Below are 136,283 nucleotides of genomic sequence, written 5' to 3' on the forward strand. Positions count from 1 at the left end.
CCCAGTCTTTTTTTTTTTTTTTTTTTTTTTTTTTTTAAATAAGATTTTATTTACTGGGGCACCTGGGTGGCTCAGTCCTTAAGCATCTGCCTTCAACTCAGGTCATGATCCTAGGGTCCTGGGATTGAGCTCCATCTCGGGCTCCCTGCTTGGCAGGAAGCCTGCTTCTCCCTCTCCTACTCCCCCTGCTTGTGTTCCCTCTCTCACTGTCTCTCACTGTCTTTCTCTCTGTGTGTGTCAAATAAATGAATAAAATCTTTTAAAAAATTATTACTTATTTAAGAGAGAGAGAGAGCGCGTGCGCGCGCGCACAAGCCGGGGGAGGGGCAAAGGGAGAGGGAGAAGCAGACACCCGGCCAAGCAGGGATCCCAATGTGGGGCTCGATCCGAGGATCCCAGGATCATGACCTGAGTTGAAGTCAGACGCTTAACCGACTGAGCCACCCAGGCATGACAAAAAGAAAAAAAAAAAAATTAAGTGAACCAACTCTGGGCACACACAGAAAGATGACTCTCTCTGATGGGAAGCTGAGCAAAAGAAGTCGGACAAGCATATATTGTATGATTTCTTGCATACGGGATTCCCAGGCTGGCGACTGTGGCATGAGGAGTTAGTGAAGTGTTTCTCTGGGGAACGAGCAGCAGCAGGGAGCCGGCGACGTCACGCGTGCGGCTTCTGTAGGGTCATTCACGTTTTCTTTCTCGCTCCAGTCCATGGTTCCGCGGATATGTTCGCTTTACGGCCGTTAATCGAGGCGACGCTCATTCCCTGTGCCCTTCGCTGTGCGATTGGACAAACCCGAACTGTGGAAAAAAAACAAAAAGGCACGAGGAATGAATCAGAATGTGTATCCCCATGAATGAATACTAAAAATGTTAAATTTTTAAAAAGTAATCGGCCAAAGAAAATAGTAATCTGACAAATCATGCCTAAAATATACCAGTTTCTAAAATTTACTATTGGTAGAGCAAACTATGTTTCTGTTCCATGAAAGGGAGGTTATATAAAAAGACTTCCAAAGGCCAAAGGAGACTAAAGACAAAAGAAAAAGGCCACCAAATCCAGTTTGACAAGAAACGGTTTCTTAATAGGATTTATAGACAGAAGCGTGTTTTCCTCGGGGCCACCAGCCAAGTCGAGCCTCCCAGCCCCTATCTCCCTCAAGAATAGCTTTCATAACCCTGGGGGCTGGGAGTACAGCAGAGGGACCACCTAGGATGGGAATGTTGGAAAATAGGTGTGTCACTGTCCTGTCCCCAGGCCAGATCAAGGATGTTTTGCCCTGAAGGTGTACTTAAAGGTGTGGCTGAACAAAAGGAAAGAATGTGGCAGAGAGGAGCTTGCTGGCAGACTTAGAAAATTTAGTCAAACTGTATAGAAACACACAGGAGATTATAAATACCAAATTCCTGATAGCAGTTACCTCTGCAGAGGGAGGAAGGGAAATAGAATGAAGGACGAGGGGACAGAGGGTGTGGCTTCTACCTATAATATTTAATATATATTTAAAAATCTGAAGCACAAATTGGAAAATATTAAGTTATGATACAGTTGGGGTCAGCTCCATAGGTAATCATGATATTATCTCTATTTTTTTCTAGTTTTGTAATATATACATATATGCATGTGTGTCTATGTCTGTAAGAACAGGTAACAGCTCTAGGAGATCAAAAATAGCACTTGACCTCTATTTTTTTCTAGCATTTTATGATCCATACTTGGCCTCCGTGTTGCTGAGGGTGAAGGGGTGCACAGATTCTTGGCAACACAAAAAACTTTAGCTTCTTTTTTTTTTTTTAAAGATTTTATTTATTTATTTGACAGAGATCACAAGTAGGTAGAGAGGCAGGCAGAGAGAGAGAGAGGGAAGCAGGCTCCCCGCTGAGCAGGGAGCCCGATGTGGGACTCGATCCCAGGACCCTGAGATCATGACCTGAGCCAAAGGCAGAGGCTTTAACCCACTGAGCCACCCAGGCACCCCTAGCTTCTTTTTTAATAAGGCGAGTTCTAACTCAAAGACTGGTGACCTTTGCATTTCACCAGCCCCTTGTTAACATCGTATCTTTCATGAAAGGTAATTTCAAAATTTCCGGGGAGACAAATTCCATCTGCTGATAAGGCTCTTTAGAACCACTGGGAACAGTCAGATGCTGGAGGTCAGAGTGAGCAAGGACAAAGCAACCCAGTGGCTCGTTCATTCACTCCAGAACTGAGCAGCCACACACGCGGTCCACGGCGACATGGCAGGGCTTGAAGGAGGCTGACTGTGGAGAAAAGATGGAAGCAAAGAGCTCTGGGAAACATCTGGAGGCAGAGTGGCCCCAGGTCCCTGAATGGCTCTAAATAATGTGGCTGAGCCCAAGCAGTGAGAAGAGGAATCGAGGAGGACAGGAGGAGTTGACCTGAGTGTCCATGTGGAGGCTGGGCCATTCACTGAGCTGGGAACCATGGGGGAGATTTTTAAGATGTGTGTCTTTCAAAAGTATGAAATTGAAGATGCCTTTCAAAGTCCAAGTCTAGATGGGGGCAACTGCACGTTGGAGCTGAAGCATGGGGAGGAGCCAGGCTGGAGACACACACTTGGGCATCATCAGTGTATTGGTGACTCCGTGCCATGGGACTTGCTGAGTCCCTTGTTGGAGAAGAGAGGTCTGAGGATCACGTCTTGAGATGCTCCGGAGATTGGTTTTATAGAGGAGCCCAATGAGGTAAGAAAGACTTTTAAAAAAAATTTTATCTAGGGGCACCTGGGTGGCTCAGTCTTTAAGCATCTGCCTTTGGCTCAGGTCATGATCCCAGGGTCCTGGGATTGAGCCCCATATCAGGCTCTCTGCTCAATGGGGAGCCTGCTTCCTTCTTTCTCTCTGCCTGCCTCTCTGCCTTTGAATTACTGTCCTTTAAAAAAAATTATCTATTTATTTGACAACAAGAGAGAGAACAATCACAGAGAGCTGCAGAGGGAGAAGAAGCAGGCTCCCCCATGAGCAGGGAGCCTGACAGGGGACTCGAACCCAGGACCCTGGAGCCAAAGGCAGACACTTGACCAACTGAACCACTCAGGTGCCCACAGCAAAAGCTTTCGATTGGGAACTTGTGGTAGCAAGGGAGTGGGCCACCATCACTTGCATTTTGGCAGAGGCTCAAAGGCAGGCGGAGGAATGGGAAAACTTTCTGGCACACCAAAGAGAAGACTTCAGGTGTGCCCTGATTGGAGATTGTTGGCTCAGGGAAACGGTAGGTGGGCTGGCTAGAAGTGGGGTGTCTCACGTGATTGGTTAGGAGTGGATATTTGGCTTTCTCTTGATGGTCCTAGGTTGGAAGCTGTAAGTTATTGGTCAAGTCCTGGCCATGTGAGACCAAGTGCTGTGGAAGTTATTATCTTTCTGTACTGTGACTAGAGATCCCGTCTGGCTTCCAGCAGGCTGGCTTCCTGGGAAGTCTGTTGCCCGCTGTGGGTCAGAGCTCTCTCTCTAGAGATGATCTGGCCATTGTCCATTTGCATATTCAGTCTCTCAGAGAATAAACCAGAAACAGAGACTAAGAAGGAGCAGCTGGAGAGGTGGCAGGAAAACTAAGAGAGAGTCTCGTCCCAGAAGTCAGGAAAATGATGTGTCTCAAACAGGAGGGGCTGGTTAACTTTGGCAAATGTCGCTGTCATGTCTGATGAGCTAAGGACACAAAAAGCAAAAGTTCCCAAGCATGAGAAACATTTTCCAGTGGCAACAGGAAGCAACATGGTGAGCTAGCAAGCGAAGGAGGCACCTTGCATCCCAGGTGAGGTCTGCACAGCAAACAGGGTTCCCAGTTTCCAGCCCAGTGCTGGGTTCCACGACTGGGAGGATGACCACATCCCAGACTGCGATTAGCCTGAAACCCACACCCAGGCCTTGGACCACACACTAAAGGCCCAGATGTTCCATTTTAGGTAATTCTGTTATCAAGATGATTGGGAAAATGGTCATTCTCCTTCCCAGACTGTTGAGAGCAGGGGTCAGAAAACTGAAGATAGCAAGCCATCCCACGAACTTTGAATCAGCCACAAGAATGTTAACCATGAGCAGAAATTGTTTGGTGATACTTTTTATTATTATGAATTTGGTTTTTCTTCAGTTAAGCAGTAAAACCGTGTTACGAAAATCTGTAAAGTCGACAGCAGATAAAACTTATCCAGAGCTTTTCTTCCCTATCACAGCCTGTCTAGAGTGACCTTACACTTGAATTCATCTTCGATGACTGATAGAAGGAGGTGCTTCTGCCCCTTCAGGAGGAGATATTTGCTTCCCTTCTGGGTGCGAACGCTAACTTGCATTCTTCTGGAAGTTGACTTCAAGACTGCAGGAACCTGAGGTCAGGGAAAAGTGGGAAAGGATGACCTTGAGGGACGGTGAGTGAAGTCAAAGCTTTAATCCTTCTAGGACTCTCTCCTGTTGTCCTGTGTTGTAGCCCTGGCTGGGCGCAGATGGCCCACATCTGCATCGCTGGGTGAGTTCCCTGGTCTGCAGGCCTTGCCCCTCTCCTCTCCACCCTCCATGTGGCTGCCAGAGGATCTTTCAAAACCCCAAATCTCACTATCCCTTTCCCCGACAAGGCCTCTCCTTGCTCTAAGGCTCTGATCTGGGCTCCCAGGTAATATGCAAAATAGCCCTCTGCATTCTGCCCCCTGCTGGCACTTTTCATTCTCAGCAACACTTCAGAATCCAGGGGAACATTTTAACGATGGTCCGGTGGTTCTGGTCTAATCAGGTGATGGGGGTGGGTGGGTGGAAGGAGTCCCAGGTACCCAGATTTTTCGTTTAGTTCCTCAGGACTTGCTGACACCTCCTTGAACCGTTTGCAGATTCTGATTCCAGTGGCTTCGATAGAAGCAGGCCTTTTGTGGCTCCAAGACCACCCCACTACAGCACGCAGTAGATTTCAGACGGAAAGATGGGGGTAGGGGGTGGGAATGAGGGAAGGAAATGTGGGAGCCTACACCCCAGAGGCGCTTGTGAGAGCTCAGGAAACAAGTGGTAAGAAGGGGGGCGGCCAGCCAACAGGGAATGGAGGGCTGGTGCCCTAGCAGTGGGCCTACCACCATCTCCCTCCCCCTCCCCCCACCCCCCACCGCCCCAACCCAATTTATCCCCCAATGTCAGGTTAAATACAAGTCAAAAGAAAGAGGAGAAAGGATTTTCCCTGGGGTCAAAGGGAAAGAGAAGCTCCTCCCTCCCTTAGAGTGTTTCCTTTAGCATTCTTTCAGTCTCTTTGAGACTCCTATAAGTCTTTCAAAAAAAAAAAAAAAGGAATTTAGCCCAGTTACCAGTTTTGCTTCTCAGGGGTATCTTTCTTGGGGGCCTTGGAGCCCCCTCTTTGAACCGTGAATGTGGAGAAGGAAGGGACCCTGTCTGCCTGTTTCTCTGGGAGGTTAGCCTAGGTACCTGCTTCTGGCTATAACTTCCTACTTCTCAAAAAGGCAGGAGAAGATTAGTGTTCCTTAAAATTAGGTGCTTCGACTGCCTGCTAACTTCTGCTCTGGGTTCTCAATGAGGGAGGCAAGGTCTGGGGGGACATCCCTCCAGAGCCAGCTATGCTGGCCCGGAGACTCTGGATTTCTGGCCCATGCCACCGCTGTTCCCTGCTTTCACAAAGGTGGGATCAAGCCTGTGTAAATGCCAGGGGCAGAGGACACTGCTATGGAAGTTGGGCTGCCCAAGAAACCCATGGGGCAGATCGGAGGAAGGCTCTGGAATCCGTCTCATGGAAGGGGGAGGTGATGTACAAGTCACAGCAGGGAGTCAGACTGGGCAAGTCAAGGCCATCCGCTATGATAAGTTACTGCCCAGAGAAAAACTGGAAAAGGGGCCCGCACATTCTTCACCACTGAAGCAGTCGGCCCCAGGCAGAAGAGGAGGGCAACTCCCCAGCTAGAGCATGTCCTGGAGGGAGATACCCAATTGTCTGAGAAGGAAAATGACCTCATGCTGTTGATTTCGGGCCCTACAAACGGCATCTTGGGCTCCCGGGGGTGGATGCACCCCCGGTTTACAGTTTCTGGGTCTAACAGGCACGAGCTGATGGGAATGGGACAGAACCAGCAGAGCCTGGGGAGTAAGGGTTGGTAGACAGAGGAAAGCTTTAAGAACTCAGGCCAGCACCAGTGTCCCAGAAACAGAGACACCATAATCCACCCCGAGCCATGATCTCATTCCCAGGCGGCCCCCATTCTACAACTGGAGTGTCGGTAGCTTCTGAAGGTTAAAGACAGCATCTGTTAACCTCTGGTCCAGGCACATCTCTGTGACCTGCTGGGCTCCAGAAAAAATGAACCCCATCATAACCCCAGACCTCTGTAAGCCCTAGGGGATCACTGGATCTCAAGGTGGCCTTTGACTTGGTGTCCTCACCAGCCAGTGGGTGTGGACCGGGAAGTCTCACGCCTCGGGAAGAGTGGAAATGCTGATGCCCTGGGAACTGGGGACATAAGACATGAACTCTGTTTCTCCAGTATTTGCTGTTATGCCAACCATCTCCAATGCTTTTCCTTCTTTAATCCTTGTGCCAGAGTCCTTCCCATCTGTCAAGAATCAGCATCAGCATCATCTTGCCCAATGAACCTCTCTTGAGCCCCTTCAGATAGAAAGGCCTCACCTTTCCTCTCACATTTAATCCCGGCTGGATGCTAAAGATTTCGATTCCTCTCTAACGCCAACATTTAGCCCTGTTTGGGGCACGTCATTGGTACCCAATAACTGTTCAGAGGTGAATGAATGAATTCCATAGGTGAAGAAACTGGCCTGAGGGTGATTTGCTTACCAGACAAAGTCACTTAGCTTGTTACTTTTTTGTCTCTTTGCACCAACCAGGAATAAAGACCAAAACGCAGATGGGATTTTTTATGCCAAGGCAGGTCCTGTCCTTTTTATGGTGAAGATGTACCTTGGAGTTCTTATTGTTAGTCACTCCTAATGCCCTCTGGCGCTTACCGGTATGGAGTTCACCTTGTACTCTGGCTGGAGAGGCCCATCCTCCCCTGGACCCCACCCTCTTGCATCCCCTCACCTGACTCCACCTGAAGACTTGGCCTGCGGGTCCCTCCATCTGTCAACTAGACTGCGTGGAGGGCCCCCTGTGGATTGTTCTCTACGGACATGGAAAGTGCAAACAGATGGTCAGCTCACTGCCCAGGACTGGAATTCAGCCAAGGCCAGTATTCACATAACGATCAGAAACCACAATACTCCTAGCTAGCCACAGCAGTTTCCCTTAAGCAGCATGGCTCTAGAATTTCCAAGCTCCCATACAAAATCTCATCATGGCTACCATGAGGCCTGGGTGAATTTCTCATCTTTCAAAGGCACCTTCTTCTTCCAAAACCCATCTATTTTACTTTAAGGGAAGTAGATCTTTATGAAAAGTGGGCTGTTTGGGGGTCCAGAATTTCAACATATGCCACCAAATTCTTTGCTTCCCTCTGAATTTTTGGAGGAGCTCCTCACCCCTGTGAATTTGTAGCACTCCAAAGCAGGAATACGTACATCCAAACACATGTCAATATCAACAGCTATCCTCCAGGAGGCCCCTCTCCTGTGCCATTTACACAAATGGAAGAAGACGGAGAACTTTTTATCTAAGCATTTGGGGTGGAAAGTCTTGCCTTTGTTAGGCAATCCCTTCGGGGCAGACCCTGTGTACCAGACCGTCAAAGGAAGGGGAGTGAAAAGTCTAGACTTTGCTGTATGTTTGGGTTGGGTGGAATTGGGGAGGGTGGAGGAGGAGGAGTAGGGAAGGGAGAATGAGATGGTAGAATGTTCTGCAAGATGAACCCCCCTCCTCTTAACCCAGAACCAGTGGCCAGTTAGGCACAGGAAAAGATGCTTTACGTCACTTGTCACCGGGAACTGTGAATGCACACCACAGGGACATACCACTTCATAACTGCTAGGTGACCAGGATGAAAAAGTCTGAGAACAATGAGCATCAGTAAGGATGTGGAGAAATCGAAGCCCTCGTACACTCCTGCTGGCCACATAAAGTGGTTCAGCTGCCTTGCAGAACAGTCGGGTGGTCCCTCCAATGACTGAACACAGAGTTACCATACTACCCAGCAATTCTGCTACATAGACACCCAAGAGAAACAAAATGTTCACACAGAAACTTTCATGTAAAAACTCAGAGCAGCATTGTTAGTAATAGCCCCAAAGCGGGAGCGATGGAACACCCATCAACTAATCAACGGATAAACAAACAAACGGATAAATAAACAATCAATGGATAAATAAACAAACAAACAAACTGGGCTAAAAATACACAATGGACTGCTACTCCATCATAAAAAAGAATGAAGTACTGATACGTGATACTGCGTGGGTGAACCACGTAATTCTATGGTACGTGGAAGTAATGAAGGATAGTTGGAAGAAAGGCAGGCGGGGACAAGGCTGCCAAGAGGAAACCACCCCTTAAGGAAAAAAAAAAAAACACTTGGGGTGCCTGGGTGGCTCAGTGGGTTGAAGCCTCTGCCTTCGGCTCGGATCGTGATCTCGGAGTCCTGGGATCGAGCCCCGCGTCGGGCTCTCTGCTCGGTGGGGAGCCTGCTTCCTCCTCTCTCTCTGCCTGCCTCTCTGCCTACTTGTGATCTCTGTCTGTCAAATAAATAAATAAAATCTTTAAAAAAATTTAAAAAAAAAAAGAAAAAAAAAGTCTTTATTTATTTGAGAGAGAGAGAGAACAGGAGTGGGGGGGGGTGGGGTGTAGAGGGAGAAGTAGACTCCCCCCTGAGCAAAGAGCCCGGCAATGCAGGGCTTGATCCCGGGACTCCAGGATCATGACCTGAACAGAAGGCAGACACTTAACTGGCTGAGCCACCCAGGGGCCCCAAGAGGAAAACCCTTACAAACCCTTACAGGATGGAGAAATTGAGAGAAACAAAGTAGATTCCTGGTTGCTGAGGGATGGGCTGGGGGTGGGCATGGGGGGGGGGGAGGATGGCGAACACAGGACATAACAGCAAACGGGCTTTGGGTTTCTTGGTGAGGTGGTAAAAATGTCCAAAAAAAGGACGGTTGTACTGGTTGCACATTTCTGTGGAATACACCCAAACCGCTGAGTTGCACATGTCAAATGGGTGAAATCTATGTGATTGTGGGTCGACAAAGCCATTTAAGAAGAAGCAAGCAGAATGAAACCACAGGTCTTCTTTTGGTCTTTTCGACTTCTTGCAGAGATCACTGACGGAGGCACACTCTGTGGCCTGGACGGCGTGGCGGTAAGAGTGGCAGAGGCCGGTGGGGACGTGGAAGCAGGGATGGCGAGGGGACGCTTGGGCTTCCCGGAGCGACCGGTCCTCCCGAGGGTGGGGACTCCTGGGCAGAACCCGGTGACGTTCGGGTTTCACTCGAGTTTCTCCAAGCCGCAGCACAGTCCCTCAGAGCTGGGAGTGTGCATGTGTCCCTGTTCTTGCTCTGACCGTGCGTCCCGAGTGTCTCCAAGTACCACCATGCAGATTTCTCCATCTCCTCCCTTCGCCTGCAGAAAGCATGACCAAGGGAGCGCCAACACTCTCACGGGTTTCTCCAGCTCTGGGGAGCTCCACTCGGTCCCCGGGAAGGACCCAGCTTGGGGTGTCTGCGAACGTCACTGCCTCCTCTCAGGACACACAGTTGCAGCCTCCAAGCTGCTGCAAATTCCCTTGGATGGAGCTGCTTAGTGAGGCAGGACGGAGGATTCTGACAAGAAAAAAAGGGGTTCTGGGCGGCTCAGTCAGTGAAGTGTCCAACTCCTGATTTCAGCTCAGTCATGGTTTCAGGGTCATGAGAGCAAGACCCGCGTCAGGCTCTGCAGCCAGCAGCGAGTCTGCTTGAGATTCTCTCCCTCTGCCCCTCACCCCCACTCTCTCTCTCCAAAATAAATAAATCTTAAAACAAAAGCCATAAAAACACAAGACTCTCATGAGGAAGGCTGTATGTGTTGGGGACAGCTGGGTAACTCTGTCCGTTAAACTTTGCCTTCGGCTCAGGTCCTGATCCTGGAGTCCTGGGATCGAGCCCTGCATCAGGCTCTCTGCTCAGTGGGGAGTCTGCTTCTCCCTCTGCCCCTCATCCCACTCATGCTCTCTCTCTCCCCTTCTCTCTCAAATAAATAGATAAATAACCTTTTTTTAAAAAGTTGTTAACTACAGTATTTTTTTTAAGAGGACATTGTTTAGCAGTGATTTCAACATGCAATCTTTGTTAGTTGAGTTGTGTAAGCACTTGGATGTCAAACGCCTTACATCAGGTGATTGTTTTGTTCTCAGGCCCAATAGGAAATTTCTCAGGAATGAATTGTTACTGTGCATTCTGAACCAAGCGGCTGTACTATTCCATATTGTAGGTCAAGGTCAGTGACTCAGAATGTCCTCTGTGCCTCCGCTCTTTAAGCTGGGCCCGAGTAGGGTTGGAAGATGTAGCAAATATTTATTGAATGACTGCTTCATTCTAAGCATTCTGCAGGGTGCTGAGAAATCAGAGACACATAAATTGAAATAATTGGCAAGCTGGTCAGGGGGTGAAAGGGAAGCCAACCCCAGAGGTCTAGTCCAGTCCAGGCGGTCAGACCTGCACTGGGGACACAACGTCTTTGCAGGAATCCAGAGCAGAGCTGCACAGCTCTGTTTAGGGGGATTTGCGGCCTCAGACACATCTTTCCAAAGGGTGTGATGCTTGACAAGGATCCTGGAGAATGACGAGAACCTGGAAAGTCAGAGTAAGGCATTGTGGGTGAAGACCCAGAGGGAAGGGCGGCATGGTCTGAGCAGAGCAGATGTCCCACTGCGTCTTCAGTCTCTGCAGAGGTGAGAAAGAATTCCCAGGGTGGACGGGTGTGCGTCAGCAGACTGACTTGGGATGAAGTATGAAAGTGAGCGGAAGTATGAAGATCAGACATATGTGTTAGAAAGCTTGGTCTGGCGTTAGTGTGAGAGTTGGTGGGGAGGCTTTGCCAGTAATGAAGGGAGACCTGAGGAAGGCCTGAGTGAGTGAAGGGGGCACAAGGACAGGACACCTCCCACCAGCTCCCCCTTCAGTCACCAGGAGCAGGGCTCCCCATCACTGAGATGTGGAAATATGGAAGATGCCCAGTTGTGGAGCGCCTGCGAGTGGGCTGGGCGACAGTGTTGTGGAGAACAAGGGTCTGGGCCCCCAGGAGTGTTTCAAGACTTCCCTCTGATGACAGAGAAGCTCGTCTCTAACGGCGACAGAAACAAACACACGTCAGCGTGTCAGGCTTGAACAGCTTTCTTGGGGATTCAGGGAGGGTCTAGGGGTGGAGTATCCCAGGACCTGCCTTGCCCCAGAGAAGATCTAAGTGAGCAGCGATGAGGAAGCTTTGAGCAGGCCATATCCCCCTAACGCAGCGCCTTCCTCAAAACTCCACCACATCACGAGCCCCGTGAGAGGCGGGAGGGCCGCCGGTGACTCAGCTGCCTGGGCATGCGTCTGCAAAATTGTCAAGACACCCACTCTGGCTTTTAGAGTATCGGTGAGAACAGGGGCTGTGCTAATGACACAACTACCTGGAGGTACACAACATCTTTCTTTGGAGTCATACAAACAGCCCAAGTCATGACCTCACGTCACAATTAGCTGGTCTGTGTAACTCGTGCTCTCAGTGTTTCTGGAAGAATATCTGTGAAGGAACTCTTTGGAAAGCCTTCAGAATGACCAAGTGTTGTGACAGAATATGTTTTTTTTTAAAGATTTTATTTATTTATTTGACAGAGAGAGAGATCACAAGCAGGCAGAGAGGCAGGCAGAGAGGGAGGGGGAAGCAGGCTCCCCACTGAGCAGAGAGCCTGACTCGGGGCTCGATCCCAGGACCCTGAGATCATGACCTGAGCCAAAGGCAGAGGCTTAACACACTGAGCCACTCAGGTACCCCCAGAATATGTTTTTTAAAGCATATAAATTGACAAAGACTGAGGAGGCAGCCATTAGACAACTTTATAAAAAAAAAAAAAATCCATGGAAGGAACTAGAAATGATAAAAAATGCAATACAACTAGAGGTCTTTCTTCATCCCTCTTTATTAATCTGTAAGTATATTCACCCAAGTGTTCTTCTCACACACAGAGAGAGTTGGGTTATTTTCTTTTTTAAAGACTTTATTCATTCATTTGAGAGAGACAGAGAGAGCACAAGCAGGGGGAGCAGGAGAGGGAGAAGCAGACTCCCCACTGAGCAGGGAGCCCAACGTGGGGCTCGATCCCTGGACCCTGGGACCACAACCTGAGCTGAAGGCAGACGCTCAGCAGACTGAGCCACCCAAGTGCCCCGGTAAGAAAAGATTTAAATCAGAGTTTTAATTATCTGTTGGAGTAACAAATCACCCCAAGGCGGTGGCTTTCAACAACCACAGTTGTACTCTCTCACAGTATGGCTGTGGATCGACCGGCTTCAGCTGCCAGTTTCTCTGCTCTGTGAGGTGGGCTGGGGCTGCAGGCTCTGGGGGTTCTGTTTTGCTAGAACATTCCATGGTGGTTCCTTTGCTTACATGGCCAATAACTTGGTGCTCCTTCCTGTGGCCTTTCCCTCCGTGGAGGCGTCTCACGCATGGGCGCCTCTCCCTGTGGCCTCTCTCAGCCGGAAGTAGTTAGACTCCTTCCATGGCAGCTGGGTGCCAAGGTGACAGAAGCAGAAGCTGCCAGGCCTTCTTAGGCCCCAGAACAAGTGCGGTGTCCCTTTGACCATGTTTTATTGATTAAATTGAGTCAACCCAGACTCACTGTGGGAGGACACGTCTCCAGGACATACACGGGGGCAGATGTGGCTCCCGGGGGCCATCTTCGCCCACTGGCTGTCACAACCCATGGCGTGGAAGAGTCCGTGTGGTGTGGCTGTTAGAGCAACAGCTCTAAGTCAGACCGATAGGGGCTGAAATTGTTTCATCCACTTCCTGCGGTCATAGAAAATACGATAATATGGCACAAGACGTAAAGTAAGACTCAATATTACATGTTGCCTTGAGATCTGGAGGAATCAGAGGGCTGTGAACGGCAGCTTCCCCTCCCCCGCTCTGCTCCTGTGGAGAAGGTCCCCAGCCAAACACCCCTTCATGTCACACAGGAGCTCAGCGCCTGCTGACCCCCTGAGCAGTGGGCTCCGGTTCCCTCCCAGCTCATGGAATGATTCAGACAAGCCCATCACACCCTCCCCTGGGAACCGGGGCACCTCACCCTCTTGGTACTACCAAGCCTGCCCCTCTCGAAGCCCTGCCTGGTCACACTGTTCCCGAGCCTGACTCCGGGTGGCCCTGTGTGGCTCGCAGGTCCCCCCTCCTTCTGGCTGTCAGTATGTGAAACTAAAAACAGACTGTTGGCCTCACTGGCCCGTGCCGGGGGTGGCATGTTCACAGTCCCCGTAACCCTGGGCCAGGAATCCCTCCCTCACCCCTGGGGTGGGGAGGAGGTGGTAAACGGAGAAGACAGAAGCCAGGGCTGGAGTGCTTCCAGGAAGGGGAGCTGAGGAACGAGGCAGCCTCTGGAAGCAGAAGCGTGCAAGGAGACGGGTTCTCCGCAGAGTCTCTGGAAGGAAAATGGACACCTTGATTTTAAAGACTTCTGACTCCCACAACTGTGAGCATCAGTCTGCGTTGTTTCGAGGCACTAAGTTTGTGGTAATTGGTTAACCGGCGGCAAGAAAAAATGAGTGGATCTTGTTGATCTTTTTCACAGCATTGCTCTCCTGAAATTATTTGTTTATATTTTGCCATCTAGCTCCTCTGACTAAGCTCTGTGAGGCTGGCGCCATGTTTGTCCTTCTCATCCCCTCTTCAGCTCCCGCACGTCTGGATGGTCAGTCAATAACTTCTGAATGAGCACTGATTGCAACGTGGCAATATCCCAACAGCCGGTGTGTGAGGTCATCGGTATAGTAGCTCAAATAATCGTGGGAAGCCTGACTTCTTAAATCATAGTAACTTAAATTTTGTTTAGTACTGGTTTAATTTAGTTTAGACTAAATTTTATTTAGTCTTAAGTCACAGTAACTTAAATTTAAAGCATTTTACAAAAATGCTTTATACCAAGAGTTTCGTACCCTTTCAATAAAAATAAAAACAAAACCTACCCAAATTCATGGCTATACCTTTTTGCTAAACTGTGTAAGAAAGAGATTTCTAAAATAATTTAAGTGTATTCACTTAAATTTTTTTTTAAAGATTTTATTTATTTATTTGTCAGAGAGAGCGAGAGAGAGAGAGAGAGATCACAAGTAGGCCGAGAGGCAGGCAGAGGCAGAGGGAGAAGCAGGCAAGTGTATTCACTTAAAAAGGGGGCAAGAGATCAGTGCTTAGGTGGACATGGCCTGTGGCATGTAGTACAGGGATGGCTTGAGGATGGCTTGGGTTCATTTGGGGTTGATGGCTCCCAGGACACACAATCAGCCCTTGAGGGGCTGGCCTGGGGCTGGCTTAATGGTCATGAGCAACGACCTGATGAAGAGGTCATATGACCCCTCTGAGGCAGCACCTTGCGCCTCTATTGCTGCAGAACTAATTACTAATAACATAGAACTTTAAAACATACACATTTATCACCTCACAGTTTCTGTAGGTCACAAGTCCTGGTATGGGTTAGCTGGGTCCTCTGCTCAGGGTCTCTCCCTAGCTGAGATAACCTTGAAATCAAGATGGTAGGCAGACCTGGGGTCTTACCTGAGCTCAGGGTCCTCTTCCAAACCCATTCAGTCGTTAGCAGAATTCATTTCCTTGCAGTTTTGGGACAACTGTCCACTTTTTCTTACTGGCTGCTGGTCAGGGACAGCTTCAAACTTTGAGAAGCTGCCACAGGTCCTTGTCACATGCCACCCCCCTCCCTTCATCACCTGGCAGCTCACCCTTTCCTGCCAGCAGGAGAGCCTTGCTGCAGCTTCTTGTCCACTTTAAGGGCTCCCCTGATTAGGTCAGGCCCACCCAGGATGAATTTCCTTTTGATTAACTCTAAGTCCGGGAGTAGGGCACTGAGTTCTGCAAAATCCCTTTTGCCACCTAAAATAATATAACCATGGAGGTGATATCCCATCATAGCCACAGGTCCTGTTCATCAGGAGCAGGGCTGGGAATCTTGGGGGGCCATCTTGACCATCCTGCCTACCACCACCCCTCATTCCAAACACACCTTCAGAAATTCTCGCTAATCCATCCTCTCCAACCCTGGGACACAGTTTTGGGGTCTCGCTGGTGACTGGGGATGTGGGAACTATTTCTTCGGGCTAGGGACACCCAGATGCTGAGCGCCCTTACATTCTCCACTCAGCTCTGCGGGACCTGCCCTGGTCACCTCTCTCCTCCTCCCTGTCCAGCTTATTTCCCTGCCCAGTACTAAGTGCGTGCCGCTCAGTTCGGGCAGCAGGGGGCGCTGCTGGCCTGACTGGTCTGCAGGCACAGACGGACGCTCAGGCGCTTATCCTATCCCCATCGGAGCTGAGCTTCCTAGATCCCCAGAGGTTTTTACCGCTGTCAGAACCCTGGCACTGGGAGGGAACTGGCCATGCTTATGCCTGAGGCCTCCTCTCCGCCAGTCTGCTCCTCTGCCAGGAATCTGTCCCTATGGCCTTGTATACCTCTCCACCCCACCCACCCAAACCCTTGCTCCCAGCGACTTGGGTTTTTTGCTGCAATCCCCAAGACAGCGCATTGGGAGTGGGATTGTCAGAAAGAGCGTTAGGGTTCGAAGCCGACAGCCAAGAAAGAAGTCTTGGTGCAAAAAGGTGGTTTTATTAAAGCACGGGGAGACAGGACCCATGGGCAGAAAGAGCAGCAAGGGAGTCATGAAGAGTGGCCCATTATATAATTTCAAGTTGGAAGGGACTTAGGGATAGCACAAGTCTCTAGGAATTTTGGAAGCAAGGTTTCCAGGACCTTGAGGGGGCTATTGTTGGGAAAAGGTCATTTATTACCGTCTAATAAAACCTGAGTCATGAGATCCTTCAGATGTATATTGGTGGGCCATGTGCTTGGGGGATGATTGCCAACATGTATCTTGGGGGTTTAGAGATACAGGGAATTTCTAAAGGAATTTTTATATGATAAAGTCAACTTACAGGATCCTGGGGGGTGGGGTAGAGGTGGGGCTAGGATTGCCTTTTGCCCTTCGCAAAGTATCAACACTAAGGCAGTTGAGTCCCTAGAGGAATGTCACTCTGCCTGTTTCAGGCACTTGTCAGTGGGCTGTGGGTAATAAGGAAATTTCATAATTTTCCTCTGCTTCTATTTCCCACATCATTTAGGGCTGGCCCTCCGTTGGTCACAGGCTTCTGCTTCCCTGAGAACAACTGTCGTCAGAGCATCCCAGGAGTGTATCCCAGGCAAGATTCAAATACCTTGCTCTCTGGGGAGGAAAGTTGATTTCCAGAAGTTACTCTGAAAATTTTTTTTTTTTTTAATTCATGATTTCCAAAGCTGGCTCAGTGGCCCGCGTGCTGCCTAGCCCATGTGGCATAACCAGTCTGGGGCAATAGGGGGTCATCTCATGGGTGTGTGGTGGTATCATCCATCCAATGTGTAATTTCTTCCCCGTGAAGAAATTCCATTGTTTCCAGGATTTGGGGTCCCAGGCAAAAGTCTGGAATTATCACCCACGCCCCTGTCAGTATTTTCCTGGGAATGGCACAGAAATCATTACCTTTGGTAAACTTGAGTCCTAGAGAGTGTGTTTGGCACACTGGTGTTGCTTGACAGGGAAAGCATATGTACATGAGGAGGTCGGTGATGAAGGACAATGAGCAGGGCAGAGGGAGCCTCAACACCCAGTAAGGATTTTAAATTCCACTCCAGATTGAAGGGAGTATTAGCTTCCTGCTGCTGCTGTAACAAATCATGGCATGCTTGGGAGTTTAATACATATTTATTCTCTTTCAGTTCCAGAGGCCAGAGGGGGATGAATTTCATAGGGCTGAAGTCAAGGCACCCGCAAAGCTGCCCTCCCTCCAGAGGCTTGAGGGGAGACTGCTTTTCCTTGCCTGTTCCAGCTTCACGAGCAGTGTTCCTTGCCTCCCTGAGCTCTGGGCCCCTCCCTCCATCTTCAAAACCAGGAGTATAGCATCTCTGTCTTTTCTGTTGTCAAATCTCTCTAACTTCCTTCTTCTTTTTTTTTTTTTTTTAAAGATTTTACTTATTTATTTGACAGAGAGAGATCACAAGTAGGCAGAGAGAGAGGGAGGAAACAGGCTCCCTGCTGAGCAGAGAGCCTGATGCAGGGCTCGATCCCAGGACCCTGGGATCATGACCTGAGCCTAAGGCAGAGGCTTTAACCCACTGAGCCACCCAGGCGCCCCTCTAGCTTCCTTCTTATAAGGACCCTTGTGACTGCATGTAGGGCCTGCCCAGATACCCCAGGAGAATCTCATCAAACGTGGGGAGTGAGAAAGCAGACAGTTGGGGTGACCTCAGGGTTTCTGGGTTGAGCTGGGTGAATGCTGTCACCAGTTCTGGGGACAAGGAACACTGAAGGAGGGACCCAGGCTGAAGGGTTTTGTGTAGAAATAAAGATATTAAAACAAACAAAAAAGGAGTTTGGATTTGGGGCCTTTTGCCTGGATGAGTGAAAAGGAACACACTGACCCAACAAGCCCAGGATAAAATGAAGTCTGGCTTAGGAACAGCTTCGGAGATGGGTAGGCAGCTCTGTTCACTTTGACTCTCTCTTCCCAGGTGATCTCCTATCTTCCTGAAGGTTAAATGGTTCCTTGAGCTTCTTAGGAAATCAGCTTCCTTTGTTCCCAGGGCCAGCAAAGCAGCCTGCAGCAAATCCAGGTAGGGGTGAAGGCTGTGAGCACGTTTCCCCTGACCACATCGGCTTTCTTGGTAGCATTTCTCTTTGATGCATTTGAGGATGTGAGGCATGTTTATAAAAACAAGGTAGATCACATGCGCCATATGCGATTTAATCTATGTAATGACCCCCATTTGTGATTATTTGATGGGAGTGTGGTTTTTGTTTGTTTTTAAATTCATTTATTTATTTGAGAGAAAGAGCAGGTGTGAGAGGGGTGGGGCAGAGGGGCAGAGAGAGAGAGAGAATCTCAAGCAGACTCCCCACTGAGCACGGAGCCCGAGGCGGGACTCGACCTCACAACCCTGAGATCATGACCTGAGTCAAAATCAAGAGGCGGATGCTTAACCCACGGAGCCACCCAGGTGCACTACAATATGAGTGGGTTTTAAGAAAATTCTCCTTGCTCACCCATTAGTACCTCTATATAGTGAATTTTTTGTTTTTTTCTCAAAAGACTTGTTACAAAGACCAAAAACTGGAAATGTTTTTACTGTATAAAAATATTGAATTTAACTCAATTAAAAGGGGATATTTGGCAACTGAGCCTACAATTACCACATGAAAAATACTAGAATTTAGACGGCATAAAGATGCTTATATGGTATAACCCATTATTTGTAATGTTTATCGATGATCCAATGTGGCTTTTAAAAATGATTTCTCCAGGGGCGCCTGGCTGGCTCAGACGTTACACATCTGCCTTTGGCTCAGGTCATGATCTCAGGGTCCTGGGATTGAGCCCCACATTGGGATCCCTGCTCGGTAGAAAGCCTGCTTCTCCCTCTTCCTCTGCTGCTCCCTTCTTGTGCTCCCTCTCTCACTGTGTCTCTGTCAAATAAATAAAATCTTAAAAAAAAAATATGTTCCTCTGTGAATGTCTCCTATTTTTAAAAAAATGATTTCTCCAACATTCGTGGTGCTTAAAATTTTTTATTTCCAAGAGAAAAAGAATGATGCACATTTTGCATGACTTGCAAGAAAAGTGTTTTGGAAGCTTCAAAAATAAAACTGACCTAGCAGAAAAGTGGGGTTTTTCTTTTTTTTTCCCCCCCAATAGTACATTCATTCCAAAAGCATTACTGCAAATGCCTTTCCTAGTTGGATATGTAGCTGCTACCTGAGGTCTCATGAGAGTGTGGGTTGACATTAAAGACACACTAAAGTCAATGCCATTGACCGCTGATTATATGTGGGTGTAGATTATTCTTTTTTTTTTTTAAGATTTTATTTATTTATTCGACAGAGATCACAAGTAGGCAGAGAAGCAGGCAGAGAGAGAGAGAGAGAGGAGGAAGCAGGCTCCCTGCTAAGCAGAGAGCCCGATGTGGGGCTAGATCCCAGGACTCTGGGATCATGACCTGAGCCGAAGGCAGAGGCTTTAACCCACTGAGCCACCCAGGCGCCCCGGTGTAGATTATTCCTGAGTCAGCAATGTGTTCTTTCTGAACATATGAAAACATTAGTCCTATGCATCAAACTTTAAGGAAGTAAATAGGACCCATGCAGATTTCTCAAACGGACAAATTGCAATGGACACACTGAGTTTTATTAAGTTTATTAGAATATTCACGCTCTAATTTGGGATGCTGCTTTACTTTGCTGTATAATATTGTTTTAGGAAGATTTTTAAGTTATTATACACTTGGAAACTATTTTTTACTAGGGATGTGGAGAATGGAGGCCTTCTGCCAACTGTTGTCCATTGAACAAGATTTGAACATTTTTTCTCCTTTATCCTGATTTTTAAAAATTAAGCCAACTTTATTGAGGCACACTTGACATACAACAAAATCCTCCCAGTGTAAGTGTGTGGTTGGATCAGTTCTGGGCAAATGCACCCTTGCCGCTGCTACTGTGTTGTTCGCTCAAGGCAGAGAGCATTTCCATAACCTGGAAAGTTCTTTCCTGCCCTTCCCGGTCTACTCACCTTTTAGCCGACCACTCTGTTGGAGAAAAGAAATGTAAAAGCAAAACTTTTCTTCTTTTCTCATCTATTACCCTACCCACATGATTATGTCTCCTTTTCTCCCTGTTTTGTTATTTTTCCAGAAGACTGGCAATTTGTTAGATTAACGCACTGAGCTGTTTGTTGGCTCTATTGACTAGGAGAGAGTATGCCTCATTATTTTCCTATTGTTTCTCAATAACCTTTCACTCCTCTGTGTCTGAAATCCTCATCCAATCCACTCATCCACCCACCCATCCACTCATCCATCCATCCATCCACCCACCCACCCATCCATCCACTCATCCACCCACCCACCCATCCATCCACCCACCCACCCACTCATCCACCCACCCACCCATCCATCCATCCATCCATCCGTCCATCCATCCATCCACCCACCCATCCATCCACCCATCCACCCACTCGTCCACCCACCCACCCATCCATCCATCCATCCATCCATCCACTCGTCCACCCACCCACCCATCCATCCACCACCATCCATCTCATCCATCCATCCATCCACCCATCCATCCATCCATCCATCTAAGTTGTGTTGAATGTCTGTTCTGAAGCACAGGCCCCCCAACATCCTGCCTCCCCTTGACTTGGGTTCTAACCAGGAAGACAAACAATTTAACAATTATGCTAGAAAAGTCGGTGTGTATTCTAAAGGGAAAGTATGGCACACAATGGGAGACTCAGCAGGAGTGGCTGGAAATGATTCTCAGGGGGAAGAGGCATCTGTGATGCAGAACTGTAGGACAAGCAGCAGTGAGTCAGTTAATTATGTCGGCAGTATTTATCAGTTGCTGCGGGCAGGGCTCAGTGGTAGCTGCCAGAGTTTCAGATGGCAGACGTGGGCCTGCTCTCATGGGGTGCCTAGCATTATGGAGTTAGCCCAGGCTGGGCTGGGGCACTGGATAATGGTTTAGGCACAGGGGACATGTGTAATGGTGCACAGAAAAGAGACAATACAGTGAGTGAGAAACCCTGAAAATTCCATGTGACCAGAGCTTGGATGTTAGCCAAGAGGGCCCCCCGCCACCCTGATGGTACTCAGGGCCAGAGCTGTAGTGGTTAGAGCAGTGTGTTGGCTCTCATTGGCCTTGTAGAATGGTCATTGAATCCCGAATCGGAATCTTGAGAAAGAAACGTTGAATGTAGATACCACAGTTCAATCACTTTCAAATCATTTCCTCCTGCCTTCCAGAACCATAGCCATGATTAAAATGACCTTTCATGAGCAGCAAAGAGACAGTGCTGAAGAAAATAAGGTATGGGCGGGGGGTGGGGGATACAATCCATCTATGTGATTGCCATGTAACCCTGCCAAGTCACAAGAGTGGGCGTTTCAGATGGGAACTAGAGATGGCCAAGTGTGGTGGCATCCTCGAAAAAAAAAAGCCCTATGTGCCTTTAGAATCAGAACACCAGAGAATTTAGGAAAGAAAGAATACATTTCTTCTGTATGTTCTAACTTCTTTCTAAATAATTTTTAGGTTATGTGTAGGCTCCCTGACTTGTTGACCTTTAGGTGACTGTCACGTGATAGGCACTTAATAGACTAAGGCAAATGCTCCACACCCTATGACATACGTTTAGAGTACGACATACCCCAGCTGCGGATTCATTTTGGGCCATAACATGTCCGTACAGTGTACTGAATCCGTTGCAATTTAATATTTGAGAAAATCTGCCTGTTTACTTTGTAGTGAATTCTGTACCTTTCACTGAACACTGAGGATCTCTGAAAACCCACATCTCCCGTGTGCACTAATTCACACTGCATTCTGGAAGTATAAAATCCTAAATGCTTGCTGACTGCAAATCAATCTCTTTAACCCAAATATTAATAGCTTCATGAAATGTTAATACTTCTCCATTGATTACGACCTTTCACTTGGGTTTTTTTTTTTTTTTTAAAGATTTTATTTATTTGTCAGAGAGAGAGAGGGAGAGAGAGCAAGCACAGGCAGACAGAATGGCAGGCAGAGGCAGAGGGAGAAGCAGGCTCCCCGCCAAGCAAGGAGCCCGATGTGGGACTCAATCCCAGGACGCTGGGATCACGACCTGAGCCGAAGGCAGCTGCTTAACCAACTGAGCCACCCAGGCGTCCCTCACTTGGGTTTTGTATCCATATCAAGGGGGCCTGGTTTCATTGTTTGGCTTGTTCTATGCTGGTTGCCACCGGATCAGAAATGTATTCTATCAAAGTCTATTTAAGGAGCGCATTCAATCAATGGCCACGACATGTGTTCTGCCTGGTGCCGCCTGTTCCGTGTCTGTTGCTTTGCCTTTTAGAGGGCCCTTTGATGAGTGGGGCTGGACCACCAGATATGTGAGTCCTGAGCGCGCTCATGATTTGGGGCCCTTGGTATCCACCAGCCTCGTAAGCAGCAAGTGCTCGCACGACTGGTTTCAGGATTCCAGCAGAGGCTGCCACAGGACCACTCGTCAGCCATTGTATCGTGCTCGAGTGAAGATATTCAGCGACTTGTGATTTCTACTCTGGGCTTTGTCATCTTCCCAGGCCTCGGGACCTCTTGAATCTGCTTCTATTTTCCCAGGTGTGCAAGGGGACCAACTGGAAACCTGAGTGAGCGGACCCCACATTTTGATTTTTTTCCCAGGGTTATTGCTGAGAAAGGATCCTGGGCTGGCATGTTGTGTAACCGAACTGTGCTCAACGGTGGGCTCCTAGCTACTCACGTGATGATAAATGACACTTGTCATTGCTAGGTGATCTATTAGTGAGCAGATCCCCCTCGCGAGGTGCTCTATTAGTGAATCTGCTCGATGATCAGATTTGCCCACCGGCTTGAAAAGTGGATTTTCCAACATTTATTATTTTTTTCCCCCAACATGTTTAAACCTCAAACGTATATGGGCTTAAGATATAGAAATTCTTCTGGACGTGACAGGATGAGGCTCTTCATAAGAGGAAACAAAAGAAGAGCATGTGAATTTTCACAGAAAAATGCCTCATGTTAATCTTGATCGAGATCAATGTCACTTGCCTGGGTTCAGCCGAGAAACCCTGGTTTGTTTTCAGCTTCTGCGGGCTGGCCGAGGTAGGAAGCTCCGCACCACGTGTCACAAGGGCTCCAGGGAAAAGGCTGCTTGAGAGTCAAACAGAAGGCTCAGAGACAGACTTTCCGAACATAACTGGCCTTTGTAATTCAGTATCGTGCATGCACATCTTTTCTAACAGGAAAGACAACTCTTCAAATTAACAAGTCAAAAACGTCCTTGTTTCGTGGAGCTGCTGGTTTTGCTGGTGAGTACAGTTTTCCCCAGAGTATCATCTCCCCACACAAAGCAAACACTTGGACACCGATTTCAGTTTTATCTGTTCTCCCCTTTGTTGAGTGGTGTCTGGGTGGTACGGTTACCCCTCCGTGAACCGCAGCAAAGAATTAGGAGTTTCTAAACAGAAACTGATGAAACAACGTGTCCTTTGGAGGATGCAGGATTCAAAGAGTTCACAGACTGATCATCAGAAATAAAAAGGCACAAAGATGAACCTCTCCGTAAAGAGTATATTGTGTTGATTTATTATAGACTGCAGTTAAAAAAAATATTTGAGGTTAGCCTCTCCAGTTTAAAAGCACTTAACCAGGAACGTTTGAACAGCTATGCGATGGTCTCTCCCTCACCTGCCTCCCCCTTCAGCAAGTACTGTAAACAGGGGTTTGAGAACATTCAGTCAATTTCTTGATAGGAACAATCAAATGTATTTGCTTCGTAAAGGAAACCACCTTCCGAATTTCCAAAGCATGCACTGTTACTTGGCATTAGGTATTTCAAAACGACCAATTTTGCTATGGTATTGTAAGGCCAAAATAGAATACCTCTTTACCAGACATACACATTACAACTAGAAAAAAAAAATTACAGACTATCCGAGTATAACGATTCCATCAGGAATTAATGGGGAAAGGCACTGCATCTCTTCCATTCGACCACACATGTACTAGCCACTTTGCATGCTTTGAATTCAAGTCCTTTCCAACATTTAACAGCATTTTCTACAACATACAAGTCACAAGTAGGGTAATATCTGACACTATTCTTCCACAGCCGTATTTTTCACCCAAGTGTACAATAGGTATGAATATATGTTATCAGCTTTATTTACAAGTTTATCTTGATGTTTTAGTGGGGTTAAAAAAAAAAAAGTCAACTATCTCAACCAAGAGCTCCCCCAAAAGGTTTTATTTTTTTTTGGGGGGGAGCTATGATTCATGTGTGTAAACCACCATGTAAAAGAAAGAAATGGAACCAATGTCTGACCCTAAAGACCAAAACTAAAATTTCTCACCCACTAAAAGTTGGCAGTGAAACTGCTATTCTCTGAATTTTTTATAGCGTGAAACCTGACATAGGAATTTCAGATTGACTTCTTTTGCCAAAGCGCAAGGTAGATGTGGCGTGAGAGAGGACTGGGGCTGATGTATCCAGTGGGACGCCCCGTGTGCGTGCTGTTGCAAAGAGAGTCATGAATCTGGAAAGGTGACCGATTTTCCAAACGCTCTCCCGTCTTCCCAGAAGATGCAAAACAACAATGGCATAACTCTATACACGAACAAGGGTTAGTTCTGAAAATCAGTAATATACATGCACAAACATTAGAACATGAGGGGGGAGAAAAATGAAACACTACAAATCCCACATTGCCTTGTTCTCGTTTTCACGACGTTTCTGCACCAGACCCTTCGAGGCTTCGGGGTGCCTCCTCCCAGCAGTAGAGAGAGCCTCCCCGCAGGCTGGCCAGAAAGACAAGGCTCTCCCCCCACACCCGGGGATGAAGCTGCCCTTGACAAACACAGAACCTACCAGAGAGAACGAGTACGACACACTATCGTTATCAGTTTTCATCGAGACGGGCCCCAATGTCCTTGTGCGATGACCTCGAGCTCAGTGATGGGCCCGGGGCGTTCCTGGAAGCCGGGACACCGGCCCGGGAGCAGCATCAGAACCAGGGGGTGGAGCCCGGATGCTCCTCCGAGCAACGGGAACTGGAGTTCCTGCCCCGCCGACCCGCGCCGCCTCCTCCCAGGTCGTGAGCCGCCACCTGCACAGTACAAGGTTCCTCCCCACCAGTGTGACTCGGAATACTTCTGCCCCCCGGTTGCCAGTTCAGCTCAAATGCAGAGGCGCGTACTCCGGCCTTCGCGTCTGGATGATTTTTGGTTTGGGTCTCTTCATTCGTTCCATCTCGTCATCGTCGTCGTTCTCCTGATCGCTCTCGCAGACGTGGACCACCACGCTCGGGGTGGTGTCGGTCGCCGCGTGCAGTTCATACTTCTCCCCTAGGGAGGGAAGAGAAAATGCAGGGTCACTCGGGCAAGGACCGGGAGGGCCAACGAGCAAGAGCTCGTGGAAAAGCATGGAGGGGTCTGCACCGCCAAGCTTCTCCGGACGTTCAGTGAGGGTGGAGGGGCGTGGGCAGCTATGCTCTGGACTGGCATTCCCTGGTGGCTCTAGCAGAAAAAAAATTATATCTAGATATATAACATAAAATAATATAATATAAAATTTTGTATATAAATATACTAAGTTTATATATATATAATCATCTTTATATATTATGCTGCTTTCAAACACTGAATCAAGGTGTATGGAAGGAGTTTATTTTATTTTATTTATTTGTTTATTTATTTAAATGGAGGAGAGGGGCAAAGGGAGAGGTGGAGAGAGAATCCCAATCAGGAGCCTGGAGATCAACCCAGGGCTCAATCTCTGAGATCCTGACCTGGGCCAAAGTCAAGAGTCAGAAGCCTAACCCATAGAGCCACCCAGGTGCCCCAAGGAGTGCATTTTTAATTTCACTTAACATGTTCACCAGGCCTCCTAAATTTTACAGTGTGTGCGAGGAGTGTGCATTTAGGAGAAGACAGTGCATGAATAAAACACATTAGGAAGGGACATCGTGAGCCTCCCTCTTAAGGCTCCCACGGAGGCAGCACACCCCAGGGACAGGAGACACAAAGGGGCCCCCTGTGCGAGGACATAATTATGACTGGTTTGAACCAGGTGCTCCCAAAACATGTCTGACCACAGCATCCCTTTTCACAGGACAACTTGCACCCCGGGGAGCCAGAAGTGTCCTGCATTTCCAGGTTAGCCTGAGTCTGACCAGGTTCAGTCCAGTTCAGGCCCCTCTGGTGCAGCAAGGGTGGGATGCAGGAATCTTCTAGAAGTAACTGAGAAAAAATCTATGGGGCTGCCCTGGTTGCCTCTTCAGGGCTGAGGGAGGTGGTAGCCAGACGTGGGCTTGGAGCCCTGCCACTCAGTCCCCAGAGCCCATGGTTGCATTCCTTTGCATCCCTGTGAACCTCTATCTCCTCCTCTGTAAAATGGGGTAATAACAGCCCTGACCTCACTGAGCCGATTACCTAAGTGCAAGCCAAGTTCTTAGGTCCTGATGTCCGGGTCACAGGCCCAGTAAGTGTCACCTGGTTTTCCCAATGTTTACAAACAGAGCACGGATCACTACTGGTGGAAAGCTGGGTGCAGTAGAATGCTAGGATTTCAACGGGTGGGGGGAGGGTTTGCTTCAGCTCCCTTCACCCCCCCCCCGCCCCCAAGGGATACAGGGGTAGGTTTTCCCCCACCCGGATTCCAGAACTTCCTGCCTCACACTACTTTGCGGACTCCTCCGAACCCGGAAGACACTTTTCCTCATAAAATGTTGGGCGCCTGGGTGGCTCAGTGGGTTAAGGCCTCTGCCTTCGGCTCAGGTCATGATCTTAGGGTCCTGGAATCGAGTCCCGCATCGGGCTCTCTGCTCAGCAGGGAAACTGCTTCCCTCTCTCTCTCTCTCTCTCTCTCTCTGCCTACTTGTGATCTCTGTCTGTCAAATAAATAAATAAAATCTTAAAAAAAAAAAAAGGAGTTGTTTCTCTATCTGGAATGTCAGCACAATTGCATTTGAAAAAGTGAGCCCAAGTCTCAGCTCTTCCAGGGAAGGAATGAAGGTGGAGGTCACAAGACCTCGTTGGTCAGGATCCTTATCTACCCCCTAATTGGCCACCATCCAGCAAGCTTCGGGGTAGGACCGTATTTGCAAAATCTTTGCAGTCTTGTTGGCTGCAAAGTACAACCAAACATGAAATGTAGTTCCAGCTCACTGTTTTTTTTTTTTTTTTTTTAAAGATTTTATTTATTTGTCAGAGAGAGAGGGAGAGAGAGCGAGCACAGGCAGACAGAATGGCAGGCAGAGGCAGAGGGAGGAGCAGGCTCCCCGCCAAGCAAGGAGCCCGATGTGGGACTCGATCCCAGGACACTGGGATCATGACCTGAGCCGAAGGCAGCTGCTTAACCAACTGAGCCACCCAGGCGTCTCCCAGCTCACTGTTAAGTAAACGAAGGATGAATGGGTTTTATTCTGTCTAGTTTCTGAAAAGGCTTTTCCGATCAGCCTTCCATAAAGGTATGGTAGGTTCTGGAGGGGGAAGAATTGTGCACTTCTTGCCTCTGGAGCCATTTGTCACCTCCTCCAGATGGAGGCCCCATTTCTTCTCTAGCATTCCCTCAGACTCCCTTCCTCAGCTCTGCTGATGCACCTGAGCCGGGAGCTGCAGGAGGAGCGCCTGCTTCCTCAGAGCGGCCATCTTGACCTTCACACCACCATTACCAGTAGGTAACGTGATTCTTGCTCTCTCCCTCAGAGGGAGTTTCCGCTGGAGCAGTGTGTTCAGAAATGTAATCTTTTCAACACGAAACTGCTGATGGTCCAAGAAATAAAACCCTCCATCCAAAGGAACGTCATCAGACTTCTGGTCAAGGAGAAATAAGGAGCCGATGGTCTCAGCATTTATTACGTTTGCTCTATGGACAGGGCAGGAGGGTGGGCTCAAACCACTTCATGCCCCTCACCTAAACCCTAGCAGGTAGGACAGGAACCACCAACATTCTATTGTTTCCAGAAATCATGAATTGGGTACTGCCCTTGGGCCAGGCACCTCTGTGGTGCTTTCCACACCGATCTCATCTACTGCTCCTAACTCCATTGGGTAATACCCATTGCATGGAGAAGAAGGCTGAGGCCAGGGTATCTGTTATCTGCCTGACTACTCACATCTTTGTTGCCTCAGAGGACTGGAACCTCCTTTTTCTCTGCATTCGAATAGGTGTGAGCCCCCCTGTGGGGCCAAGTGGGGGCCTGCAGGTCGGGGGCTCTTTCTTCACTACACTCTATGGTTCTCCAGAACATTCAAAAGCGCGGGTGAGCATGAGATCAATGGACGAAACCACCTTGACTAAAAATAAAGTTTCTGAGGTGTGGGATGGTCCTTTTTCCCTTTCCAAGTCTAGTCGGTCATCCTGGAGGGACAAGCCTGGGGCCCAGGTCTGAGGCTGCCCACACAGGCTGTGCTCAGTGGGTGACAGGAAAGACTGGCGTGATGCCAGCTGCTAGGGATCACGGTCCTTGGTCCCCATGACTGTCTAAGGCCCGAGGCAGGCACGCATGTTCCCAACAACTTGAGTTATGGGCACAGATGAATGCAAATAGGAGCAATTCCCAAACCCGCTCGCATCCATCGGACAGTTGAAAGGGGCCACAAGGCTCTGGGTGTTCCCTGACAGTAGGTGTGTGTCCTGGTCTTGGCCCTCAAGGACAACCTCTCCCCATCTCTCTCCCTGCCCCCACCCCAGAGCACCGCTTACCTGGCCCCAGCTTGGAGATAGCATATAACAGATCGTAATTTATGACGGGAGTAGCATCTTCTACTTGTTTCCAACCAACCGGCGGCGAGGCAGGAGGAGAGATCAGGAACTGCTTGTCCGGATTTGGGGGGGCCAGGTGGGAACTTCCTATGTGCAAAGTCTGAGGAGAGAGAGAACGCGCAGGTGGGTGTTTCTGGAGGAGAGCAGCCCTGTGATGCTGCAGCACTCGGTCACAGCTAGCTGTGGACAGGCGACCAAAGACGAGTCCAGCAGGGCAGCAGAATGCCTGCCGTTCAAGGTCAGCTCATGATACGGTCTATATGGAGAACGTGATCAGGTTATGCGGACCCCTCCCAGGGCCGAAACCCACAGGCGCAGGGACGGCAACTAATTACCACTGACCCAGACCGATGGAAAATTGGTACTGTTTTAGTAGAAATGGAGAAAATAAAGCACCGTCACTGAGGCCAGAGGAATCTCAGAATCCATGTCTTCTGGTTCCTCATATCACAGACGTCTAACAGAAGCTCAAAAAGGCAAAACAACAGCTCTACCGTCATAGAGTTTCTCAGGGGCCAAAGCAGGGACGGGGACCCAGGACTCCCGCCCACCCAGCGGCACCCCACAATTCCCTTCCTCTGGGCTTCCAAATCAGATGCATGAGGAAGGGGGTTTTAAAAAAAATAATACTATGAACCAATAACCCACGACACTAGTTTGGGCACAGAAGTCCTATCAGTGGTTAGAGGGCCGTCCAGAAGGGTGTTACATCTAAGTCTAATCAGTCTGGGTTTTCTTTGTGTTTTAATTTTCACAATGAGCATGCATTTACTTTTGTAATCAGAAGAAAGCTGTGGAAGGACTAAGTCATGATCCATGATCCAGAAGCTGGATCGAATGCCGAAAGGAGTGTGCTCACAACTAAGGATTCAAGGTCAAAACCCGTACCTCCCAAAGGTGGCCACCAGGGGGCAGGGCATCCCAGCTCTAATTTATCCTTGAAGGGCCAGCAACACCCTTTTTCTCCCCAGGTCAGGAAGCCTCTCTAGGAGGTCTGCTCCTCCTTTATGGGCCTGGGGAGCTCAGAGCCCCAGCAGCGGCCAGCTTTAACCAGAAAATAGCATCGACAAAGCTCCTTCCCTTTCCACTGCTTATCTGTTGGATCCATGTTACAACATCATGTAGAACTTTGTGAGCTGCCTTGAAAATGGGTCCCCGGTCACTGAAGGTTAGGGGCAGGGGGAAGCTGGAAGGATGGTGAGCCAGGGAAAAAGCAAACCCATGCACAGCCCTTCGTGAGTGTCCTGGGGCCGGGACTCCTGCTACCAGGAGGATTTCTTAGTGTTTGCTACCTGTCTGGTTAAATCATTTTTTTTTTCCTTTCAAGCCAGTCCTGCATTTGCAGGCTGCTGGCTCTCCATTGCGTGGAGCTCGGTGCTGCTAAGAAAATCCACAGAGTGGGGACCCACTCAGGTCTGCTCTCCGTCTGGAGCACGTCATTAGCCCTAACCCCGGAGGAGGAGCCGTACTCCCAGTGTCCCTCAAACCAAGGTCAGGGGCCACTTCTGAGATCACGTGCTTCCAAATACATGCTGATGTTTTCTTAAGATAGGCAAGGCACTGAAAATTTAGAGTATGAACTTTGCCTTTCTCCAAATGAATTCGTAAGTTTTAAATCGGCACATATAGTATATATTGACTGGGAAGGGCATCCATCATATCTTGCTGAGTAAAAGAGAAGGTGATGATAGTAACTCCATTGTTTTGTGCAAGAAAATGAACTACTCTGTGTTTGTGTCTTTGTATATGTGAAGGAGAGAGTGTGTAAGGACTCACGCTAGATTTTCAAAGGTGGTTACACTGGGGGACGGCTCTGGAAGGAGAGTGGAGAAATGTTATCTATTTAACTTTAGGGACTTGGGTGTTATAACTTGGATTATTTCAGTTAACTTGTACTGCTTTTGTCATTCAAATGACAAAATAAACATGCAAGAATGTTCATGGCATCATCATCTACGATAGTGAAAAACTGGAAAACAAGATAAACGTCTGAGAGTAAAGGCTGGTTAAACATGTTTGAAATATCTATACGGCACAATATTATGTGCCGGTTATAATGGTCTTTCTTTTCAATTTAAATCCAATTAGCCAATCATTAGTTTATCATTCGTTTCAGAGGTAGAGTTCAGTAATTCATCAGTTGCATATAACACCCAGTGCTCATCCCATCACATGCCCTCCTTAATGCCCATCCCCCAGTTACCCCATCCCCCCCACCCACCTCCCCTCCAGCAACCCTCAGTCTGTTTCCTAGAGTTCAGAGTTTCACAGGGTTTGTCTCCCTTTCTAATGACTTCCCATCTGTTTTCCCTCCCTTTCCTTAGGATCCTCTGCGTTATTTCTTATAGTGCACAAAGGAGTGAAACCATGTAATTGTCTTTTTCCGATTCACTGATTTCGCTCAGCATAATACCCTCCAGTTCCATTCTCGTTGATGTAAATGGTTAAGTATTCATCCTTCCCGAAGAATGAGTAATATTCACTCTGACGGCTGAGTGATATTCCATATAATGATCTTTTTAAACACATTTTCATGGGGCAGTAAAATGATCATGAATAATGATGCATACAGGAAGGTATGAAATAGGATATACTTTGTAATTTCCATACTGCAGTGCAGATGTATAGACATTAAAAAACCAAGGTAGAGCACGCTCAGGGTGTGAGCTGCTTTTAAAAAGGGGGAGAGAGGGAAGCATGCGCATCAACGGATTTAACTCACCTGGGCAAAATATAATTTCATTTCCTTTCCGAGAAATTCGGTCTTATGCAGCTGGAGCCTGGCGTCCGCAGCTGATAAGGGGTTACTGAAGTTTATTCGGACTCGTTTGAAGCTCTTAAAATACTGGAAGGTGATATCCTTGTCATATGTCCTAAAGAGGGATTCGAATTTGGCCTGAAAAGTAACAACAAAGATAAAAGGCGTCAGAACACACCTGTGTAGGAGTCTTGACGACTCCGTTCCATTTCTTCTTGAGGGAGCGGACTGGAATCATGGCGAGAACACCCAGCCTCTTTCTTAGAGGAGACACGAGCCTCTCCCCTCTTAAGAAGATGTGTTCTCTCTGCCCTTCTAATTCTGAGACAGGCGATTTTAGGACAAAGTTAGAACCTAGGCTCTATTAAATTCGCTGAATCGCGGAACAAGTACCAACACCTGAACAACTCGTATAGTCACAGAAATAGTCTTTATAAGTAGAACAGGAGGACACTGCAAGGAGGGCCAGCTTGGCGATTTGTCACCCCCCTCTTGGCCTGAAGGTCCCTAATGTCCAGCAACCTTCCTCAGTCCCGTGAACCCCAATCCCACTGCTCGGTTTTGGGTGTTGGGTATTTCTTAGGGCTTAAGACCACTGGAGCGCATTTGAAGAAAAAAAAAAAAAAGAATTGTTTTTATTGCGCAGGAAAACAATGCTGTTAATAAGAAACCTTGCATTTCTTAGTGTAAGGAAGAGGTTTAAGAAGAAATCCCCTATTGTTTTCCCACTTGGTCTGTTACCTTTTAACTCTCTAAAAGAATACTGGTTTAAAATTAATGCCTGCCAAATGGTCCCATGTCTGCCCGCGGACTTTAACATGCGTACAGTTCTAGCTCTAGTGTTATAAAGGCCAGTGAAAATTATGAAACAGCAGGAGCTCTGAGAATGGAAGTGCCCAAGTTCAAGGGTGTATTACGCTTCCATTCAGGTGGGAGCTCATCAACCTTCTGGGAAAAGACCCCTGCTGGGCTAGGGGGTGTCAGCCGGAGCCTGTGGGGGAGATGGGAGGCCACAGCAGGTCCTCAGGCTTCAACCAGAGGGAGTTGACCAGACAGTCGAAACAAACTTCCAGAAAGATTGTATGGGCTTTGAGTGGTCATGCGACTGAGCACTGGGGATGGGTCGTGGGAACTCTGTGAAAGGCAGAAGGGGCTGGCTGAGGGTCCAGTAGGGGGCAGTGTGCTTTCTATAAAAGGGATCCATGCAGTAGAGGTGGTGGGTGGGGCCCACTGAGGACCTTGGGAACCTACACAAAGCAGGCGGCGAGAGGATGGTGTAAGAAGGGGGAGAACTTTCGAGACTGTTGGGTGCAAGAGAGAGGTGAGGGAATGGGTGTCCAGGGGCAGGCTGCTCCACAGGCAGGTTGTTGGGGGGATGGGAACAGCTCCCACACTTCCCCTCTTGGAATTCCATGACTTTTCTTTAGTTTAGGAACAGTTCTGAGGGGTTTGCAGGGGCAAAAAATGAGAACAACGCATAGCAGATGCATGGGACTTTTTCTCCACCTCTCTGGAGCAGGAGGACCAGCAAGTTGCTGGCACGGCGCGTGGGCATAAATTTGGAATTTTGCATGACCTCATCAATAGGCATTGTGACCAATGACTTAGTGCTTAGTTCTGAGGTTCTGATTCAGAATTGAGGGGGAGAGGACTTTGAGGACTATTTTTAGAATACGAGGCAGAGCTTAGGACCAGAACACAAGACAAGGCACAATATCTGTTAAATCCACATTTCTGTGATACCATTCTCCTACAAAATAATTTGTTCTAATAACTGGTACCTGGTTTTTACAGTTGTTGGATGGCATCTCTCTTTAATTCATTAAATATGGATTTTGACTCACATAAGGCTAATACGAAATACAGAGATTTTGTAGTACTTTTCATAGGTAGAATGTGCTCTGATCTAATTCAAAAAGCCCAGTCCTGGCTCACACGCATCACACGTAATTGTGGAGTTAAATTTGATTAAATAACAACAACAACGACAACAATATAAAACCTTCACAGGCTCCGATATGGCATTGGGCATAAAGCATATCACACAAACACCATCCCCAAACAGAACACACAGAATTCATTTATATACAGTACTGTTCAAGATCAGTTAGACAGCTGGGGAACTACTGATGGAAATCTGACATCCTAATCAAATGAAGAAGAAAAGCACAGGAATTAAAATTACTAATTATACTAATTACCATCAATGAGAGCTGCTTCCCGGGAGGTACACTTACCCCACTTAAGTTATTTCTCCAATTTTATTACTTGCTATGGCCTCATTTTCCCTAACTAAAGAAATCCAAAAACTTGGGGACAGGACCTAGTAATTACTACAAACATATACACATCTTTACAATATCTATTTCCCAAGATAAAATTAAATTGTTCTGATCTCTAGATGTCAAAGAGAAATGATCCATTCACTGTCAGAAAAAGCTTCCCTCTAAAAATTTACTTACGACCTACACAGAATGAAAAACACCCTGTTAACACCAGTTCCATTACCAGTTAGTCAAGGGACCTAGATGTTTGCAAATGTTGAGAGCTTTAGAAAATTCTTTGCGGGTATTTCCTCAGGCAACAGCTTTTGATTGATAAAGCTCCAAGTATTTTGGATTTATTCCCAAACCCGCAAACCCACAAGACAGCCATGTAACACCCCTGCAAATATCTCATTCACTAGTCCCAATTAACACTATGCTTTGAAAACTCTCAAAAATCACATCATATTAGAAGCCTTACCCTGGTTTCACTTTCGCTGAAGATATCACTGTTTGCCACACAGGCAATCAGGGAGCTAAAACTGTAGTTAAAGTTTCTAAAGTGCATCTTGCTTTCTTACAGTGAGAGGGCTAGCAGCTCAGACAGGCAAGCCCCAAGCGAGGTTCCTTTGCAAGAGGCTGTAGGTCCTGTCTCCGGCCAGCCCTTATAAAACACCGAAGTCCAGCCCCCTGGGGGAAAAAAAGCACAGCTTCCCGGGCATCCTGTTTGGACAGCAAATTCCTGAGTCAAGTCCTGCATGCTTTCAGGCAGACGGAGACAGAGTGTAAGTTTCTACTGGAAAGAGGTGACGTCAACACCTTAGTCATTTTCCCTATGCTAATTAACTTTGCTTGGGGAGGATGGAAAAAACAGCCAAGGTTTGCCTTGCAGCTGTTTTATCAACCCCTCTTGCAGCATACTTTCCACTGGTAGTAATTCCATTCAGCCACTCAGACACCATGCTCCTCGGCTGAATGGGACGACCCTTCTCAAGATGGAAAATGTTACCGAAGAAAAATGAGGAAGGTCTCAGCAGTAAACAGTAATTAGCCTCTAGGGGAGTTTCGAGTCTTTGGGAAACCTGGAAACCCAAGCCTGGACTGGTCGTTTGATCCCTGTAATTCCCTGAAAACCTCAAAGTTTCGTGTTGGGGTATTAGAGAAAACATTTTGAAATCTTTCTTGGTCAATGAACTCTGTTTCTAAAGAAAAAAGTGGGATTCATTTTGTAATATGGCTTTTTTCCCCCCCTAATTGAACTTTACTGGATGAATGTCCCAATTCCCGCTTGTATTCCACTGTGGGAACGTGAGAAGAGATCCTCAAGCAATCCCGGGATTTTTCATTGGAAAACTTTATTATTTGTAATTTGGGAGCTAGGAATATGCAACCCTTTGATCATTTCCTAACAGCTATTGGACTCAGAAAAAGATACAAAAACATTTTGGAGAATCTAGGCTCTGAAGTTGAGAAAAGAAACACTGAGGCGGTTGCCTTGCTTTGAAACATGTTGACAAAGTTTTGTTGTTGTTGTTATTTTAATAGGAAAGGAGGGGGAAAGGGAAAGAACCTATGCTACACTGAGAAGTCCATCCGGCTGGCCCCTTTTCCAGGTACGACGTCTGGTGTGGAGAAGCTACTAGAATGGCAGAATGCTAGTTCTTTCCAAAGGCTGCAGCTCTTAAGTTCTAAGCACTTTACCAGTGTCGATCCCTATGGCAGCCTGGGTCCCAGGTCCTTCTCAATCTCTCCAATTTCATTATCCCCTAAAAGCACTCCAGGAACTTATAAAAAAGTATTCTCTAGTCTAGAGGCACACGGAGACACCTCCTCCAGAAGCTTCCAAAAGTGAAACAGAACCCTGCCATTCACACGTAAAAATTAACTTCAAAGAATCGTTCAAGCCAGCCAATAATAAAATGAATATATGCCGTGGAGGAAAAAACAAACCAGAGCATTTATCCCTCCCCAGAAAGGAAAAGCAAAGCTTCTAGGATGAACGAGTGTTGCTTCATTTGAATGCACGCTGCCCTCCTGCCAGTTGTAGGGTTATGTAAGAAACCAGGTATGGTGTTTGCTTTGCCAAATTACCCATCACCCCCAACCCAAAAAGATCTAAATGCATGTATTCTAAAAAAGTTTGGAACACTGACAGTACGGGTTTAACATGAAGGGGAAACGGTCACGTGAGCCGGTGCTTGGTGATGGGGAGCGTGTGTTTGGGTCCATGACACATACAAGCTCTGGTGGCTGCAGTGTGGAGAGGGGAGGTGTTGGTGGAAGAAAGAAGGGGAGGAGGAGGGCAGAGAGACAGAACTTTCCCCCCCTTCTCCAGAGAGGCTGGGGACACCTCTGAGGTGACCCACTCCCGCCAACTCCAACCCCTTTTCTTTTCCTCCTGGAGTCCACCTTAGCAAATAGTTAAAAGGCAATTGGAGGAGGAAGAAGAGGCTAATTTCACAGTCTTCTTCTTCTTTTTTTATTTTTTATTATTTTTTATTTTTTTATTAATTTTATTTTTTTAAACATAGAATATATTTTTATCCCCAGGGGTACAGGTCTGTGAATCGCCAGGTTTACACATTTCACAGCACTCACCATAGCACATACCCTCCCCAATGTCCATAACCCCACCCCCCCTTCTTTTTTTATTTTTTTAAAGATTTTATTTAAGTATTTGACAGAGAGAGAGAGAGCACAAGCAGGGGGAGCTGCAGAGGGAGAGGGAGACGCAGGCTCCCCACTAAGTAGGGAGCCTGACGTGGGACTCTATCCTAGGACCCTGGGATCATAACCTGAACAAAAGGCCAATGCTTAAACGACTGAGCCAGCCAGGCGTCACTTTTTTTTTTTTTTTTTTAATCATGACATGAAGTTCCAGATCAGTTGTTGGACAGATCTGAAACATTTTTGTTCATCTGAGACAAGAATACTGCTGCTCACCCAAATTTGTAGTTTTTGTTTCATTATATAGATGAAAACAACACGAAGAAATAGTGAGGCATCCGAAGATTGTTCATCTGTCTTTGCTCGTAGAAATAGAGGACAAATGATCACTCTCTCACCAGGTGGCCCATAACGCCTAATAAAAATGTATAATTCTGTACCTGCCTTTGAACTGATTTCAAGCTCATTTGAATCCAATTTTGAACCTGAGTTCTCCCATTTTTACATGGAAAAGAGGAGCTCAAAACGGTGGCCAGCTGTAAGGAGGCTGAAAAGAATGCTATCTGGCAAAACTCACTGGGTCACAGAGTGACCGGGACCTTGGACCAGGAGGGGTCCCCAGGGGTCCCCCGCCCAGGCTTCCTCGGCTCCTGCATGAGTGGTGCTCCAGCCTTGGCTGGCCAAGGGGACAGACACTCGCCCCTGTCCCCAGAGGTAACACTGCGGCAAACTCATCTCAGTTTCCCTTCCTCTGCTAATCTGACAGCTCTCCTTAATAGACATAACACGCATGTCTATTATATGTGAACTCGGATTTCTGAACATCCTGCGCAAAAGAATTACGTTGTACATAGTGATTTTCCCCATGAAGGGTAAAAATTGTTCCAAAACAAGTATTCAGAGAGTCAACTTTCCTACATGTATATCCCTTGTCATTTGGGGGACAAGGATATTCTTGATTCTTGTTTGCTAGTCGGGCATAACTGATTCGAAGACAGCAATGCCTAATGTCTTATTAGAGCTCTTGAAAAGCACACTAAAACTTGCACTTAAAATAGTAACACTGACACCAGAAGTGAAAGAAGAAATGAAATGCTTTAGTCAACTAAAAGCTTTAGATGTTTTGCATTTCTTCCATTCGTATCATAAAAATCCTAAATGAATCTCTGTAACTTGCATTTGCTTCCTCTGGCTCCATGCAGTTTAGAACATATTTTCACCAAGAAGTTTTCTATTTTCAGTGAGGAAAAATCCAGGTTTATGTTGAATTCTACCATTCCCATTACAGTATTCCTCAGGCAAAGTTAGGATGACCTCAGCCCGTCCCTATAAACCCCAAGGAGTTGTACAACTATGCCAAGAATGTGCCACCACCAGGGAAACTTGCTACAAGATGTCCAGAAAGGGAAACTGAGTTTGGGCTTTGAGGAGCAAACTAAAGGAGGGCGAAGAATGAAGCAATGTGCAAAAGATGGAGGGAAGGGGGAGGGGTGGGCGGGAATGACTCACCTGATTTGCATAAAAGGTGTCATTTTTTTTTAAAAAGATTTTTATTTTTTTATTTATTTGACAGACAGAGATCACCAGTAGGCAGAGAGGCAGGCGGGGGGGGGGGGGGGGGTTAGGGAAGCAGGCTCCCTACTGAGAGGAGAGCTGGATGTGGGGCTCGATCCCAGGACCCTGGGATCATGACCTGAGCTGAAGGCAGAGGCTTTAACCCACTGAGCCACCCAGGTGCCCCCAAAGATGTCATTTTAAAGAGCATTTATCTTGAATGTTAATGGAACTTGTGGTTTAGTCGAGTTTTTAGCTCCTGAGATAATGGAATTGTTTTATTGTTACTTTATATTTGTAGCCCTTCTTTCTATAATATGGAGCTTTGTTCTTCCAACCTATGTTACTGGGCAATAGAAAAACACAGGTGCTCATTCTGACTCCTTCTTACCATTTCCCAGTCTAAAAGAGGTTATTAGCTCAGGGGAGCGTCCTTGTCCTTAAGCATGTAAACCGGGTTAGTATTAAATTCAGAGTTGCGGTGGATCAAACAATGTGAAGTCAGCAGAATGCCTAGCGCAGTGCCTGAAAATACAGCTGTGGTTGTGTGTTTGCCGCATTTCTATTTCCTATTTCACCTCTAATGGTGCTGAGGTTCAGAAGGACCACGGGTATGGGGAACTGAGCCGTTCACTCCAGAATGAGGCACCACCCATGGGACACCATCAGAAGCCTGTGATTCTTATGGCCACAGCGGCCATCTTGACAACCCTCTGCCTGTGGGAAGAACATATTCAACTTAATATATTTTCACCTCTTTCAATGCTTTTTTATGTCCTTTTTAAATGCTTACTTTTAGGGTATGTTTTAGAAAGTGCCCAACGTAGAGATGAAGTTGTGTAGAATTTACAGATGAACTGGCAGATGTACTAAAAAATCTGTTACCAATGAGATTCATGACCAAAACCCAAAACCCATGGAGACCATTTGTCAAGGCAGAAAGTGTGACTGAAATCCCAATTTTCTTTGAGTTTTGTCCTAACGATCAAGTTAAGAAAGAGAGCAGGAAAAATGTTCTTATTTTTGATCTCCAAAGGAATTTCCATTCTTGTTCTCTTTTAGAAGTAATCAGGAAACTGGTCTCTGAGAGGCCAGATTTGGGTGCTTTTAGCATTGCTTTATTACTGGTAAAAATCTGCTGGGTTCCAGGGGCCTCCGTTTCTGAGAAAATGTAAAACAAAGCAGGTAAGCTCTCTGCTGATGGGCTTCAAGGTTCTAACCGGAACCCCCTGGAACAAACAGGCAAGTGGTGATTCTCCCAGGAAGGGGCTAATGGCTAAAATAAGAATTCCAAATCTGAAGTAAGAAAACCATCTTAAATGAAGATCACCTTTATGTTTAATAATCATTAATCTTCTGGATCTGTAGGACAACAACGAAGAAATGCCACTGATCGTAAACTTCAGCCTGGCACATTTCAGATGATCTGAAAAGCAGATCTGGTCCTTTGCATGGATTCATACAAGACAGCGTACACACAATTTGTATTTCTGGGATAATACAGAACTTTCAAGGACTTAAATAAATAATATGGTAGCTTTTTGATGTTAGTGCCAAAAAGGGTCAATACAATGGCAAAGCTGCTAGGGACCCCTGGGTGGCACGGTCAGGTTGGCTTCCTTTGGCTCAGGTCCTGATCTCAGGGTCCTGGTATCTGGCTCCCTGCTGAGCGGGGAGCCTGCTTCTCCCTCTGCCCCTCCCCCCACTTGTGCGTGCGTGTGTGTGTGTGTGTGTGTGTGTGTGTGTGTGTGCGTGCGCACGCGCACATGCTCTTTCTCCTAAATAAAATCTTAAAAAAAAAAAACAGTGCTGAAGCTGCTAACCATGTATGTTAGCAGAAGGGCACCCATGCTCTGTTAAATATGGTGGAGATTGAAAAAAAAAATTGCAATCATCAAAAAAAGAAAAAGAAAAAAGAAAGAAGAAATAAAATGAATCAGTTGATTAGGGAAAACTAGGGAGGAAGAGCATGTTTAAATTTCTCCCTTAAAAAAAAAAGGTCAGAGTTCATACAAGATTTCATCTTGGTTGTTAAAAAATTCCAGGGCGCTCAAAATCCCATTAACTTCTGTTTCCTTATTACCTCACTCTTTCCTAAGTACATACAGGTTAGCCACTCCTCTATAACTTCTTGGAAACACACTGCTTCCAGGGCTTAAGATGGAGAAACAGCCATACGCAAATCAGAACTATTCTTCATGAATGACCTGCGGACAGGGGATTAAGGGGGCTAATGTTTATTTAGAGATGACTGGGGCCAAAGCCACCCTGACTCATCATCCCTTGTTTGCTCTCTTTAGTCTGTTCCTTTCTAGACCCACCTTGGTTTAATGACTGAATTTAACTTCGGCCTTGGTGCCTTCCTCCGCAGGGGCGCAATCCTGCCTTGACAAATACCCTGGCGGGGAATGTCCCGGGAGCTGCTCAGCCACAGTCAGACCCTGGGCTCCTCACTCACCAGGACCTGGTTCTCTCTCATCCCAGCCGGCAACCTGCATTCGCTCATTCCCACCAAGTAAATCCCTTTCCCTCCAAAGCAGGAGCTCTCCTTTCTCGTGGGAACGGGAACACGGATGGGAGAGCCCTGATCCTTTTGGTGCCCTAGTCCAGGCTCATCTGGGAAGAGCTGAGGCAGCTGAGCCCCAGCCAGGATGTGTGCTGCCGGAAGGCAGAGGCCAGGTGTCTTTCCAATAGGTTCTCCTGGGGAATCTGGCCCAGGGCTGGGGCCCTGCGGCAGCCCATGGATCTGGGGGGCAAGAGCTGGGGTGGGGGGGGTCTGGGGGTCTGGCTGTGTAAGGGGGGGGACCAGGGAGCAAAATTGCCATCTCTGAGTCTGTAAAACCAAATAGAAAACACAGTTTTCGAGAACCTTCCTATGCAGTTTGTATGAACACCCCCTTTAAAAACTCGGGAGTCAGCTTGGAAACGGTTTTCTGCCAAATGCGGGAGCAGAGAAAAGCGTGTCCCTGTGTCTTTTCCTGCTCTTTGTGTCCCCACCTGCCCCCAAGCCCTGGTTCCCGGCCTGTAGCTGAGAGATGGCCAGTGGGGCCAGAGCATATGCTGTCCTTTTATACTTATGCTGCCTTCTTCGCTGAGTATTTGCAAGTCTGATAATAAGTTGCATGAGGAAGTATATTCTGTCTTCATGAGGATGACACATGACTTCAAATATACTTAAAAAAAAAATAAACTATCCACACAAAACAAACAACTTTGGATATTAACACTTGTCTTCAGAAAAGAGAACAACCGAGCCCACTTCGTTCATTGGGGAGATCTGGGGGTTCCTGTCAACGAGAACTTGGCCACACACCTCCGTGCCTTGGCGTCTGGGATGGAAGGGCTGTCCTCTTGGGTCTGGAACTGTCCGCTCAGTTTACTGGTTGTGAATTGGCAGCTCCCCAACGGTTAAGAAAGTTTGCTGTCGGTATTGAAAAAATGGGAGGTTTCACACAGAAATAGAAAATCTGGCTTCTTTGGGGGGGGGTAAAGAAGGGACGAGTGACCCTTTGGGGACCAGAAGCCCACAGGGCTATGGCTGACCTGGGAGGCTAAACGCTGCGCTCACCAGATAAAATTGTCCCCATCGCTCCTGACGCCTAAGGCATTCGAGCTCTTGGCCTCAGGCTTAACTTAGTAATCAGCAAAAATAGATGAGTCCCTTGCTGCGAGCCAGACCTGGCGGGGCAGGGGCGTGAGGCTGCTCACCCACCCAGCCCAGGGGCTCACAATGTTCTCTGTCTCATAATCCACTCCAAATAATACACTCAGCATATCTGTCACTCCTCACATGGCAATTCCTTATTTTTTTCTGGCCCCTTCGCTGGCACAACACATTTTCCTAAGTGACTCCCTGGATATTTGCCGAATGTTCTCTTCCACCCCTGAAATTATATGGTGACAAACGAACGGTGGAGACCTTAAGATAGGGATGACACAGATTCTGCTCAAACGTTTACAGACCACAGTTGGTTTCTTTAGAAACTGCTCATAGGACATGATTGGATCATATCAGGGAGGCAGACAGCACGGCTGAGAATCATAACCTTAACGCGCTTACAGACTTCTGCAGAACGAACTTGTGACTGATGGAGGCCCAAAGGTTTGGTCACGAGTGGCCTTAACAGACGGGGTTAGAGATGATTGTGAAGTAGGCAGAGATGCAGGTATTTTCAGAGTAAGGCTTTTAAGACAGTTCTTTAAAAGGCCATTTAAAGGGCGCCTGGGTTACTCAGTGGGCTAAGCCTCTACATTTGGCTCAGGTCAGGACCTTAGGGTCCTGGGATAGAGCCCTGCCTCTGGCTCCTCACACAGCTTCGAGTGGGCTTCTCTCTCTCCCTCTGCCCCTCCCCCTGCTTGTGCTCTCAAATAAATGAAAAATCTTAAAAAAAAAAAAAAGACCATTTAAGCTGCCTTTGTAAAAATCCAGGATACAGTTTGATCAATCTTCTTATGTTGAAATAACTCTTAGGAAGATTGTGCCTGACTTCATCCTTTAAAGAAACCCTCCCCAAGAGTCTAAGCTGGCCTGGCTATTCCATCCTGAAGGAGTATCATGGGGGTATCACTAACCTCTGCAGAGGTGAATTACGTGGCATATATAGTAATCAACCACTGGGGTCTGCTGAGCCCTTCTCCCCCTGTAACCCTGGGGGGGGGGTGACAGGGGGAGAGGGGAATAAATTCAGTAGGCACAGGACCCTGAGACAGATGTTCTTGTGCAGGAGGTTTATTTGGGGGGTGCTCCCAGGCTCAATACCCAAGGAAAGGAGGGTGGGGGGATGGTAAGGGGAGAAAAGGAGACTGGGCAGAGGAAGACTAAAATACAGTGTTCCAATGGAAGCTTTGCTAGTCCTTGGGGAGTTCTGAAGATGGCCCAACCCTCACTGGGACAGAAGGGCTGGGTGCTGATAGCCCCACATTGGTAGCTCCCAGGTAGCTCTGGGACCGTAGCTACCTGGAGAAAGGGCGGGGAACTGAGAGAGGTGGCTCTCAGCTGAAGTAATCCCCAAAGGGGGCAATCGCCAAGGGCAGCTGGGGGCACATCCTTTACTACTGAAGGATCCTGGAGTGTGTTACTGTGACCACCAACCAACCAACCAACCAGCCAGCCAAACCAACCAATCAACCAACCAACCTTCCAGCCAATCAACCAACCAGCCAACCAGCCAACCAACCAACCAACCAGCCAGCCAGCCAGCCAACCAACCAACCAATAAACCAGCCAGCCAGCCAGCCAGCCAGCCAGCCAGCCAACCAACCAACCAACCAACCAACCAGCCAACCATCCATCACTCCCGAGATCAAGGAACCAATAAGTTCCGAGATCAAAGATTTGGACACCAAGAAAATCGTCTGAAATAGCTGACAGATAGGACCAACTTTAAACTGGACATCATGAGAATACTCGGGATTCCACTCCAGATCATTAGCTTATCGTTTCGTGTTAAGGAACTTAAAAAATAAATGGTTAAAACGAACAATAAACTCAGCAGTCTTAGACTCTCAGCCTTAACCATGTCAACTGAAAACCCAACAGTTTTACTCCTAGGAATTTATGCTAAGGAAATCCGGAGAACTGTGGGCAAAGACTTAGAAGCAAACATATTCCTACAAGGCTACAAGATATTCCTACAAACAAAAGCCTACAGGGCTGCTTATGCAAATCACGTACCAAAAGCAACCTCGACATCCAATCAGCGAGCAGCCATTCACCCGCGGAATCCACTCACTGACCACAGAGCCTCTCACAGTACGCAGGTGATAACTATCTCAGGACACAGTCAAGATGTTCACAACTTGCTGTTAAGAGGAAAAAGCTGGCTACAAAGCCATGTGTATTGCTGTGATCCATTTTGGTGGAAAGAAAAAAAATACGTTAGTATGAGATTGCAGTGTTTTCCTTTTTTGCCTTTTTGGACTTACTAGTACTTCCGCGGTGAACATTTATGACGTTTGTGATAACCAAAAGGCTCCTCTCTTTCTCCTCCCCCCATGATCTCCTGTATATCAATGGTCACAGAAACCTTGGTTAACAGATAAGCTATTCAAGGTTAAGGAGAGGAAATCCACCTCCTCTTTTTTTACATAATGGTGTGGTCTGTGGCTTAACTTTCTTTGCATTGAGAGTGTTTGATACACACAATTCCCAAAACTGATGTTTTTAACCCATGACTATTTTGGGGGAAAGAACCCCATCTCTTACTTAGATACTTTTAAAAACAGGGATTTCACCAGAAAATATTTCGTTTTTCTTTGATAACCCCTCTCGCCAACCATTTTTATCTGGTGAAGGACCAAATATCAGCGGTGTTGACTGGGCCATTCTCGCTAGAGTCAAGGCCACTGGCCCTGCCCAGAGACCGTCACGAGGCTTCCCTGCTCCATAGTGCTGAGCTCCGCAGGAGTGTGAGCAAGTCTCACATGGTGCACCCTTCAGGCTCCAGGGTGTGGCCGGCAGAACCCAAGAGATTCTGGAAAATCTCCTATCCAGGCCTTGCAGATGACCCCCAGCACGTTGCCATCTCTGAGCAGAACTCCCAAATCCTTTTTTGTCACTTCCGTGTCCTCATCCCTCATCCTTCCTCACCTGTGCTTTCCCTACTCTCTTGCCATCCCAGAGTCACACTCCAGATCTTTTCCTTTCTCCTTCAGATGGCCCTGCCCTCTGCCTCTCCCTTCTAACAAGACTGGAATGTTACCTAATGAACTTGTTTTCCTATTATAGTGTTAATGGTGACAGCTGTTCAAGTATAAGTCCTCCCAGAGAAGATGTATTTAATCAGCAAATTATGAAGATCAAAGTCTCTTCCCCGAAGGAATGAATGCATGGCTAAGAGGAAAATTCCAGGCAGCAAATTGGTTACAGGGGAAAACTCCCATAGACAGGTGGGCTTTTCTGGGGCTGGGTTCTACTCTACCTACCTGGAGATGAAATGTGTATGTTTTGAGCACTTACATTGAGCTGATTCTTACGTGGGCTGTTTGAGATCAAGAGCAGCCTTTCAAGTGTAAAGAAAAAACATCCATTTGTGCATTTCACTCAACTACCATCTTTGAATCCCCAGCCTCCATAGGACCTTGAGCAGAGAACCCAGGCACACCATGCCCCAGCTTCTGACGACAGACCTGTCAGCTAACAGCTGGGTGTTGTATTAAGCCACTAAATTTGTGGTAACTGATCAAGCAGTTACAGAAAATATTTCCTGAATCAGAGGCTCTGTGTTTATTTTATTTTATTTAAAGATTTTTTATTTCTCACACACACACACACACACACACACACACATACAGAAAGAGCACACAAGCAGGGGAAGCAGCAGAGGGAGAAGCAGGCTCACCTGCTGAGCAGGGAATCTGATGCAGGACTCGATCTCGGGATTCCAAGATCATGATCTGAGCTGAAGGCAGTTGCTCAACCAACTGAGTTACCCAGGTGCCCCTCATGGCTACCCTATTGGTTACGGTTTCTCTTTTTTTTTAAGATTTTTTTTTTTAATACTTTGAGAGAGAGAGAGAGAGACAGTGAGAGAGAGCATGAGACGGGAGAAGAGCATGAGAGGGGAGAAGGTCAGAGGGAGAGACTCCCTGTGGAGCTGGGAGCCCAATGTGGACTCTATCCCAGGACTCCAGGATCATGACCTGAGCCGAAGGCAGTTGCTTAACTAACTGAGCCACCCAGGTGCCCAGTTTCTGACTCTTTTTAAAATTCCTGCCTGTTTTTTCTCCCTGTCCTTCTATCTCTTTGATTCATTCTTCCACTGTCCTTTCCCTCTTTCACTGGGGGCTCCCATGGAGGATACCATTTTGTGGGTGGTCTTGGGTGCCTTTATGTAGGTTTAGGGCAGGACTTTTTATAGGAATGGATGTCTGGAAGCCTTTGCCCAGTTCTCTGCATGCTACCTGACAGCAACTGGACCTGGCACACAGGTCTTGGGAGCATTCTAGAAGGTGAGTCTTGGAAAATGCACCACCACGGCCTCTTTGTTGAGGTCTAACTTGTGCGTTAGGAAACAGCTTGTCCCTCTCTTCCTTTCAGCCCTGATTTGGCCTCCATTGGCTCTCAGGCAAAAAATCCAGCATCTAGACTATGAGTGGCTCCTGTAGGACCTCTCTGTGCAGGTCCCACCACACCTTCTTGGCTCATCAGTGCTCCCCAGACTTTTAGGACTCAGGGGCTTTCGTCCAAGCTGCTTCCTCTGCCTAGAACAACTCCTGTGTCTTCTCCTGGCCAAGTCCCACTTGCAGGTCGTAGCCAATGAGCTTAATCCAAGGCGGGATTATTTCTAATTGAATACTAATTTTCATATCATCTCTGGGGAGCACAGAAGTTGCCCCAGGGCCCATGATGTGATTAACTTTCCTGTTAAGCGTTCCTATTCCTTCCTGGCACCTATGATGCTTGCAATTGCTTCTAGGCTGATCACTTTAACATCCATTTTTCCCTGCTGTGCCCTCTTCAGAAGTTGCAAAATGACGGTCTAACCATGTTTTCAATGATCTGAAAACATGACATAGAGCACTGAGTTAGCAATTTACATGTGACGTCTGGTGTACCAGAAGACGACACACTGGGCTTAATTCTGTGGTAGACTTATTCTGATGATCTGCACCAAGTTGTTCCTCTTGCTGTAACAACTCATACCGAGGGTGTGACCTAAGTATAGTGTGTCAAAGCCAAGGTTTAGAATTTGCTACAGGAGTAGAATACGTGCTGAATTTTGTATGAAGAGCTATTTGTTTAAATTACACAGCTAGGCTATCTTGCCACTTTTATAAAATGAATTCAGAAGAGGTCCTAAAAAACCAACATCAAGAATATAGGTGGGTGTATGTTTAGATGTTTAAGGTACGTTTGCCTAGTGTGATGAGAATATAAATAAAAGGCACGGTGGTTGCTATAGGATTAAAATACAGGGCAGATGACTAGCCAAAGCAATCTTAAGAAAGAACAAGCCGGAGGTGCCTGCGCTCTGAGTTCAAGCTCTATTACAAAACAGTATTCAAGACAGTATGGTGCTGGCACAAAAACAGGCACACAGATCAATGGAATAGAATAGAGGAACCCTAGAAATGAAGCTACGCTATACAGTCAATTAATCTATGACAAAGGAGGCAAGGGTCGCCAATGGGAAAAAGAGTCTCTTCAATAAATGGTGCTGGGAAAACTGGACAGCTACATGCAAAAGAATAAAACTGGGGGCACTGGCTTAGTTCAGTGTCTACCTTCGGCTCAGGTCAGGATCCTGGGGTCCTGGGATTGAGCTCCACGTTGGGCTCCCTGCTCCGTGGAGAGTCTGCTTGAGATTCTCTGCCCCCTGCCCCTCTCCCCACTCGTGCTCCCTCCTCTCAAATAAACAAACAAACAAATAAATAAATATTATAAAAAAAAGAATGAAACTGGATCACTTTCTTTTTCTTCCTTTTTTTAAAGAAGATTTTATTTATTTATTTGACAGAGAGAGATCACAAGTAGGCGGGGGGGGGGAGCGGATGCAGGCTCCCCGCTGAGCAGAGAGCCCGATGTGGGGCTCGATCCCAGGACCCTGGGACCATGACCTGAGCCGAAGGCAGAGGCTTTAACCCACTGAGCCATCCAGGCGCCCCTGGATCACTTTCTTATGTAAAAAAATAATTCAAAATGGGTGGAAGACTTCCATGTAAGACCTGAAACCATACAACTTGTAGAAGGAAACCCAGGCAGTAGGCTTCTGGACATCAAGCTTAGCAATATTTCTTTGGAGCCAGTCTCCTCAGGCAAGGGGGACAAAAGCTAAAATACACAAATGGAACTACATCAAATGAAGAAAGCTTCTGCCCAGTGAAGGAAACCAACAACAAAATGGGAAGACAGCCTACTGAATGGGAGAAGATATTTGCAAACCATATATCCAATAAAGGGTTAGTACCCAAAATATATAAAAAACTTATACAATACGATATTTTAAAAAGCCTGATTAAAAATGGGACAGAAGAGTTGAATAGACATTTTTCCAAAGGATAAATACAGATGGCCAACAGGCACATGAAACAATGCTCAGTATCACTCATCATCAGAGGAAAATACCAAATCAAAACCACAACAAGGGGCGCCTGGTGGCTCAGTGGGTTAAGCTGCTGCCTTCGGCTCAGGTCACGATCTCAGGGTCCTGGGATCGGGCTCTCTGCTCAGCAGGGAGCCTGCTTCCCTCTCTCTCTCTCTGCCTGTCTCTCTGCCTACTTGTGATCTCTGTTAAATAAATAAATAAAATCTTTTAAAAAAACAAACAAAAAAACAAACAAAAAACTACAACAAGGTGTCACTTGACATCAGGGAGATTGGCTAGCATCAAAAACACAAAAAGTAACAAGTGTTGGTAAGAATATGGAAAAAAGAAAAGCTTCTTCCACTGTTGGTGGGGATGTAATTGGTGCAGCCACAGGGGAAAACAAGTAAGGAGGTTCCTCAAAAAATTAAAAATAGAACTACCATAAAATCCAATAATTTCACTTCTGGGTATTTACCCAAAGAAAATAGAAAACACCAATTCAGAGAGATATATGCACCCCTACATTCACTGCAGCCTTATTTACAATAGCCAAGATACAGAAGCAACCTAAGTGTCCATTGATGGATGGATGGGGAAGGAAAACATGTGGTGTGGACATCTACATCCATGTGTCTACAGTAGAATATTACTCAGCTATAAAAAAAAAAAGAATGCAATCTTCCCATTTGGGACAACATGGATGGATCCAGAGGGTATAATGCTAAATGAAATAAATCAGAGAGAAAGACAAATGCTCTATGATTTCACTTAAGCATGGAACCTAAAAAACAAAACAAAGAAACAAAACCAAATAAAGCAAAATCAAATCCAGACTCATAGATCCAGGAAACAAACTGTTGGTTCCAGAGCAGAGAGGGTTTGGGGAGCAGGTAAAATAGTGAAGGGGATAAGGAGGTACAGACTTTCAGTTATAAAATAAATGAGTCATGGGGATGTCATGTACAGTGGAGCAAATACAGTCAACGGTATTGTGATTACTTTGTATGGGGACAGGTGGTAACTAGACTTACCATGGGGATCATTTCATAATGTATATAAATACTGAATCACTATGACTTATACCTGAAACTAATAGGATACTGGATGTCAATTATGTTTCAATAAAAAAAAAGTAGGTCTAACATATGCCAGTTACATTTTAGCTTTGTTTTGGTAGTTGGAGAATATTTGTGGCATTTCCCTATGTAGGCTCTGCGCATTGAAACCTTGACTTGTTGTAACTATGTTATAGGAAAGTAGCGATTGTCTTCTTTACTGTCCATTTTCGTTCTCTGTTATCCTACAGAGTTGTGCTTGAGCATTAAGCTGATTTCACTGACACACTGGAAAAAGCGGATGTGGTCTGCGAGGAATGAGTCCCTCTGTGAAGCATTTTTAGGTGGCATTCAGTGCTCAGGTAAGCCCTGAGCACAGTAACCCTTCGGGGACAAATGTGTGTTGTTTTTTTTTTTTTTGTTTTTTTTTTTTGAGGTGGGAGGGTCAGAGGGAGAATCTTAAGCAGGCTCCACGCTTGGCACGGAGCCTGATGCAGGACTCAATCTCACAACCCTGAGATCGGGACCTGAGCCAAAATAAAGAGTCGGATGCTTAACCGACTGAGCCCCCCTGGGCGCCTCAATGTGTGGATATTTTGATGTTTTGCCATAATTGCACAGTTTGGGGGCATTTTTACATGATGGCATTGTTTCTTATAATAAAACCCACTGTATTTCCACAGCTGGCCAGTTTTGGGCACCCAGGTGGGGGCTCAGTCACTGTGTGTTAGACAAGTGACTGAATTAATGATCACGCACCCTGTAAACTCCAAAATATTGATCCAGACAGAGAAATTTAGGGGAAAAAAGGTAACTGGCATCTTTTAAAACTTGTAAATGAGAGGCATCTGGGTGGCTCAGTCAGTTAAGCACCGACTTTTGATTTCTGCTCAGGTCACGATCGTGGGGTATTGAGAGGGAGCCCCATGTCGGGCTCCACAATCACTGTGGAGTCGGCTTGAGATTCTCTCTCTTCGTCTCTCTCTACCCCTCGCCATCCCCACCTGCTACACTCAAGCTCTTGAGTGCTCTCTCTCCTTTTAAATAAATGAAATCTTTAAATGACTTGTGAATGACTGGGGGGTGATATTTCGTTCATCTGACACTCCTTTCCCTATTCATCCCACAAGCATTATCTGAGCATCTTTGGTGTCTGGAGGGCCATGCTGGCCCCCACGAGATCTGGGGACTGAGACCTGGCCCTGCTCTCGGGAAGCACCCCCCCCACCTCGGGAAGGCCCAGGCAGAGACCTAGCCTTCAAGTCTTAGCAAGCAATGGTATGAACCACGGGCGTTGAAGGACAGGCAGATAGATGGAGGTAATTTATATGTGACTTTATGTTGACACAGCTGAACGGAATTCTCCGGCCCACCATCACTGGTGTGACAGCCGCTGGGACAGCCCCTCTTAAGCCCTGTGCCTGCAGTCCCCAGGGTGGGGGTGGGGGGGAGGCAGGGCTGGACTGGCCTTCTGGGTTCAGCAGCACCATATACTTCTCAGTGGGACGTGATCCCTCAGTGAGACCAAATCAGAAAGCTAAAGCAAAGTCACCAAAGCACCAAGACTCTCCCTGCCCCCGCCACTATCCCCAGCCTTGTTTCAAGGTCATCGCTTCAAGTTTGCCCCTTGCTCACGAGGGAGCTAAGAGCATTGCACCTGCCAGGCAGTGCATGTTACCCACGCTTCCAGAACCCAGCTGGAGTTCAAGCTCAACCCCGCCTGGCATTTCCTCACAGAAGCCTGATGATGTGTTGGTGGAGTCCCTGGGTGCTGGGTACCCACAGAAAACTGATGTGAGCTGTGACCAAGAAATTCGTTTTAGAAATAAGGAAGTAGATCTGGGCTCATTGTGGTTTCTGATGCAAACTGCAGCAATGTGGGGCAGGGGTAAAAGGAAACCCTGAGAAAAGCAGATGTGGGCGCTCCGTTTGCTCTCGGGGAGAATAAGAGAGAGAAGCCTGTGTCCCATCCTACCCTGTTTATCACCCCACCTCCCCTTAACTCCCCCCAAGTGCCAGCAGCTCTCCCGCCATTGCTGTGACCCCAATGTGTCCCCTCGCTTTTCAAGCGCCCCCGGGGGGACAACTCTAGGATCTAGGATCTAGATGAAGCAGGCTTGTTCTAACATGCTAAGAATAGCCCCAGCACGCCAACACATTCGTGCGTTCATTTACTCTCTTGGTCAAAGGCAAAGGAGGGCCCTCTTTTCATGAGGGCTCCTTTAAAACATGTCATTTCAAAGGGGTCCAGAGAAGATAATCATCTGAATCTCAACTGCTTGGTTGAAAAACCCATGCAGAAAGGCTGAACGATTTCAGTCGATCCTGAATGCAATGAAATTCCTCAGAGATACAGCATGCTCTCTGATCATCTGAAGGACGGCAAAAGAAAGTGATTTTGCAGAAACATCATGGCTAACAGCAAATGTCTCAGTGACTCAGAAAATGGTTAGCAATCACATGAGGTGAAAGTTCATTTTTTTCCATTAAAAAAACACACAAAAATCAAAATTCCGCCTATTCGCAATCCCCTGCTCCAAACATTTACCAGCAGACTTACTCAACTTTGGCTCTAAGAACTTTTACCATTTACTAAATGTTGGCTCTAAGAAATGACATAAAATTACTGACTCTATGTACTTGTTCGCTGTTTCTTCCTCATCATTCATTTTTTTTTAAATGTAGAAACCATTTTCTCTGTTTCAAACTAAAGAGCTTTTAATGTAAAGGCACTGACTGGTATAACTGAGCATTAAGTTATTTGAAAAACCCTAATAATGCCGCTAATATGTTGTTGTCAGCAGGTGTGTTAACTACCAGTTATTCTGGAAGCTGAGGCAAAGGTTCCATAAATGTGCACATGGAGGCAAAATCATCGTGGCTGAAGAGGAAAGCTGTCTTTGTAGTTTGCAGATAAACAGGGAATTCTCAAATACTCATCAAGCAAGTAAGTCACGATAGCTCTCCAGCTCGGAAAGAAGAAGTCACAAGGCCTGCACATCCCTCTACCAGGAACTGGAGAATAGGAGGAAGCAGGCTGAGAATAGTGACGGGTTTTCCCCGAAGTTTGTATATGTTATAAGAAATGTTCAATTCCATTCGAGATATGGAAAGACAGTATGTTTTTCCCATGAAAAGGGGAAACAGGAAAGGTTTAAGTAGCTTGACCCGTTAAGATGTCGTATTTGGAAAATGGAAAAGGTTGAGAAAATAATTACTCATAAGTGCATGACTTATTAAAAATGGCTTTCTGATAACAGGGACATAACCTGCATGAATGACCACTTCTCAAAAGCTCTATTCTGGTGTCCATGTTTTCGAAAGTTCTACACTGGTAATAAGATAGTGGATTTTGGGGGAGGGTGGTTTCTTTGGAACCCAAAGGATCACAGAAAGAGTCTCACCAGGCTGTAGCCATGTTGCCCCCAGAATCAAGGGGCAATGGGGTGAGGGAACGGCTGGGGTCCCCAGCACCCACAAGCATCAGGAGCTTGAGACCAGGCACAGGGCACCCCCTCTGTCCCCAGCACAGTGAAGAGATAGGGGCACTTCCAGTGGAACCAAGAGGAGAGCCCGTGGAAACGGGCATCCTTAAGCTTCCCCAGAGAGGCACAGAAGGCTCTCAACAGAGCCAACCAGACCAGCGCCCTGGTCTCAGACTTTCCAGAATCTAGACCGTGAGACGCCTCCAGGTCCACACAGTATTTTGTTACAGCAGCCTGAGCTAACACACCCCCTACCACTCAGCTTTAGAAATAGGATTTTAAGCAAAGGCTGTGGATTCTAAGCCCCTGTTCTTAACAACTGTGTGTTACCACTTTTGGAGAACCCCTAAATCAAGACATTTGGTGTACTTTTTGCTTTCAAAGCTACATATGGAATTTGGCTTATATGGTTAGGTGTATACTGGATGAATAAGACTTTGGAAATTAGCCTATCCATGTTCAAGGGGTTAAGAGGTACAAGCTTCCGGTTAGAAAAGGAGTAAGTTACAGGCATGAAAAGTACAGCATAGGGAGTATAGTCAGAAATGAACTGAGTTTGATTGGTGCTGGATGGTAACTACACTTACCGTGAGCATTTGTGATGTATATAAATGCGGAATTTACTACGTTGTGCACCCGAAACCAATGACGGTTATATGCCAAATTTACTTCAATTAAACAAGATCTTAAATAATCAAATTAGTTCTCTTAATAAAATGACATATCTTTGATATTGCAAAAGCTCTCTGATGACCTCTTAAGCTGGAAAAGCCGGGTTTTCAGATTTATTTATTTATTTATTTTTAAAAAAATTTTATTTATTTATTTGACAGGCAGAGATCACAAGTAGGCAGAGAGGCAGGGAGAGAGAGAGAGGAGGAAGCAGGCTCCCTGCTGAGCAGAGAGCCCCATGTGGGGCTCGATCCCAGGACCCTGGGATCATGACCCGAGCTGAAGGCAGAGGCTTTAACCCACTGAGCCACCCAGGTGACCCCGGGTTTTCAGATTTAAACAGGGAAAGCAGGGGCACCTGGGTGGCTCAGTCGGTCAAGTGTCTGACTTTTGTTTTTAGCTCAGGTCATGGTCTCAGGGTCATGGTCATGAGCTCTGTGTCGGGCTCCGTGCTGGGCATGGAGCCTACTTAAGGTTCTCTCTCCCTCTGCCCCTGCCCCCCACAGCCCTGCCTCTTGCTCTCTCTCAAAAAAAAAAAAAAAAGATTAAAATTAAAACAAAAAACAGGGAAAGCAGAGTTCTTAAAAGGGTGAAAATGATCAAAAGTGTCAAGTCAGTCCATGCTCAGGATTTAAATTCTCTGCAATATCAAAATTTTTCAAATAGGAGTACAATACTTTTTATACAGCCTTATCTGAGATATAATTTAAGTATCATTATAATACTTTGAAAATCTGTATATGTAATAAACTGGTATTTTGCTTAACATCATAAGAAATACCATGATGACTGAAAAATATTGTTCATAATAATTTCAGAAGCTGTTATTAAGTTCTATATCTACCAATAGACCCGCTGATGTCTGGTACCAAATGCGCCAGCGGAATAATGTTGAATTCTGTCTTCACACCATGCAAATGGAATGCTATTTCTTCTAGGTTATATTGTAAATCCAAGTGAAGGACTATACCAGAGTATAAAGCAATTTCAAAGACATGCACGCTGTTCCTGTTTGCACTTATTCTGTGTAGTTTGGATGATTCTGCTGGATCGTCCTGCCAACACACCGGCTGTCAGGCACCCAGGAGGAACGGTGAGGTTTGCTGAATGCTGAAATCTGACCAGTCATGTCTGAAGTCCTCCTTCATTTGCCTTTTGTTACTCCTACTCTCTGTTGTCTCATCCCCCATGAGGACGGGCAGCTGCCCGTCCCTGGCCGTGATCGAGGTGCCGTCCTGGACTCACACTGTCTGGGTCCCAGCACGCCCTGACCCATGCTGGTGGCTGTCCTCGGGAGGCCCTGGGCCCACGAAGAGAGTCAGACAGCCAGTAGCCACATGTGTGACAGCCTGTGTGCAAACAGGTGAAATTCTGCCACGAAGGCACTTTCTAGGACAGCGTCTGACTTTCTAGAATTATTATTTTTACTTCTTTACAGCAGTGTTCATTTTCTAACCCGGTTGTGGTTTAGGCGATGTTCTCATCTGCTTTTGAGTTTGGAAATGCATCTTCTAGATGATGCGCTGTGGTCGTTCCCAATCCGTATTAGTGGCTGGGTGCCTGAGACACCAGAATGACCATTTCTGGACGTCCACTTGGAGAATTAGCACTCTCTCCCAGACAGAGCGTGCTGCTGCCCCTGGAGTCGAGGAGAAAATGGGGCTGCCCCGACCTGCCTTATTTCCACCACACACAAAGCAAAATGGGCTTTAACTCCACGGGCAGCACCTACCCAGCAGTCCCTCCTAAAGGACTGCACAGGGAGAACGATGATGGGGGACCTGGCGGGAGGCCCACAGCCTCCATGGCTGAGCCACGCGCAGGTGGGGGTAAACCGGTTTGCTGTTGACGTCAATTCATTCATTTACTCATTCATCCACTCGTTGAATATCTACAACAGGCCCAGGTGCCAGGGCCCAGAAAAGACTCCACGAGAGTTCCCTGCAGAGCCGATGCGCCCATAGCAGACCCCTGGCCACCCAAACTGAACCCAAAAGCTCCTGAACCCAGAATCCAGGTGTAATTCTGAGGCCTCTCCCCCAGGGACACTTGGAGGGTAAGGAGGAGCAAGTCAGAAGAGCGGAAGCACAACCGAGACTCCTAAGTGGCCAAGGTCCCCCCTGTTCTCTGCAGAATGCCCCCCCCCACAACCCCCACTGTACTTCTCCAGAAGTCTCCCAGAGTAAAACCATCTCCGGGGGCCCAAACTATCATTTAGAGACTTATGTGACTTGTTGCAATTCTTAACTTCTTTTTTAAGTTAGGCTCCAAGCCCAGTGTGGGGCTCGAACTCCAGACCCTCAGATGAAGACCTGAGCTGAGCGCAAGAGTCAGACCCTTAACCGACTGAGCCACCAGGGTGCCCCACAATTCTTACTTCTGTGGTCTAACTCCAGATCTGCACATGCAGAGGATAAACCACACAAGGTCACGGCCAGAGAGCAGAGGGAGCAGCCGTCTCCAAGCCAGGGAGAGAGGGGCCACAGAAGACACCAACACTGCCCCACACCTTGATCTGGGACTTCCAACCTCCTGAACTGAGATAGCATAAATGTCTGCTGCTTAAGCACATCCCCCCCTCCCCGACTGCCACAGGAAACCGATACAAGCAGTATTTTTAAGAGTATGTAACAATATAAAATGCGCCCGTCTCAAAACTACCACTGTTCCGTCAACATCCTTATTTATTTAAGGACTCTGCAGAGAACAAGTTCCTGCCTGCCGTTTGCCTTCCTGTTTTCAAGGAAAACTCTCTGAGAGACTGTGATTAGCTAGGAATGTAAGGAGGGCTCCAGGCCACCGAGGGAACGCACACAGGCGGCTGGTTCCCGACAGGCTTGGTGGCCTGCGCAGAACATTATCCCGCATCTGATGGGATTTGCACCCCAATCCTGCCATCGGACACCCAGGGGTCAGTTACCCCTTCATATACACAAAACCACAACTTGGCTGTTCATCAACACAAGCCACTCTATGACAATGATTAAACTCACTTTTTCAAATGCCACATTCTTGGCAATCATTCGGAATTGGACCTTTTTTTCTTTTTTCTTTCCCCCTAAACCAAACAGTGGAAGGGCTTTTCAGCGGCACCCAGGACACTCCAGGAAACCGTCAAGGATGTATGCATGCCGGCTGTAACTATTTTTACTCCCACATTCTGAACACTGTTTCTTTTTCAGCTAGAGTTTACGCATGGTCGGTGGCTGGCTTGACTGGAAAAGTCACAGAAATTTACCCTCGCTGAAAATATCTATACCAGTTTTCTTCCTTGGAAAAACGAATGACGAATCCTGAATCATATTTCCTAGGTTCTTAAAATAATGATGCCGATTTGCTGGTTTATATGAAAATTCCATGGTAATAAACTAACCAGTTAAAGATTTAACCTATTTCCATTGGGGTAGTTGGGGGAAAAAGGTGAAGGAAATAAGTTCTGTCACTTTGGCTTCCCGATTCTTCAACAAGTCCAAACCCATGTTCTGACCATGGGTGGCTCTGAAATCTAGCATCGGCCCAAATTTCTGGGCTGGGAGACTCCCCTTGTGAACATTCTTTCTTGACTCTTTCTTTAAATCAGCCTTAAAGGAAGTCGTAAATCTCTGAGACCTTCACAGGACGTCTAGCATTACCCTGTTGGTCAGTGAAGGCAAAGTCCCTTATTGTCTCTCTGAACTTTCTGAGCCTTCTCCCTCAATGTCAGAGGATAAAGGCAAGAGGGGCATGGAAAACATTTTAGAATGAATCCTTAAGTGTCGGTTGCGTGGGTCCCATGGGGAGAGCTGAATGAATAAGAGTCGTAGAAATTGTTCTCATACTAAGTCAATCTAGCCAGTGGAGAAAGGGAAGGAATTACCAGTACTTTCCAAGCTTTGGCAGAGTTTAGGGCACGCGGCCATGTGCTCAGAAGATGAAATGAGGTTTGAGATGCTGGGTGGGAAGACCAGCAAGGGACTCTTGCCATGGGCCCGTGAGGGCTGCTCCATCCTGGAGAGATTGCTGCTGGGGGTGCTGTGAATGTGATGTAAAGAGACTTGGGGTCGCGGACACGCAAGGGTTCTGTATGTATTAGCCTCGGGCAGCGAGTGACACCCTTTACGGTTTGGCTTCTTGCTGACTCTGCAGACACAGCTCGTTTCTACAACCCTGGCTGGGACAGCCTGCCTTTTCACAGGATGGCCCCGAGCCAGCAGCACTGTGAGCCTGTGAGAAAGGCTGAGAGTTGGCCCCACCTGAGATCTACCGAAGTCCAGTCAGCGGTTTAACAAGACTCCCAGGTCACCCGTGCACACTCTCTGGCAGCTCAGAAACAACAGACGTTTATTTTGCACAGTTCTGGAGGCTGGGAAGCCCAGGATCAAGGCGCTGGCGGATCTGGTGTCTGCTGGGGTGCCCTTCCTGGTTCACAGATGGCGGTCTTCTCACTGCGTCATCACACCGGTGAAGGGGAGAGGAAACTCTCTGGGGTCTCTTACATAGGTCCCTAATTTCATTCATGAGGTCTCTGCCCTTGTAACTTAAACACCTTGTAACTTAATGCACACTAGGGGCTGGGATTTCAACATGGGAATTTCAGGGGGACACGAACTTTCCATCCAGGGCACACCCTTCCACCCTAAACTAGGTAGGGGAGAGAATTGTGCTGATTACCATCTGCTTGCTAAGTGATGCCACGGGACAAGAACAGCAAACCATCCTTGGGCAACTTGCAGACCAGTAATCCTCCAGAGGAATCTTGCCAGAGTGCCACAAAGGGCAAACAAGGCAAACCTGGTTTACAGGATTCTTCCAGAGAAAATGTTTACCAGGTTGCCAAGGACATCAGAGTCACCTAGAACGTCGTCGATGCTGAATGGGGAGTGTGAATGTTCACAGAGGGGCTCTGCTCTTAATTGAATTATCCTATTAGATATGTTGGTTAAAAAAATTGTATATATATAAAATATCATATATATCTCCCGAGCTATCATGATCGAGTGCTCTATGTACCGATCAAGCAATCAAGCATAACAGATGGGAGAGATGACTTGATTACTTGACTTGTGTGGGCAATAAAACAATACACTTCCCTCCGTGTGCAGTTTTAATGGGGAATTATATATTTTCAGCATTTTTCTCTAGAGATGTAGTACAGACCTTACGTGACTCAGACTTTTAATCCAGCGCATTTCCATAGGGGTTTCTGTTTAAAAGGACGTTGGGACACCAGAACACGGTGCATCACTCTGAATTTGAGGGGGCCTTTTCTGAAGGCACGCGCACCACAGGGCGAAGGAACTCTGCTGTTTGCCATAAAGGGCATGGTCGGATAAGGCGCAAGACCTATGGTTTGCGAGGAAGTATCAGAAACAAAAGAGATAGATCCCTCCCTTTGTAACGGAACTCTGCCAAGGCCAATCGCCTTTCGGACTTGACCCCGCAACCCCAAAGGCCCGTGGGGTGAATGTCCTTGTCCCCACTGGAGTGGGAAAGAGTGGAAATCCATTCAAGCTGATAGCAGGGACAGCCAATTACTGAAAGGAATGTAGTGCTCCCTAATAATTTCCCATTTTATTTAAAAAATTATGATTAAAAAAAAAAGGACTCCAGGTGTCTGAAGCATTATTCCACATGATTTACAGTACCTAAAATCATGGAAAGTCACGCCACTTCCTGATAGCACACAGCTCATGCTGGCCACTGAAACCCTTCTTCTGACTAATTCATTCCATGCTGTAGCTTTCCAGGTCTGACTCATGACCGTATCCTACTTTTCTCATTTCCTGAAATGATTCTGATGAAGGTTATTCCACATAAAAAGTGGGATGATATATAAAATCCAGAGACCTAGGTATAATTTTAAAGTCTTGACTGTAGGTCCCAAATAAACTTTTGGCCATAAATGAGGAAGATGGACCCACATTTCGGGATTCTAAAGGACACCATATATTCCAGTAGATGAGCTCGGAGGGCAGTGATCAAAACTTAGTTCAGCTCCAGAATCAGATCTACGCGTATTGCAACATATAAGCTATAAAGCAAAAGTCTTTTCAGATCAAAGGGAAGTCTGAAATCAGGAAGTCTGATGAGGATAGAAAGGGGATTAGCAGTAGTAGGGACGTACCTGCTCTGTGAGATGGTGACCATTATGCTTTACTTAAAGAGGCATTTCAATATTTAATTACTCACCCCCCCTCTTTTTTTTTTTTTTTACATTATCACCAAAAGGAATGTGGAGCACTTTAAATTGCCTTGAGTTGTTTGTGTTTTATGGCAGATAAATGCTTTAAAATCACTGAGTTCTCTTAAAAAGAAAATTCTTGGAAACAATGCACACTTCCAATCTTCAGTTGGGATTCATGAGAAGTGAGTAAACAAGCCAACCCTTGGCTAATTATTTCTCATATTTATCTTCTTTCTTTGAGGGTTAGAATTATTTTTACTTTTCTAGTGAGAATCCCGGAAAGTACACATTTCTATATAAAAACGTGAAGGCATTTTGCCTCATGCTATCACCTGAATGAATGAATCACCTGAATATTTACCTGAAACTCATTCTTTTATTAGAAATCACTGAGTATTTCTGAGACTCCCCCAGGAATTCTGGAAAAATTTTTCAAAACGAGTTATGCACTGGACTCCGAATCCGTCAGATGAAAAGCTGATGGGGAATTTTATAAACTGGCTTACAGCCTCTAATCTAGGGAAGGATCAACCTGACACATGAAGGAGAGATAGCCCTTCATTATGCTTCCTTGATGTACAGCAGTATCAATAACAGGACATCTCGCATAAATAAAAATGAAATAAACAAAACACTCTGATTCCGACCAAGTTCCGAAACCTGTGAGTTCGCAGGAAACACAGGGATGGATATAAGAGATGTGCTAACAAGGCTAAGGGGAGGCAGTCTCACAGTCCTGGGCTGTGAGACATTCTACCAGACAAATCACCCTGGATCTTCAAATACAAAAGACTATGGTTGGGAAACCAGATATTAAGAGATATAAGAAATAGATCAACCAAATATGACAGATGCTTCATAATTGGATTCTGGTTCAAACACACTAATTATAAAAACAGATTTATGGGGTAATTGGGGAATTTGAACACAGAACGAATATTTGATATTAAGAAAGTACTTTTTTCTTTTTTCTTCTTTTTTAAGAAAAGAGTCCTTATCTTTTTGAGATGCATACAACTGAAATGATATGATACTTGCAAATATGTTTAAAATTACCCCACGCTGTGAGAATGAGGGAGGATTCCATGTGTGGATCATTGCTGAAACTGGGTGATGAGTTGAATACAGGGTTCATTAGATATCTTTTCTTGCTTTTATATCTCTTTGGAAAACTCCATAAATAAAAAGTTATTTTTAAAGAGTTAGAAACCACCCCCCTCCAAAAAAGTGGTAAAGAACCGGAAAGGGATTTACAGTAAAGTCACTACTCTCTATGAATTCTAAATAGACATGTAGAAGATGGTCTTCATAATAAAATGTGCACTTCACGCAAGGTGAAAATACATAATTTAATTTTTAACCATTTTTCGAGAGAGTGAGATCTCTGATAAAAAGTTTCATACTGACACTAAAAGTATACAACAGAATTCTCTTGGACGTGGTTTCTTTTCGCCATTATCAGCAATACGGTCGGGGGGGAAGATATGGAGAATGCTCTCCAAAATGCTGGAAAACACGAACAGGGAACCATCTCGGCGCACCCTGCGGAGAACCAAGTAGCATGGAAGTGTTTGTTTCCTGCTGTGACGGACCTGCGGCAGGTCCATCGCACCACCTGAGCGGTCTCAGGGCCCGGCTCACGAAGATGCTCTTACTGCTGCTGCTGAAACACCCAATACTTTATGGGACTCGAATGTAAAGCAGCGCCATTGAAAGGCAATGCCCACTGGGCCAGGCGCTCTGTGCGGGGGGCTCGTGCTCGCCACCTGTTGCAGACGCAGCAGCTCCTGACCCACGACAGTCCACCCAGGGGGTGTCGGGGGTGACCTGGGTGTTTTCACTGCAGCTGAGAAAAGCCTGGAGGGGGTCACCTGAAGGTTCAAGGGAGGGAGTGGCTCAAGAGGAAGGCCAGAGGTAAAACCCAACCCAACCCAGCAAAATCCCGTTGTGCCCTCTCCCCGACCGTGGCGCACTCTTCCCAGGCCCTGGGGAGACACGAGCCTCAACGTCATATTCAGATGCATGCTAGTGAGGGCATGTGGTGCGTTTGAAAATTTCCAGATAATTCGAAAAAATAACAACACTCAAATAACTTTCACATTTAACCGTCCTTAAAGGGTGAGAGAGGTGGTACCCATTCTTCACAGAAAGGGACAAAGACTGAGCAGCAAATCACGGCAATGACAATGATGGAGATGATGGCCCCTGCCCCCCCCGCAGCTATCATGTAACAGCCTGGCTCCCAGGTTCTAAGGCCGGCACTCTGCGTACACTCCCTCTCTTCCTCCTCAACCCACTTGGTGAGATGGCCACCATTTCTCTTCTGCAGACGGGGAACTAAGGCTCCGGGTCACGCTGAATTCTCTCTGATGTTTGACTCAGAATCAGAATCTGAAGCAAGGCGACAGTGAAATCGTACCTAGCCTAACACAAATTCTTAAAATAGTGAAGAATGATCCATCATACCCAGTGGCAAACTATGTTGACAAGTTCAAGCTGTCAAGAAGGTGCCTCTGGTCCCGTGTATGATGAATGGAAAAAGCTGACATTTTGCAAGACCTTCGGCCATCCTTTTTTTTTTTTTTTTTAAAGATTTTATTTATTTATTTGACAGAGAGAGAGATCACAAGTAGACGGAGAGGCAGGCAGAGAGAGAGAGAGAGAGAGGGAAGCAGGCCCCCTGCCGAGCAGAGAGCCCGATGGCGGGACTCGATCCCAGGACCCCGAGATCATGACCTGAGCCGAAGGCAGCGGCTTAACCCACTGAGCCACCCAGGTGCCCCTACCTTCGGCCATCCTAAAGAAGATGTCACCAAGCTAACAAAGAAACACAGTGGAGAAAGACAAAGAATGAAAAGGTTTGCATGGCCAGCTGACTTTTCACTGTACACACCACACCACCACCGCCTCTAGCAAAACAGTGACTGCGGGCTCAGGATGATTGAGGACCTGGAATGATAAGAGTAAAGGCACTCTCAAAAATTATCAAGAAAATTATCAAGAAAAAAATTATCAAGAAAAAAACCTCTCACCCCCATCTAAGAAGGTAGGTTTGAACTGTCCATTTTAGACACTGATTTAAAAATGGTCAGATATTAAACTTCTAACAACCAAACTCTTCTTTAAAGAAAACCTGGCAATTTCAGGATTTTTGGGTAGCAGAGGTTCTACTCTGGCTTTCCAAGGATGCAGGGCATTCTAGAAAGAACGCTGGTCCAAGAGTCAGGGTTGGTTTCTAGCCCTGGCTTTTTAGCAGAAACAAGCCCAGCTAGGCTGGGCAGAACATTCCATGTCCCTGGATCATGCCATCTCATCTGTCACAAGGTCGATAGTAAAGGATCCTTCAGCTCCAACACTCTGAATCCAGCACCTCTGAAAGGACAACAGCAGAGACAGGAAAGATCATAATCCCGAATGACATGATTGATTCAGTTTATATAACGGAACAAAGTTCGGGAAAGCAGGCAGAGAGAGCAACACTCAAGTGTCTTACTGTTGATGCTAATGGAGCCCTATAAAAGCATTTCACCTGAACACTAAAAACAGGCTTCCAAGTAATCATAACAATAAAATAAAAACCATAAATCCCTGTCAACCCAGCTGAGTGAAACTCCCATCCGAGTCACTGGAAATTGTGAGAAGGCTAAGATGGATAAATGCTGCCTACTTATTCCAGGAATCGTTGGAAAATTCAGAACAAGGCCAGGACTAAGAAAAAAAATAAAAGAAACTTGTCTGACAAATTAAGTAGTGTCAGGAAGTTTAATACTGACTGCGTTTGATTCATGGCACAGGATTCTTTCTGTAAGAACTTTCATTAAACCCTGTTTGTTCTGGATAAAGACTGACAGGCTCATAAATGAGTTCAGACGAGCACAAGCTCCGTGATGAATCCTATTATGTAGGTGTTTCTGTAAGTTTCACAGGCAAGCAAGAAGATAAAGGACTCGTTTGTAAGGTGCACAAATGTCCTGCTGGTAACGGTCTAATCAGCCGAATGCTTTAAATGCCACACTCTCAAATAGCTCTTTGTTCCAGTGGATTAAGTCCTTTGAAATAAACGGAACTGGGTCCCATAGAAGGTCTGATGTTCTTCTGAGAATGTGGCTCACGTTTTCCAGTTTATTGTGCAGGCTCTGACTGATGATTCTAAGTTACACTCAACCTACGCCTTGCAATCTACAAGATCTTTGCAAATGTATTAACTCATTTGAGTTTTCTGAAACCCTTGAAAGGACAAAGGGAAAGCATTCTTGTCTTTCCCTTAGCAGAAGTGAGGCTCAGCAAGCTCGGATTACTTGCCCAAGGTCGTGTAGCTCATAATTGGCGGCATCTCCAAGCACGTGGATGCCTTCTCACTGTGACCCAGGACGGCTGTACCCAAATATGCCTTCCTGTAAACCTCCAAGATAGTACTGAAAAAGAGACAGTTTGGATACATGGACATGCCCTCAAGATTATGGTGGTGAGTCAGTAAACACAACCTAAAGGGAACATTCAGGTCTTGGACTCTGAACTGAGATGGGGTTAAGATCACTGAAAAAAACTTTCCCCCCAGATTTATCTTTTAATATAAGAAGTCAGATTCTATGTATTTTGTAAAATTTTAAAATTTGAATTCAATTTAGCTAATATATAGTGTATTATTAGTTTCAATGGTGGAATTTAGTGATTCATCAGTTGCATATAATGCCCAATGCTCATTGTATCAAGTGTCCTCCTAAATGCCCATCACCCAGTTACCCCATCCCCCTTTCCTCCTCCAGCAACCCTCAGTTGTTTCCTAGAGTTCAGTGTCTCATATGGTTTGCCTCCCTCTCTGTTTTTACTTTATTTTTCCTTCCTTTCCCCTATGTTCATCTGTTTTGTTTCTTAAATTCCACATGAGTGAAATCATGTGGTATTTGTCTTTCTCTGACTTATTTCACTTAGCATAATACCCTCTAGTTCCATTTCATTGCAAATGGCAAGATTTCATTCTTTTTGATGGCTGAGTAATATTCCGGTGTGTGTGTGTGTGTGTGTGTGTGTGTGTGTGTGTGTGTGTGTGTGTATCACCTCTTCTTTATCCATTCATCTTTTGATGGACATCCTGGCTCTTTCCATAGTTTGGCTATTGTGGACATTGCTGCTATAAACATTGGGGTTCAGGTGCCCCTTTAAATCACTGTTTGTATCTTTTGCATAAATACCCAGTAGTGCAATTGCTGGGTTGTAGGGTAGGTCTATTTTTAACTTTTTGAGGACCCTCTGTACTGTTTTCCAGAGTGGTTGCACCAGTTTGCATTCCCACCAACAGCGTAGGAGGGGTCCTCTTTCTCTGCATCCTCACCAACATTTGTCTTTCCTGAGTTGTTAATTTTAGCCATTGCGACTTGTGTGAGGTGGTATCTCACTGTGGTTTTGATTTGTATTTCCCTGATGTCGACTGATGTGTAGCATTTTTTCATGTGTCTGTTGGCCATTTGGATGTCTTCTTTGGGGAAATGTCTGTTCATGTCTTCTGTCCCTTCTTGACTGGATTATTTGTTTTTTGGGTGTTGAGTTTGAGAAGTTCTTTATAGATTTGGAAGACTAGCCCTTTCTTGGGTATGTCATTTGCAAATATCTTCTCCCATTCTGTAGGTTCCCTTTTAGTTTTGTTGACTGTTTCCTTTGCTATGCAAAAGCTTTTTATCCTGATGAAGTCCCAATAGTTTGTTTTTGCTTTTGTGTCCCTTGCCTTTGGTGACATGTCTAGCAGGAAGTTGCTGCAGCCGAGGTCACAGAGGTTGTTGCCTGTGTTCTCCTCTAGGATTTGGATGGATTCCTGTCTCACATTTAGGTCTTTCATTCATTTGAGTTTGTTTTTATGTATGGTGTAAGATAGTGGTCCGGTTTCATTCTTTTGCATGTGGCTGTCCAGTTTTCCCGACACCATTTGTTGAAGAGCCGGTCTTTTTTCCACTGGATTCTCTTTCCTGCTTTGCTGAGCACTCTGACACAAACCTAGAATCTGAGTGAGTAACAGAGGTTGCATGATTTATGATTCTAACAAGCTTGCTCTAGTCTATGTTGGCACAGATGCAGGCACTCCGTGAAGTTGCTAGTGAGGGAGAACCCGCACTGGAAGAGGCTGCAAGGTTCTGTGAGAGGGCACATTTTAACCCTCCTCCTGTGAACTGTTCCCCCTAGGGACACCAACCTCGACTTTTGTAGGAATTTAAAAGCACGATCTTCCTGTATCATTTCTCCATATTCTACACTTAGAGCAAACAGGTAATAGAGAATAAGAATGAGAATTGAGGAAAAAGAACAGAAGCAAATGAAGAATATCCGGACTGACATTCATCTCAAGGCTGTTGATTGCTGTGGGACATCCAGTTACTGGAAACCATCGTTACGAGAGGATTGTTGTAAAGTTTTAAATGATGAAAATAGGGTTTTATAATGGAAACTATTTTGCAATTCTTTAATAATTTTAATACTTAATATAATAATTTGAAATGTACCAGAAGAACATTGGGTTGAAATGGCAACAAAAGGAAAATAATGTGTTAAAAATCGGAAATATTGACATGATTTCACAAAGACATCAGAAGAATGATCCATCTGTTTGGGAATTGCAGTGAGAGCCTGGGGGAAGCTAAATGGAGAATTAGTGGTGAAATAAAGAAATGAAGCAGAGTAATGTCAGGCAAAGCGGTTCTGACGATACAGGTGAAACCCCACCTTTTGAAAGTTCTCATCATGGGCCTTGGCTTTTACCAGAGGCCTGTATTAGTAGCCGTTTTCTCTTAACTGAAAGAAATCTGAAGAGGACTTTTGCTTCTATGATAAAAGGGCAAAACCCGAAAACAGTTTTACAGTGAGTCCTAGCGAGGGAGTGCTTAGCCAGCAGCGAGGGTGGCACCCCCAGCGCCTTCCCCAGGATGTTGGCAAGCAGCCCCCTCAAACTGTGTCTACCAGCACCTGGGCTCCATCTTGATTGGTTGCGTACATCCTTTAGCAAGATGCAGCCTAAGAAAAGAAAAGCCAAAGAGGGGTGATTTCTGGGGTCTGGAAACACTCAAAAAACTTCTCCATGTAAATTAATGATAATTGCTTCTTTACTTTATACCATTTTGGGTGATGAAAGTTTTCCTGTGAAAACTCTACTTTCAGATAGTGGGGGGAACCTGTCTTCACAAGCTAAGTCTTTGTGGAAATCATGATCCATGTAAATACAGGATAAAAATTCCCAATCTATGCCCTTTTCTCCAGCACCAAGGAACTCTTTTTGGCAAGTGGCTATTTTAAAACTTTTATTTTTAGTACAGAGAAAAATAATCCCCAGAGTATATTTGTAAGCCTGGCTGGACTCTTCACAATGTCAGAAATAGTGATCTGCCTGCCTACCCTGTTTATTTTAAATACTGTTCTAATGCTTTCTACGTGAACAAAAATACACTGGAATAGTTTTATCTTCCTCCAAGAGTTAAAAATATTGTTGTTAGTTTTACTTGGCTGGTTTGAATACTTGAAAGCAGAATTGCAAGAACGAGCACTTTCTGGAAAATGTTTACCTCCTTCTGGATTATTTTACATAGAAGTTCGTTACCTGAGTAATCTGCTTATGAGAGGATGAGAAGCTAATATGCAGTGTCAAGGCCAACAAAATCTGAACCCTAACAACAGAAATATCATCAATATTGGCCCCATGTCAGGGGGACACAACAGTCCTACTGTTCAGAAGCTGAAGCATCGAAAGTCAGCTCCTGCTTGACGGCATTTTCCACGGGCACAGAGGATTCAGGGATTTGGCTCCTTAAAAGGCCAAGATCCTATCTCTTCCAATTCAGGAATCCTCTCAGAAAATTCCAGGTTATTTATGACTCCACTGCATTCTTGCCGCACTCGATTATTTTCTTTAATGCGAGTGTGTTACTGAGGTGGGACACTCCCAGCTCAGCCTCATATTTTCTGTGAGGTCATGCAGAACAAGCACTTCAAGGAAGTATGACCAAACGCTTGGTGAATTCCATTTTGAAAGCACATAAAACAATCATCGTGCTCCATGCCCCTCAGGGGTAATCTCTTAAGGTCCCACTTTGGCAAAAAATCAGTAAGAACTTCATGGGGCACTGATTTACTCAGCAGTGACATCGGTTGCGGTACATTCTTATGCTCCTGGAAAATCAAATTCCTCTCTATTTCCTGACTCCTCCCAAGTATCCTCCTTCCCTTGGTCATCATGCATTGCATACCTACCATGTGCGAGACGTTCCTAAGAAAGTGTCTTTCTGGGGGGACTGGACCCATAGTGTCACATGAAGTCACCTGACAAAGGCCCTGGGGAGGCACCTGCAAAGGACCTGAGGGTTACAGCAGGGGGAGGGCAGGGGTAAGGGCGTGGGGGGAGGGGTGGTAGCACCAGCTGAGCCTCCCTCGCTGTTCTTGTCTACCTGAAGAGTCTGGACACTCCCCAAAGAACACTCTTGTACAACAACTTAACACTACTGATCTGTCCATTTGAAAATGGTTAAGATGATAAATTTTATGTCATATGTATTTTGCCTTAATTAAGAAAAATAAGATGCATAATCTCAATCTCATCATGGGAAACATCAGACAAACCAAGATGGGAGGACATTCTACCAAATGATAGGTCTGTAGCCCCCACAAGTATCCAGATCAGGAGAAGCCTGGAAAGACCATTGTTGTTCTAAGCTCAAGGACACTCAGGAGATAAGACACCCACTGCCCCCGGCAGACCTCAACTGGATCCTTTCCTTACAAAGAACATCCCTGAGACAAATTGGGGACTGTAAATGGAGCCTCATGCTTTCATGACAGCGATGCGTCTGTGTTAACATCAGATCCTCATAGTTTTCTTGTGGTCATCTAGAAGCATGTCCTTGTTGTGAAGAGACAGTCTCCTGTATTTGGGCATCAGGTTGGTAATGACTTTTAAATGGCTCGGTGGGGGGAGAGAAAGTTACCTGTATTAAACTTGCAACTTCTTTATAGTAATAAAAACCGTCGCAGTCACAATGGCCAGAAATATTCCATTGAGCTGGGCAAAGTGCAGAGGCAAAACCTGGCATCGTCACAGGGTGGTGAGGCTCTCGGCTGCCCAGGATCACATCCCAGCCTCCTCTCTGTGCTGTGCACCTGGCACCTTGGGCAAGGATGCCTATGTGTTGTAGTTCTTCACTGGTAAAGAGGGGTGATGGCACCCCACTCCTGCCTTATACAGTTGTGAGGATTCCAAGGGGTAAGTGTGCAGTTCTCAGGGTGTTGGCACTATTATAATAAGCATCCAAGTTCACTAGGCTGTTCTCACCACATATTGTCAGGGACCCTGCTGATGACATATCGGTGTTAGCCCCCTACCATCAGCATGCCTAGATGTACCCTATGCTCCCCCTTTGCCAGACACACAAGGAGGGATGCTTCCAAAGACAAACCTTTTGTCTTTCTTTCTGCTCACTTTGGCATCAGACTTGGCAAAATCAACATTGCTGTCATCATGTATCGATTCTATGTCCATTGTTTTCTGGGCAAAAGAATGTTGGAAGACAGGCCCTGGCGTTTGCAGAACTAACATACAGTGGGAAGCCAAGCCGTTCAACATTAGCTATTATAAACATAAGAACACACTGTACACTCTAGCTTAAACCTTATCTTGGGGCCAATGCTGGCACAGTATTTCTGAGTTAAAATTCAGGATTTCTTAATGTTGACACTGAAAAGTGGTTCAACCTTTCTAGAAGACAAGGGGGCAGTATGGGACAATGCTTATAAAGGGTCCATATTTCTTGGACTCTAATTGCATTTGGGGGAATCAATTCCTGTGTTAAGAAAAGGTTGTATAAAAGTGTTTTAAGTGGGTGCTGTTTGCGATAGAAAACTATCTGGAGAAATGCAGCAAAATGTGGAGTTCTCCATAAGAACGGATAGCTTCCATTCACTGAGTGTGGGTAGAGAGGGTGGTTTATCAATATCCCAGGCAGGGAGGCATGGAAGGACAGGAACCTTCCAGAATGGCATGGGACTCAGTGGCTGAGGTACATGGGTGGGGTGGGAAGGGTCACAGCAGGGGAAATAAATAAGAAATGAAGCTGGAGAAGCAAGTGGGGGCCATATCAGGCCGTGGAGGAACAGAGGCATTGTCCTGTAAGGGGTGGGATGCTGGAAAGAAGGACTCTGGAAGACACCCAGGCACTTCCAAGGGCTTGCCTTGAAACGGGAACAGAGATGAGAGGAGAAAACAGTGTGCAAGCTGGAGCAGCCACCAGGTGACTGGGAGGCAGGTGAGGAGGCTCAGACCCAGGAAGGGGCTCTAGGGATGTACCTGTGAGAAAAGGGCCAGTGAGTAAAAACAGAATAGAAACTCGGTTAAGGACTCTAGCCATGTAAAATGTGTGCCTGTTAACCAAAAAAGATTTTAAAATAGATGAAAAGTAATGCAAACTGAATAGGATGTGGATTGATTTTTTTTCCTGAAAATTTTATCAAAACTACATCATCATAAATATACACATTTATCATTTTAAATCCAGGCTTTGACCTTTACTTGTCATTTAGGAAAGTGATGCCCAAGTATGGTCTGTGATGGGTGCCAGTCTGCAACGAGGTCAGAAGAGAAACAGGGAGGAAGACATTTAGAAACTTTTAAAGCAATTTATCAGAAAAATTGCTGTCTGTTGCATCTAATAAGAAGAAGATAAGGCTTGTGTGTTGTAGGTCTTTCTGTTCCACTTCATTCTTGTTGTAATTTATTTTTATTATGTTGTATTTATTCGTTGGCAAGAGATTGGAAATTGAGACAAAGCAGGTCATCCTCACAGACGGTTTGGGAGGCAGTGACTGAAAGCCCCGCATAGCTGCCGGGCTCTGGCTGGCACGGTCCACGCAGAGCCACCTGCTCCTGGAGGCTGAGCAGCGGGGTCGCTCTGCTCACCCCCCACCCCCAAATCCGGGCTGCGGTTCCATTTTACCTGGGGGGGGGGGCGCATGCGTGCTGAGCACCAAGCTGGGACACAGAATGAGAGCTACCCCAGCGGGTGTGACTGTTGAAGACATTTCCCGCCGACTGTCTGTGGAAGCCCCACCCTGTCTCCTGCCCCGAAGGTGGGCTGCTGTGCTCCCTCTGGAACACTCAACCTCCTGCCTTAACTGTCGCCTTTCCGGCAACTGTGGGGCCTGGGTAAGAATGCGCATGCGCACTGTGAGGCAGCCCCGGGCATCTCCCTTCCGGTAGACAGGAAGACTGGCTCCGGTAGACGGGAAAACGGCTTCGGGTGGAGAAAAGTCCTTCCCCAGCCTGGAGTCCCCAAGTCTGGTGTGGAGGAGTCCACACCTGCTCGATGTCCCAGCACTGGGGTTCATAGCAGGCTGCCTTTCATGAACAAATGTAGGCCTGCGTCCCATGCACCTCAATGGTTAAAAGTACACATCAATAATAAGTTTTAAATAAAATATTTTCTATCTTCCTACCTTGAGAAAAAAAAAAAACAAACCAGATAATTACTGTAACGGACTGAATGTGCCCCCACCATCCCATTCCTATGTAGAAGCCCCAATACCAATGTGATGCTACCCGGAGGTGGGGCCTTTAGGGGGTAACTAGTTCATGAGGTTGGAGCCTTCATGAGTGGGTTGGTGTTTTTCCAAGAAGAGGGCCTAGAGCTAGCTCCTCTGTCTGCCATTGAGAAGACACGGAGAGGTGGGCAGTGCGCAGGCCCGCGGAGGGCTGCCTGCAAACCCCACGCACGCTGGCGCCCAGACCTCAGATTTCCAGCCTCCAGAACTGGGAGAAATGCACTTCTGTGGTTTAGAAGCTACCCAGTTTGTGGCACTTTGTTAAAGCTGCTCAAGCTGACAGATGGTCATAGTGACCTGCAAGGCCCCGCACAAATTAGGGTTCTCAGACTCCCTGGGTCCCTCGCTGGAATGTGACAACAGAAAACTAACCCTTTTTCTTCCTACCACTGTCTGCACCCCATAGCCTATGGTCATACTCCACGGGGCCTTGCCCACTCCAGGTGGGTACCAAGTTGACACATTAAAGCTCTGCCCACTGGGCACCTGAGTAGCTCAGTTGGTTAACTGACAGACTCCTGGTTTCAGCTCACCTCATGGCCCCAGAGTCATGAGATCGAGCCCCGCATTGGGCTCCATGCTCAGCAGGGATTCTGGTTGGTACTCTGTCTCCCTCTCCCTCTGCCATCCTCCCCTGCCCCCAGCTCTCTCTCTCTCTCTCTCTCAAATACATAAATCTTTTTTTTTTTAAATTAATCTCTGTCCATAATCTCAGGAGACAGCTGCTCCTTAGCTACCCTGTGGCCATAAGGGGCCAGTCCATGGATCTGGGGAAGAGACCCATACAGAAGAGGGAAGAGGATTTGGACCATCCAGGGAGGGAGCTGCAGGGTCCTCGGTACCCAGAGTGTGGCATAAATGGAGGGGTGCAGGGTCTGAGTGGGGGGTCCCTCTGGGAACTGGGGGTGTGGCCAGAGGAGGGCTACAGTAGGGAAAACCATTGCTTGGGTCTACAGGAGATCCTGATAACAAGACAAGAACCACCATGCTCCCCACTCCACCCCTCAAAAAAAACATGGTTCCAGGGCTCCTGGGTAGCTCAGTGGGTTAAAGCCTCTGCCTTCAGCTCAGGTTATGATCCCAGGGTCCTGGGATCGAGCTCCACATCGGACTCTCTGCTCAGTGGGGAGCCTGCTTCCCTTCCTCTCTCTCTGCCTGCCTCTCTGCCTACTTGTGATCTCTGTCTGTCAAATAAATAAATAAAAATCTACATTAAAAAAAAAAAACAAACACATGGTTCCTTTGTCCTCTACCTTCTCAGTGGCAACAGCTAAACTCTTCTTGCTTTTTGTTTCCCATTCCTTTTTCTTTCTCCCTTCTCAGCACATGCACACATGCACAGGCAAACACCTGCCCAGGTGCACATCTGGGCACGCAAGCACAGGAACGCACGTGCACACACATGCAGGTGGGTACAGAAAGTCCGTGCAGCCCAATCACTTGCTCCCCAGGTCAGACAGAGAGTGGCAGACCCCAAGACACACAGGACCTGTAAGACTCAAACCTCACCTACAGAGGGGGCCAAAGGGAGGTCAGAATCTTGCTTCCACCCTTCTTCCTTTAGTGTTGTTCGACCTTGACCATCTGATAAATGGTATTGCTTTGCCTTCCAGCCACCCTCACACTCCCAAACCCTATTAGGGTTCTGCATGTTTCTGTAGTTCGAGGCCGTGTGGGTACAAACCAAATGCTTTCAAGTAAGAAAGGTACAGATCATTTCCACGAAAAAGAAACTTGGAGTACTTAAGACTGGGAACACAAGCTCTAAGAGGCATCCCTCTGTTAGCAAGAGGTAACCCAGCTGTTCAGAATCTCAAATCAACTTCAAAACAGAAGACTTCAGCCTAGTTACTGACATGAAAAATGCTTGGCGAAGTCTTTGAAAGGTTTAACCTACAACCAAGTAAGTCTCTAGCAAGTTGGGGCTTCATTAGAATTTCCTACTTGTGGCTACTGGTGCGATGAAGTAGCAGCCATAGAGGAAAACAGGGGGAGGGAGCATGTGCTTCTCTTTTTCCATTTATACTCCAGACTTCCTTCTGCCCCATGGACCAAAGATAATCAGAGTGAAAGAGATATTGTCCCATGTCTCTCTCATGCATTTGGTTGGCTGTTCTCATTGTCAGGACAAAATTCCACTTGATGGATAACTGCATAGAAGGGCTTAGCTCTGAGAACAGGGGAGGTGTTAGCAGATCCCTGTGTCAATGTACTTACAGCAGCTTCCAGAGGGGGATGTGAGCCTTGCACTCATAACCTGAGCTCCAGCTTTGAAAGACCACCATGGTCCTAGTAAGAGGAAGTTCAACACACCCACGGAAAGCCAACCTCCTGCTTCAGCAGGGCAGCTGGCTCCTGAGAGTGTGGCTAATGCCTCATCAGCTCCTTCAAGTCAGAAGTCCATCTGCAAGTCTAACACTTTTTTGTACTCATGCTGGGCAGGAGAAAGGGCAAACTGAAGACACTCTTTAATTGATGCAATTCTGCCCCCACCAAACCCATCAAAAGACCTTGCTAATATAATTAGATTGGCTGTTAAGAGTTTGACCTCAGTTGTGTGTGTGTGTGTGTGTGTGTGTGTGTTTTAAGATTTTTATTTATTTGAGGGGGGGAGAGAGAAAGAGATTGAAAAGGGGGAGGGGCAGAGGGAGAAGCAGACTCCCCACTGAGCAGGGAGCCTGACACGGGACTCGATCCCAGGACCCTGGGGGATCATGGCCTGAGGGGAGGGCAGACACCTAACTGACTGAGCCATCCAGGTGCCCCTTGAATGTGTTTTAACCTTCCGGTTAACTTCGAGAATTCAGGTTTCCAGCTTTGCAATAATGTGAAGCTGTTAACCAAACCTGTGTTGGCAGCGGTGCCCTAGAGGCAAAGGTGCGTTGGGGTCACCTTGGTTCCTTGACATTTACAGCAGACCGGCTCCTGAGAAGGGTCTCTTACATCAATGCGGGCATCCCCTGCAGATACTGTGTTAAGGGCCAGGGGCTCTAAGTGGAAGAGAGCTTTGTTTCTCTAAGTTTCTGTGCTCAGGGACGAGTGGGGCAGAACCAGCCCAACAGGATGCATTCAGACCTGCCTTTTCATGGGCAGGTGTCAAAGTGCCTTTAGAATACTCAATGGCAGGCTCACAGGGAGACTTTTGGGAATAAAACTTATTTTTGAAGTTGGGGGAACTGCTGTGTAGGAATTGCCATAAATCCCAAAAGACTGAGCCATTTCCTCTCAGCTATTTAAAATGATTTAATACAAATACTAACAAATGAATGTCACCTTTATTCTGTAGTGATTCTTTACACATTAGCACATCTTAGAATAGAGACCCATTTTGGACTGTGATCAGAGGGGAAAGACTATCCAGAGCAGCAGACAGAAGGCAAGAGCCTCTCCCTCCCGGAAAGCAACATGGCACATGCATGGCTGCAGTTGGGGAAGCTGGGGGAGAGGTTCCAGAATGGGGCATGTGAGGGGTGGGGACGGAAGGATTATTGGACAGAAAAGGGAAAGAAAGGAAAGCGAAAACAACGAACAATTTCAGCACATCCCACGTACCAGCTACTGTGTGTAGGTGTTTCTGTGTATTAGCCTTTAAAATCTGTCCTCTTGGGCGCCTGGGTGGCTCAGCGGGTTAAAGCCTCTGCCTTCGGCTCAGGTCATGATCCCAGGGTCCTGGGATCAAGCCCCACATCGGGCTCTCTGCTCAGCAGGGAGCCTGCTTCCCTTCCTCTCTCTCTCCCTGCCTCTCTGCCTACTTGTGATCTCTGTCAAATAAATAAATAAAAATCTTTAAAAAAAATAAAATAAAATCTGTCCTCTTTGAGAAATGTATAAAAGTGTTGAATTATTATAATGCATGACTAAAACTAATAGAACACTGTATGTTAATGATACTTGAATTAAAAATAGTATTAAGAAAAAAGCTCCTCTCTTGGTGAGGAGGTATATATTATTTCTATTTACAGAGGAGGAAAGTGTCTCAAAGAGCTTAAAGACCTTGCCCAAGGTTACATGTTAATTCCCTTCTGGAGCCAAAGACCACTAGGCTCAGGGCAAGATTATAGGAACCTTGGGTGGAGGCCCACAGGGCTGGAGGGGGCAGGTAGCAGCGGGGGTGAACACGGAGGCATTCCCATTGCTTCTCCTGGAAGCCTGCAGCATTGTCCAACTACAGACTGAGGTTGAGGGACAGAGGACGGGGAAGGGAAGGACCAAAACCCATGGGCGCCAGGACTTTGGATGAGGACCCCAGGCCCCTGAGTTGAGTTTTTAATACTTCGGTGATTGTAGAGATTTAAAGAAAACCAGTCAATCCAGAAGATCCCAAACAATGATAAAGGCTCCTTCTCAAACTTCAGAGTTAAAAAAAAAAATTGTTTCCATTAAAATATGCTCTGGAGAGGGGTGCCTGGTGGCTCAGTCATTAAGCGTCTGCCTCTGGCTCAGGTCATGGTCCTGGGGTCCTGGGATTGAGCCCCAGATCGGGCTCCTTGCTAAGTGGGAAGCCTGCTTCTCCCTCTCCCACTTCCCCTGCTTGTGTTCCCTCTCTCACTATGTCTCTCTTTGTCAAATAATAAATAAAGTCTTTAAACAAAACAAAACAAAACAAAACAAAACAAAACGCTCTGGAGAAAATGAAAGAGAACAAATCAAGTAAGGAAATAATAATTTTAAGAAGAAAAAGAGATGGGGGCACCTGGGTGGCTTAGTGGTTTAGCGACCAAGTCTTGATTTCCACCCAGGGCACAATCTCAGGGTTGTGAGAACGAGCCCCAGGATAGGGGTTTCCAGGTTTCCATTGGGCACGGAGCCTGCTTGAGATTCTCTCTCTCCCTCTGCCCCTCCCCCTGCTCACATAGATGCTCTCTCGCTCTCAAAATAAATAAATAAATCTTTACTTCTCAAAAAGACTTATTCTATCAAAACATGAATGTACATTTAAGTAATGAAATTAGATTTTCCTAATAATGCCAGTTAATTTTAAAATTAAAATGGCACAGACAATACAGATAAAAAATTTAAAAGACTTCACAATTAATCATGAAGACTAATTTGGCAAATCACAACAAACTGCTTTTAGCTGCTTGCCTAGCAAAGACATATTTAATTATCACTAACATAATAGGTGGCCAAGAAAAGGTGGAGAATGGTCATCCCGGGACAAGAAGAGCCCTACCTGTTTACTGCTTAGGAGATGCAGTGCCCAGCGAGTCCAAGGATGTAGGCTGGGAAATCTAGAGAATGTCCCTGCACACTGTCTAGTCCCACAGATGCTCATGTCTGTCCGTGGGGCGAGAACACAAGCAGTTTGCTCCCTTATGCGATCCTAAGGGACTTCATAAGAGCTAAGGTTAAAAAATAAAAAAACCTCAGATTAAAACTGTCCTGAGACAGCTCCTTTCATCTCCATGCTAGAATGTCAAAATCTGGCTTCATGAAAAGCCCTTTCCGGTGCAGGATCTGCTGTCTTGCAGTGGCAGCGAGAAGACCACAGAAAACAGAACACAGGAGTCGGAGTACAGTTCTGACCCTGCCTGCCCTCATCTGGATGCCTTGTCATTGATTATGAAGGAAGGGGAAATCCTAGGAGTCCATGGCTGTGAAGGGGAATTCGGTGTGGGGCCGCAGGGCAGACCGCTACTCCATGGTGGGGGAGTTCCTCTTTGCTCCACTTACGTATGTGTTGGGTTCAGTGGAAGAGTTCCTTTTAGCACAATATTTATTTCATTAAAAACAACAACAAAACCCCAAAATGAGACTGTTTCAAAGCCACTTGGCTTGATCTCTGAGGTTCCTTCCAGTTGCAACATTCTGAAGTCAATGAAAGTGAGTAAATCTGGCTTATCTGGTCTCTGCTCCTAGATCCAAGCCAATGTCAGCTGAAATTTCTGGTACAAGATCAAACTACTGCCTGCGTGAGACTTTGCTTTTATGACGGCAATCCAAAGAAAACGTCTGAAAACAGACTTGATGTATATGGAAGACTTTAGCAAAGACCCTTGAATCTAGGGGACCAAAAGCTTCCAACTTCCTTTTTGTCACAGTTCTTCCTGGGACAAACGGCACATGATGGTGACTGAGGGAGCAGGGAGGGATACAGAGAGGGCATCAAGTCACAGACTTGGATAGAGTCAAGATTACGTAGCTACTCTCTCATATGAACATCGTGATGAAAATATTTTGCCTTGGTTGAGTTCCCTCATGAATGTCGATCACCGTACTTGCCTTGCTTGATTTCCAACCCACCCCTGCTCACAGGTTCCAATGATTGGACATAAAGCCAGGCCAACTGGTCCCCCTACAAATACATCTTACATAACTTTAGATGCACCTTCATGGCTTCCAGGTCAAACTTCCATTCACCACTTGCTTCGTCTGCAGGGGTTTTGTACCTTCTTATACCCCTGAGTTTTCAGCCTAAGTCAAGGACCTCAAGTGCTACTTTTTAAGACTACCAATGCCAAGAAACTTGAATTAACATCTCCTTTTGTACTAAAACATTTTTCTGTATTTCGATTCATTCTTGGCTCCTTCTCTATCTTGTGAATAAGAACCATCCCTCTCGCCTCCTCCAAGACCCTCCTGTATCTCATAATCACTCCTACTTATAATGTCTGTTACTGCTGTTACAACAGACGTTGCCTCTCGAGTTAGCAGAACATTGCCAAAATGTCCTCTATCAAGAAAACACATAAAGACAGAAAATATAGGAGATAGCACTGGTTTAGGAGGCCCAACATTCAATCAGATACTAGGGTTCCAGAAAGAAGAGAAATAAATGGGGAAGAGATTAGGAATACAAAAAACAAAACAAAACAAAACAAAAAAACAAAACAAAAAAAAAAACAACAAACCCAGGTTTAAAGGAGATGAGTCTTAAGACAGAAATAACTCATCAAACAAAAACTATACTGAATACAAAAACTATACTGAATATAATATACAAGTTAACATATCTGCAAGGCATTTCAGAATACAGAATAGGAATAAGAATATTTTAAGAGAAAAAACCCCCAAAAGTTACCTACAAAAGTGTGTGAGTCAGATGCTATCAGCCTTTGTATCAACCAAACTGGACCCTAGAGGACAATGAGACTTCTCTAAAAGTTCTGAGAAAAAACAGTATTCACTAGAGAGTTCTACATGCAGACAAAAACCAGCAATCAAGTGGGGGAGATGAATACATATGTTTTAAGATATTTCAAGAAATCAGATAATTTACTTTTCATTCTCTCTTGGAGAAGAGGAGGGAGTTAAAGTGAATGTAGTCCAGGAAGATGAAGGCACAAACCACAAGAGATGAAGACATGGGATCTTGGAAACACTGGATTCAGCTCAGGGGAGGAGAGAAGAGATGCACCCAGGTGCCTGGGAAGCCTCAGGTCTTGAGAAGAGCCAGTCCAGGATGCAAAAATGTCAATAACAGGAAGTTTCCCGTCATTGAGAAGGTGCAAAAACTTCAGACTATGATAAAGCACATCACACACACACACACACACACACACGAATTGAAACTTAAGCAAAACAAAAATGCTATTCAATTAAGTCAGGTTCAAATGTGAAGTAATGCGTATCATGACCTGATTTTTAAACTGAGAGATTTTGGAGGGTATAAAAGGAGTATCCATTTGCTTTTGATTTTAATACATTCTCACTGAGTGCCTTCTGGGTCTTGAAGTTGGACCTACTTAGAAGGAAATGAAATCTTAACCAACTGGTTGGCCCAGTGCTGAGGAATATTTTTACAGCTTGAACAGTGTAAACCCTTCTTCCTGATGTTCAGATTTTAGAATCAACTTATGGATAATGGTCACAGCACAGTACGTAAATAACCACCTGAATGCCAAAGTGTGGCCGGCTAGAAGGTGAAACCCACCAGATGGAAGGGAATCAAGAAGAAATGAGTGGAAAAGAAAGGTGGGGACTTGGGCTCCCAGGTGGCTCAGTCAGTTAAGTGTCTGTCTTCAGCTCAGGTCATGATCCCAGGGTTCTGGGATAGAGTCCCGCATTGGGCTCCCTGCTCAGAGGAGAGCCTGCTTCTCCCTCTCCCTCTGCTGCTCCCCCTGCTTGTGCTCGCTCTCTCTCTCTGTCAAATAAATTAAAAAAAAAAAAAAAAGCAAAAAAGAAAGGTGGGCACACCCAACTGCAAAATTTGAGGACATCTGCTAAAACCAGTCCTTTTCCATCAAGTGAGTTCTTGAGCAGCATCATGGATCTCTCTTTACCAAAATTGGTCCTGGGGCTTTGCACAGATATGGTTAGGATGAGCCTCTCCCTGCAAGGCTCCCTGGCCCCTCACTGCCCTCCATGCCTGGGAGGTCCCACAGAGTCTAGGCCCACCCTCAGCAGGGGCAGCAACACGCCACAGGAAAACACACAGTTCTTCACCCTGTCCCCGCCTGGAACTACCACACTCAACTTACTAATAATATCACTTCCTTCTTCCAGCCTTTCCTTCCCAAACCCTCACTCCTCTCATGATCATGGGGCTTCTTGCGTATGCCCAGCATGATGGCTGAGGTGCTGAGCCTGTCTTAAGGGAAGTGAAGCCTACAGCCTGGGGAATCTTATGCCTGGGAGTGACAAAGCAGAAGGTGTAGAGTAAAAGTGTTTCCTAAAGGGCATTTCACACAGAAAGATCAGTGGTTGGGACTTCCTAAGCAGGATTCCATGAACTGGAAGGACGCATGCAAGAAGTCTGCTCATGGAAACAAAGGAGAGCAGACGAGGCAGCAGATCACCATGGGACCCATGTGTGACCCTCAAACACATCATTTCATTTCATCCCTAGCACAGCTCTTTGAGGTAGCTGTCGTTTTACTAATAAGGAGACAAACTCAACCCAGGCCTGTGTGGAGCCAGAGCTCGGGTTCCTTCCATCACACTGTCCAGGGTGGTTAACTCTTGGTCACTCTGAGTGAGGGAGCGAGCCAAGGTCTGACGAATTCTCTAGAATGCTGCACCCCCAATGTGATGGCTGGAGGAGAGGAAGTACAGCATGAAGGGAGTTTGAGGAAGATTCTGATTTGAGTCCAAGAGCTCAACAAGGTCGCTTACCAGAAATGGTCCCTAGCTCCCGCCCAGTAGTAAAATTCCACAATTCCATGACTGGCCTTCTCGTTCTTCCTTCTGTTTCCCAACACAAGGACGGGGTTTGCACTTTGCCAGATCTGCACAAATAACCGAGGCCATGAGCTGGACAGGCACACACACCTGCACCACCCCAGCCCGGGGGCTGTGCCCTTTCCCTGACCCATTCTTTCCCACAGGGAGTATTAAGGCCTCTCCCTGGACCGGGCTCTAGACAGCTTCCAGAGGAGCTGGTGACAAGGAGAAGAGAGCCCCTGGGACACCATCCAACTCAGACACAACGAGGTGTGGGGTGGGCGGCTGTTAGGAGCTCCAGGCTTGGCAGAGTTCTCCTCTTACTTGAATAAAACAAGCTATGAGTGCCTTGCATTCTTTCAAACTCAACCTTTCTTTTTAAGGAAGGATGATTAATTTGATGAAAAATAAAACCAAAACCAGCCAGGAAGTTTAGTCTTTAGAAGAAAGAAGTTATAGCAGGTTGAGAATAAGGTACCGCAGAAGTCCACACATTTTGGTAAACAGATACGATGTTTTAAACTTGACACTGGGCAGATTTCCGGGGGGTGGGGGGCTAATGGCTGCTTGGCAGGAAATCTTTTGCAATCAAATGTATATTACAAATGAACAGTTGGGAGAAGACCCAAAGATACCTAAGGAATCATGCTTTCTCCTTTGATTCAATCAAGACTTGGTTTTTAAAGGTATGGCCAACCCTTCCACCCACCCATCCATCCATCCATCCATCCATTCTCTCATTCATTGCATTATTAACAGCATATTACGTGGCAAGCATGTAGCATGTGCTAGGAACGAGCAGAGCAAGACCAAGACAGTTTCTTCACTGGAGAAGAGCAGAGGTGAGTTGGGAAGAGTTAGTCTATGGAGAAAAGACGCTCTGGGATCCACAGGCATGCACGGAGGATTCTGAAGGCAATGACTATATGCCATCTGATACTATAATGGTGGCTACATTTGTCCAGACCCCCAGGACACACAACATGGCACCAGGAGCGAGCCCTCATGTACACTGCAGACTCTGGGTGATGACGATGCATCCAGAAAGGACCATCAGGGTAGCAAATGTACCCTCTGGTGTGGGCCGTGGATAAAGATGGGGGGACTGTGCATGTGGGGGGGGCGTGGCAGGCCCATATGGGAGATCTCTGCATTATCCTACAATTTTGCTGTGAACATTAACCTACTCTAAAACATCAAGTCTCTTTAAAAAAACAAAACAAAACAAAACAAACAACAAAAACAACAATTTTAAGTGTAGGGGCACCTGGGTGGCTCAGTCAGTAAAGCGTCTTCCTTCGGCTCAGGGGATGATCTCAGGGTCCTGGGATGGAGCCCCATGTTGGGCTCCCTGCCCAGTGGGAAGCCTGCTTCTCCCTCTCCCTCTGCCTTTCCCCCCACTTGTTCTCTCTCTCTCTCTTTCTCAAATAAACAAAATCTTTAAAACAAAACCAAACCCAACCCCAAAAAACAATTTTAAGAGGCTACCAAAATGACCACTAGGGTCCAACCGGATGCAGGAACAGGGTGAGGTGTCCCGTGCAGAGCCCCCACTGGCTTGATCACCCAGCAGCCTGCATGCTGGGGACCCCGGTGGGTCCCCACCCCTGCATTAATGAGCCACGCTACAGAAAGGCAGGGGAGGAGCAGAGACGGGAGCAGGAGCCAAACAAAACCCCTTATTTGCCAAGTAAGGATTCTGAACTTTGTCTTACAGACAGCGGATAAGCATGAATGAGTTGTTCAAATCAGGGCAGGGAGATGATTGAACAGATCTTCGGAAAGACCCCTCAGGGAGCAGGCCAGAGGTGGGTCAGAGGTTGCCTGGGTGGACAGCAAAGCTAAGTAGGAGGTCACCACAGTCACCTAGGCAAGGGACGGTCTCAGAGACTGCACTGTGGCAGGTCTAATGGACAGGAAAGTGGAAATAGAGGGAAAGCATGGTTAGATGTGAAATCTGCAAAACTTTTGGCTGAATCAGTGAGGGTGAGACAGAGGTGTCAGCACCACCTCCCCTGTTTCTGTCCCTGAACAACTCAGTGGATGGGAGAGAAATCAGAGAGGGGTGGCAAGTTCAGGGGCAGAGCCGATGGCCCAGGTTTGGACACACATGGTGGGGAGGCCCTCGAGCGTTGGAGTGGGAGGCCCACTAGGAAGGCAGCTAGCCAGGTCTGGAGCCTGCATAGAGGTCTGGAGGTCAGTCTGCAGACTACTGAAGGGGTTGAAGAGGACGGGGAGGAGTTCAGAGCCCAGGGTGCCACCAACCTGAAGGCGGTAATTCAGAAACATGACAGGGTCAGCTGTGTGTCACGGAAACCTGAGACTCTGTATTGTCCTAGACCTTTGTATTTCTCTGACCACTTCCGTCATGATTTTTACCCCCAGAACATATAATTTGGGTAAGCAAATGAGGCCATTCCTGTTGGACTCCATGCTATATGACTACCAAGGTCAGGCCCATCTGGAAAGTAAATTTCTACTTGTTTGATCTGGAAAGAAGTTAGACTATGACACTGAAAAACTTGAGGAAGGGGTGATTTGGAAAAAAAACATCAGAATCATCTTGTAGGAGGAAATTAAGAAAAACATCAAAGCTTTGTAGGACTCCTGCTGTGAGTACGAAGTAGCCAGAACCCCTAGAATTCGGGAGACAGCCCAAACTACATATTCTTATCATCTTCCTGAGCCAAGTAAGTAGTGAGATAACCTGTGTGCACCCAAAGTCCTACTGGACATTCATTTTTATTTTTTATTTTTTTTTATTTTATTTATTTATTTTTAAAAATTTTATTTATTTATTTGTCAGAGAGATAGAGAGAGAGAATACAGACAGCCAGAGTGGCAGGCAAGGCAGAGGGAGAAGCAGGCTCCCCGCAGAGCAAGGAGCCCCATATGGGACTCAATCCCAGGACGCTGGAATCATGACCTGAGCCGAAGGCAGCCGCTTAACCGACTGGGCCACCCAGGCATCCCTGGACACTCATTTTTAAATGGGCCATTTAGCTAAAGCCCCTGATGGCGGACATTCGTTGTCTCGGATGAATGGTTCTTGAAGTTAGAAAGGATTCCAACGCAAGTTGATGTCACAGGGCAGCAGGTGACTGGACAGGCTGACTCTATTTCAGGGCAAAGTCTGGCATCTGCTCCAGTCCTGGGGGACCCCTCTCTGGGCACCAGGGAGATGGGCCTGCCCAGACCGGGAGAGCAAACTTTGTTGACAGACCTACGTGTAAGGCTCCGAAGAGCTGGAGAAGGACCTCCTGAATGTGGTGGTCCTCTGAGAGGTTCATCTTGGCCGGAGCGGCTTCTCGGGGCCTCAGGCACACGACAGAACATTACCACGAGGGATCTGTGCGGCTCTGCACGGGCGCCTTGACCCCCCACCTCCATTTGCACAGATGCCCTGGGAAGAGCAGGGCTGGGTGACCAGTTGCAACTCAACACTGTGAGTACTCGGACCCGTGCCAAGGTCAGCCACCATTTGGGTCACTCACTTGAACAACAACAAAAACAAGCAGATGAACAAGAAACCGAGAGGATGAAGAAAGACGGCTTGTTCTTAGTGACTTCCAAACATGGGTCCTTTAGAGATGTTTGGGCTGGCAGTTCAGGAGTGGCCTAGGGAGCTTGCTAAAATCGTAGCGCTGAGGACAGAGTCCAGATCATTGACCCTGGGCCTGGGGTAAGGCCAGGGCATCTGAATTTTTAATAAGCCCTCTAGGTGCTTCTGATAAACAGCTAGACTTGGGAGCCACTGGAGAAAATGATTCCCAAAGCCCCTGCCGGTTTTAATAATATATGAGTCAATGCAGGCACTTGTTAAATGCTCAGGACTGATTCAAGCATCATGACCCCAAACCTAACAGCAGAGTTGCATTACTTAGACCTTACCTACCTTGCTGATGAACAACGCTCTTAGCTTTACAGAAAACAGAATAAAATGAATTAGTCAGGGGTCCTAAAATAGACCCATCTCTCATTTCCCTGGAATGAGTTTTCTAAAACTGAAACAGAGTGTCAGCAACGGCCCTGGGCTCAGGGGAGAGAGGTGGGGGGTTGGCAGGTTCAGGGTCATGAACTCCAACTCCATCTGGGCCAATGGTGCTCAGTAAAGACCCCGAGCAAAAGAATTTGGTTTTGTTTTCTCTTCTATCAAATGGAGATAACCACAACCAACCCCTCTCCCACGGAAGAATTCACAGGGGTTTTGCTATCAACCTGACTCTTTATGGCTAAGAGCAGGTGTCAGGGAACAGGGGGGAGAATGCCACACCGCAGGACTCTCAGACCCAACAGGTGGGCTCTGGATTTACTTCCAGGGCTCGAAATCGAAGCAAACCTGGCCACAGATTCCCGAGGACGGAGGAGGAGGCCGGGTTTATCTTGCTTTCGCAGGTAAGGTGAGTCCAGCTTTGAAATGCCAAGAGCCACCTTATCTACCCTCACGTGCGCTGGCAACGGAAGCCGGAAGCCGGAAGCCGGAAGCCGGAAGCCGGAAGCCGGGGTGCACGGCCCGCCCCGCACTCGCAGCTTCCTTGAGCCAAACGTGCAGGCACTCAGGCCTGATAGCGAGCAGGGTCAGCGCGAATGGAAAGAATGACAGTGTGTCCTTCCATCTTCCTGAGGATCCGGCTGATGCGGAAACCGGCTGGCGCAGGCAGCAGTGGAAAGTATGAATCCATTCTTGCCTGGGGTTGAATGACTGAAGAATAATCAGATCGGGCTCGTGTTCACATATCACTGTGGCTCACTTGACGGGCCACTCTGCACTCTCGTCCCCTGGGCTGCACGGATTGTGCCTTGCAAGACCGAGCAGCTGAAAGCCTGGCCTAGCAAAAGCCAGCGTGGGAGGGAAGTGAACAGAGCAGGGTGGGGGATGGGGAGGGAGGATGAGACGGGTGTGGTCATTGCCCTGTGAGGCCCTGGATACTTTTCTTAGGCCTCTCACCTCTGGGTGACCTTGTGGTCCTAAGAGGCTCTCAATAATCGTCCCACTTTATTATGGAAGAGGCCAACCCCAGAGGGTTTGCCCGACTTGCCTGAGGTTGCACAGAGCGGGGATCCAAACCCCAGGTGCTGTGAATCTAAGACCAGAGACCCGCATGCCTTCCTGGGCTTGTGTCCCTTGACAGACGCATAAAAGCCGGCCCCAAGTCAAGAAAAAGCACGGGAAGGCAAGCCCAGCGGAGGGTGTTTGTGAAGGGAACTGGTGTGGAGGAGGGAAAGGAGAGTTTTAGGCCAAAAGACTTCAAAAATATCTTTTGAGAAGCACTACAAACCACCCCCCTGCCCCTCAAAAAACACTGAACAGTGAGTCGGAGTTCTAGGTCCTTCTAGATATGGGCCTAGTTGCCTCAGAGAAGTCTTAGGCTCTGGTGGGAAAGATCCATTGGAAATACCTTACAGCTGGAAAGTTTAAATAACCAACAGTGTTCCTCGCGATTTTTTTTTTTTTTTTTCAGAGACTATCTCACAGTTCAAAAATGCCAATTCTAACAACCAAATGAAGATCTGGTCTAGGATCTTACCTGCTCTGCTCTGAAAGCTGCAGAACTGGGTATAGGAAGAAAGGCTAGAAGGAAGGTCCTTATTAAAACACAGGACAAAACAGGGGTGCCTGTTTCATTCAGCAGAGCATGTGACTCTTGATCTTAGGGTTGTGAGTTCGAGCCCCATACTGGGTGCAGAGATCGCTAAAATAAACAAAAGGACCCCCCAAACTAAAAACAAGCTAAATTAAAAAAAACAAAACCCAAAACCAGAGCAAAACAAAGATGACCATCCCCGAGTCAGAAAATGAGTTGACAGTGCCCCTTAATGATCCTTTCAATCTGAGAAAGTATTACTCACACCCTCTCTTTCCTCTGATTTGAAAAGTTTCCTCAAATGTGAGAGGAGGAGGAAGAGGAAGAGGAAGTTCCCACCCTTCCCAACCCCAGCCTGTCCACTCTCCATTTGCTAAATTCTGATCCCAGAGATGAAGAAGCCCAAAGAGAAAGAGCCGTCATGCCCAGGCATCCGGGCTACTAACAAACGAAAGAGAAGTCACAGAGAATGAAAAGCCTCTACTGTTTACAGCCTTGAAAAGAATTAAACACTATCAGGACACCAAGCATGATAGTTTCAACAGAGTATTAATGAGAAGAAAAAACCTAAAAATAAAAAGTTGGGAAGATCAGGAAGTGCCCTGATGCCTGGGGGAAGTGCACAGCAAGGGCGCCTCCCAGGGGATCTGCTGCATTCCTGCAAAGCAGGTGTCCTTCTATTTAGGGAACAGAATTAGCCTGGCCTCCTAAGCGACCTCCTGGCTCTGAATTTGTTATCAAAAGGCCAACAGGGCGGCTCTCTTTCAAGCCAGAGGAGGCATTTACTCTAGCACCTGGGCTGGATGTGACTGCCAGATGGAGGTCGGTGCCATTTTATTTTTTTTATTTATTTATTTGTTTAAAGATTTTATTTATTTATTTGACAGACAGAGATCACAAGTAGGCAGAGAGGCAGGCAAAGAGAGAGAAAGGAGGAAGCAGGCTCCCTGCTGAGCAGAGAGCCCGATGTGGGGCTCAATCCCAGGACCCTGGGATCATGACCTGAGCCGAAGGCAGAGGCTTTAACCCACTGAGCCACCCAGGCACCCCCAGGTCGGTGCCATTTTAAAGAGTATCTGTGAGACTGTGACTTATAAGAAAAAATATATATAATATATATTAAATATATAGATTTTATATACATATTTAATATATATGATATATCACATAAAATATAAAATATAATATATAATGCAACAATTATCTATTATATTTTATATATAATACAAACTTAAATACTTATTTATGTATTTATCTATATGTATATATGTATTTATATATTTATATATAATATGCAAAACATATTTATGTATTTATTTAATGTATATTTTAAATATTATATTACATATTATAATCATATAATTTTATAATTATATATTTATTTTAAATATATTTATATATTTCTACATATTTATTTTAGATATATATTTTAATATATTTATTTATATATTTATATATTCATTCCCGTCCCTGTTTCTGGCACAGAACTCCTAAAACCCCTGGAAATTCCAGAGTGATGAGGGCATAAAGATGTCTTTGTTATGCCAATGAAGGAATTTTGGACCACCCCATAGAATGGGGGCTGGTTGCTGGGGAGCCAATATTGTGATTGGAGGGTTGGATCTCTAGGGAGGGGAGGGGGCCTGGAGGCCATCGATTTAATCAACCATGCCTATGTAATTAAGCCTCCATAAAAACCCAAAAGCCTTTGGAGAGCTTCTTGGTTGATGGACAGATTTGAAAACAGGGTATGGAAGCTCCGTGCCAGTTCCCCCTTCCATTGGGCTGCTCCTGAGTGATATCCTCTCCTAATAAACCAGTAGTCTACATAAAATGTCCATCTGGGTTCTAGGAGCCGCTCTAGTGAACTAATCAAACCTAGGGAGGGGGCTGTAGGGACCTCGGATTGGTCAGAAGCACAGGGGACAACTTGGACTTGGGACTGGCCTCTGAAGTGTATGGGTGTGTGGACGGGACCCTCTGGTAGGTCCGAGCCCTTCACCTGTGCAATGTGAAGTGACCTTGGGCTGTCTGACACCCAGTTGGTATCTGACAATTGGTGGTGTGGGGAAATCCTCCACACACACATGTGGGAACTGGGTCCAGAGTCATTCGTTTCAAACAGAGAACAATCTGACACTTGTTTTAGGAACAAGAGGGCTAATAGGTTCCTACAGATACTCCCCCCTCCTAAGTTTTATTGATTGATAAAAATCATATATTTAGGATGTACAATATGATGGATATATAATATATATGGTGAAATAATCAAGATTATTAACATAACTATCATTACCCCTTTTTGTGTGTGTGGTGAGGACACTTAAGATGTACTCTCTTAGCAAATTTCAAGTATATAATACAGTATTATTAACTATAGTCATCATGCTTTATATTAGGTCCCCAGAACTTATTCCTTTTATAACCAAAAGCATGTACCCTTGACCAACATTTCCCCCCATTTCGCCCACACCCCATAGCCCCTGGTAACCAACAGATCACTCTAACAGTGTTATGGGTTAAATTGCGCCTTGCCTCCCTAAATGCACAGGTTGAAGTTCTAACCCTCAGTACCTGAGAACATGACTATATTTGGAGACAGGGCCTTTATAAAGGTAATTAAGTTAAAATAAGGCTCTTAGGGTGAGTCCTAATAGTCTGACTGGTGTCCTCTTAGGAAGAGGGTAGGAGGGGTAGGCGGCTGGCTCAGATGGTAGAGTATGTGACTCTTGATGTCAGGGTCCTGATGTTCAGGCCCCACATTGGGCACAGAACTTACTTCAAAAAAAAAAAAAGATGAGGCTACACAAAGGGACATCAGACACGTGCACACGGAGGAAAGACCGCACCCAGACATGGCAAGAAGGTGGCCATCTGTAAGCCAAGCAGAGAGAACTCAGGAGAAGCCAAACCTGCCAGCACCTTGACCTTGGATTTCAGCCTCCACAACTGTTGGAAAATAAATGTATGTTGTTGAAAACACCAAGTCTGTGGTCCTCTGACACAGTTGCTTTAGCAGACTACTACAAACAGCCTCTATTTTGCTTGGAATCTCTGTAGGTTAATAAACATGACCACAACGTACAGAGATCCCATGACCACATTAGGTACTGCAGAGACCTGAAGGCTGATCATCAAAAAACAAACCACACACACACATGCATGTGTGCACACACGTACATGCACATACACACACATACGCATGCGTGCACGCACACACATACGCACGCACACACACACAGAGCAGGGTTCATATGGATCCTGACGTCCAACCAAGAACTACCTGTTTACTTCCCAATACCTTAGAACAACTTTTCTTTGAACCTTCTGCTGAAGAGCACGAATCCTCCTGCTCCCGCCTGAGGACGGACGGGTGGCTGAGGGCTGCTTACAAGAGTCCCCTGGGGTGCCCCCGCCTGCTGGTTGTCATCATGCAACAATTTGTCGACTTCACCTTTTACCTGTATTCTAGAGGCAGGAAAATCTCACACCTTATTGCCAGTAATGGTTGTTAATATCCCTCCCTCACCTTCAGGAGATAGTAAGAATCCAAACTCAGTGAGCTAGAAATATCCAAGATGTCTCTTTCAGAGTGAATTCAGCAAACAACTTCAAAGCAAAAATAATAATGAGAACTAGCCCTTCCAACACCAGAGTATCTCTCTTTCCAAATGCTTCTACCAAATCTAAGAAAACAGACATTACCAAGGTTAAAAAAAATGTCCTTTGTAAAAATAAAGCTTCATAATTATAGTTTGTTCTTGTGAACAACCCCTCAAATATATCCTCCTCGCGAAAGGGTTTCTTTTACCAGTCTACGTATCTCCCACCGCTGACTGCAGTGGAAAATTACATTGCCCCATGAAATGGAATCTTGTTGATATTAACACCTACTGAGGTTTGCATCAAATTGCTAGGTGAGATGGTGTAATTAGGGACAGGTCAGGGGAAAATTACAAAGGTTGCAGAGGACACCAGTCCCATGGAGATAGATAATGAAAAGATCCTCAGTTGCTTTTAATTGTGGGTCAGGTACTCACAAATTAGAAAGGGCTCACTGGCTAGGCTTCTTCCAACCCTGCAAAGAAGTGTGTACCTGCTCGCCCGGTGCCAGAGTCTTCTTGAAAATAAGCCTGTGCCTTTTCTGATTTTCACCAGAGGATTCGAAAGAGCATCTTGAATCCAAACGACAAAATTAAATTAACTGCTGGTCCCCACAGCTTCTTGCAAATGTGTGGCATTAGGAATTCAAAACAAGAATGATCTGTTACCTAAGGGTCACGCTGCGATATGAGTTTAACAGACACCAGTTTTGTACGCTCAAAGGGCAATGTGCTAAAGCTTTACATAAACTGTGTACTTGGGTTACTATAAAAATTACTAAAAATTATATAAAAATTTATATAAAAATATAAAAATTATAAAATTCTTGTTTAAAATGAATTTTATGTTCTTCTAGGAAAAGTAGCAGAATTTCAACAGCTGAATAATTTCTAAAGATTATGTAAGATTTCAACTTCACTCTTTTCATTCACTTTGGTGATTATTATAACATTAAGAGCTATAAGAGGTCTTTAAGAACCTGATACGCACAAAAAAGAAGCAAATTTACATGCATCTCCAGAAAAATACATTAGCTACAGAAGCATCCCATGTTAAGATATTATTTCCACTTTCTAATTCATATTAGACCTTAGTAAGTCCAGGATGCATATTGTAATCTCTAGAACAACCACAAAGAGAACACTAAAAGAACTGTAAAGGAATGTATAATAGACAAATTAGGGGAGGGACAGAAATAATGAAACAATGAAATAATTTTAAAAATAAATAAAAAGAAGGCACATATGTGGCTGTGTGTGTGTGTGTGTGTGTGTGTATGTGTATATACATTTATACATACATACATATACTCACGAATGTATGGGGGGGGTGAGGAGAGAGTAAGCATGCAAAAGTAGAAAGAAAGGAGAAAAACATCCCAATCATAGTTGGATATTTTAGTACACTTCTCTCAGCATCATGAATCCAAAACACAGTAAGGCAAGAGATGATATGAACAACGCAAATGACAAAGTTAACCCAAACTGACTATAAGTTGTTGTTTAGTGCATCTAACAAGCTACAAAATATACATTCTTCTCCAGGCTCCTGGCTAGCTCCATTGGTAGAGTGTGTGACTCTTGGTCTCAGAGTTATGAGTTGAAGCCCCACATTGGGTGTTGAGGTTACTTAAAAATAAAATTGTAAAAAAGCAAAAACAAACAAACAAAAACCCCAAATGTTCCTTTCCAATATACATGAAACTGGCCCTTTGTGGAGCCATAAAGCAACTCTGAAAAAAATGTCAAGGGACTGACACAGAGTGCTTTCTGATTACATAATGGAACTATGCTGGGAATCAATGACACAAAAGATATTAGAATATCCCCAAATATTTGTAAACAAAGCAATGCATTTATAAATAATCCACAGGCCAAAGAAGAAATTACAATGGGCATCAGAATATATCTGGAAGTAAAAAGTAATAAAGATATGACATGCTAAACTTGTAAGATGCAACAAAAACCAAAAGCCATAGGTAGAGGGAAATTTTATTTTTTAAAGATTTTATTTATTTGACAGACAGAGATCACAAGCAGGCAGAGAGGCAGGCAGAGAGAGGAGGAAGCAGGCTCTCTGCTGAGCAGGAGCCCAATGTGGGGCTAGATGTGGGGCTCGATCCCAGGACCCTGGGATCATGACTTGAGCCAAAGGCAGAGGCTTTAACCCACTGAGCAACCCAGGCATCCCACTAGAGGGAAATTTATAGCCTTATAGGCAGGCATACATTGGAGAAGACTAAAAATCAATGATTTCATAAGTCAAAGAAAGAAGAAGAGGGGAAAAAGAGTAGAAAATATTGAAAGAGAAAATAAATCTACAATAGAAAAAAAATTAAAAGTCAAGTGTTGACTCTTTAAAAACCCTAATAGATTCAATAAACCTCTGACAAGACAGATGAAGATAAGGGAAAGAAAGCACAAGTTGTCATTGTTAGAGTTGAAAAAGGAGACATCACCATAGGTCCTACAGATATTTAAAAGCCTATAAAAATGCAATAAAAATTTTTATAACAATATATTTGACATTTCAAATAATATGGAAACATTCCTAGAAAACTGCTACTTCACAAAACTGACAAGAGGAAATCAAGTGAGTCTATGTCTATAAAAGAAATTGAATCTCTAACTTAAAAACCTTCTCAGAATAAGACTCCAGGCCCTCACAGATCAGTGGAATCTTCCAAACATTTAAGTAAGAAATTACATCAATTTTATATAAACTCATCAATAGACACAAAAAGGGGAACTCTTCCCATGTGTTTTATGATTTTAGCATAACTTTGATCCTACAGCCTGAAAAGGATTTTATAAGAAAGAAAACTTATCGACCTATGTCTCTCACAAACGTAGATATAAAATTCTAAGACAAAAATAATGTAAAGCAAGCTAGAGTTACAAAAGAGAACACTGCACCACAATCAAGGAGATGTGAACGTGTGTATGTTGAAAGACAAGTAGGAGAATGTTATGGGGCATTATTGCAATATCCCCAACAGGAAAGTATCCAAATGGTATCAACGATAGAAAAGTAAATAAACTGTGCTATATTCATTTCACAGGACAGAAACAACAACGAAGATGAACTATTATTACCGGGGGATGGTTAATTTTATGTGTCCACTTGGCTGGGTCATGGTGCCCAGACATGTGGTCAAACGTTATTCTAAATGCCTCTGTGAGGTTGTTTTTGGATGAGATGAACATTTAAGTTGCTCTTGCTAATGTGGTGAGCTTTATCTAATTAGCTGAAGGCCTGAGTAGAACAACAAACTGACTTCCTCCAAGCAAGAGTAAATTTTGCCAACACAAGGCTTTCAACCAAGGCCCCACTGGGTGCCTCCTGTTAGTGTCTATCATGCTCCCGTTTGGTTTATTTGTGATAGGAATCACAAACTGTAACTAATATACTTAACAAATATCTGTCTCTCCCAGGAAAAGGTACATTCCAGGAGGGCAGAGACACTGCTGTGTTTTCTCCTGGGTCTATGTACATTGCCAGGAAAGTTCAATAAATATTTGATGGAGAAACAAGTAAATAAGGAAAACAATGTCTCATGTGCATACCTCAGAGGGTATGAACGTCAGCACTCTGACCAGGAAGGGAGGAACTAGAAACCAAAGGAAAAATGCTCTCAATCCCCTTCCTAAATCATGTCTCTTCAACCGGTACTTCTCCACCTTCTTCTGGCCCATCACTCCACCTTCATAAGGCTCCTCCATCCCAGCACTGGCCAGCAGCCCAGAACCCATGGGGTTCCGCCGGTCCAGGACTCTGTATTTTAGCCAACATCCCATTCTGGCTGAGGGCTGATCTCACATGCGTGATGGTCCCTGAGGGCAAGGCCACCAAAGGAAGGTCACGACAAGACAAGAAGACATGCTTCATACCCTTGAGAAGCCAGGAACTTCACGGAGAAGTGAAACTCTGCCCTTGTTGAAAGATAAAGTGTATCCAGCCAATCAAAGCACCGAACGACTGGAGGTAGATGGCCTAGAAAATTCTGGGCACAATAACATCTCTGTCTTGACCTGGGGGACAATGGTAAGGATTTTTTAGTCACAACCCATAAAGCTGTACCTTTAGGATCTGTGTCCAGGTGATGCCTGTACAGTGTTCAGAAAAGAAACCTGCCAGGACCCATAAAAGCTATTTCCTCATGAAAAGCATGCAATCAAGTGAGAACCTGGGTCCAGCCCTCACCTCCAGAACCCTCCCCAGCCACCGCCAGCATGAATCTTTGTCAGGAAGGACTCATTCTTTCATGTGATAAATGTTTTTTTTGGGCACCCCTGGGTACCAGGCACAGCTCTGGGAACAAAAAGGACACCAACCACAGCCTGTGTGCAGTCGCAGTGTGGAAGGAAGAGATGGAGGAGAATTAATGAATAAAGGCAGTGTGTCCTGTGGTGAGAAGTGCCCAGGGGGACAACAGTGTAGCGCGTGGGACAGAAAGTGCAGAGGAGGGGGGACAACTGGACTAAGAAGGCCACGGACCATCTCCCTGGGAAGGTGACATCAGCCACCACCCAAAGGAGGTGAGGAAGTCACCTATGACCTTCTGGGCATAAGCTATGCCAGGAAGAGGGAAGAGCAAGCAGAAAGGCCTGGGCTGGGACCTCATGGAACACGCAGGCGGGGGGGGGGGGGGCGCTGGCCAGCTACTGCAGGGACCCTGCAAACTCCAGAACCGCATGAAACCTTGGAGGAGGGTGTGAATAGGGGATGGTACTCAAAGCTGGGCATCAAACATGGCTGTTGCAAGACTAAACAGAGCTGGGGTGTTTTAAACCACCACTGAATTCCAATTTGATTAATTGATGTATCTAAAAGATTCAAGATCCCCATAAGTAGATCTCATGATTATCAGGTTGATATCAAAATGGCTATTATTTTACATTTGTGCACAGAACAAGCCATCACACAACACCCCCCACCCCCCCCATGCTCCCCCATCCCCGCGTTACAGCAAACGGTCACACAGCAAACCACAGCAGGACCCGGATTCCAGCTGCCAAGTGCCATCAGGGGTAATGAAGAAGAGCCCCCACCCCTACACCCCACTAGAGTTTCAGATCCCACCCTCTCTACTAAATCTTCCTCTGTTTGGGTTTAGATGGACAAAAGAAAAATGATGGGGAGCCAGAAAACCTAAGACACTACCCCCATTCACCATGCGCATCTGAACTTGCCTTCTGGGGAGAAGTTCTGCTTAGGGGAGCCCAGCTTCCCCGAACTCCTGGGTGGCGGGGCTCTTCTGCTGGGTCCACTCCCGCAGTCAGTCAGCCCTGCTTCCGGATTTCAGGATGACCCCCGAACCCACACCCACACCTGCTGACACTGTCCTCTGATTGGCTCAGAAAAGATTTGCTAAATCCTCGACGGAATCAAACACTGGTGAGGAGGTGATTAAGTTCAAGGAAAGGGGACATCTGGTTTTCCCAGCATGAGGATCAGGAAGCAAGTCAGGAAAATGGGACAATTTGTCCCCTCACGCACCCACACAAATCCCTGACCCCCTTTCCCGGTCAAGCCACCTTTCTGGGGCCATCCAGGTGCCTGTCATTGTTCCACATCAGGATTCAAGATCTCTAAGAATTGAACCACTTATCAAGGGCCTACGTTGCTATAAGCGGCCTTAAAAAGGGAACAGAAGCCAGTCATCTCTTACTTGTGTTTTCTGATTCCGTGAAAACATAACAAAACAAAACTTGTTTTGTTGCTGAGGCCATCTGTCCCTGACCAGATTTTTCTATATAACTTGTATATACTCTAGTGATTAATACGGAGACGTCAATCCACAATTACAGGAAAGCCTCAATGGCTTGACTTCCCTGGAGCTCCAGGAGAACGTGAGAATGGGGTGTGAATGGGAACATGGAGACACAGAGGATGAGGCCCAGACACAGAAGACCCATGAGCACGTCTACGTGCCAACACTGAGCGCTATCAGAGAAACGCTGGTGGCCCTCACTCCAAAACGAGCCAAATCCTCCCTCACCAAGATGACACTAAAACTGGACCCCCGTTTGTATACACTAGGACTTCATAGGATGCTCTCAATCTTGTTTTCATTACGGAGATGGTCTTAAATGGGAAACCCAGTCACGGACAGAGGCCTAACAGTGAAGCACCAATGTCTTTACGTGGGAAATGCTCAGATACGGGCAGTTTCCTGTCTTTGGACAATACCAATGAGCTCCCAAACCACCAAGCACAAGCTTGCCCATAACTAGTTTTACACACGTGAAACTCACCATCCCTCGGCTGACCCCCTAACCGCCTCATCACCAGTTCTAAAATGACTGAATAGTTATGAAAAAGATTTGGCTCATGACATGGGCTGAGGTGCCATCCTGAGTCCTGAGCTTCCCTTAGAGACGTTCCAAAGGGATACTAACCAAGCGAGCATGTCTGCTATCTTTTGCACGTCCTAAGAATGGGAAGTGCTCCTGTATGATGAGCCCACTTGGTCTCTCTCTTAGGCCGGGGAGGGAGCATGAGGCAGCCTGAAATGCAACAACCACGCCTGTTTTCTAGGTGAGGACACAGCCTCCCAGTGATGGAGGCGCTGGGTCCCCATGGGTTATGTGGTGGGGCTAGGAGCCCTCCAGCTGCCGAGGTAAGCACAGACGAAGGATACACACAGATTCCAGAACAGCAAATAGGTTTAGTAATATGTCTAGAAAATATTAGAAAACTGCTGTGGGCATTGTTTTCATGAAGGTTCTGGACTAGGTTCTGGGTGCCTAGGTTTCCCTTCCCACCAAATACATGTGAGCTGCTCACTGCCATTCCCTGGACAGACCCTGATAGAAGGTTGCTGCACACCAGGTCTCAGATCAGGATACAAGGCGAATCAGGTACAGTCCCGCCTTCAAGGAGCAGGTGTACAGATACAAAAGTGGCTTATGCCCTGGGTGACCACCGCCCCAGGCAGACTTATAATTCTATAACCTGTAGGAAAAGAACCACTCGTTTACACTTGTTTTTTGTTCTTGGGCTGGAGGGTGGGTGGTAGGGGACATCTGCGTTCTTATGCTCTTATTCAGCACGATAGGTGATTGATGATTTCAGAATTACTGCAACACCGAAAAGGTACCAAAATGTTATATATTTATTGATAAGATTAGAGGAATTTCTGCCCTGACCCTTGGGAAACTAGACCTACCTAAAATAAACAGTCCAATCACTGCATCAGGCAAAGAATATGAACTGTCCAGAGGAAACAGGACCAGGAAATAAGCATGTGGGAAGACAGAACGACGTTGCAGAGACTGTTTCCTGAAGAGGAGCCTCGAGGTCCCTAGAGTCTATCGGTTGCACATGACATGATGGGTGTCATCGTGGCCAAGGCAGAGTCCAGGGGCTCCGACGGCAAAGAGGGATGGATGGGCAGCTGGGTGCACGGGGAACAGCAGTGCTCAGAGCCAAGACCTGGGGGGCTGCTTCTGAACCCCAGGCCAGCTCTGGGCCCCTACACAGCACCTCTCCAGGCTTCATGGAGTGACAGCGCAACAGTGTGTACCTCACAAGGATGCTGGCATCAAACTGAAAGATACTGCAGAGGCAGCACTGGGCAGCGGTTAAGGACTTGGGCTCTGGGATAGAACAGCTGGGGCTCCCCCATCCGCACCTCCCCCACCTCAGCTCTGCAACACGGACTTCACCTTGGAGTGCCTCAGTGACTCAATCCATAAAAGGAAAAGGATAGCAGTTTTTCACTCACAGAGCCTGCGCGAGGATTAAACATACCCACAATTCTAAGAAGGTACAATGTGCCTGGCACAGCCCAAACACTCAGCACTTACTTGAGTGCACACAGGTGATCCACGTGCTGTGGGGACCGGCACATAGGAGGTGCTGAGTGAGAGGCCGGGGAAGGTCCCCACAGCCACTGTCCCTTCCCTGGATGCGCTGGGAGGCAGCAAAAGAAGGTCACGGGTAGGGGAGGAGAATTACCTTGTTTCTAAGCTCTAAGGAAGTACTCCAAGGCTCTTGCCCGTGGGGGAAAAAAAAAGAAAGGAGCGACTGGGCAGAAAGAATAGAATCCTAGTAATTCCATGCTCTGATCAAGCCGAGTCTGACCTTTTAGCAAACTACTGACTCTGCTAGGAGTGAACACAACCCATCTATTCATCACAAATGCCAGGGTCTGGGGAATAGGTCCCGAAGGCTAGACTCTGCAGGTGGGCCCGGGCGTCTCGGCCACCATGGAAACCCATGCACAGAGATGGAAATGCTGGGGTTTGCTCCCTCCCTGGAGGCGGGTCCTCTTCCAACCTGAGAGCTGACTCCCCAACTCGCAAACAGGCTCAGGCAGGCGTGCCCCACCCCAGGCCGCTGGGATGGCATCACTCCCCAAACCAACCCGTGGCCTGGACCGGATGAACCTGTGAGCCGGTGTCCTGACAGCTCCTGGGGGGTCATGGGTGCTGGACAAGCTGCCCCAAGGGCCCTGGGACCCGGTTGGCAGAAGCCAGCTGTCACTCTGCCAAGCCAAGACACACACGTGATCCAGCCCAGCAAGAGGACTCCCTGGGGGGCCCCGGTGCAGCCATCTGCACATACCCAGTCCCCGCACCCCAGTATGCACCCCAGTATGGCTGCCTGGAGAGCGCTCACTGAGGGGCGGGGCTGGATGAGGCCTGGGGTCACCTGCCCTCAGAGCAGGCAGAGTGCTCACCTGTGTGGAGAGCTAACACCTGGGGGGCCTCCTGGGGAGCCAGGCCCTCGGAGCACTTTCCAGCTACGGACTCAGGTCGTCTTTGTCTTTGCTGCAGCCCTACCCACGAGGTGGCCATTTCCGTCTTCCAGGCCAGCAAGCCGAGGCCCAGAAAGGGCGAGCACAGAGAGGGTGAGCGAGTTGCCCACAATCACTCTGCGAGTGAGCGGCTGAGTAGGCAGCTGGCACTCTGACCAGTGAGCTCCAGATGGGAGTGCAGGGTCTTCCGCTTGGCCAGAAAGAGCAGAGCGTTCTCTGTGGGCTGGGTCACTCCTGTTTCATGGGGATGACTGGCTGGCAGTAAGGGAAAGTCAAGGAGAAGGCCAGCTGTGGCCCCAAGGGACTGCCCAGGAAAGCCCCAGGGTAAGAGTGACAGGATTGGCTGAAGTTGGGACATTCCAAGTGACTCGTGAACACTGCCATGGTTTCTTCACTATGGGGACACCCAACCCTATGCTGGAGCCCCAGGTCCAGGGCCTTTCTGGAGGCTCTGCTTTTTTTTTTTTTAAGAGAGAGAGAGAGAGGACACCTGTGAGCAAGTGGGAGGAGGTGCAGAGGGAGAAAAATCTCAAGCAGACTCCCTGCTGAGCACAGAGCCCCACATGCGGCTCGATCCCACAACCCTGAGATCATGACCTGAGCTGAAATCAAGAGTCAGACATTTAACAGACTGAGCCACCCTGGCGCCCTGGCTGTTCTTTCTTTGTACTCTTCTCCAGCTCTCTAGTTCACCGGACAGGAGTTCCCTTCAGGTCTAGATTAGTCATGGGGGAAGGAGCAACGCTGCCATCTTGCTGGAGGAGTGGATGTCCACCATCTTGTAGGAAAAAGACTAGAAAATACATTTGGACCCAAAGGGCACAGTACTGGCACTTCCCGAGGAGGCCGGGAACAGAGTGCCCAGCCTTACCTGCAGAGGCCACAGGACAGGCCCCGGATGGTCAGGGGACAGGCTCTAGGCCAGCTGCACGCCCCGTTCCCCTGGGGGAGCAGAGCAAGGAAGCTCAGCTGAAACTCACCAACAGCACAGGCCCCAAGGTCAACCCAAAAGGGGACAACATCAGGGGGGCCAAGTTATATTTACTGACTGCTTGTTGGTCTGCATACCTAGACATGGTTGTCCCTTCAAGGAGGGAAACAGGAAGTGAGGTGCGAGGGGAGGGTCAGGGATTGTGGGCCAAGCTCGAGAACAAGGAGCTGGGCATCTCACTGAAGGTTAGTCGTGAACTTGCGTGTGATTTGGGGCCAATCTCAACCTCTCCAAGCACACCGAGGGCCCACTGGGTAGTTTCTAGAGTTCTAGAGTATCTTGCATGATATGAAGGCAGAACTATGCTGCCCGGATTCTGTGGCCATTGGCCATGTGTAGCTTTTTCAATTAAAGTGACTCCAACTTAAAATAAGAAATCCCCTTCCTCGGTAGCGCCAGCCACATCGTAAGCACTCCATAGCATGTGACCATTTACAGTAATTAAAGTGAAAACAAATGAAACATCCCGTCCTTGGTCATCTCCACCACATTTCAAATGCTCAGTGGTAGCCGTACTGAGCCACACAGATAAAGAACCTTCCCATCAATGCCGAGTTCCCTTGGGCAGTGTCAAGACTGGGCCGGTGGAGACATATGGTTCAGAGACCATCCTTCAGGTCACTTCTTGAAAAGGAGAACTGAGTGAGAGGTTAGAATTTACTTCAACAAGAGCGCTGGGTATGTTTTCTGTGTGCAACCAGGTCTAGAACAGGAAGGTATTTGTTAAAGACATGTGCAGGTAATTTAAAATACCACACCAAGGTAAAAATGGTAAAAAATGGTAAAAAAAAAAAAAAGAGTATGTTCCCCTTAGAAGTTGGATACAAGATAAGAATGCCATCTGGCACCATATAATTTCTGTTCAAGTGCCATGTGGCTAAGAGAATAAAACACAAGTGTTGTAGAGAAGACAGCAAACCATCACTATTTACAGATGAGATGATTTTATACCTGGAAAATGCAAAAGAACCAACTGAACCCCTCTTAGAAACTGTAAGAAGCTTTAGCACGGTGGGTGGTTGCAAAGTTAATACATAGAAACAAGAATTTTCTTTATATGAAAGTGAAAGTCAGTATAATAGGAAAAGTGAGCTCATATTTTAACGCATTTAAGTTGTAGTATACATAAAAAATATGTATACCCAAGAATCTAAAACATGAATACAAACCAGAAACGATAGAATCTATATGAAGACAGTGGTATATACTGGTGGCATAAAGATGGCCCAAATAAGTAGAACATTTTCGAAACATAATATTCAAAAATGCCAATATTCCCTAAGTAACTATAAACCCAAAGCAATCCCACAAAACACCAACAGGTTTGGTTGATGAATTTCTTAGGTTGTTATTTGCAGGGGGTAGAGACAGTTTAAATGTGACAGCGTGAGTGCTTCTAAAGGTTACGGAGAAGAATAACTAAATGAAATTAGCCAGGAAAATAAATACTGAAGAGAAGAATGGAGGAGAATGTACGCGTGGACTGTTAAATAAGGTTACCACGTAAGGCCACAGTTGGTACAGTAGCACAAAACTGGTTTCAAAATGGACAAAAAGATCCGGAGCAGAGCCCTGAATCCAGTATATTTGGCCACCTGAGTGTATTTCGAAATCTGTAGGATTTGGAACTCAGAGGTAACATGCAAAAAAGAAAACCAGAAACCTACCTTACTGCTTATACCAAAATTTACCCAATGAATTAAAGGCAAACATCAAAAATAAGACATAAAAGTACTAGAAGAAAAAAAAACATTCTATACATCTATACATCTTGGTCGAGGAAATGATTCTATAGACATGAGACAAACCCAGAAGACCAAAAGGCAAAATTTTACGTCTCTACTGCAAATAAAAAGAGTAAAAATTCCTATGGGATAAAACCACATAAAGTCAAATGGCAAACTGGGAGAAATGTCTGCAATATACGTAATAAATACCAATTCCTTTAATGTACGGAAAATTCTTAGATTCCTCAGTCCAGAAATGTACCAGAAAAGGAGCAAGAGATATAAACCATCAATTTACAGGAACAACCACCACGACAACAAAAACAAAACAAAAAAATTAACAAATGATCAATAACCATAAAAGATGGTTGGCCTTGTTCCAAATCAAGGAAAAACAAATTCAAACAAAGAGGTACTATTTTTTGCCTCTGAATGATCTTGGCAATGATCCAAAAGGATTTGTAATGCCCTTTGTTGGTGAGAATGTGGGGAAAGAGGAGTTTTATGCAGGGGGTAATATATATTTGTATAAACATTCTGGAGAGCAAATTGGCAGTATCTATCAATATGTACACTCACTATTCCATCTAATTCAGAAATCCTACTTCTAGAAATGTAACTCCCGTACGTGTGTACAAAAGTCAACAAAGATATATGTATAAGGAGCTGCTGGCAATAATGTTTATAATGGGGAAAAAAAAACTAGAAAACAACCTAAATGTCTATTAGAAGAAATTGCCGGTTAAATGTTACATTTTTATAATGAAATGCCGTGTAGTCATCAAAAGGAATGCATGGAGTTATTGGAAAGATGTCCAAAATATTTTAAAGGGATAAGTGGCTAAAGAGTGTGTATGGTATTATATACTACAGAAATATATATGTATGGCATATATTTAGTTGCATTTATCTCTTTATATACACCACATACATGTTTATCACATGCATAGAACATGCATGAAATAGTACACATAAAACTCAACAGAGGCTATTTCTAAGAAACAGGTTGAGAGAAAAGGATGGGGAATTTTTAGTAAACACTTTTATTCATTTTTACAATGAAATGTTACATTTATTTATTCTAAAAGATTTTATTTATTTATGAGAGAGAGAGAGAGCAAGCATGAGCTGGGGGAGAGGCAGAGGGAGGGGGAGAAGCAGACTCCCTGCTGAGCAGGGAGCCGGACACCAGCTTGATCCTAGGACCCTGAGATCATGACTGAGCCGAAGGCAGATGCCCAACTGACTGAGCCACCCAGGCGTCACCCAAATATTACTTTTAGAATGAATTACTCTTCAAAACAAACAGCAATCTAAACAAATGTAATAACCCATGGTTGGCACTCGGCAAATGTACTTATGAGTTGTGCTCTTCAGAAAGTTCTCCTTAATGCCATTAAATACCATTCCACCAGCACTCTGTGGACCTAACACAATGGTATGTAAACTCTTTGCTAAAGCCAGCTTATAATAGCTGTGCTCTCTGGCTAGAAGGATAAGAGAACAGGCTCTAAGAAGAATAAGCCCAGATCCCACAGTGCTAAAGCCCAACCCTGGGTCCCCACTGGTGCCGCCCTATGATGTAATCATCTGGAATTACTGGAACTGGGGACAGACCGGTGGGTGACATGCTGCTGTGGGGATAACGATCAAGTTTTTAAAGACTGGTTCATTTAATTAAAAGCACAGCAGGTCACTGAGTACTAAGCAGACAGCATGCATTTCATCACAGAAGGTCATCTTTCCTGGCACGATCTAATGGAAACCAGGGCAGCCTTCAGAGATAAGATCACAAGCTGATTTTGCCTTCTTAGGGACAAGATTTGGCAAGGAATGACCAGACACCTTCTATCAAAGGTGCTAGAGGCTGGCTGGTGCAGTAAATGGACACCTAGCAGATAATAGTGAATTTCTGTAAAGATGTTTGTGTGTCTCCTCAAAGGCATTCTAGGAACAATGAAAGAGAAGGTACAGAGGGAAGGAGAAGAGGGGGAGAGGGAAAAAGAGATAGAGAGCAAGAGAGAGGTAAAGCCTCCCCAGCAAACATGCTGTTTATTTTTCAATTACAGATTTTTTTTAACCGTGCCAGGAAGCCTATAATTTCTTATCATTAGCATTAATAATTTTATGCTTTAGAGTTAATGGTTTTTACATCCATGGTCTTATTTGAGATTTATTTTTACCAAGTGTTTATAGTTTCTTAGGTTTGTTTTCAGCTTTGTAGCAGAGCTCATTTCCTGTGAAAACATGCTTTATCTCAGCATTTACAAGTGATGACAAGCCATTTAAGTATTCTCGTATGACACATCTTGCTAGGTTTAGCCACACCTCAGTCTGTTAATTTCATACATGTGCTCACATGTGTGGGAAACTCCTGGGAAAATAAGGCTTTATATTTAATGGACTTAATAAACATTTGACAAAACAGAGCAAATCAGGGTGCAAGTGTTGGGTCTGCAAATTTATTGACCACTTCAAAGAAATACACAGATGCAGAATCGACTTGAAAAATGAAAACGTTCTGGAAATATTCTGTCAGGATGAAGGCAGATGAGCCGGAAGGCTACACCGTAGATTTAGCTCTGCTAGACAGAAAGATGCAGATACACACTGACCCCGACGCTGTTGTCAGACACCCACAAGGGTCTTCCGGGCCGTTCATCGACTGTAGTAACCAAGCAGATTTTTCTGATGGGTGGTCTGTTTTTAGGGGCCGCAAAGGAGTCTATATACTGCTGACCCAGAACTGAGGTGGTCTCCATCACCGTCCAAGATCTGCAGCTTAGGGCACAAGCTTGTGGGTACAGCCAAGACCCACCCGAGTTCCCAAGAATCCCCATTCCAGCCCAGAACACTGTCACCACATGGCCTGAGCAGTAGAAAATTCTGGACTCATCCTAGGACAGGGTCTCCCCTGTGACAACACTTCCCACCATGAAGGTCTGGGGACCTAACTGCTTTACCTTTCACAAGTAGCCTATGTAGGGGCACCTGGGTGGCTCAGTCAGTTAAGCGTCTGACTCTTGATTTCGGCTCTGGTCATGATCTCAGAGTCCTGAGATCAAGCCCCGCTTCGGGCTTTGCACTATGATTGGAGCCTGCTTAAGATTCTCTCTCTCTCTCTCTCTCTCAAAAAATAAATAAATAAATAAATAAATAAATAAAAATAAAGCAGTCTATGTAGTAACCAGCTCAGGAAACCCCCATTATCTCTGAAATAGTGTTTGTTTCATCTGAGTGAGTTCCTTTTGTATTTCTTTATGCCAGCAATTTGAGTCATAGTCCCAATAAATTGCAAATCAGAGCATGGGGCAGAGGAAGTCACAAACTGGGACCAGGCGTGGTTGGAGCGGGAAGACCATTGCTGTGGGTGAACACATCCCTGTGTGTTTCCTGTTCTGAAGGTGGTGGTGTCGCCCAGCAGCAAGGAAGGGGCTCCTCAGGTTGTTCTCCCACAACCTCCGTCTTCTATGGGATAGGGAGGAGGGGTATTTCCACTTGAAAGTTTCGACTACAAACTTATCTTTAGTTTTTTTTTGGCAGCACAGGCCTGACTTCTTCCTGCTGAAAATGCATTTTCTGCGCCTGAATTAAAGTCTAAGTCAACAGGCTCCACCACAGAACGTACGCGAGGTTACTGCCCCCTGGTGGCCAGCTGGTATTTTGAACAGCGTGGGATCAGCGCTGGAGCAAAGCTCTCTCTGCCTCTCTCTCTGTATAGCCCCCTAATGGTGACACTGGGACAGTTATGCCTGTCTTGGCTGACTTGACTCTTGCTGTCCTCCTCATTATTTGCACGCTCTGGGTTCTTCTAGGAGGGGTGGGGAAGACATTATTTTGCAGACAATTAGATGAGCAGTATAAAAAACCAGTGGGCAGGGGGTAGGGAGAACTAGCACAAGCCGATATCCAGGGAGCACCCCTGAGACACATCATCCCCTCTCTGAGCCTTGATTCCTCCTTGGAGAAATGCAAGGTGTGTGCCTCAGGGCCCTTTGTGCCCTGGTTCTGTGCCCACAGTCAGATGCCCCGTTGCCATGGGGATATATGCCATGAGGACATAAAATAAGCACATATGGCATTTCTCTTAGAAGGCTGTAAGAAGGATTAAATGAGGGTAAAATAAAATATTTGGCACAAATGGTACTAAATAAATAGGGGGATAATCATTAATTGTATGAATTACTGATTATATAATTTATCATCCAAACTTCAGGGTCACAGGGGGTATTACTATAACTTTCCCAGGATGACAGGCATAAATCAGACATGCAAATGGGACATACTGTCGCCTTATCAATAAGTAATAGCCATCAGGGGATTTGGAAAAGTCCCCAGGAAATAAGAGACTTTTTAAGAAACATTTCATAGGAGGTTTCTGGCCTTGGAAGGCTATCTTTGGCAAACCCTCAAATACTCACGGGACAGAATCGATGTTGTAGTCAGTGAAACGCTCTCTGACACAGGTTTCTTTCCAGATCAGCTCTACAGAAATTTCCAGAAATTACACATGTGCCTCCTCTCCAGCTCCAAACTAGCAGATAGGCCTCCCACTGACCGGTACAGGACAGGAGGCAGGAGTACGAGTGTGAAGGAACCAGAATGTCACCCCCAAATACCCCTCTTTGACATAAAATTTATTTTGAGCTGAAGGCAAATAAAAGCACAAGGCAGAGAAAACTATCTTCTCCCCCTTTTTCTGCCTAAAGGCAGGAAATAAATTCTCTTTTTACTGCAGAGGACTCCCAACTCCTATCAGCCTAGAGAAGGCACCAGAGGAATCTGCAAACAATCTTACTCCATTAGCTTCCTCCCACATATTTACCTTCCTGCACTTAGAAGCCCGAGATGGCTTTTCTCTGTCCTGTCCTTCCTCTACAAACGTGTTGTTCTTTGTTCAAGAGGATTTATAATCTCACTGTTATTGAGACTGAACCTCGGTCTTGCTGAGGTTCCTCCCTTGTGATGTGCACTGTGCACTTTAATAGCTGTATGTTTTTCTCGTGTTAATCTTTTTGTTAGAGAGCCACAGCTGAAAACCCAGGACAGGCAGAGGTCAAGTTCTGTCTGCCCTACAGGTGGAAGGCTGGAAAGTTGGGTGGAACAGAACTGGATTCACGCTAGAGAAATTCTCTTCTGGAGCAACTTCCAACTCAGGAAAGTCTGATTTAACACGTGGGGGATGCCCGGGAGCAAGGGGCAAATGGACCATGTTCCCTGATGGAACAGTGCAGAGCCCTGTGGTTGTGAGAACCCGTGATCCAACTCAACCTGCTCGCTTTGGAGACGAAGCAACGGAGATCTGGCTAACTGGCCCAAGGATGCGTGGTTTTCTCTGGATCTCCCAAGCTTCCTGGTTATATTTACCATAACAAACACAACTTAAAAATGCAATTTCTTGTCTTTGCTGTTAGCTTGTGAGCCCCAGGAAGGGAGGGATGGTGTCTGTCACTCACCACGAGCCCCCTCGTGCTGACTTCACCACGATCATGGGGGAGGGGCAGCTGTCTTCCTTCTGCAACCCAGGAGGCCGGGGGTGCCAGGAAGGGTGTGACAGACTCACCCAGGTATCTCGAGATTGGTCCTACAACCAGCACAGCATTCAGAAAAGGCACGCAGTAAATATTTGTTGAATGAATGAAAGAAGGAATGAATGGATGAATGAATGAATAAATGAGTGAGTGAATGAATGGACGAATGAGTGAGTGAATGAATGGACGAATGAGTGAGTGAGTGAAGCGATGGAGTCAGGATTCCGGTCCAGGGCTAGCCGGCACCTGTGCCGCGGCCCTGCCTTCTGCCCGAGCCCCAGAATGTGACCAGGGCTGTCACCCAGGTGCGGCGAGCACTCAGCTACATCCACTAAGCATAAGTAAATGGCTGCGAGGAGAATAGAGCTGAAACTCATCTGAACCTCAGTTTCCTGTGGATAAAAATACTTTCTTCACAGAGCTGCCCTGGGGTTTCAGTAAGATGTGAAAGATATGAAAAATTCATGGGCATTACTGCACACGGCAAGATGATGACCGCGCAGGCATCGGAACTGGTTAAAACGTGGTCTGAATCCCAGGACCGGCGCCTCCTGGCTCTGTGACCTGGGGCAGGCTCCTTTGCCTCTGCTGGCCTCCGTTTCCACATCTGTGGAATGGGGACCGTAAGAGTACCTATCGCATAGAGTCCTCGTAAGAGGATGAAGAGAAAAAGATCCCATATAAGGCACTTCACATTAATGATTGGGAACTACTTTATTGTCTTTAAAATAAAGCAGAAAGTTGAACAAGAAATGTCAAGGGGGGGAAGGAAAACAAGTTATGTTACACTGAGTGAAAAAAAAAAAAAATCCAGACTCGGCACTCTGAATTAAGTTAACATTTTCATCTCTTAAATCGGAATTCAGGCCAACCTCAAATTCTTGTTCTGTGGCGTTGACCAGGCCCTCTCGTGGGAGTTTCATACCGCACCTGCTGAAATTAGTATTGAAAGGAAAAATACCGGCTCTTCCCAAAGTAAATGGATCTAGTTTCCCAAGCTTCTTCCTTCAGAAATGCAGTAGTTAACAGCTTTTTGTACTTTAGAAACTTAATAACCCTATCTATCAATGAGGTAGGTAGTGGACGTTTAGGGGTTTGGTCTAAAACTGTGGGGGATAAAACTTCTCTAGGGTTGAAGCTAAAAAAAAAAAAATCAGATTCAAAAATACCTTAATGAACACTTTTGTTAGCTGCCCCAGGAAGTCAAAAAAGTTTATAAAGAAAAAAATGGACTAATACATAGCTCCTGTAACCAGCAGCCTGGGATGGCCCCGGGGACCACCTCCTGGGGTCCTGTCATAATGTATGCCCCCCCCACCCCTTGTGGGTGGTCAGCCTGGCTGCCTCACTTTTCCTGAACGGAGCCCAAGGGGTTAGGATCTCCCTCCGAGATCACGGTCCCAAAAGCCTGTGCATCCCATGCCTCTCACACATCCTTCCTCACTTGTGCAGAGGGAAGCCAGCGGCCAGGTCAAGAGAGGTCCCGGCAGCTGGGAAACCTCCAGCCAGTGGCCACTCCAGGGGGACAGGACCTCAGCCCCACAGTCCCACAGAAATGCAGTCTTCCTGCCGCCCCCCGCAACCCCGTGAGTGAGCCTGGAGGCACAGGCTCCTCCAGCCAGCCCTCAGATGAGGCTGCAGCCCATGCTTTACTGAGGAGGGCAGGAGAGAGGCGCTGGGCTCAGCCATCCCTGCATTCCTGATCCTCAGATGCTGGGGAGCACAGCGTTTCCTGCTTTAAACTACTAAGCTTTTGTATCAACATGGATGGGACTGGAGGAGATTATGCTGAGTGAAATAAGTCAAAGAGAGAAAGTCAATGATCATATGGTTTCACTTACCTATGGAACATAAGAAATAGCATGGAGGACACTAGGAGAAGGAAGGGAAAAATGAAGGGAGGGAAATCAGAGGGGGAGACGAACCATGAGAGACTGTGGACTCCAGGAAACTGGTGATTTCAGAGGGGAGGGGGATGGGGGGATGGGTGAGCCCTGAGGGTGGGTATGGAGGAGGGCACGGACTGCATGGAGCACTGGGTGTCATACACAAACAGCGAACCCTGAACACTACATCAGAAACTAGTGATGTATTGTATGGTGACTAACATAACACAAAAAATAATAAACTACTAAGCTTTGAGTTAGTTTGGGGCTCAGCAGGGGATAACTAGTACACTAACTTTGTCGTGTGTTTACTCTGTCCTAGTCAGTGAGAAGCACTTTATGCGCATCGTATTATGTACGTGCTATCACCACCCCCACTTGACAGGCAGGGAAACTAAGGCACAGGGAACAAAAAACTTCCTCAGCCTCACGGTGTAGACGTGTGTGGGACGGGTGTGCTGAAGATCCACACCTTAGCTGTTACACTTGGATGGGCCACGTGAGCCTACGAACCCCAATTAAATCTTCTGAGGTTAAAAATAAAACACTCAGTGCCAACCAAATCAAATACAGCAAAGGGCTTCTATACTGACTGACATCTACATGCGAAGCCAACCCTTTCCTAACATCAACCTCGGAGTCAAGGTAATTAATATTTTCCTGATGTTATGTCTTAAAAAAGCGTATCTGTTTCGCCCCACGAGGGCGGAAGAGCTATTTTTACTTCCTCTTGCCGAGGAATAGCCAGAGAACACAACACCGTCATTCACTGTCCGCATCCCCACGTTTTTGAGTGGTGATTAGTATTTACGAAAGAAAAAAAATTCTCCCTCACCACTGAACTGTCTTTCCAAGGACTGGCAGTCCCCCACAGCCCTTGACGTGGGTCCTGACAATGGTGCATAGAACGTGCTCACCCAGGGGGTCTCTCTCTGCCACTGCCACCCCCCCCACACACACACTGCTGAGTGCCAGCGCCTGATACTTCCCAGGAGTCCTGCCGTCTCAAACCAGGGCCAACAGGCCCCCTCAAACGACACAGACGCGGACCGTGGACTCGACCATCTGATTACACTTTTTAAAAGGGAAGCGTGGAAGATACAGCCTGAAATCTGAACCCAGGAGTCGGCGTCTCACAGCCTCTGCTCTAGCTGTCTGTTCTATCACAAAGCAGATTTTTTTGTTCCCTGATGTAATGTCTTGGGGCAATGACATTGAAGCTACTGCTGCTGAGGAAAAACGCTGTGAGCGATGCCTGGTGGTGCAGGATGGAGTTAAAAGGAAGCCACACGCTCGCTCGCGTGGGGAGTGTTGGGGAGGGATCAAAGGAACCTCAGGGATATAAAGACTCATTTGATTTATGTAAGAGTCAGAAATTCTAAAATTAGGGAAATTGTAGATAAATTGTCAAATAAACTTTGCACTTATATAACACACAGGTGTTTTGTTTTTTGTTTTTTGAACATGCGACATTCTGGACACTTCCAAATAAACTGAACCATACCTTATTGGCTTCTTGCCTCTCTACTCTTCAGGGGGCTTCAGGGGCAATTTTAGGCATAGTTTAAGTTGGAGAAACCACATACCTAGGACATGAGAGCGAATGGTGAAAAGGCCTGAAAGCGCCCGGATTTTATACCAATGTCGACCCCGATTGCTACCGATCTGCTGGAACGTCACATTATCCAACTTGCGGCCACAGACTGACTTGGAACAGGAACAGGCAGAAACGCCACCAAGTACCTACAGCCTTGTGAGCCCCCGCAGTGCACACCGGCCTTGCTCGCCTGGACCTCAAAAACATCTTGGTCATCAGTTACTACTGGATGGTGTCTTGTCTACCAACGCACAAGTCTGGGGAGGGCCCGTCCGGGACCTGCCGTTTGGCTACAGACTGAGCAGCTGCTGAAGAGGCTGCGGACGAAGGCCCCGGGAGGCAACCCTGTGTTAAAGTCCACGCTCTTATCTCCTGTGTCACCTCCCAGAGGTGCTGGCTCCAGGGCTGACAGCCAATCATCCAGCCTTCCAGCTACAAGGTCAAACACCACTCAGAGGACGGAGGCACCGGACCAGGAGCCTGACGCACTTTTAGACTCGAGGAAATCAAGGCACAGATCTGGCTCAAAATGGAACCCAATGACCAATTATGCAATATTTTCACGGCACAACAAGGGCTCTGGTCAGGCAAAACCCCTCCCAGGTAGCACAAGGATCCTCAACCTCGACTCTCAAGTAGAGTCACCTTGGGGAGCTTTTCAGACAACTCTTTCCAGGAGGTTCCCAACCCAAGACTGCAGTTGGTCAGGGTGGCCTGGGGCCTGGATGATTTTAAGGCTCCCGTGGGACTCTCCCGGGCAGCTAAGGTGCGATTGGGTTTGGGGTCTTCTCGGATACAACGAATTCAAAGCCTCCGCTCAAACTCCTTTTATGGCTCTCAGAATATTTCTGCTACTGAAAGAAAAGCATGTCGGTGTCACGGGTCTGAAGTGAGCATTTGTCTTAAGGAAGGTGAGTTTATTCACTAGAGAAGAGTAAATGTTCTGATGATTCATATTTTCTGACTTAGTCTTAGGGCAAAGCTCTGTCAGCCAAATACGCATTCGTGTTTCCGACAACAAGAAAAGCAGCATTCGCATCTATTACCCTATGCAACCTTGCTCGCTGTCTGCAAACTCACAGCATATTACATGAGAACCAAGTGTCTGCTTAGCTTGATAAGGACTGAATAAGCATTCTTCTAGGGAACCAACGACCACGGCCAACAAGCCCAAGCACATGCGATCACTGGTTCAAAGCCCTGTTTTGCTTTCTCAGAAAAAAAAAAAAAAAAAAAAAGTCTTGCAAAAAGAGAACAGTAATGGGATATGCTAGTTAATATTTGTACAGGAGAAAATAATCTTTTCTTTTTTTTCTTTTTTTTTTCCAGAGAGGGAGAGAGAGGGGTGGGAAGGGAGAGGGAGAGAATATTTTTATTTATTTATTTATTTATTTATTTATTTATTTATTTGACAGAGAGAGAGAGAGAGAGATCACAAGTAGGCAGAGAGGCAGACAGAGAGAGAGGGAGAAGCAGGCTCCCCGCTGAGCAGACAGCCTGATGCAGGGCTCGATCCCAGGACCCTGGGATCTGGACCTGAGCCAAAAGCAGATGCTTAACCCACTGAGCCACCCAGGCGCCCCTCGAAAATCTTTTAAAAACTTTTCTTTCATTTATAATGGTGCGAACTCTCTAGTAATATTGCTTGAAACTGATGGTACAGTTTCAGGTGTTTTTTAGATAAGCATTTAATGAACACATTTATTATAAACTTTTTACAGCATTGATGATGACCGGGCTAACCATGACAAGCTTTACCTATCAGACCTAAGTGTTATGGTTAGAAAACGGCTTCTGACATAAATTCCCAAATGAATTGGTGGTTTAGATCAATTTCTATCAGGCCTACGGTTAGAGAGTAAGAGGAGCACTGGGAAAGAAGTTGGCACAGTCTTTTTCCTTCACACCCTCTGCATGGTCTGGATGTTTGTGTTCCCTCCAAATTCACAGGTTGACATCCTAACCCCTGAAGGTAATGGTATGAGGAGGGAAGGCCTTTAGGGGGTGTTCAGGTCATGTCGGGGGAGAGGCCCCCCGAGCCTAGCTCCCCCATCCCTTCTACCGAAGCAGGACAGAGTGATAGGTCCGCAGCCCGGGAGAGGACCATCGCTGACCACACTGGCTTCCAGAGCTGTGAGAAATACACGTCCGTTCCTTATTCGCCCCCCAGTCTGTGGTATGTGGTTCTAGCGGCCCTACCAGGCTAATCGGCCCTCCTCCAGGTGACCCTCCAAGGGACTGGTTCAGGAGAGGGGATGGCCAGCCCCCCAGCACAGGGACCTCAGAGGAGGGAGACGCAGGGAGCCATCTGCCCACTCGGGTAAGGCGACACTGACCAGAAGCAGAAGGATATGTTCATTTCAATATCCAAAGGAGGGGGGGATCGGCCGCTTGAGGGAGAAAGGCCTCGAAAATAATAAGGCTGCTAGAAGCCACACTTTCCCACCTAGAGGGGTGGTTTTAGCTGCAGGAGACATTCTTTCTACTGGAAGGCTCACCATAAGCCTCCCCCCCCCCCCCCCACCCCCCCCCCCCCCCCCCCACTTCTCCCCCCCCCCTCCCCCCCAGGGCGACACTGACCTTTCACGGCCTGGGACTCCTTCAGCCCAGTGAATGTTGTGTCTTCACCGATTATCGGACACCTTAGGGGAGCTTAGGGATGTGCGAGCAACATTGCACAAAGCTCCCCTGCCCCCCGCACAAGCTCAGGACAACGCCCCCACCCAAATTCAAACACCTTCATAGCTCCCCTAGACAACAAAGGGCGAGCGCTAACAAAGGGGTCTCCTTGCTTCCTCTCTTGACCACCCACCCTCCGTCCCCAAGAGACATTCTCCACTCCGCTTGCTGTTAGAGTAACATCCCAACCCCTCTCAGGGCCACCAAGGCCCCCCATGGAACTATTCCCCAGCTGTGTCTAACCTCAGCCACCCCCCTACCATGTCTTCCTTGGCCAAGAGGCGCCCTTCACACCCTCTGAATACAGTCAGCTCACCAACTCCCTAGAACTTCTGGCTTTGCTGTTCCCGTCTGCACCCTCTGCCTGGAGGCCAGCCACGAAAATCCACGCAAGGAGCTTCTTTCTGCTGGCCAAGTGCGTGCTGTGCCTAGGGACCTTCGGGGGCCACTCACCCTACAGCGGCCCCACGCTGACCCCTCTCTGCATGTCCTCTTTGCCTAAACTGACCCTCTCTATACCTTTCTCTGGGCTCTGGAAGGCTGACCCCACCTATGGACTGCAACTACTTGGGCTCCTTGGCCTCCTGGCTGCCAGCTGGTTTCCACCAATGAGACCAGAAAGCCAGGGTGAGTGGGGTATTTCCTCCCTGCCACTCCCTGCTGTAGCATCCTGATCCCACACCCCTTCACTCCCGCAGCTCCGGCCTGGCCAGCAGCTGCTCTCCTGGGACTTGAACTTGGCAGTGTGGACTCCTCCCCACCATCCAACACCTGTCCCCACTCCTGCTGTCTCCCTCAGTCCCGCCCCAATTCATCCCCAATTCGAACCACCACGGTGTCCCTGTTAGGACTGGTAGGACTCAGCCCCTGTCCTCTCCTTGGTCACTCTCTAGCATATTATCCTACATTACGTTCTCTACTGTACTTGTCTCCACTAATCCGAAATTACCTTGTTCACTTATTTTTCTCAGTTATCTGACCCGTCCCCACTTCAACCACTAGAACATAAGCAGGAAGTTCACCGTGTTCACCACTCTTCCCCATGGGCCTAAACCAGTGCCTGGGATGTAAGAAGCATTCAGCACACAGCAAAAGAATAAATAAAGGACTGAATGCTAAGCCCTCAGTCTCTGCTCAAACCATCACCTTGTCAGAAAGCTCTTCCCTGATCATCTAACGTAAAACAACAATCTCCCTCCCCTCCCAGACCTCCAGTTCCTCCTCCCCTATCACTTACTTTTTTCCTATAGCATGAAGACCTCCTGACATGTTTAATACTCGTTGACAGTCTGTTGCCTCACAACAGAAAGGCCAGCCCTGGAGGCAGGGTCGCGATTCCATTCACTGCTGTCCCTCAGAGCCTAGAACAGGGCCTGGCCCAAGCAGAGTCTCAACCATTTCTTAAAATGAACAGTTAGCAAAGTGGACAAAATTTCATACAAAGCAATTTCAGGAATGTCCCCTGCACTTTCTGGAAAGACCATAAAACTAGGAATCGCTAGATACCCAAGTAAATAAGCACAGTCTTACACAACCTGACCTGCTCCATTAAAGACAGCCTCAGACCCCTAGGAAAGAGACTTGATATGCTGGCTAGACCTTGGCCTTGAGAAGAGAAAAGGTTTTAGAAAAAGATGAGCGAGACCCTGCATTTATGACAATTGTTGCTTTAGAAAGCATACACGGAGCTCACCTAAGCCCAAAGCTGATGTAAATCCTTTCTGAAAGTGGATGGGCACAGAAATTACAAATAAATGGGACGCGAGCGGGCCATTCTCTGTTCCACAGTGGTGTTCCTCCTGGCAGCCTTCAGCTACAAGTTCATTGCCAGTATAGGCAGACTCAGCGCCAAGCATGGAAAGCATCACTTTTTTTGACAGCTGCTCTCCTCATGAGGCATATCTCTCAAAGACAGGCTTTATTCTGCAATGCCTACGTTTTCCAAATTTTATTCTGCACACTAATTGCAGATTTGAAATAAATGCCTCCTCCCCGCCACCACCATCGATTACTCATACCTGCCCCCTCAGCCTCCTAAGTTTCTAAACTGGGTAGATTTAAAAAAACAAAAAACAAAAAACAAAAAACAAAAAACAAAAAACAAAAAAACCCACAATCCAGCTCTGCACATACTGAGTGTCCTGACGGTGGCATGTTACCCATTCTGGGAGCAAGAATCCTATTCTGAACGCCTAGAGAATGGGTCCCTTCCCCCCAACACCATTCGACCAAAACTGGCCAGCCACAGGATAATGAGCAACCGAAGATTCTCACCCAAACATTGGCGTTTCTTCCAATAGTGCAGATTGAGAATGCAGAGACGTTGTCCTATTTATGAACAGTGAGTCACGTCGCCGCTCCACGTCTGTTTCCTGCTCCCTATGAATGAGGGGGGAGCCCCTTCCCCAAAGGAGTAAGTGCAGAGCGACGGTACTTGCCCCGGGGTGGCAGTGTGAGCTCCCGACCACTCCACGTGCCAGTTCATCCCTGACTGTCCCTTACTTCATTTCCCCCACCCTACTATCCCCACCGAGTAGACACCCGGGGGCACGGGCGTCCCTAGGAGGCGGTGACCAGCCATGGTCAAAGGCGAGGCGCTGAGAGCCCCTGCGCCCCGTGCGCGCGCGGCCCGGCAGGTGCTCAGGGACCCAGGACCCTCGGGGAGTGCGCCCCCGCCCCCGCCCGGCTAGGAGCGGACCGTCGCGGGGCGGCCGGGGACGTCGCCGAGACCCTGAAGGTCGCCTCTCGGCCCCGCCAGCGGCCCTGGCTGGAGAGGCTGCCCCGAGCCGGCCGGGACCTGGACGCCGCGACCCGCGCCTCCTCCTCCGGGCAACAAGTGTCCGCCCTCCACCCGACGGCCCGCCCGGCCCGGCCCTCACCCGGCACAGGCCGTCCACGAACACGCGCGGGTCCAGGTGGCAGGCGATGGTGGCGCTGGGCAGGTCCTGCAGGTCCACCTCCTCCATCTCGCAGTCGATGAAGCTCCAGTCGCCGCCGCCCTCGTCGGCCTCGGCCGCCCCCGAGAACGGCGCGAAGGGCCGCAGCGTCACCCCCGGCTGAGCTCGCGATTCGGCCGCTTCGGCCGCCGCCCGGAGCCGGGCCCCGGCCACCGCGTCCTCCATCCCCGCGCGGGAGCCCGCGCGTCCCCGTGCGCCCTCGTCGGCTGAGGCGGGCTCGAGCTCGCGTTCTTCGCGCTCTCCCGCCCGCAGACTCGGCGGTTAAACCCCTCCGGCTCCCGTCACAGCCGGCGGCCGTCACCACGGCTCCCCCGGACGCGGCCTTCGCACGCCGGCCCCGCCCAGCCCCGGGGGCGGAGCTCTGGAGGACTTAGCAGCGGGCCCTTTAAGGCCGGCCCCCGCAGGGCCATTGTATCCCGCCCTTTCAGGAGAGAAAGCCAATAAAAGAACGGAATTCTCCTCACGTGATTCTCATTCTGCCGCCCTCAGTCCGAAGCCGGAGGGTGGCCATGCTGGTTAGGGGCAGAGGCCCCTTCAGCAAGTTCCGCTTTTCCGACAGCTGGTGTCAGCTGAATGGCACCAGGCAGTGTCTTGGGCGCCCGGATGATAGCTGCAGAGGCAGAGCTTCTTTGATTCCCCGGCGGTGACGCTTTGAGGCACATAGGCCAACTTTGGGGGATTTAAGGGAGATCCAGTTTCGGCTATGGTTCTGTGGTCATTGGCAAGTGGTTAGGTGCTTACCGTATATTATCATATATAATCGCAATAAGTATTGAACTAGACCGTGACAATACCTTTTATATATACTTTATATACACTTTTATATATATGTATTAGTCATTATATCATTGTTCAAAATTTATATAATCAGAAGTAAAATTTTGAGTTACCACTATGTGCTGTGTACAAAAGGAGATAATAAAAGGGGCAAAACATCGGTGCTTGCATTTGTGGAATTCATAGAGGGAAATCACAAGTTCTCAAATAAGCCTCTTCTCCCTACAAAATAGAATTCCTTCACCGTGAAAGACAAAGTGATGCAGTGAAAACTTGGGTCTGAATTTCAGCTTTGCTGTTAATTACTTGGACGAGTAACTTGAGTCTTAGTTTCCTTATCTGAAAAATGATGTCATATGTGGTAGGAGTCCAGTAAGGGCCCGATACATGGTAACTCTGTTTATGTGTAGATTTCTTTGGAAGGTGTGAAATCAGACCTGTATTTTCTCCTAAAGTGGGCTTACTTAATTTAGTTAAGAACTGTAACTGAATGTAATAAAAGGCATATCCAACTAATAGCTGTGATTTATTCAGAACATATCGTGTGCTGTGGTTCCCACTGTGACAATCTCGCAGCGGTTTGTGGCCACTAGGAGCTTAAAGTAGTAATATATATACAGAGATAACTCATGAACTAGAATGTGATACAAAGATCAAGAAATATAGGAACCATCCTACATTGCTGGTGGGAATATAAAATAGTGCAGCCACTTTGGAAAAACAATCTGGTAGGTCCTCAAAAAGTTAGCCATAGAATTACTCTGGGACTCAGCAATTCCTCTCTAGGTATGAACCCAAGAGAAATGAAAACGTATGTCGAAAAAAAAAAAAAAGAGAGAGAGAGAGAGAAAGAAAGAAAATGTCTGTCCACACAAAACCGATATTCAAAGGTTTGTAGCATCCTTATTAAAATAGCCCTACTGTCTGGAGTGTGGAGCCTGCTTAGGATTCTCTCTCGGGGCACCTGGGTGGCTCAGTGGGTTAAGCCTCCGCTTTCGGCTCAGGTCATGATCTCAGAGTCCTGGGATCGAGCCCCGCATCGGGCTCTCTGCTCAGCGGGGAGTCTGCTTCCCCCTCTCTCTCTGCCTACTTGTGATCTCTCTCTGTCAAATAAATAAATAAAATCTTAAAAAAAAAAAAAAGGATTCTCTCTCTCTCTCTCTCTTCCTCTGCCCTGACCCCCTTTTCCCTCTGCTGGTGCTTTCTCTCCTCTCTCTAAAAATAAATAAAACAAAATAAAAAATAAATAAATAGAAACAGCCCCAAAGTGGAAATAGCCCAAATGTTCATTAGCAGATGAATGGGTACCTGTCCATCCATACAATGGAATATTATTCAACCATAAAAAGGAATGAAGTTCTGATAAACACAACCACATGATGGGCCTTGAAAACACTAAGCTAAGTGAAAGAAGCCAGTCACAAAGAACCACATACTATATTATCCCATTTATACGAAATGTCCAAGATAGGCAAATCCACAGAGACAGAAAATAGTTCAGTGGTTGTCAGGGACTGGGAGAGGAGAGAAGACGCCGTAAGGGCTAAAGGGTATTTTTTTTTTCCCCTTGGAGGTGGGTAAAGAAAATGTTCTAAAATTGGACTGCGGTGATGTTTGCACAACTCCGTGAATATACTAAGAGTCACTGAATTGCACTTTCTTTTTTTTCCTTTTTAAAGATTTATTTATTTATTTGACAGACAGAGATCACAAGTAGGCAGAGAAGCAGGCAGAGAGAGAGAGAAGGAAGCTGGCTCCCTGCTGAGCAGAGAGCCGATGCGGGGCTCGATCCCAGGACCCTGAGATTAGGACCTGGGCGGAAGGCAGAGGCCCAACCCACTGAGCCACCCAGGCACCCCTCCTGAATTGTACTTTCAAGAGCAACTTTTACGGAATGTGAATTATATCTCAATAAAGCTAGTGTTTACAGAGAATGTGCTAAAGGTCACAGGGGGTTAGACGAATTGTGGCAGAGTGGGTGACATTGCAGAGTTGAAAACTCTGTAAGCTAGGCCAGACTTTCTGAAAAGGATAACAAAGGGGATGAGACAGCAGTTTTGGAAAAACAACACCCAGGCAACCCGTTGCTGGGTGGGTCCATGTTGTCATCACCCTTAGGACCGGACACTCTTTCAATCCAAGCTTACCCTAAGCTGCTTAGCGCAGGCAGAGAGGGCCAGGGGACAGTGCATGTGAGTGGGAAATGGACCAGGAAAAAGAAACCTAAAACGCACACTGAGCGGGCCATCACAGCTGGCCAGCTGCTGAGCTAAGAGAGAAGGGCACGAGTTCAACTCAGGCAAGTGGTAAAGACAGTTACCTGTCATTGACTTTGGAAAGCAGTTAGTCATTACTAAGACGCAGACACCGTCACCGCACATTCCTTCAAGCGACTCTGGGCTCCCACCACCCACTGTCTCTCTTCTCTCCCTCTCCAGGCAGCAAAGTAAAGACGGGTCACCGTCTTTAGATGTCTGTGTGATTCCCAATAATAATACCAATTTCATCTGGGTAGCTTTTAATTTAAGGGTGTACACCTGAACTAGCTCACATAATCCCCACAAACAGGTATTATCACTTCTTGTTCTTAGAACTGAGGCTCAGAGACTGAATGACCCACCCACAAGCACAGAGGCAACAAATGGCAAAGCAGAACACCAGCTCTGCTCTCATCACACCCTGCTTCTGCCCCTTGGGACTCTATGACACAGAACAATGGGAATGAACCAAAGAAAAACAGCGGGGGGGGGGGGGAAAAGACAGGAGAAGGAAAAATAAGGGGGAAGAAAATAAACAAAGGAATGGGAGTGGTAGGAATTTAAGAGCAAAGGAAGGAGGTATTTGAGGTTCAAGATGGGGGACAGGGTGATGATCCTAAGGAAGGGCTCACTCTCAGGTACTCAGGACCAGCGCTGGGCGTGATGCTGGAGAGATAGAGAGCTCTTGAAATATCAGAGCAAAATGACGGAATCTCTCAATAATTAGGATGAACATCACCCCTTCCTCTTCTAGGGACATGCCTGGGGTCCTTGCCCTACTACGGGCAGCATCCTTAGTCATAAAGTGTCCAATTCTTCCTTCCACTTAGAAAATAAACTTTTATAGTAACTGCCATCTCTGTCATGCCTTATAAATTTAAGAAAGGCAGACACCTGTCTTATGCTTTCACTGACACACTGACCACCAGTGGCCTTTCCCAAGGAGGGAAAAAACAGAGACAATGTGCTGTCAGCAGCACAGGTGGAAACTAAGCAAAAGATCCTGCTTCACTTGGATTGCAGACGTTGCTAAGGGTGAAATCCAGTCAACTTGGGGGCAATCTTTGAAGAGCTGTCCTACCATCAAACAGGTACAAAATTCCCGATGTGTCCTTTGGGAGCTGTTAGCCGTTTCCCTTTGTCCAGCTGCGGCGATGGAATCCAAGACCTACCACTGCTTCCTGGTTGGGCATCGAGTAGAGAGCCCTCCCTTCTCCTCAGCTCGAAAGGGCAGAGCCGATCCAGATATTCAGATACCCCGAAGGCAAAGGAACCAACATGGGTGAAGAGCTGCTCTCAGAGATTCCTTTTTCGAAATGAGGGAAGGGACACAAATCTTAATTAATATATCCTACCATTTCCCGTTCATTTTCCTCCCCTAACTCCTTCCTCCACGTCAGCCATTGTAATTACTGAATATAAGAGACCAGGCGCTCAGAAAGCCACGTTTGGTTATTTTTGTTCTTAGCATCTGTCTCTTATATTTAATGCAGCCCAGTTATGCAAACATGCCTTTGCCCAGATAAGCCAGCCTATTCATTTGCCAGGTGGGAAAGTTTCATTGGATGACACTTTAGATTGCTTTCTATTTTGTTCTGGAAATTGAAGGGGGCTGTGTGCAGTAAGCACTCGCTGAATGCTTATTAAATGAACCAACGGCATTTCTGCACACTTGAGAAATTATAGGCATTTAAATATCTGATTTAAGATAGAAGGCAAATAGCTGACTTTCTGAGTGTTTGCTATTATAAAGGCTGAACTGATCCAAAGGCTGCTCAAATGAGTAAACCCCTCAAATATGTCAATTTGCAAATTTCTATTTTGTTAAAAATATATGCTGTCTTTTGTTTAGTTTGTTTTTTGTGGTTTTCGTTGTTGTTGTTTTGGTTTTCTTTTGTCTTTTTTTAGGGAAAGGAACTTTCTCCCCGGATCAAGCCTAATCAACTTTCATTCTTAAATTTCACTTTGAGGGGTGCCTGGGTGGCTCAGTGGGTTAGATACCTGCCTTAGACTCAGGCCATGATCCTAGCATTCTGGAATCAGCAACTGAGCCCCTCCTTGGGCTCTCTGCTCAGCAGGGAGTCTGCTTCTCCCTTCCCCTGCTTTAGTGCTCTCTCTCTCTCTCTCTCCCCTTCTCAAATAAATAATAAAATAACAATCTTTAAAAAAAATTAAATTAAATTCCACTTTTAAAATCCCTGTTGTTTTCTATGGTCTTCTGATGTTTCTTAAATCAGAAACTTGAGTTATAAACTGGGTTTTGAGAGAAATATTGGAATCTGGCTCCTTTGCTTTTCCAAGTTTAGAAGGTTCACTGGCTTCTCTGTCACCCTAAGTTCTCTTTCAAGGTAGCTGACACCAGTGTAGTTTTTAGGTGAGTTGGGATTCTTCTGGTTGTAAGTTAGCAAAACCTCTGGAGCCAGTTTAAACAGGAGAGAATTTAAATGTAGGGTCCCTTATGGTAGCCAAGGGCAGCCATGCAGCCGGGCCTCAGGAAGGTCCTAGAAACTGGGCCTCGGTGGTCATCCATAAGCTGGGTTGTCACTTGGGCCACCTTGAGGCCATGGGAGGTCGAGGACGGGTACGTAAGAAAAAAGGTATCTACTTGTGGAAGTTCGCAGCCATGCATTTTCAGTGTGCTCGCATTGTTCAAAATATCTTCTTTTTATTGAGCTAGAATCAGGAATCCTGTCACAGAATCACGCAATCTCCTGTGTGGCTTTACAAGCCAGGGACATGTGGTCCAAGTTACGGTTCTGTCCGTTACATCTCCATGGACTTGGGGCAGTCACTGGCCCTCTCTCACTCTCCAGATCCTCTTGTATAGAAGGGTGGTGTAAGTAGCTTTCTGTCAGAAGTGCTGAGGGGCTGGGAACAGTGCCCGACCTCTGCCTGGCACAGGGGAGAGGCTCAGGATGGAGAGTTATACTTATACTCCTGGTCCTGGCTCTCCCACTTGGAGACGCTCTTCTGTCTTCTGTGTTAAAGTCCTTTAATGGTGAGAATCCAGGTAAATGGATCTTCTCCTCTGGCCAGCTTCTAGGGAATGAACACCAGGGCAGGGTATGGGGGTCACTGAAAAGACATGACTGCCCACTGACCTGTAAGCTGGACCTGGGCACTTGGAGGCTCTCCCCACCTTCCCTGTTTTTGGAATGTGGATTCCACTGGCATTCTGGCTCGCAGAGGCTGGGGCACGTGACCTGGAGCTGGGGATGCGGTGTTGAGAACACCTGTGCGGCACACGTGACTGAACCCTATTAGGACCTCTTTTTTTTTTTTTTTTTTAAGATTATTTTTTTTTTTTTTTCACAGAGAGAGATCACAAGTAGGCAGAGGGGCAGGCGGAGGGGGGGGGGGGCGGGCCCCCCGCGGGGGGCGGGCCCCCCCCCCCCCCGCCGATGCGGGGTTCGATCCCAGGACCCGAGATCATGACCTGAGCCGAAGGCAGAGGCTTTAACCCACTGAGCCACCCAGGCGCCCCCTATTAGGACCTCTTTACCAACTTTTAAGATTTGGTGTTAGGGCAGCTGTGGGGGTCCATCCATCTTTTCATCTTGCTGCTGCTCCAGCAGCCTCGCGCCCAAGTTCTCTTGCTTATTAAACATGCCATCCACCAGCCCTGAGTGGCCTGCCTCTTTCTTTGGTCTCTCCCTGTCCTCTGCACATGGCTGAGGCTTTCAGATTACGCCTGGGAAATTCCCAAGAGGATTTCAAACCAACAGGTTCTAGGGACCGGTGAGCTCCTATGATGATGAGCTCTTCTCTTCAGATTGCAAGATGGGTGAGACCTAAAGGACTAGTCCCACCTCATACCCAGTCTATTCACAGCCTGTTCTTGGAAGGCTCCTTCGTGTGCTGTGGTAGTGTGTCCTGAGGTCAGGGTGAGGTCGTTGTCATCATTCCAACAGGAGATAGTTCCTTTTAGGGAGTGGGGCAGGATATCACTGGGACCTCTCCCAGCGCCCTTCCTCAGGGATGGTTTTTAACCGTGTGATGAGTTCCGTCTTTGATTTTACCCTATAGCATAGGAACCACATCTCATTTGCCTGTGATAGCCATCAGTTGGTTAAATAATGATGGCCTCGTGCTCACAAACACACAAGGAGCAGGACCTGGAAGACAGCATACTCGAAAGTTCCGGGTTTTAGCATGTGGACATCTTGGGCAGGAGGGGCCATTATTGTATCTACTTAAAGAGAGGGGTCAAGGCTGAAGCGGAGGCTTTGGCCCGCGTAGCCTTAAGGAAGGAGCCACCTCTGACCTAGATAAGACTTGGAGAGGAGCAGGTTGGGAGCGAGGATTAACAGGAGCTCACTCTGGGGTAGTTAAGGCTTGAAAGACCACTTAGGGCTGCAAATGGAGCCCTCCGGGAGGCAGTTGAGTAGAGAATCTGGAGTTTCCCCAGGAAAGGCTGGAGGCATACTGCGGGAGATGCAGTTCTAGATAGAAAGCAAAGGCATGAGGCCATCGAGAGCCCCTTTGGAGTGAGGAGAGGGGCTTGAGCTCAGATATTGGTCATCAGTGGAGCCTGGGAAGGTGGGCTGAGAGGCCAGGGAACCACTGGGGCCGGTGCCGTGTCCTAGAAACCAGAGACAGGGGGCTTCATGGAGGACAGAGTCTTCTCTGTCCAATGCTGCCAGAAGGTTGGCTTTGAGGAGGTTGGGAAACGGAGTTTTGGATTTCATACTTTGGAAGTCACTGTTGGTCCTGGCAAGAGGAGAAATGGTGGGAAATCAATGCCCAACTGGGGGAAGAATTGAATTCAATGAGCCTCAGCAACTCGTTCAAGAGGCCGTGCTACAGACGTGGACAGAGGAGTGGAAAGAATGATATCCGAGTAAGGGAAGGGCTTGGCTTATATTATAGATGGGAGGAACGACACCAGGTTTGTGTGCTAATGGAGATAACTCAGCAGATAAAGGTTGAGGCCTGGGAGGGGGCAAAGGGATTTCTGGAGCTCTCGGTGCCTTAGAAGGGAGAGGAGAGGCGGGTCCAGAGGGAAGAATGGAATCCATTTATTATTTATTTTATTTATTTATTTTTAGAGATTTTACTTACTTATTTGACAAAGACATAGAGAGAGAGGGAACACAAGCAAGGGGAGCAGGAGAGGAAGAAGCAGGCTTCCTGCTGAGAAGGGAGCCCAGTGGGGGCCTCAACCCCAGGACCCTGGGATCAGGACCTGAGCTGAAGGCAGCCGCCTAACAACTGAGCCATCCAGGCACTCTGGAATCCATTTATTGCCACAGAAAGCAGGTAGCAAGCTCAGCACAGGTGCTGGGAGAGATGGGGAAAATTCCTTGGGGTTGCTCCAGTCTTCTCAGTGAAATAAGAAGTGGTACCACCACCTGAGGGTAAGGATGAGGAACACGGCACGGGGAATTTAAGGCGAGAGAAGAAGATGTGAAGTCGTCTTCCAGGAATGCAGGAGAGTGAGTACACTGGGGAAAGGCAGGAGGATTACAAGTGTAGTATGAGTATAATATATGCACACATTATGTAAATATATGCACATGATTATAATATATGCATATGCATCAATAGATGTAAGTAAGCATATTTAATATAGTATGTATAATTTAACATACTGCAAAATAATTACAATCAATAGTATCTAATATATATGTAATATGGTATATTAATATATGTTCATTCATCATCTATGAATTGGAAATGTATGCAGATAATGTATGTAATAACATATTAATCAACTACATTATATGTAATTAAAAATATTTATTTGTAAATTATGTCTCCTTCACTCTATTCATAGTACAGTGATGCTTATTATAAAACATACATAAAAATAGATATATTAAAAGTATAGGAAAAGAGAAGTGAATACAAATTTAAATGTTTGTTTTATTTTTTAAAAGTAATCTCTGCATCCACTGTGGGGCTTGAACTCATAACCCCAAGATCAATAGTCGAATGCTCCACTGCCTGAGACAGCCAGGCACTCCTGAATGTTTATGATTTTACCCTCCTCTTTTCTAGCTTGGAAGACCAAAAAGGCAAAGTCTTCATCAACCATCAAAAATACCCTGTTTTCTCAAAAATCTTTTGTGCCTCTCAGTTCCTTATTAATGATGTCTTATTGAGAGTGATGTGATTAAATGTGTGTCATCCTTTCGGGAAATCATAATGAGCCACATGGTAGGTGTTCCATACTCTGCTTCCTAAATCAGAATATTCATTTTTCAACCCCATCTGCCAAACATGCCAGGGGCTGTTATTATTTATTGCTATTATTATGTGATGCAGTTAGTAATTGTCCATGCTCTTTGATGTCAGTGAGTAGTTCTTGAAAATTAATTGGAAGTTATTCATTTTTATATGTTTCACAAATGGGTTTTAAAATGCACAGAATCCCTTGGAAGCTTTTTAACAGGTTAGGAAATGGTGTTTCCAAGTTTTCAAGTGTGAGATACGAGAGCTCTGATAGTTGTCACACGTCGTTTGTTGGCAGTAAAAACACTAATGATAGAAAGCTTTCCAAACTCTTGTTTTCAGAACGTTTCCCTCATAGTACATGTTTCTGGCAGGAAAGTGGTTATTTTCTCATTTGCTGTTAAATGCCGCTTTGACCCGGAAGGGCCAGGTTAAGTTTATTCCTTTATCCTGACCTCCTGCATCGCTGGAGGGCAGTGGTCCCTTTCTCTCTGCCCACCCCTGCTTGCTTCCCTGGAAATCTCTTCACACCATCGTCCAGCAGGCATCTGTGTAAGGCGCTTGTCCATTTTCAGGAGGATGAGTTTGATTAAAAACTAGATAATGTAATCTGTAAATTCTCTTAATGGGGATTTGGGACCTGCAGTAACAGCAAAATTTGGAAAGCAAAGGTGTGAAGAGCTGTGTCGACCCACACCACCTGGAGCTCCAGCTGTCCCTTCAGGGTGCTGAGAGCATCCCATGACACATGCCAGTCTGGCTCCTGCAGTGAGAACGGGTACCAGGGTTAACCCACAGGGCGAAGCAGCAGAGCAGACCTTTCTCCCTCCTTCCTTCCTTCCTCCCTTCCTCCCTCCCTCCCTCCCTCCTCCCTTCCTTCCTATGTTCCTTCCTTCCTTCTTCCCTCCCTCCTTTCCTCTTTTCTTTTTCCTTTCCTTTCCCTTCCCCCTGCTTCCTTCCTTTCTTCTTTCTCTCTCTCTCTTCCTTTCTTTCTTTTTCTTTCTCTTTGTTTTCTTTTCTTTTAAAGTTAGAAACCAATATAAACAAAAGTCCTAGTATTTTTCATTCATCCCAGTAAGTGACCTTGACCTAGTAGGGCAAATGAGCAGAATGCACAAAGCTCCATCAGGAACAGCTTCTTCCACCTGGACTGTCTCACTTTGACTTGAGACTGTGATTTCTGGCTATCGGGCGCCTGGGGCTTGAGCGAGCTCTGCCCCTTTTACCTTCCCAGCTCATCACTGGCCTCTGAAATACAGGCTAATTTCCAAAGAACACTTTAGATCAAAAGGCCAAAATGAAAGTCTTCATGTTTCCCATCAAACCTGCTCATCCCTCTCTGTTCTATTTTAATTTGTACTCTGCAATCTGCCCGATCACCAGGAAGAAACCAGGAGCTCTGTAAACTGCTCCCTTTACCTTACATCCCTCTCCCCTGTTCCCTACTCCAGGCGACCATCACTATATCCTGCCCATGCTTCCTAGGGAATAACATGGGCTGAAGTTACCCATTGTCTTTATCTCCATCTCTATCTCCAGTCTCTTGGCTCAGGACCACAGCTTGGTCCCCTATGCTGTGTAGCAGAGCCAAGGACTTGGGAGCCTTCTTCCATTCACAGTTGAGTTAATCACCAGGAACTTCCAAGGAACAGCATCCAAATAAGGTCATCAAACTTCCTCCCTTTTCCACCGTCCCCTCGAATGAGATGTGTCCCTACACAGTCCCCTATATACAATTGCCCTCTTTATCACCTTTATCAAATATAATGACTGTACTTTCTTCTAACACGTCATTGTCTTGCTTCTGCATTGCGCCGCGAGCCGCCTGAGAGCAGGGAGGGGAGGGTGGGGGTTCTCCTTGTCTGCGGCATGACGCATGGCACACAGATAGTCAACATTCAGTCCTCACAGCACCAGCCTGGCAGTGTCTGTGGATCCCAGCCCCAAGCACGGGATAACCGGCTGCTGCGGGGATGAATGGGTGATTGACAATATCCCCCCCGACGACGGGCAGAGCGCAAATTTTATCAGAGTTTCCATTGAGGCAAGCTGGGGAAAGTGACCCGAAGCCTCATTGAGTACACCAAAGCCACTCTGTGAGGAAGCCGGCACGGCAGCCCCAGTCTGGCTTGGTTTGGAGCACGCTGTTTAGCTTATAGAATAAGCTGTTCCACGGTAAAGGGGGGGCTGTGTATATTTCACGCCACCCATTCGCCTGTCCTCCTGCCTTACCGGTGACTACACAGATGTGACGGGGGAGGGGTCGGTCTGCATTTTCGGTTTTAACTGAAGTGTAATGAACACACTGCAGTTTCGGGCAGACGACATAACGATTCGACAGTCCCATACGTTACTCAGCATCCATCCTGGGGCAAGTATATTTTTAAAACCACTTTACTGGGGCATCTGGGTGGCTCCATTGGTTACACGTGTGGCTCTTGGTTTCGGCTCAGGTCGTGATCTCCGGGTCCTGGGATGAAGACCCACATCGGGCTCTGTGCTCCGAGGGGAGCCCGCTGGAGATTCTCCCCCCACCCACGCTCCCCTTCTGCTCCTCTCTGCACACACACACTCTCTCTCTAAAATACATAATCTTAATAAAATAGGACCACTTTATTGAGGTATATAACAGGCGTGCTCTAAGCTAAACAGATTTAAGCAATATAGCTGGTAAATTTGACACACATGAAACCATCACCAACCACAGTCAAGAGAGGGAATGTACCCATGCCTGCTGAGTTTTCCCAACCTTCCTTTCCACGGCACCCCTAAGTCCCCCCTGATCTGCCTCCTGGTACTGTAAATGAGTTGAGCTAGTCTGTGTTTAAATCTTTCAGAGCTTCCTTGTTCTGTCTTCTCTTTACATACCTTCCTTGCACTTAAATTATTGCTTTATTACCTGACCTCCCTCTAGAGTTTTAGTTCAATTAAAAACATGCGTTGGTCTACTGAGTTTCCTCTGTAGCCTCCAAAGCAGTTTTCCAGTGATGGTTTATCTTGCTTGTTCTCTACGTCTGGTGAGCCTGACTTCCCAAAGAAAGAAGGACCAGGTGGCCAGCATGCGTTTCCTCTGCTGTCGAACGAGACATTTCCCTAGGGCCTCTCATCTAGTAGGGATGCGGTGTGGCAGCTCTCTGCAAGAAAGGACAGTGGCTCGGTCGAGATAACCGGTGGTCGGTGCCGTAGCCTCACGCCAGCTAGCAGCCTATGAACCTCCAAATGCCAGAGGGAAAGGCTTCCCTTGGGATGCCAATATGGATGAGTATAGACTTAGCTTCCCTCAGTTTATTCTATTTATTGGTAGAGGTATGTGGATTTTTGCTGTGTTCTGTGTGCTGCATGTATCTGTGCCTGAGCGCATGTGTGTGCGTTTGTATGTGGATACGAGCATGTGCATAGATAGGCATGAGCATTTGTGAGCATGTATACATGTAATGTGCATGTTTATGCGTGTCTGTGCGTGCCTGCATGTCCGTGCACGCACACACACATGGCGTCTCTGTGTTTGTGTGGGGAATGTGTGCATAGGCTCACGTGTGTGTGTATGAGCAGGTATGTATGCACATATGCGCGGGTGTGTGTCACACATGCGCATATGTGCACATGTGTACATGCCTCCATTCATGGACTGGGGTAGCTGCTCCCGATACAGAGGCTTCAAGCAGTCCCTGTGTCCACCGTCGTCGTCTGCTGGTCCTGGTCCTGGGGCTGCTCTCTGTTCTCTCAGCTACATGGCTCCCTGGAGCTTTGCAGCTCCCTCAAAGTCTGCATTTGGTATGTGGGTTTCTTACTTCTACTAAGTCGGGTGGAAGGGGGACAGGCTGAGCCCCTCTGTAGGCGTGCCAAGGGGGCCTCCTGTCTCTCACCCCCAACTACTCTTCAGGGCCCATCTGGGTGTTTCTGACTCACTTGCGAGACCAAGGCCATTTCTCTACAATGTGGAATCACTGTCACCACCTTATTTTGTTTTAAAAAAGGGTTTTCTTCTACTAAACCCACGTCACCTGAGTATTTGAAATTAGTGTTGGTCCGAAGAAGATCACAGGCTATTTTTCTCAGAATGTAGAACTCTGCTTAGTGTGTTAAAGGCAGATCCATTTCCCCATCAGTCAAGTGAGCAGGCGTGGGAGGGCGTGTATGTTGGGGGGGGGGGTTGGGTTCCTTTTACCCACTGGGAGCTCCCTGGACTCCTGTGACACTTCATGTCCATTTCAGAAAGGACCACAATTATGGCAAGGGCCCCAGTGTTGGAGATGGTGTTCAGATGAAAATGTCCAACCATTCCTACTGTCAGCCAACCCTCTTGATAAAGATCACACAATAAAACATAGCCTTACCATACAATCCACTAATTGTGTCCTTACTATTACGTGAGTTGAAAACTTATGTCCACATGAACACCTGCACATGAGTGTTTATAGCATTTTTACTCAAATTACCAAAAACTAGAAGCCAACAAAATGCCCTTGAGCAGGTGAACGGATAAACGGTGGTACATTCAGCTAATGGAACGTTATTCAGGGCTAAAAAGAGGTTCCCAGCCACAAAAAGAGAGGGAGGAATCTAAGATGCGCATTGCTAAGAGAAGGAAGTGAGTCTGAAAAGGCCTCATACCATATGATTCCAACTACAGGACGTTCTGGAAAAGGCAAAACCACAGAGACAGTAAATGGATTTGTGTTTCCCAGGGCTTGGGCGGGGGCATCGGGGAGGGAAGAATAGGTGTTACAGGGGAATTTTAGGGCAGTGAAAATACTCTGCATGACATTATAATGATAGATACGTAGCATTATACATCTGTCCAAACCTATAGGACATACAACACCAGGAACGAAACCCAAGGTAGCCTATGGACTTCAGTTAATAAAAATGTATCCGTATTGTCTCCTCAATAACAGAGATGTATCTCCCCAGGGCAAGTCGTCAGCAACAGGGGAAACAGTGTGTTGTGTGAGGAGTGAAGTGATAGATGAGAAGCCCCTGTAGTTTGGCTCAATTTTTCCTATAATCCCGAAACTGCTCTAGAACAGAATCTATTAATTAAAAAAAAAAAACTGTCTAATAATATGGCCACAAAACACCTGATGGAAAGCAAAAAAACGTGAAGTCATCTTGCCAGAACAAACTAGTCGCAAGTTGTACCTGTCCAGGGTGACATTGGTGAAGACGTGTCAATAAAATGGAGAGCGTGAAGTCACCCCACTGTTGGGGACAGTCCTCGCAAATGGCCGGGTAAGGAGAGCAAGCCATGGCAACACTGCCACCTCGTGGTCGAAGGCAGACTTGCAAGAGCATCGCTTGGCGTGTCCCATTTTCTGTGATGTTATCACTATACCTACATCTTTTTATAAGGCCGGGAGAAAGAAGGAACAGGGGAAGGAGGGAGGTAAGTGGGAGGCATAAGGAGAGCTTGGCTGTCCAAGGGCCACATCCCTAACATTTTCCATCTGACAGACAGAAGGCAGAAGGGTCAGATGGGGAGAGCCCAGAAGGTTGCTACACAGGGTTAGGTACAGAAGGATCTTGAAGCATCTGTTTGCTTCAAAACATCTCTGTCATGTAATACTGCCCATACACATTGCTTGACGTTGATTCCCACCATACTCGACCGGCCAAAGTAGAGGGACCCCTTTGTTCAATGAGGCTCTAGTGGGGGTTTCCTCTGGACTGGGCATCCCTTGTAGGGAGGGGATGTTATGTCCAGATGTCTGCCCACGTCTTCTGGAAATATGAGCAGACTTCTAGCCCTTTTTTCTGAGTGCAAAGAGATGGACCCCTTGACTAGGAAAGGAGGCAAGAATGCACACTTTGGAGGGTGACTCTGGAGCTGGAGGAGGGGGAACTTAGGGCTCCTGTACGGGAGGGTATGTTTAGAGGGACACCAACAGCCAATTGTGTAGGGGAGACCAGTGGGGCAAGAGGCAGGGAGGCAGGGAGGCAGGGAGGCAGTGAGAATGAGAGTGAGCCTCTCTATAGCTCTGCTTCGGGTCTTAAAACTTAGCTGGTTAGTGGGTGGCCGATGGTGGGCGGCTTTGCCCCGACAGAGGAATGTCCCTTTTATGAAGGGTCTCTAAGTGACGTTCCCGCCCCACGGCTCTTGCCCAGGTTGGCCTGTGTATCAGTTTCTGAGGGCTGTGGAAACGAAGCACCACTCACCAGGAGGCTTAAAACAAGGGCAATGAGCTTTCTCAAGGTCCCGGAGGCCAGAAAGCAAGGTGTCAGCAAGGGGATGCTGGCTCCAAAGCTCCAGGGGGCGGTCCTTCCTCACCCCTTCCAGCTTTGGAGGGCTCCTGCTCTCCTCAGGCTGTAGCTACATCTCTTGGCCTCTGCCTCCACAGTCACAGGGCCTCCCTTCTGGCCTCTCTGACACCCAATCCCCCTCTTCTTCTTTTTTTTTTTTTTTAAAGATTTTATTTACTTATTTGACAGAGAGATCACAAGCAGGCAGAGAGGCAGGCAGAGAGAGAGGAGGAAGCAGGCTCCCCGAGAGAGCAGAGAGCCCGATGTGGGGCTCGATCCCAGGACTCTGAGATCATGACCTGAGCCGAAGGCAGCGGCTTAACCCACTGAGCCACCCAGGCGCCCCCCAATCCCCCTCTTCTATAAGGATGCCATCCCTGGATTCCAGGCAGCCCCCCTCCCCCATCCAAGGTGACCTCCTATGAACTCAATCCCACATGTAAAGACCCTGTTTCCAAATAAGGTCACATTCACAGGTGCTGAGAGTCAAGCCCTCAACATACCTTTTCGGGGTCACTTTCAACCCACAGCATCCCTCCTGAGTTGTTCAGCAGAATCATCCAGCAAGAACTGCATTCTTTCCCCGGGGGGGGCCAGAGCTGCTCTGGTCTGGGGTGCGGCATCATGTTAGGAAAACAGTGGTTTTCTAACAGTGGTTAGAAAACAGTGGTCCCATGTTGGTGTTTCTGGCCCTTTGGTGTGTCCGTGACTTTGGGTTCCTCTGAGTCAAGGGGAAGCTCCACTCAGGTGTTTCTGCCCCAGGAAAGGGCCAGCTGTTGCAAGTCTCCAACCAGCTAGTCTGATACGTCGTTGATAATCAGAATGATTCCTACAAAAAGAAAAATCCACAAATGGTGTCATTCTGCTCCCAAATGTTGAATGCATTACAACAGGAGGAAAGGGGCTATGATCCCAGCCCCCCTCCCCCTGGAAGTAGTTGACTGGTAACAAATTTGAACACGTTCTCCCCACTGGAATGGGAGCAGGTACTTGATGGTGGTCAGATCGCTTCTGGGGCCTCCCACGCTCAGAAGCTTTCATCCTATATGAACTCGAAGCAAGCAAACAAAAGATTTCTAGCTAAAACCAGGCCCTGTCCATCAGCCTATCCTCCTCTGCTGCTTTGTTTTCTCCATGAAGCTTATCATTATCCTAGGCAGTCGATTTTTTATACTATTATCAAGATTTTTAATGATTTTGTTTTGCCTACGCTCCTGCATTAGCTGGTTATGGCTGTTGTTAAAAAAAAAAAAGTCACTGTAAACGTAGTGGCTTAAACCAATACAGATTTATTGTCCCATAGTTCCAGGGGTCAATGCCACGATGGGTGTTACTGGTTCCACTAAAATCAAGGATGTCTGCTGGGCAGGGCTGTGTCCCTTCCTGGGGGCAGCACCAGCTTTCTTGCCTTCCTGGTTGCCAGAAGCTGCCCTCAGTTTTGGTTTGTGATCCCTTTCCATCCTCAAAGCCCCCTGAGATCACACCACCACCTTGGCTTCCGTCATTCTGTCTCTTCCTTTTCCCCGGTGACTCTGCTGCCTCCCCTCTTCCATCTTTTCGGAACACGTGGGGTGACACTGACCTACCCACTTAGTCCGATATCATCTCTTTATTCTAAAGTCAGCTGATTGGCGACTTTCACTTCATCGGCAACCTCCATTCCCCTTCGTCATATAACATCTTCACAGATGCCAGGAATTAGGGTGTGACCCTCTTAGGGGGGCATTATTCTGCTCCCTGCAGTCTCCTGCCCCCACATATAGGTTTCATGAAAGTGGGAATTTTTGTCTATATTCTTGTAAAAACACAAATGTGATGATATCATCTTCGTACTTTTCCTCCTTCACTATCTCCCATGGTATACCTATAGGATCAGGCATCCTTGCCAGCAGGAATCTGCCCATGGTCCCCCCATCATGGGCCCTGAAGATAAAGATTTGAGACAAAGGAAGTGATCCTGGGAAACTCTGAAGGAAGTGGGAAAGGGAGGCAGGCAAGGAGCGTATGCTGGTTGCATCGGTGGGCAGGTGACCAAGGCCAGCTTGGTGGCTCCTTGTGCGCAAGTGTGGAGAATACCCCTCCGTTGTCCACCCAAAGAACGTGAAAGCTGGGGTGTGAGTCTTCCATCGGCCAGCAAGGACGGTTGCTGGAGGTGTTGACTCCCTAGCACTTGTGGCTGGGAAGTCTTCAGGGGGTATCTCAGGTGCATGTGGAGGGACGTTGATGGCTTGTGAGCATGGAGGGGATTGGGCGGGATGCCTGATACAGCCTTATGTCCCCAAGGGTGCCCGGCAGGTCTGAAGACACCTACTTGTGTGAGACGGGGCTGTTTTACACCAAGATGGCGGGAGCTCTGTGCAAATCTTAAGTTTCCTGAAGGTCCTTGGATGACCAGCTTGGGCCAGTTTGTGCAGAATTTTCCTGGTTTTTGCACCGAACCTCTCTGCCACTCCCCACCCCCCAATCACCCTGCATACTCAGTCCAGGGAAAACCCAGACAGATGGGACACCGTCTCTGGTTACTACTCTTGGACAAGGTCATGCTGAGATGAGCAAGTTAGTGATTCAGAAGGTGCTGTTTATATATGCAACTCTCCTGGAGGCACCTGGAGTTAGTTTGTCTACACTGTTTATGGATGTAGAGATCCGTGGGGGTACATCGGCTTCACCCAGTTCCACAGCCCCCTTGACATAGAGATAGAGCACAAACATCTTGGAGGTTCAGAATTTGAAGACCTGGGCATCCCGTGTGACTGAGAAAAGGCAGTGGAGGACTGTGCCTGCAAGTTTTGGGACCTCTCCATGGTTGTTGCCATTTCTCTTCTTACTGTGCCCCATCTCTACCTTTGTCAAAGTCACTTGTGCTCCAGTGGGGACTTGCCATGGCTGGATCCTGGGTCAAGGATGCAGTGCTCTCTAGGCTGACCACTTGCCTTTCTCCTCAATCTCCTCAAATGTCTTAGAAATAGGACATTTCTAGTCCTATTGAACACGCCAGGGTCTTTCTTCCTTCTGGAACTTTCCATGTATTGTTCCCCCGGATTCCTAACTGCCTTTGTTGACTCCCCAAGGCTTATCAAGGTGCCCCCTCTCTGCTCTCAAAGTCCTTGGTTCTTGCCCCTTGGTACCCAACACATTGTATTATACTTGCCTGTTCTCTTGCCCAACCCCTACTGGACTGTCTTAGCCTGCTCAGAAGTCTGTAACAAAATACCATTAACTGAGCTGCTTGAACAGCAGAAATGTATCCTCTCACGGTTCTGGAGGCTAAAAGTCTGAGCTCAAGGTGTTAACATGGGTTCTGTTCCCAGTGAGGGCTCTTCCTCTGGCTTGTAGATGGCCACCTCCTTTTTGTGTCTCTGCATGGCTTTTCCTCTGTGTGTCTGCATGGAGAGAGAGAGAGAGAGAGGTATCTAACTTTCTCTTTCTATAGAAGATCACCAGTCCTATCAGATTAGGACTCTCCTCTTATGAAAGCTTTTTGCTTTAAATGTCTTCTAGACACTCTGTCTGCAAACACAGTCACCTTAAGAGAAAAAGGCTCCAACATATGAATTGGGGGGGGGGGGGGGGCACAATTTAGTCCAGAGCAAAGCCCGCAAGCTCCTTGGGGGCAGGGACTGCGCTTCACTCCCCGTTGAGCTCTTGGTACGATAAGTGGCAGTAAATATCCCCTGAATAAACAAACATACGAATGGAACAATAAAGATATCATTGTATCCTCCATCACCTCTGTGAGGGGGCGTGCCAGTTATGCTCAATCCCACTCATTCATTCCAACCTCCTCCTACTGGGTTTTCCTTTACTGCAGAGACTGGAGAAGCAGAAATCTCATTTCCCAGACTGCCTTGCAAACAGGGTGCCACACGTGATTTGGGAGCTGCGGATTGGAGGCGGTGAAGAGGGAATTTGCAGGATTCTGTGCACAGAGAGATAGCAGTTGGGGACATCTTTTTTTCTCTCTCTCATGCAGATTTAGCAGGTTTGAAGAGCCACTGAAGGTGTCCTGTCACTGGAAGCAAAGGCAAAGCTTCTGTCCGTGGAGACTCCAAGGCTGTGTGGCTTCTTGCTTCCAGAATTTGCCATGGAGTTAGTTAGAAGCAGCAGCTCCCTTGGTGGGTCCGTTCTGGGGTACTGGCCTGTGAGTCATTCCTGGAAGCCTTCTTTGCAGCCTGCATTTTCAGCCCTTCTGAAGATTTTATAACCGCATACGTTATTAAATGCATTTCTGCTTAAAATAGCTAGACTGGTTTCTAGAACCTCAGGTTGATGCTGCCTGAAACGGATGGCAGCTCTCACACACTCATGGCACAGGTGAGACCTGAGAAGACCAACAGCTACCCAAGGTTGTTGAGGTCCTAAGTGCCTCTGGTGGTGCATGGCCCAGTGAAGACTAGGCAGGCGGGGAGTGTGTTTCACAAAGTGGTATGGTCCTGCAGACAGAGATGACGGACGACAAGATGAGGAAGACAACTCAGTGAAGGGATGGCAGGAGTACGGGATGAGAAAATTTCAGGGAATAGATAACCACAGGTTCCCCTTAGCAAACTGGCCATTGAGGGATAGAATGCAAGGCACAATGGTGTCACAGGCGTGAGGGCTCCGAAGGAAGCCTGGGGTACACTTGCATCCCTCTGGGCCAGGCGGATGCCTCAGGTTTCAGGGAGAAGCCTGGTGCTATTGGCTCTGGGACTCAGATGGAATGTTGCTGCAAAGATGTTTTTCTGTTTCTGAGGTCTGCAGAAGCTGGTGGATAGGGATGTGGTGACTCTGCTGGAATCTGGTCCAGCAGCCCTCTTTCAGACACACAGCTTAGAAATTTCCTGAGTCCTGCCGTTGTGCTGGAGAGCACCAACCCCTCCCTAGATTTTGGAGGAATTCATAGTGCTAGGTGCACACGTTCAAGGACATGGAGAATGGACTCTGAAGCAGAAAGTTCAGATCCGCCAGCATCAACCAGGAGCTGATGTAGTAAATCACAACACCTGAGAACAGTTGGATTTGATTGTTTCCCTGATGGTGAATTTCAGGAGTTTTGTCACCTCCGATGGTCCCAGGCCAGATACCTTTCGCTTGCATCTGCAACAGGACTCAAATGGCCCTGAGTGTAAAGAAGGAAGAGAATTCCACGGTGTATCCATCATTGGAGAAAGTAACCTCCCACAACGCTGTCTTTTGTTATGTGGCCATTTACCACAGTGGTTGAGGCCACCCGAGATTTCCAAGACTATAATCACAGTGTTGATGTCGATAAAACCGATGTCTTGATACAAGTTTGAAAAAATGAACTAATAGCTTTTGACAAAGCAAAGTTTCTTTCCATCAGGAAATTGGCGTCTCATGCAGGATTTAGTGTGATGGACCCAATGACCACATACTTCTGATTTCCTGGGGTCATGTGCTAAACATTGATTCCTGGGCCCAATCTACACTTGCTGAATTGGAATTTCTGGGAATGGTGCATTTATAAAAGTCTCCAATTTATAAAAGTCTCAGATAATTGAAACCTGGAAGTCACTGGTCATAGGCACGCCTGACGCCAGCATCATCTGACTGCCAGATCTTTCAGTACCTGTCCCAAGATGTTCTCCAGGGAATCTGAGCAGTGAGAGAACGAGCCTCTGAGTCCCAAGATGTTCTTCAGGGAATCTGAGCAGTGAGAGAACGAGCCTCTGAGTCCCAAGATGTTCTCCAGGGAATCTGAGCAGTGAGAGAACGAGCCTCTGAG

At 46.8% G+C, this 136,283-nt stretch overlaps 1 protein-coding gene across 4 annotated transcripts; it reads right to left on the minus strand.

The window, feature by feature from the left end:
* Positions 1-23,267: 23,267 nt before the first annotated feature.
* LOC111155692 (regulator of calcineurin 1) lies at positions 23,268-115,361 on the minus strand. 4 transcript variants are annotated; one of them, XM_022515995.1, is made up of 4 exons: positions 115,029-115,361; positions 31,196-31,369; positions 28,414-28,573; positions 23,268-25,052 (listed from the first exon to the last, which is right to left on the minus strand). In XM_022515995.1, exons 1-4 carry the CDS (start codon positions 115,269-115,271, stop codon positions 24,880-24,882), a joined length of 750 nt encoding a protein of 249 aa, XP_022371703.1. In that variant the 5' UTR covers positions 115,272-115,361; the 3' UTR covers positions 23,268-24,879. The 4 variants fall into 4 exon arrangements, with proteins under 4 accessions (XP_022371703.1, XP_022371706.1, XP_022371704.1 ...); XM_022515998.1 differs by lacking the exon at positions 115,029-115,361 and adding an exon at positions 114,424-115,015; XM_022515996.1 differs by lacking the exon at positions 115,029-115,361 and adding an exon at positions 33,977-34,136.
* Positions 115,362-136,283: the final 20,922 nt, after the last annotated feature.

The sequence above is a fragment of the Enhydra lutris genome, unplaced genomic scaffold, assembly GCF_002288905.1.
Source record: "Enhydra lutris kenyoni isolate GAN:26980312 unplaced genomic scaffold, ASM228890v2 scaffoldscaffold43, whole genome shotgun sequence".
In the NCBI taxonomy this organism is placed as follows: Eukaryota; Metazoa; Chordata; class Mammalia; order Carnivora; family Mustelidae; genus Enhydra; species Enhydra lutris.

What these genes read in the sequence shown, in the direction of transcription:
- LOC111155692 (XM_022515995.1), bottom strand. Translation starts at nt 115,271, where the DNA reads ATGGAGGACGCGGTGGCCGGGGCCCGGCTCCGGGCGGCGGCCGAAGCG. An exon ending in TGAAATTATATTTTGCCCAG is followed by an intron (nt 28,574 to 31,195) that starts GTGAGTTAAATC and finishes CTCTCTCCTCAG; the next exon opens with ACTTTGCACATAGGAAGTTC. An exon ending in TATCTCCAAGCTGGGGCCAG is followed by an intron (nt 25,053 to 28,413) that starts GTAAGCGGTGCT and finishes TTCCCTCCCTAG; the next exon opens with GGGAGAAGTATGAACTGCAC.